The sequence below is a fragment of the Oncorhynchus mykiss genome, chromosome 23 (assembly GCF_013265735.2).
Source record: "Oncorhynchus mykiss isolate Arlee chromosome 23, USDA_OmykA_1.1, whole genome shotgun sequence".
Classification (NCBI taxonomy): domain Eukaryota; kingdom Metazoa; phylum Chordata; class Actinopteri; order Salmoniformes; family Salmonidae; genus Oncorhynchus; species Oncorhynchus mykiss.
In genome coordinates this window covers 47,117,676-47,255,759 of record NC_048587.1, presented here as the reverse complement: position 1 = coordinate 47,255,759, position 138,084 = coordinate 47,117,676, and the positions used below count along the sequence as shown (strand labels likewise).

At 43.3% G+C, this 138,084-nt stretch overlaps 6 protein-coding genes, 2 long non-coding RNA genes and 2 other non-coding genes across 21 annotated transcripts; 4 read left to right on the top strand and 6 right to left on the bottom strand.

Annotated features, from left to right (window-relative positions):
* Window positions 1-1,324: 1,324 nt before the first annotated feature.
* On the top strand, window positions 1,325-23,613 carry LOC110502880 (cdc42 effector protein 1). Of its 2 annotated transcripts, none has more exons than XM_036960612.1 (3): window positions 1,325-1,979; window positions 9,817-12,849; window positions 21,840-23,613. In XM_036960612.1, exons 2-3 carry the CDS (start codon window positions 12,390-12,392, stop codon window positions 22,580-22,582), a joined length of 1,203 nt encoding a protein of 400 aa, XP_036816507.1. In that variant the 5' UTR covers window positions 1,325-1,979; window positions 9,817-12,389; the 3' UTR covers window positions 22,583-23,613. The 2 variants fall into 2 exon arrangements, with proteins under 2 accessions (XP_036816507.1, XP_036816506.1); XM_036960611.1 differs by lacking the exon at window positions 1,325-1,979 and adding an exon at window positions 2,115-2,876.
* Window positions 14,413-15,856, bottom strand: LOC110502881. The gene is made up of 3 exons (XR_002470387.2): window positions 15,170-15,856; window positions 14,769-15,041; window positions 14,413-14,678 (listed from the first exon to the last, which is right to left on the bottom strand). It is a non-coding gene; the product is annotated as an uncharacterized LOC110502881 (long non-coding RNA).
* On the bottom strand, window positions 23,611-45,067 carry LOC110502878 (SH3 domain-binding protein 1). 2 transcript variants are annotated; one of them, XM_021581225.2, is made up of 18 exons: window positions 44,806-45,067; window positions 33,393-33,435; window positions 31,301-31,405; window positions 31,132-31,208; window positions 30,929-31,040; window positions 30,415-30,491; window positions 30,053-30,140; window positions 29,871-29,939; window positions 29,669-29,759; window positions 27,512-27,648; window positions 27,270-27,378; window positions 27,072-27,153; window positions 26,875-26,955; window positions 26,404-26,517; window positions 26,104-26,201; window positions 25,710-25,872; window positions 25,234-25,589; window positions 23,611-24,777 (listed from the first exon to the last, which is right to left on the bottom strand). In XM_021581225.2, exons 1-18 carry the CDS (start codon window positions 44,850-44,852, stop codon window positions 24,521-24,523), a joined length of 2,106 nt encoding a protein of 701 aa, XP_021436900.2. In that variant the 5' UTR covers window positions 44,853-45,067; the 3' UTR covers window positions 23,611-24,520. The 2 variants fall into 2 exon arrangements, with proteins under 2 accessions (XP_021436900.2, XP_036816505.1); XM_036960610.1 differs by lacking the exons at window positions 33,393-33,435; window positions 44,806-45,067 and adding an exon at window positions 31,762-31,770.
* A 6,031-nt stretch (window positions 45,068-51,098) lies between these two features.
* On the bottom strand, window positions 51,099-58,831 carry LOC110502877 (28 kDa heat- and acid-stable phosphoprotein). 3 transcript variants are annotated; one of them, XM_036960609.1, is made up of 6 exons: window positions 58,634-58,831; window positions 57,515-57,597; window positions 53,440-53,517; window positions 53,120-53,244; window positions 52,711-52,862; window positions 51,099-52,521 (listed from the first exon to the last, which is right to left on the bottom strand). In XM_036960609.1, the coding sequence occupies exons 2-6, from the start codon at window positions 57,533-57,535 to the stop codon at window positions 52,487-52,489; spliced, it is 411 nt and encodes a 136-aa protein (XP_036816504.1). In that variant the 5' UTR covers window positions 57,536-57,597; window positions 58,634-58,831; the 3' UTR covers window positions 51,099-52,486. The 3 variants fall into 3 exon arrangements, with proteins under 3 accessions (XP_036816504.1, XP_036816502.1, XP_036816503.1); XM_036960607.1 differs by lacking the exon at window positions 58,634-58,831 and adding an exon at window positions 58,232-58,444; XM_036960608.1 differs by lacking the exon at window positions 58,634-58,831 and adding an exon at window positions 58,232-58,436 and having other exon boundaries at window positions 51,099-52,515.
* A 2,413-nt stretch (window positions 58,832-61,244) lies between these two features.
* On the bottom strand, window positions 61,245-65,861 carry LOC110502876. Of its 2 annotated transcripts, none has more exons than XR_005039221.1 (6): window positions 65,709-65,861; window positions 64,901-65,009; window positions 64,584-64,720; window positions 62,062-62,424; window positions 61,742-61,870; window positions 61,245-61,589 (listed from the first exon to the last, which is right to left on the bottom strand). It is a non-coding gene; the product is annotated as an uncharacterized LOC110502876 (long non-coding RNA). The 2 variants fall into 2 exon arrangements; XR_002470386.2 differs by lacking the exon at window positions 65,709-65,861 and adding an exon at window positions 65,174-65,597.
* Window positions 65,862-65,971: 110 nt separating this feature from the next.
* trnar-ccu lies at window positions 65,972-66,044 on the top strand. The gene has a single exon. It is a non-coding gene; the product is annotated as a tRNA-Arg (tRNA).
* Window positions 66,045-68,457: 2,413 nt separating this feature from the next.
* On the top strand, window positions 68,458-80,735 carry LOC110502875 (phospholipase B-like 1). Its single transcript, XM_021581222.2, has 11 exons — window positions 68,458-68,610; window positions 69,244-69,466; window positions 69,629-69,712; window positions 69,928-70,069; window positions 70,305-70,439; window positions 70,785-70,929; window positions 72,096-72,296; window positions 73,053-73,193; window positions 73,969-74,154; window positions 79,817-79,923; window positions 80,106-80,735. Exons 1-11 carry the CDS (start codon window positions 68,535-68,537, stop codon window positions 80,286-80,288), a joined length of 1,623 nt encoding a protein of 540 aa, XP_021436897.1. The 5' UTR covers window positions 68,458-68,534; the 3' UTR covers window positions 80,289-80,735.
* An 826-nt stretch (window positions 80,736-81,561) lies between these two features.
* On the top strand, window positions 81,562-95,988 carry LOC110502873 (BTB/POZ domain-containing protein KCTD5). 7 transcript variants are annotated; one of them, XR_005039220.1, is made up of 7 exons: window positions 81,562-82,465; window positions 88,426-88,534; window positions 89,224-89,315; window positions 89,809-89,955; window positions 90,514-90,639; window positions 91,629-91,733; window positions 95,852-95,955. XR_005039220.1 is itself a non-coding variant. In XM_021581216.2 (7 exons), the coding sequence occupies exons 1-6, from the start codon at window positions 82,121-82,123 to the stop codon at window positions 91,697-91,699; spliced, it is 885 nt and encodes a 294-aa protein (XP_021436891.2). In that variant the 5' UTR covers window positions 81,565-82,120; the 3' UTR covers window positions 91,700-91,733; window positions 95,852-95,955. The 7 variants fall into 7 exon arrangements, 6 of the variants coding, with proteins under 6 accessions (XP_021436891.2, XP_021436892.2, XP_021436893.2 ...); XM_021581216.2 differs by having other exon boundaries at window positions 81,565-82,465; window positions 91,634-91,733; XM_021581217.2 differs by having other exon boundaries at window positions 81,566-82,465; window positions 89,812-89,955; window positions 91,634-91,733.
* An 8,542-nt stretch (window positions 95,989-104,530) lies between these two features.
* LOC110502872 (heat-stable enterotoxin receptor) lies at window positions 104,531-129,630 on the bottom strand. Its single transcript, XM_021581215.2, has 27 exons — window positions 128,950-129,630; window positions 127,156-127,268; window positions 126,991-127,058; window positions 126,457-126,669; window positions 126,099-126,220; window positions 125,878-125,977; window positions 125,438-125,552; window positions 125,180-125,315; window positions 124,271-124,353; window positions 124,077-124,185; window positions 123,449-123,530; window positions 121,542-121,644; window positions 121,390-121,449; window positions 113,880-113,951; window positions 113,608-113,712; window positions 113,451-113,537; window positions 113,095-113,227; window positions 112,740-112,877; window positions 112,424-112,509; window positions 112,238-112,329; window positions 108,855-109,013; window positions 108,490-108,682; window positions 108,013-108,187; window positions 107,747-107,845; window positions 107,542-107,636; window positions 107,337-107,413; window positions 104,531-106,398 (listed from the first exon to the last, which is right to left on the bottom strand). Exons 1-27 carry the CDS (start codon window positions 129,155-129,157, stop codon window positions 106,173-106,175), a joined length of 3,249 nt encoding a protein of 1,082 aa, XP_021436890.2. The 5' UTR covers window positions 129,158-129,630; the 3' UTR covers window positions 104,531-106,172.
* trnaw-cca lies at window positions 106,025-106,095 on the bottom strand. Its single transcript has one exon. It is a non-coding gene; the product is annotated as a tRNA-Trp (tRNA).
* Window positions 129,631-138,084: the final 8,454 nt, after the last annotated feature.

Sequence of the window (138,084 nt, the reverse complement as noted above, 5' to 3'; positions counted from 1 at the left end):
TGCTTTGTCCTGTGCTCCTTTAACCTAGTTTGTATATTCTCTCTGCTGACCCCTACGGGCTGTCTGCGCCTCTTTCCTCTTAAATTGCTCCCCAGGTACCAGGGCTGCTGAGTTTAGGGGCGGACAGTCAGTTGGGGGACACGGGGCTACTACTAGGACCCGGGACTGGTATCCTTTTTTTTATTGTGGAATTTTATTGTTTTGAATATGTTGGTCCGAAATTTGGATTGAGGGTGGGACCTTCATTTTAAGGAGGGGGGTGTCATGGCCCCTCTGCAGTGCAGGGGTGGTTCCTCCTGCAGGCAGAGGAGGGTCGTTAGTGATTGGAGTCACCTGGGCTCAGGGTATTTAAACTGCTTCACTAATCACTCTTGTCTCTCTCTCTGCTCCTCCAGGTATGATCCTGTTTGTTTGTTCCTTTGTAGTTTTCACTCAGTCATATTCACACACACAGATTCATGCATCCCTGCACTTTACACCCTACATTGTGGTACTTTCACACCTCATTCCTTTTTGTTTAAAGTTACTAGTTTTGGTTTACCATAAATAACCTTTTTGATTGGCCTATACCTGTTGTTCGTGTCCCCTCATTTTTGCCACAGGCTATGAGCTGGCCTGTGACAATGACCATATTAGAGACACATATTTCCCCCAGATTACACAGATCCACAAAGAATTCAAAAAAAACAAACAGATTTTGATAATCTCCCATATCTACTGGGTGAAATACCACAGTGTGCCATCACAGCAGCAAGATTTGTGACCTGCTGCCACAAGAAAAGGTCAACCAGTGAAGAACAAACACCATTGTAAATACAACCCATATTTATGCTTATTTATTTTCCCCTTTGTACATTAACCATTTGTACATCGTTACAACACTGTGTGTATATATACATAATATGACATTTGTAATGTCTTAATTCTTTTCAAACGTCTGTGTAATGTTTACTGTTAATTTGTATTGTTTATTTCACTTTTGTATATCTACCTCACTTGCTTTGGCAATGTTAACATGTTTCCCATGCCAATAAAGCCCCTTGAATTGCATTGAGGGAGGTGGAGAGAGGGAGCGGAAAAGGGTGAGATAGCAATAAGACAAAAGTTGCCTGATGCTATGCCTTCATCCATTCCGTGTTAAACCAGATTGGAAAGTCGAATCGGTTGGCTTGAAATTGCTGATGTAACGGCAGTGAACAATGTCCCAAGATCATAATATCGATAGGGCTTTGACCTAGCATGGTTGACATGAGTCAGGAGGAATTTGAGTTGGGTGTCAGCCAGACTTGCACTGACCCTACTCTGGGCTGAATTTTTTTTTTTTTTTTAAACGTACCTAGGCATCAAGAGTAGAGCACAACACAGACCACATTCAGCCCCGCCATCCTCACATGCCCTGCTCTACAGGAATCTTTCACAATGGCCGGGCAGACACCTCAGTGAAGGCTTGAGGTAGACATTGTTACTAAGAACAGATCTAGGATCAGCTTATTGTTCTTCAGGACTACTACCACAAACATGTGGAGGTGAAAAGCAAAACTGACCATAGATCAGCACAGAGGGGGTACTATTAAAGGGAAAATGTTTCACCAGCCACATCACTGGTGACACTTTGCTTCTTGGCTAATATGTTGAAACTTAACTGCTGACGTGCTAAACTTTTTTGGTACTGTATCAAAAGCGGACTAAATAAAAAAATAACAAAAGATCATTTTTGAGTGGATGTTCCCTTGCAGTTAGTGATAAGATGAGGAAGGGTGTTGGCTTGGTTTTAACAGTTGTGCGGAGTTGGTGTGTGTGTCTGTGTGTGGGTGTGTTGTTGGGGAAGTGGTAAAACATGAAGAGGGGGTGTCATCATCACTGTAACAGCCTTGCCAGAAGCTGGGAATGTTAACTATTTAGCAGCCAGGACATTAAATGCTTTGAAGACCATCTGAGGACACTTCCTGTTGATAAGGATGTAGTATCCCGTTGAACAGGTCAGCACACACTGTACATAGATTTTTTTCTATTTTTCTTTCATTTTGTGTTATTGACTGTACGTTTGTTTATGTGTAACTCTGTGTTGTTTTTGTCGCACTGCTTTGCTTCATCTTGGCCAGGTCGCAGTTGTAAATGAGAACTTGTTCTCAACTGGCCTACCTGGTTAAATAAAGGTGAAATAAATCAAATCAAATAAATAAAAAATGGGCTTTGGATGCCTCTGTGGTGCTTTCTAAAGAGATATTGGAAATCAGTTTCATTACTCTGTGCCATGAAAATTGAATGAAGAATTCAATAAATAAATCATATAATCTATAAATACATTAATCTGTTGGTGTTTAAGACGTTACAGACTGAGGATAGAGACAGGTTTGTGGGCAGAATGGTTTAATTTTACATCAGGCTTGTGACACCTGAGGGTTTTAAACGGTAAGTATAGTCAGGTCAATTGATAACTCGTTTTGGGAGATGTAGCCTGCCCACTACAGCTTCAGGTGTACAAGTGTCTTTCCTATATGATGGGACATATAAAGATGAATCATACTGTAAACGAACCCTTAAAAACGTTTGCTCATTGGGGCTATATTTTGGAATATGTCTTGCAGTTAGAGGAGCGTGCTCGTTCATACAGTATATTCCCCTTGCATGTTCTCTGCTGCTGATTCGACGATGGCCACGTCAGTTTTTGACTAGCCCGCCCCTTATTCACCGACACTCTGTTGAAGCTGAATGCACTAGCTGCGTTGTGCAGCTACGAGACCGGCCACAAGAAGACACAGTACTTTATGATACATTCTGAATTATAAATACGGATTTTGTGGGTTATCATAAAAAAACTACTGGCATTTAATCGTGTCCTATCTGTGTCAATGTCTCTTAGCCTACTTGCCCAGGTAAGTTTTTCTTTGCGCTCAACTTTTTGTTTTGCTTATGCAGTTTACCATTTCATTCGGCTATTTGTTTAAGTATGAAGGCTATTCATTAACCTTCTATAAATGTAATCTCGCAAATATCCATAGACTCACTGTGTCAAGTGAAAGTAAAGTATGGAGTAAAGTTGTTTTGGTTTGTTTAAATTGTTTAATGTTACCTAACTGTCTATTCACAATCAAGTCATCATATTTTATATCTGGAACTATGTATGCAGTCTATGTATACGGTTCTATGGTCCTGTAGCCTAACTTTAGCCTAACATGCACATATGTTATTGTGGGAAAAGTGTCTTGGGTCTGTCCATAGATCATTTGTCATGAAACATAATCTGGCCTGCAGTATATTTTAGGGTTGCTTGTGTTGCAATATATAACAGGTCTATGCTTAGGTCTTATCAGATCAACAATATTGTCCACAAATTATATGCATTATAAACTGGGTGTTTCAAGCCCTGAATGCTGATTGGCTGAAAGCCCTGGTATATCAGATCATATACCACCGGTATGACAAAACGTTTAGTTTTACTGCTCTAATTACGTTGGTAATCAGTTTATAATAGCAATAAGGCACCTCTGTTATTACACTGTTGCATAGGGGGACCCACTAACTGACATATCAACACATTCATGATGCAGCCTCTCCAAATGTCAAGGGTAGCAGCACTACTTAAAACAAAGGTCTCATTACTCTGACCTCATTAGGGAGATCACCCAATATAATTGATTGGAGAGCTTGTTAGCTTCACAGCTAACTCATGGGGCGGCAGGGTAGCCTAGTGGTTAGAGCGTTGGACTAGTAACCGGAAGGTTGTGAGTTCAAACCCCCGAGCTGACATGGTACAAATCTGTCGTTCTGCCCCTGAACAGGCAGTTAACCCACTGTTCCCAGGCCGTCATTGAAAATAAGAATTTGTTCTTAACTGACTTGCCTGGTTAAATAAAGGTAAAAAAAAATAAAAAAAAAAAAAATAATGAAACACTAGATGGAATCAGGCAGATCAATGGAGAGGGTAGGCTCTGTGGTAACATGTTTGTTACTCGATAGCAATGTGCTCTTGGTGCTTAGCTTGCAACACCAGGCAGGTCTATAATTGATCTATTCAGTAGACCTGTTTAAACCATCACATGCCTCTATAGATGTTTGGTTTTCAGTTTTAGCCAGGCGCCGGTCTTACTTGTGCATATTGGACCCAAAAGACCGAGCAAACACCTAAAATCTGAATCTGATGATGAGGTATTCCTTACAAGTTGGCCTTGTCCAATGAGATCCCTTTATTTGAACCCTGGCCAATTGTACCTGTGCCCCACATTCCTCCCATGTGATCCCTTTGGCAGAAAGAAGGGTAAAGAGGGGTGGTTGGAGACAGAGAGAAGGGTAAAGAGGGGTGGTTGGAGACAGAAAGAAGGGTAAAGAGGGGTGGTTGGAGAGAGAGAGAAGGGTAAAGAGGGGTGATTGGAGAGAGAGAGAAGGGTAAAGAGGGGTGGTTGGAGAGAGAGAGAAGGGTAAAGAGGGGTGGTTGGAGAGAGAGAGAAAGGTAAAGAGGGGTGGTTGGAGAGAGAGAGAAAGAAGGGTAAAGAGGGGGGTTGGAGAGAGATAGAGACAGAAGGGTAAAGAGGGGGGTTGGAGAGAGAGAGAGAGAGAGAGAGAGAGAGAGAGAGAGAGAGAGAGAGAGAAACAAGGGTAAAGAGGGGGGTTGGAGAGAGAGAGAGAAACAAGGGTAAAGAGGGGGGGTTGGAGAGAGAGAGAGAAACAAGGGTAAAGAGGGGGGGTTGGAGAGAGAGAGAAACAAGGGTAAAGAGGGGTGGTTGGAGAGAGAGAGAGAAAGAAGGGTAAAGAGGGGGGGTTGGAGAGAGAGAGAAGGGTAAAGAGGGGGGTTGGAGAGAGAAAGAGAAGGGTAAAGAGGGGGGTTGGAGAGAGAGAGAGAAGGGTAAAGAGGGGTTTGGAGAGAGAGAGAGAGAAGGGTAAAGAGTGGGGGTTGGAGAGAGAGAAAGAAGAGTAAAGAGAGGTGGTTGGAGAGAGAGAGAAGGGTAAAGAGGGGTGGTTAGAGAGCGAGATAAGGGTAAAGAGTGGGGGTTGGAGAGAGAGAGAAGGGTAAAGAGTGGGGGTTGGAGAGAGAAAGAAGAGTAAAGAGGGGGTTGGAGAGAGAGAGAAAGAAGGGTAAAGAGGGGGGTTGGAGAGAGAGAGAAACAAGGGTAGAGAGGGGTGTTGGAGAGAGAGAGAGAAACAAGGGTAGAGAGGGGGGGTTGGAGAGAGAGAAACAAGGGTAAAGAGGGGTGGTTGGAGAGAGAGAGAGAGAAAGAAGGGTAAAGAGGGGGGGTTGGAGAAAGAGAGAAGGGTAAAGAGGGGGTTGGAGAGAGAGAGAGAAAGAAGGGTAAAGAGGGGGGGTTGGAGAGAGAGAGAAGGGTAAAGAGGGGGGTTGGAGAGAGAGAGAAGGGTAAAGAGGGGGGTTGGAGAGAGAGAGAAGGGTAAAGAGGGGGGTTGGAGAGAGAGAGAAAGAAGGGTAAAGTGGGGGGTTGGAGAGAGAGAGAAAGAAAGGTAAAGAGGGGGGTTGGAGAGAGAGAGAGAGAGAGAGAGACAGAAAGAAGGGTAAAGAGGGGGGTTGGAGAGAGAGAGAAAGAAGGGTAAAGGGGGGGTTGGAGAGAGAGAGAGAAACAAGGGTAAAGAGGGGGGGGGTTGGAGAGAGAGAGAAACAAGGGTAAAGAGTGGGGGTTGGAGAGAGAGAGAGAGAAGGGTAAAGAGGGGGGGGGGGTTGGAGAGAGAGAGAATGGTAAAGAGGGGGGTTGGAGAGATAGAGAAGGGTAAAGAAGGGGGTTGGAGAGAGAGAGAGAAGGGTAAAGAGGGGGGTTGGAGAGAGAGAGAAGGGTAAAGAGGGGTGGTTGGAGAGAGAGAGAAGGGTAAAGAGGGGTGGTTGGAGAGAGAGAGAAAGGTAAAGAGGGGTGGTTGGAGAGAGAGAGAAAGAAGGGTAAAGAGGGGGGTTGGAGAGAGATAGAGACAGAAGGGTAAAGAGGGGGGTTGGAGAGAGAGAGAGAGAGAGAGAGAGAGAGAGAGAGAGAGAGAGAGAGAGAGAGAAAGAAGGGTAAAGAGGGGGGGTTGGAGAGAGAGAGAGAAACAAGGGTAAAGAGGGGGGTTGGAGAGAGAGAGAGAAACAAGGGTAAAGAGGGGGGGTTGGAGAGAGAGAGAGAAACAAGGGTAAAGAGGGGGGGTTGGAGAGAGAGAGAAACAAGGGTAAAGAGGGGTGGTTGGAGAGAGAGAGAGAAAGAAGGGTAAAGAGGGGGGGGGGGTTGGAGAGAGAGAGAAGGGTAAAGAGGGGGGTTGGAGAGAGAGAGAGAAGGGTAAAGAGGGGGGTTGGAGAGAGAGAGAGAAGGGTAAAGAGGGGTTTGGAGAGAGAGAGAGAAGGGTAAAGAGTGGGGGTTGGAGAGAGAGAAAGAAGAGTAAAGAGGGGTGGTTGGAGAGAGAGAGAAGGGTAAAGAGGGGTGGTTAGAGAGCGAGATAAGGGTAAAGAGTGGGGGTTGGAGAGAGAGAGAAGGGTAAAGAGTGGGGGTTGGAGAGAGAAAGAAAGAAGGGTAAAGAGGGGGGTTGGAGAGAGAGAGAAACAAGGGTAGAGAGGGGGGTTGGAGAGAGAGAGAGAAACAAGGGTAGAGAGGGGGGGTTGGAGAGAGAGAAACAAGGGTAAAGAGGGGTGGTTGGAGAGAGAGAGAGAGAAAGAAGGGTAAAGAGGGGGGGTTGGAGAAAGAGAGAAGGGTAAAGAGGGGGTTGGAGAGAGAGAGAGAAAGAAGGGTAAAGAGGGGGGGTTGGAGAGAGAGAGAAGGGTAAAGAGGGGGGTTGGAGAGAGAGAGAAGGGTAAAGAGGGGGGTTGGAGAGAGAGAGAAGGGTAAAGAGGGGGGTTGGAGAGAGAGAGAAAGAAGGGTAAAGTGGGGGGTTGGAGAGAGAGAGAAAGAAAGGTAAAGAGGGGGGTTGGAGAGAGAGAGAGAGAGAGAGAGAGAGAGAGACAGAAAGAAGGGTAAAGAGGGGGGTTGGAGAGAGAGAGAAAGAAGGGTAAAGGGGGGGTTGGAGAGAGAGAGAGAAACAAGGGTAAAGAGGGGGGGGTTGGAGAGAGAGAGAAACAAGGGTAAAGAGTGGGGGTTGGAGAGAGAGAGAGAGAAGGGTAAAGGGGGGGGGGGGGGTTGGAGAGAGAGAGAATGGTAAAGAGGGGGGTTGGAGAGATAGAGAAGGGTAAAGAAGGGGGTTGGAGAGAGAGAGAGAAGGGTAAAGAGGGGGGTTGGAGAGAGAGAGAAAGAAGGGTAAAGAGGGGGGTTGGAGAGAGAGAGAAAGAAGGGTAAAGAGGGGGGTTGGAGAGAGAGAGAAAGAAGGGTAAAGAGGGGGGTTGGAGAGAGAGAGAAAGAAGGGTAAAGAGGGGGGTTGGGGAGAGAGAGAGAGGAGGGTGAAGAGGGGAGGTTGGAGAGAGAGAGAGAGAAGGGTAAAGAGGGGGGGTTGGAGAGAGAGAGAATGGTAAAGAGGTGGGTTGGAGAGATAGAGAAGGGTAAAGAAGGGGGTTGGAGAGAGAGAGAGAAGGGTAAAGAGGGGGGTTGGAGAGAGAGAGAAGGGTAAAGAGGGGGGTTGGAGAGAGAGAGAAAGAAGGGTAAAGAGGGGGGTTGGAGAGAGAGAGAAAGAAGGGTAAAGAGGGGGGTTGGGGAGAGAGAGAGAAAGAAGGGTAAAGAGTGGGGGTTGGAGAGAGAGAGAAAGGTGAAGAGGGGGGGTTGGAGAGAGAGAGAGAAGGGTAAAGAGGGGGGGGGTTGAAGAGCGAGAGAAACAAGGGTAAAGGGGGGGGGTGTTGGAGAGAGAGAAACAAGGGTAAAGAGGTTGGGTTGGAGAGAGAGAAAGAAGGGTAAAGAGGGGGGTTGGAGAGAGAGAGAAGGGTAAAGAGGGGGGGTTGGAGAGAGAGAGAGAGAGAAGGGTAAAGAGGGGGGGTTGGAGAGAGAGAGAAACAAGGGTAAAGACGGGGGGTTGGAGAGAGAGAGAAAAACAAGGGTAAAGAGGGGGGTTGGCGAGAGAAAGAAGGGTAAAGAGTGGGGGTTGGTGAGAGAGAGAAGGGTAAAGAGGGGTGGTTGGAGAGAGAGAGAGAAGGGTAAAGAGGGGGGGGGTTGGAGAGAGAGAGAGAAACAAGGGTAAAGAGGGGGGGGGTTGGAGAGAGAGAGAGAAACAAGGGTAAAGAGGGGGGGGGTTGGAGAGAGAGAGAGAAACAAGGGTAAAGAGGGGGGGGTTGGAGAGAGAGAGAGAAACAAGGGTAAAGCGGGGGGTTGGAGAGAGAGAGAGAGAAGGGTAAAGAGGGGGGTTGGAGAGAGAGAAAGAAGAGTAAAGAGTGGGGGTTGGAGAGAGAGAAAGAAGTGTAAAGAATGGGGGTTGGAGAGAGAGAGAGAAGGGTAAAGAGGGGGGGTGGAGAGAGAGAAAGAAGAGTAAAGAGTGGGGGTTGGAGAGAGAGAAAGAAGTGTAAAGAATGGGGGTTGGAGAGAGAGAGAGAAGGGTAAAGAGGGGGGGTGGAGAGAGATTAAAGGAAGCTATGGATGCTTGTTGTAGAAGCAAAAATGTTTTCTTAGTTTAGGAGAAGTGTTGCTCTCTTTTCCTTGGATTCAAATAGAGCAACAGCTAAGAGGAATGTAAGGTAATTGGATGTCACAGGGGGAGTGAAGAAATGCAGTCTTATCTTGTATGTTTGTTCACCTGGTTAAGTTAGTGAGGGAGGGACTTAAAAAGGGACTGGAGTTTGGCAAGGAGGAGATGGGTCAAATGAACACTGGTTGGGATACCTGACAAGTCATTATTCTGTATAAAATCCTGACTCATTCAATCAATTAAATTAGAGATAACTGAGAGTACAGTATCTCTCCAGCAGGTTCGTGTTATTTGTCATCTTGTTCTGGGGGAGCCCTAAACCTAACCCTAACCTTAAGCCTGACCCGAACCACACTGCTAACCTTAATGGCTAACCTTAACCTTAAATGAAGAGAAAAGCACATTTATGTTTTCATACATTTTTACCATATAGCCAATTTTTTATTTGCCGCTTGCCCATCTAGCAGAAATCACTCAGTTCTGCCTACAGGGCAAGATTCATGACAATAAACACCAACCGCATCTCTCCAGTCTTTTGATCTAGCTGTGTGTCTGTGCGTGTATCTCTCCAAACCCTGAGAACTTGATCCAGTACAGTAACACAGCCAGCCAGTCTCAGACCTGAAGGTGGTTTGGTTCTCCTTGTCTGTCTCTGATGTGATGGAGAGAGAGAGAGAGGCCAGAGATGTTGCTCCCAGGAATCTGTTCACGCACACAACTCCTATTAGAGCCGGGCTTCTCTGGTTTACATCTAGGGTGCATCCCAAATGGAACCCTATTCACTACAGAGTGCAATCCTTTTGACCAGAGGCCTATGGGCCTATGGGCTCTGTTCAAAAGTAGGGACTAGGGTGCCATTTGGCACGCCACCATACCATACCTCACATGCCAGGCAGTGAACATCTACCATGCCTCAGCTTGGCTCACAGGCATGGCAGATACATGGTGGAGGAATGGATGGATGGGTCTGTGGTGTAGCCTAAAGCACAGATGTTCAGGAAACCCCCTGAATACTTCACTTGTATCATTTTGGCCTTTTTGAAATTTGTTTAGAAATGTTGAGCCAGTTGAATTACTGTCAAAACAGAAACTATTGTAGCAGTTACTACTTGGGTAGTGGCAGGAAAACAGACTAGAGTAGAAAAAGGAGTGGAAAATTTGGTGAATACACAAAATTGACCGTAACAGCTGCACTCCAAACACCAGATGATTTATGTTTCACTATATTCCTGTGTGTGCCTTGCCCATGCACCAGGTACCATGACCTACCATATATAACTCCCTGTCTCCCCCTCTCTATCTCTCCCACAGCAGACGACATGTTTTCAGTGAGGCCAAGTTTGCTTCCCAGATCCTGATAACCAGAGAGAACCAGCACAGACCCATAGAGAGGGAGGTCAGAGCCAGGACAGAGCCCAGGAGAAGAAAGGCCAAAAAGAGGGAGTCTGGACGGTCGGACGAGGGCAAGAAGAGATCCAGGGATTAGGGGCTAATCCAGGCCACAACCAATCCCCAGAGAAGTCCCCCCTTTTTGCTTCTGAAAACACAGACAGCCGCCCGGATTACTGCATTAAACGTATTACCTTTTAGAGACTTAACATAACAGGGTTTGGTTTCAGCCCTGCTCAGATGCCTGGATATGCGTACCTCTGAAAACAAATGACCAGAAGGAGAGGAGGAGGAGGACAGGGCAGGGGGGAGATGCTAGGACATATAGGAGACGTATAGGAGACATATAGGAGACGTATAGGAGACATAAGAGACGTATAGGAGACATATAGGAGACATATAGGAGACGTATAGGAGTTGTATAGGAGACATATAAGAGACGTATAGGAGTTGTATAGGAGACATATAGGAGACGTATAGGAGACATATAGGAGACATATAGGAGACATATAGGAGATGTATAGGAGACGTATAGGAGACATATAGGAGCGTGGGGATAAACCTCTGTGCTACAGCTGTGTCTGCAGGAGTCAGACCAAAGGTCAACTAAGTGGCCCTCTATCTCTCTCTTTCCAAGCCCCTTCGAGTCTGGTAAGGACAGACTCGACCCCCACTGAGCGTGGGCCAAAGATCCTCCGACTGAAACAGGATTACAGTAGAGCAGAGCTCCAGGCCCTTCTGTTAGTAAAGTATGATGGGGTCAAGATACCTCTCCTCCTCTTGAAATACATGATTGAAACTGAGGAGTGTCTGCTTCATATTCACACACAGGCTGAGAAGGGCATGATTGCTTTCGCCTCTGCGGCTCACAGTCACACAGGAGGGTTAGTAAGAGATGTTGAGGTAGTGGTGTGAACTCTGACTGTATGAAGTCTGGTTATGACTGTCTGGTTAGTGCTCTCTAGAGGTTCAACATCACACCTAATAGAAGTCTGGTGAGTAAACCCCTGGTACTGCTCTCTCTCCTCTGGTCTGTGGTGTGAGGTGTGCTTCCTCCCTCTGCTGCTCCCAGCTGCCCCTCTTAAAACGCCAGCCAGTCGAGACCTAGAGAGAACCTGGGACTGTAGTTAGGAGCAAATTGAAAGTCTGCTTTAACTGTGACCCAATTCCATTCAGAGGTCTGTTCCAAGTCATTAATAAAGCCAGGCTATTGCGCGTGGGAGGGCCTCGGCAGTGGAAAGCACTTAAAAGAACCAGAAGACCTTGTCAGTGTACTCTAGAATATGAAAATATTTCGGAAAGCGATATCCATTACTCCACTGGTTAAAGAGAACACAGGAAAATGATTTGCCCGTCTCCTGCCAGCGTTGACCCACTGGTGTAAAGTCAGATAAGTGATTTTCTTCGCTGACTTTTGTCAGTATTTTGTGCACTTTTGGCCCTGTGTTTTTATCTGCTGGAACAAACTTGGCATGTTTGTATACGAGGTTTCTGCTGCTGGTGAAATCCGTTTGAAGTGCTGAATGAGGGTCCCTACCCTGCTCTTAAAGACGGATAAAACAAGTATTTCAGTGAAATATGACGTGATATGATTAATTAGCCCTCACGTTGTAGCAAGACACAGGACGAGAGAGAATCAAAATACCCTGAATCTCCCAGAAAAACCAGACTGACGTTTAATTTGTTCACGAGAGCAGCGACAGGAGAGTTACTGTGGTCTAAATTTAGATAGTTCCAGAACAATGGACTTTGGAACCCGGAACGTTGATGTCTAACAGAAGGGCAGGGTCTGTAGAAAAAGCTGATCCAGTTACTTTCTAACTGAATGTTCCAGTTAGGGAAGTGTTCTGCCAGACCCCTACCTGGTTCTATGTCAATACACCAAATCAATCTCTAGCAAAGAAAGTCCCTTCAGAATACCTAGACTGTTGTTATAGCTGAATTTGAGCCTCTCCTAGATGGAGAGTCAAATACATTTTTTTTGCTTCATTTTAATAAATGGTTCCAGTGTACAACCGCAGGAGGGATATTTGCAGCTGGTACTGGGGTTCTTCCCGAGCTGATGTTTTATAAACCCAAAGCCCAAAAGAACTGTCGAGCCCAGCGTCTCTGACCACACTCAAACTTGAGGCGGATTCCAGGAACTGAACGGCATACTTTTCTCCTCCATTTCTCTCCACTTAATCCAGCTCGATATGGATGACAACAAACAGCAGCAAATGGGACTGAAATTGCAAACAGCACATGATAACAAGAGAATACAATAGATTTCTCCATTACTGAGGTTGACCCTACAAAACCTGATGTTGAAATTCTATTCAAAACGATCACAATCATTACTTTTGAGACACACAATTCACCTTGGGAGCATTTCTAAAGCAACTCTCCAGTAACAGTTTCTCCAAAGATATTTGAAACAATATTTTCATCCCATTTTTTAGAGGACTTAAAGGGATTTTTGTCATTTTTAGAAGACCGTACCCTTGGCCATCACCATGAACCTGGGGAAGATCCCTGGGCTGAAGGGCCTGGTGGCCGGCTCTCAGGGGAAACGTCGTTTCAAAGGGGACCTCACCCTGGACATGATCAGTCCGCCGCTGGGGGACTTCCAACATACCATGCACGTGGGCCGCGGAGGGGACGTGTTCGGGGACACCTCGTTCCTCAGCAACCATGGGGGGGCCACCAACAGAAACGGGGATGCTGATTCTGTCACAAGCCCTGACAACAAGATTGGGGCGTTCTTCTCTCGGACCCTCCGGCGTGTTCGGAAGACACCAGAGCGTCCCAGGGGAGGATCCAAGGACCTGTCCCCGCCACCCCCTCCCATATCCCCCATTATCAAGAATGCAGTGTCCCTCCCCCGACTGGATGTGGACTCACCAAACGGGTGCCCTGCTAAAAACCTCTTCCCAGCCTCTCCTACCTCCCTGGAGGAGACCACTTATGGTTATGGTGAGTCTTACTGTACACCTACATTCACACACACACCTATGCATATACACCTTACATATGTACATACACATTCACACACACACAGTCACACTCACACAATTCACACTCACATACAAACACACATTCCCGTACACATACATTCACACACACTCACATAAACATACACACATTCAGATACATTTGGGGCGGCAGGTAGCTTAGTGGTTAGAGCGTCGGGCCAGTAACTGAAAGGTTGCTGGATCGAATCCCCGAGCTGATAAGGTAAAAACTGTTCCCCGGTAGGTATTGTAAATAAGAATTTGTTCTTAACTGACTTGCCAAGTTAAATAAAGGTAAAATAAATATACACACAGAGATACACATTCACACACTGTATGCACGCATCCACACAATAAGTGAACATGCAACTGTACCTGTGGAGGCTTGTAGTAGCTCCTGGACCTAATGTCTTGGCTTTAGCTCAGCAGGCTAACACAGTCTTGTTGCATGCAAGAGACTTGGATTTGATACATGGTCAGTCATAGAAGCAGTAGCTGCCATTGGACAAGCTGTAAAAACGAGCCACAGATTTTCCACAGCTGTCATGATGAATCACCTTGGTTCATACACAACAACCCTCAGCAGCTTGTTGTGTGATAAGAGAAAGCCACGCCAGACATGACTGTGCTGCTATATGTCTGGTCTGAGGCCCAGTGTGACTGACATTAGTTTTTACAATCACTTTGGCACTCATTTCAGAACCTTGTGGTAATTTTTTAAAACTCTAGACACAAAACGGTCATCACTTGTAACACAGGATGTCCAAAACATTGCATTGTGCATTCATATCTTTAAAGAAACCTTGCACTCGCAGAATCATTGGTTCAAATAACTCATTTATCATGAAATACTATTTAGATTACCCACACACAAGATACCGATAGTTTCACTGTGTAGTTGTTCGTACAATCATTAAATATTGTAGTACAAAATATGTGATACATGTTTCATTATGGTTCTACACGTAAATACATCACTGTAAAAGGACTAGTAAAGAGAGTACTACAGACAGTGGAATCATTGAACAACATCTGAAATGTATTGATGATACAAATACAATAAAATCACAACATAGGTATCTTTGAATCAAAGCAAAAATAATTAGCTACAAAGAAAAAACTACAGTAAAATGTCAACTGCAGTGTTCCTCACCTGGCTTACTGTAAAAAGCAAAACAAAGGATTGATTATTGTACTTCTATATTTCCATCAACCTTGTCTTATCCACACTACAATGGATGTTTTCATTAGCCAAACATCTTGGGAAGAATCTTCGGGCCTGGCGAATCCAGGCCTGACACTGGTCTGCCGTGATGTCATTGCATGCGTCATCCATGGCCTGGAGAAGGGTGGCTTGTTTGTGAGGGCGCCTATCATATACCTTCCACCTCCATGTGGAGAAAAATTCCTTAATCGGGTTAAGGAAAGGAGAGCATGGGGGTAAGTACAGGATTGTAAATTGTGGATGGGCCTGAAACCATGCTTGCACCATTTGAGCATGGTGAAACCTGACATTATCCCACACAATGACATAGGTCACGCCATCAACTCTACAGACCTGATTTAGCTCATCAAGGAAGGTTACAAGGAGAGCTGCATTATATGATCCAATATATCTTCCGATATAGCCGCACACATGGTGATGTTGGCCCCACGCTGTCCAGGTACTTGGATGGTTGCCTGCTGGCCAATGAAATTCCGACCTCTCCTCGTCTTGGCCAGGTTGAAGCCTGCCTCATCCAAAAAGAGGAATTTGGGATGCTTTTCATCAGCATCCAGCTCCATCACCCTCTAAAAATACATTTTGGAAAGAGAATTACTGATGTAGATGTAGACTTTTTATGGAATTTTTCATAACAGGCATCTTGAAACTGAACATACTCAGTCCTCAGTTGCTTCACTCTGTCTGCATTTCTTTCAAAAGGCACATGGTATAGTTGTTTTAGAGACTCCTGGTGCCTTTTCAGCATGCGTGCAATAGTTGTTCAACAATGTGGAAGCCATAAGTTTGCCAAGTCCTCATTGTCCAAGATGTGCTGCCGAATTTATGTAAGGCGAATATCATTTCTGTCCCGAACCAAATTGAGCACAGCCTACTCTTGTTGGTCAGTCAGAATTTTGCCTCTGCCTCACCTATTTGGCCTAGTCGCAATTCTGCAAGGAAAAGTACAGTGAGAACACATTTAGTCACATCACGTGCTCTGTGGTACATATTGGCATGCAGTATACAGTCATTTGACAATTGAGAGTAGTCTAATGTTTAGTGCATGCTGAAGACTTACCGGTTCTCATTGCGGAAAGTTCTGATGATTGAGGCCACGGTTGATCTTCTGAGGTTTGGTTGAATCATTGTAGCTGCCTCAAGCATTGTCCTGCCAGGATTTACAACATGGTCTACAACTGTTGCTCGGATTTCATTGCTGCCGCTGCCTTGTCCTCTACCACATTCCCACACATCTCTTAAACGAGGCCCACGACCACCTCTCAGAAGAGGTGCTTGTCCCCTGCCATTCCTTTGACGACCACGTCCTCCCACTGCTTGACCTCAATTGTGACCTGGATCACCTGCCGGCTCCGTGTTATCGCTATGTTGTTGTAGGTGGATACCACTCATTTCCCTATATTCTCGTACCACAATGTGAAATCAATCATCAGTAACGAGTTGGCAGTATTGGAATAGCAATTACTTTATTAGGTACACCTGCATGTTAACGCAAATAGCCTGCTCCTTCAAACAGTGAATCATGTGACTGCCTGCAACTCAATATATAGAGTATATAGAGTAGAGCGCTTTAGTTGATGTTCGACTAAACATCAGAACGGGCAAGCGCCGTAATCTAAGCAACTTTGATCGTGGGATGATTGTTGGTGCCACACATGGTGGTTCCAGCATCTCAGAAACAGCTGCCCTCCTGGGATTTTTACGCACTAAAGTCTCTAGAGTTTACAGAGAATGGTGCGATAAACAAAACACATTCAGTGAGCGGCAGTTCTGTGGGAAAAATACCTTGTTAATGAGAGAGGTCAGAGGAGAATGTCCAGACTTATTCAAGCTAACAGAAAGGCCAAAAATGCTCAAATAACAGCATTTAAAACAGTGGTGTGCAGAAGGGCATCTCTTAACGTATAACACCGTGAATAATTCAGGCTGTTATGGAGGCAAAAGGGGGTCCTACCCAGTACTAGATAGGTGTACCTAATAAAATGGCCGGTGAGTGTACAGTAATGTCAAATCTGAAAACATGGCCTGGAAAAGTGGTACATGGGACCATAGAAACAGCGTCTGATAAAGAATGATGATGAAATATTACATCCATAGATAATGTAGTCCAATTGGTTCATGTTCCACAGTAATTGGTGTCAGTGGATCTCATTATCCTGAAACTTTCATGATCTGAACATGTCATATTGTTCATCAGTTTCCATAAAACTTTGCATTCAGAGTCATGCAACAGTTGCTTATCATTTTGAGCAGTTGTATCAATTGATAGTTGGATCATTGTAATGAAATTAATAGACAGTCATCTCAGATGTAATGTGTGAATTGCATTTTGAAATGGTAATACTTTGATGGTAAGTTGTCATTTTGAACAGGTGATTTTAGTGCAATGAACAAATGATCTTAGCTTTATGTGTATTGTGTCCAAGCAATTGGAAATTGCTTGTGAGTTTTGTGTCTAGTTTAGAAAAAAGGTTCTGAAATTAGTGCCAAAGTGATGTTAAAAAACTGTAATATCCTCATGTCTCACGGTGGCTATGAAAAACTCCCTAGAAAGGCCAGAACCTAGGAAGAAACCTAGAGAGGAACCAGGCTATGAGGGCTGGTGTTCAAATGTTCATAAATGACCAGCATGGTCAAATAATAAAAATCACAGTAGTTGTCGAGTGTGCAACAAGTCAGCGCCTCAGGAGTAAATGTCAGTTGGCTTTTCAAAGCCGATCATTGACAGTATCTTTACCACTCCTGCTGTCTCTAGAGAGTTGAAAAGAGAGAGAGAGAGAGAGAGAGAGAGAGAGAGAGAGAGAGAGAGAGAGAGAGAGAGAGAGAGAGAGAGAGAGAGAGAGAGAGAAAAAAAAACTTTAATTCACACAGGACACCGGATAAGCACTACACGATCAAGGGGAGACCTCTCCCCGGCATGAGCTTCCCAAGGACAGCACGTTCAAATCAAAACAGCATCAACAAAGTTAGCAGCTAGCAGTAAAGCTAGCTAGCACTTCAATCGATCTAAAAGTTCTAAAGTAAGTGCTACATGATCAAGGGATAGTACTGTGTGTAGTATAGAATTCTACAGTATACAAAAAAGTATATAGTAAGCACTACACTTAAGGCAACTTCGTAGGAAGAAGGAACACTCAAGAACACAGTTCTATAAAAAAACCTTTAAGTTTGTCAAAGATCTCTTCGCAAAGGAAAAGTGCGGAATCCTAAAAACTCCAAAGCCTGAACTGGAAGAACATCTGGAAAAGGTCCACCAGGACATGAAAAGGCATGAGCAGATAATCATCCCACATGACATCCCACCTATTCAACCACCAGAATTCAATCTGGACACTGACCCTCCAAAATGGAGGGAAGTAGAGAACGTTGTCCGAAGAGCAAGAGCGGCCTCGGCTCCTGGGCCTAATGGAGTACCATACAAGCTCTACAAGAACGCATGGCGAAGGGCTGGTGGTGTGCTAATCCCGAAAGAGAAGGATGCGACAGACATCAGTCAATTCCGACCAATCTCCCTTCTCAACGTCGAAGGGAAGATCTTTTTCAGTATAATAGCACAGAGGCTGTCCACTTATCTGGAAAGGAACAAGTACATTGATACATCTGTACAGAAAGCAGGCATTCCTGGTTTCTCTTGTTGCCTGGAACATACTAGTATGATTTGGCACCAGATCCAAACAGCTAAGAAGGACAAGAGAGACCTCTATGTCATCTTCCTCGACCTGGCCAATGCCTTTGGCTCAGTTCCCCATGAACTCCTCTGGGAATCCTTCAACTTTTTCCACGTACCAGAACCCATCACTACACTGGTAAAGGCCTATTTCCAAGACCTGCAATTGTGTTTCACAACACCTGACTTCACAACAACATGGCAGCGCTTGGAAGTAGGCATAATGGCAGGCTGTACAATTTCTCCTCTGGCCTTCACTATGGCCATGGAAGTCATCATCAGGGCATCGAGATGGGTGGTCGGCGGTGAGAGAACTAAGGAGGGGCTCCGTCTCCCACCTATCCGAGCATACATGGATGACATGACTACACTGACCACCACTGCAGCATGCACCAGGCGGCTACTTGCAAAACTGCAGGATAACATCAAGTGGGCCCGGATGAAAATCAAGCCAAGCAAATCTCGAAGCATTTCCATAGTCAAGGGACAGCTTAAAGATGTGAGGTTCTGCATTGGAGATGACCCGATACCAACGGTGTCTGAGCAACCCATCAAGAACCTGGGTAGATGGTACAACGAAAGCCTCCGGGATAAAGATCAAGTGCAGCAAGTAAGGCAGGACATCACCGACGGTCTTGAGAAAATCAACAAGACCCTACTGCCTGGGAGGCTCAAGCTTTGGTGCCTACAGTTTGGACTTCTCCCCCGGGTAATGTGGCCACTCACCGTCTATGAGGTCCCAATAACAACAGTGGAGAAGATGGAGCGAACCATTACCTCATACGTGAAGAAATGGCTGGGTGTCCCACGATGCTTGAGTAACATCGGCCTCTATGGCAAAGGGGTCCTTGAACTACCTCTTACAAGTCTAACGGAGGAGTACAAGTGCTCTAAAGTAAGACTTCAGATGACATTGAAGGACTCCAAAGACCAGACCATTAGCAAGGCTGCACCTCCCCTACAAACTGGACGGAAATGGACATCATCCAAGGCTGTGCAGCAAGCAACATCAGCCCTGAGACACCAAGACATTGTGGGGAATATCCAGCATGGAAGAGGAGGCTTTGGCCTGGCAGCAAGCAAACCAACGTTCCATAAGGCAACAACATCTGAACGCAGGAAGCTGGTGGTCGAGGAGGTGCGCAGACAGGAGGAGACTGCAAGAAGTGCAAAGGCTGTCTCTCTTGCTAAACAAGGGCAATGGACGCAGTGGGAAGGCCTGGAGAGGAGAAAGATCAACCGGAGTGAGCTTTGGCAAATGGAGGCAAGCAACATCAGCTTCATCATAAGAGCTGTTTATGATGTGCTTCCATCACCAAAAAATCTACATCAATGGTATGGCGAGGACTCGACCTGCCCCCTCTGCCCAGCTCCAGCGACTCTCAGGCATATAATGACAGGTTGCAAGACCAGCCTCTCACAAGGCCGCTACACCTGGAGGCACAATCAGGTCCTCAAGAGCCTGGCTGCAGCACTTGAGACCAAGAGGAGTGCAACCAATTCATTACCTCCAAAAACAAGCAATCCCGTCAAAACAACAACATTCATCCGGGAGGGACAGAAAAGGCCCAAGTATCCTCCTACAAAGCCAGAAACTGGACACCTAGCCATGGCCCGGGACTGGAAGATGCTTGTCGATATTGGCCAGCAACTAATTTTTCCACCTGAGATTGCTTCTACCAACCTTAGGCCAGACATGGTACTCTGGTCCCCTTCACGAAAGGCTGTGTACATCATAGAGCTCACAGTCCCGTGGGAAAACTCTGTTGAAGAGGCCTACGAGCGTAAGAAACTGCGTTACACAGAGTTGGCAGCAGACGCAACTCAGCGTGGCTGGAATGCAAAAGTCTGGCCAGTTGAAGTGGGATGCAGAGGATTCGTGGCTTCTTCCACCATCAGGTTGCTGAAAGAACTTGGAATCCATGGACAGGCTCTGCGGCAGACCGTCAGAGCAGTTTCTCAAGCAGCTGAAAGAGGCAGCCAGTGGATCTGGATCAAACGGAAGGACCCTTGCTGGGCTATAACTTCATGACCCCCCACCCCACCCCCACCTGAGAATCCAATTCAGATCCCTCCAACTTGAGGAGGGCATATGAGGTATGCGGTCAGCTGTAGGACTGGCTCAGGGAAGAGGACGCCCCTGCCTTGCATAGTCCCGTGGGACATCTTAATTGGGCATGGGACACAAGCTAAGGCTTGATCACCCTTTAGCTGGCCACCTTTGATGAGAGTGTTTAGTGATTAAAGGCCGAAACACCCACTGATTCGAAGGCACACTACTGAGGATGTGTCCCAAAATTGACATCTTAACCCAGTCTAAGAAATAAACCTCCCATGCCACTCTGTCAACATCACGGCAAATCTCATGCGAGTGCATTCCATCTATTGGCACAATGGACAGTTTTTAACATCTCGTCCCGTGTTTTATGATTCAGGGATACTACAGTATGGGGTATAGGATTCTACAGTATACTATAGAATTCTATTGTAAGTACTATAGTATTCTATACTGACCTACCAAGCAGAAAGGCAGGACCTGCTCATTTGGTCAAAAATGAGTTAATGTCATTTTGCTACATTAAATACATGCTTAATCACGTGGACAAGTATCCTGCCTCTATTGTGTTTTGGAGATAATGAGGGGTCATTTTTAGCAGTAACTGTACTAGATTACTGTGAAACCAAGGTAAATAAAATATATTTTTCTCAGTTCCACGCAATGAGCAGTTACTGCCTTTTTGCTTGGTAGGGCAGTATAGTAAACTATAGTATTTTTTATGTGGGTATGCAGTCGTTTCTTAACGTACCTTGCATCTAGTTGGTTTCCAGTAGGCCATGAGAGCACTAGTGTGTGACAGGTCATGTGAGTGATCTGGCCTGAGAACAACATGCCTAAGAGGTGATGTCTAACTCAAGAGATAGAGCTTGTGTTTGAAACTGGCAGAAGACTCATCACTCTTTGATGACATAGTTTACACTGCCCTCTGTTGGTGATGGGAGAGCATCTATGGAAGTTCCTTTCTGAATTCTCCACTTACCTTCCCAGCAGAAACTGAGCATAGTCCACTTTACTTCCCAGGAGAGACTGAGCATAGTCCACTTTACTTCCCAGGAGAGACTGAGCATAGTCCACTTTACTTCCCAGGAGAGACTGAGCATAGTCCACTTTACTTCCCAGGACAGACTGAGCATAGTCCACTTTACTTCCCAGGACAGACTAGCATAGTCCACTTCATTTCCCAGGAGAGACTAGCATAGTCCACTTTACTTCCCAGGACAGACTGAGCATAGTCCACTTTACTTCCCAGGACAGACTAGCATAGTCCACTTTACTTCCCAGGACAGACTGAGCATAGTCCACTTTACTTCCCAGGACAGACTGAGCATAGTCCACTTTACTTCCCAGGACAGACTAGCATAGTCCACTTTACTTCCCAGGACAGACTAGCATAGTCCACTTTACTTCCCAGGACAGACTGAGCATAGTCCACTTTACTTCCCAGGACAGACTAGCATAGTCCACTTTACTTCCCCGGACAGACTGAGCATAGTCCACTTTACTTCCCAGGACAGACTAGCATAGTCCACTTTACTTCCCAGGACAGACTAGCATAGTCCACTTTACTTCCCAGGACAGACTGAGCATAGTCCACTTTACTTCCCAGGACAGACTAGCATAGTCCACTTTACTTCCCCGGACAGACTGAGCATAGTCCACTTTACTTCCCCGGACAGACTAGCATAGTCCACTTTACTTCCCAGGACAGACTAGCATAGTCCACTTTACTTCCCAGGACAGACTAGCATAGTCCACTTTACTTCCCAGGACAGACTAGCATAGTCCACTTTACTTCCCAGAACAGACTAGCATAGTCCACTTTACTTCCCAGAACAGACTAGCATAGCTTCTTTGAGATTATTCATGAAGGTAGAACTAGGGTGCCAACTGGAATTTGATTTATTCATCCTGTAAAATAGATTTTTAGATGTTTAAGTTTCTTGTCAATAATCTTTCACAAACCAAAATGTTAGGACTAAACTCCTTGTCTCTCCTCCCCCTCAGGTTTGGAGTCAGGTTTCGCCACTCTGCCCCGCCTCTCCCGTTCAGCAGAGCGTCAGTCGCAACAGGGAGGATCTATTTCCTGTACCCCCAATGCCCACGGCTGCTCGCTCACCGATGTCTCCGCCCTCCTGAAGTCCTCCGCATACCCCACCCTGACTTCTGACCCCGGTCACATGACCCAGTATGAGTCCCTGACCTCAATGGCCTCCTTCACCTTTGACCTGGGGCCCTCCCTCATGAGCGAGGTGTTCGGTTTGATTGACAGCCCTAACGGCCACCTAGAGCCCAGCCATGCCTGGGTGGCAGATGAGCCAAGCTGCTCTGCATTTGGGTTTGTGACCAATGAAGGCTCGGAGATGGACTCGGAGATGAATGCCACCACTGCCTCATTGGTGGATTCTCTGCTTCGAGAAGACTGTAGCAGCAGGAAGAGTCCATATGGGATGGAGTGGGAAGAGGAGGAAGAGGAGGCTAGGAGAATGGAGATGAATGGAGGTGGGCAGCATCTTAAAGGGGCGGTGCCTGATTTAGTGATGGGCTCCCCGTCTAGACAGAGGCCTGCTATGGAGAGTGAGATGTTCCAGGGTGCCACTGATGTGCTGGGGGTGCTCTACAGAGTTGGAGGGACCCTGAAGGGGCAGCAGAGGATGGATCTGGAGGGAGAGGTGACCATGGGCCAGACCATGAAGAAAACACCTTACATCTGCATTACCCCTGATGAGGAGGAGGAAATCAAAGTCTGAACAGAACCGACAGACTAAATGGACAACAATTATTTTAACCAGAAGTACCTACTACAGATTTGGGATTATTGCTTAATTCCTTGTAAATACTTTTGTCTTAAGAAAAACATTTTTTTTCCATCAATGAGGCTAGCTTATTGACCTGAGTCACCCTTGAACCCTTCTTCATCATATTCTAATATTCATTGGAGAAATTGAATTTTATAAGTCGTCAGAAGACTCACTTGAAGACTTTGCTATTATTTGTTGAAAGATTATGGAGTCTGACAGTTCCCCAAGCGAACATACTGTATTGAAGGAGCTTGAACAGGCTAATAATAGCTTTTAAAAGAGGTCACTGGAACCAGTGGCGAACAAAGAGATGGGATAGAAAGTGTCAGAGTGTACCAGAGAAAGTGGTCGTTGGACACAGAGGAGTTACCATGGAAACACTAAAGATGTTGCTCAACAGTGTGTAAGTCTGTTAACAGCTGGTTATATATAGTCAGTTTGGACTTCCTGAGCAAAATGCTCAATGTGTGACTTCATAGAACTATTCAAGGCAACAGGCAGGACACAAAGATGAAGCAGTAGCCATTTCTAGCCATTCAAACACTACACCAAGAGAGAGATCTCAAGTCTTAGAACATGACGTTAACTACAGGAAAACAATCATATTTTGGCTGGTGCTTACACTTTTTATTGGTCTATAGATACCGTATGAAGCACAAACCCTGAGAAATTTACTCAGAAGTTAAATAGAATAAGGTAATTTTGTACAATGTTGTAGTATAAGTATAATGTTTGGACAGTAAGTTTGTTAATTCACATATTAACATCATACTCCATTTCGAAATGTTTCTCAAATTCATTATGGGTCTAACTCATATTGCTTTTTCAATTGATAGTCACCTGCTTGTCTACTATTCTGTCAACTAATGGTTGAATCCTCTTTTTAAAGCAGTGTCTTCTATCCATATAACTGTGCTGCTGTTGACACCAATGAGATTTCTATAATGATAATAATAAATGCAATAAAATGTTTTTAATTAGCATGAATACTTTATTTACATGTCTGAAAACATACTGTACTACAAAACAGCTCTAAATAAATCACAACACATTTTGCATATACAGAGGCTTCAAAGAGTACTCACATCCCTTGTATTCGAGACACGACAATCTCACCCATCTACACACAATACACCATAAGGACAAAGTGAAAATATGATTTTAGAAATGTTTGAAAATGTATTGAGAATTAAATACAGAAATATCGAATTTCCACCCCTGAGTCAATACTTTGTAGAAGCATCTTTGGCATGTCTGCTTTTTTTTAACCAACTGTATCTACCAATAGGTGTCCTTCTTTGTGAGGCAAAGGAAAACCTCCCTTTGTGGTTGAATCTGGGTTTGAAATGCACAGCTCGACTGAGGGACCTTACAGATAAATGAGTCATTCAAAAATCATGTTAAACACTGTTATTGCACACAGTCTGAGTCCATTCAACTTATTATGTGACTTGTTAAGCACATTTCTACTCCTGAACTTATTTAGGCTTGCCATAACAAAGAGGTTGAATACTTATTTACTCGAGACATTTCAGCATTTCATTTGTAGTTCATTTGTACAAATTTTGAAAAACAGAATTTCACTTTGATATTATGGGGTATTGTGCCAGTGACACAAACATCTAAATGGAATCTATTTTAAATTCAAGCTGTAACTCAACAACATGAAAAAAGTCAAGGGGTGTGAATGATTTCTGAAGAAACTGTATGGTACCGCTCAAGCTACAAAGCACTTGGAACTGTCTGCAGAAGCCCAATACATCTCTGGCCTTGATACGCAACCCAAACAAGGTGACACCAAATGTCAGGTTACAGTCTACATTTGTACCTAAAGCATAAGAAAACTTCTTTACACACGCTTAGATGACACTCTATATCGCTACCTCATCACTGCGCTATAGAGGTCACCTGTTTGCTCATCAGTACTGGGGGCTTGGGTGGTGGGATTTGAGGGGGCCTAATTGCACCCTTTTTGTTTGAGGCCTTCTTCAGGACCGGAGCTAGGGGCTTGGGTGCAGGGTGTGGCTGGGTTTTGGGTGCCTCTGCTGGGGCTGGAGGTGCTGGGGTCCTGGGTCTGGAGTATGTAGCGACCACCTGCTCTTTACCAGGGATGGACCGCTTATGTTGAAAGAAGGAACTCCTCGCTGTGAAAAGAGAGAAAGAGGTAGTTGGGTGTTGAGGATTGATTGAGGATGAGTCTTATTGTGACTATATATGTGCATTATTATATTAGAGTATTTGTCTTTACATCGACTTGAAACTCAACCTGTTGGTTGTGGTAGTGCAACAGTTATTTATGACAACAGTTTCGTCATTAGAAGCCGTTGGTAATTTTGGCCACTGCTGCAATTGAACGTGGCTTCCTGTGTACTAAAGTGGAGCAGTACTTTGCTACTTATGCTGAGCTGGACTGTGACACAACACATGAGCTCTATGGATGACTTCAGCACTGTCAATAAATAGCGTTAGCTTACGACCACATGAGCTCTATGGATGACTTCAGCGCTGTCAATAAATAGCGTTAGCTAGCTACCACATGAGTTCTGTGTTTTACTATGCACCATTAGCATGTCATGGAATGGCCATGGAGGGTCACCTACGTTTGTATGATGAGGTGATCGTCAGTATAGCTTTGGGGGAGTCCGGTGGGGCCTCTAAGATGGGTTCTAGTGATTCTGATTCAGGGCTCTGCTTCTGGGTCGGACTGCAGACAGACACTGGTGGTGGGGAAGGAACCAGGGTTGGGCAAGGAGACAGTTTGGGGCTGGTTAGTGGGGATGTGTTGTGAACCATTGTTGGGCTTGAGATGGGGAACGTGCTCTGGGTCTGGACTGAGGTACGGGTAAGTGGGGTTGAGCTAGGTGGGTCTGAGGCAGAGTTCCCCCAGGTGGTGGTTCTATGAACAATGGAGCCTGACTTGAAGATGAATAGACCTCCACTGTTCTGTGATCCTGAGCTGAGGAGGAGACGGTTGGTGTTAGATAACACACTGTTATAATTAAAAAGTGAACAAGTAAACTCTGTTCAAATGCCTACTGACAATGTTTCATTCCTGTTCCGTCTGTGTGTGTGGTACCTGATTGTTTTACAGAGAGAAGGATGAGAAGGGGTAGAGGAAGAGCATACGGAAGAGGAGGAGGTAGTTCTGGCAAGGTTCTCTTTCCCAGACTCTGAGGGTTCAGGTTCTAACAAGCTCAAATCTGAGACCCCAGGAAGATCGGGAATCTCAAAGTCCACCTCTGGAAAGGAACACAACATAGGTCATGTTGCATAAAAGATCCATAGGCCTACCTAGCTTAGCTCAACACAGTAAGATAAACATGAATGGTCATAAGGCATTCAGGCAGCTCGCTCTGGTATCATAGTGGCGAACTTCTACAAATATCATGCAAACCAACTCATCACTTAAAGGACTCCCAGTACTCCTCCCCGGAACACAAGTAAACAGAACATTGAAGGTGGTACTGTACCTTCTGGAAACAGGCTGCTGGAGTATTTTATGAGAGGCTCAACCACCGCCACGACCTGGACAGAGGAGGCAGACGCCATGTCCAACAACGCTGCCTCCCTGAGAGAAAGAGGAAAATAGAGAAAAATAGACGCCGGTACAGAATTGGAGTCAACTACTAAATAACACAGATCTAATCAGATTAGTAACAACAGAAAGTGACATCAGGAACAACACTTAGACATAGGGCTATTATGACAGACAGATAGTTAGGCAGTGTGGTTCAGTTTACTCTCTCTGTCACCATGTCAGTAGTACCCACCCCTCCATGTGAGGCCACAACAGATTGGGACCCAGTACTATGGCAATGTTACTGGGACTCATCCTGTTAACCGCCTGCTGCTCTGACAGACATGACAGGAACTGTACCAGGTACCTAATAAAGGGGAGGGGGGAGAGAGAGAGAGAAACAGAGAGAGCGAGATGGAGACAGAGAGAGAGAGACAGAGAGAGAGAGGCAGATAGGAAGAGATTCACAATCATCACACACCCTGCATCATTCTTGAGTGTTTATAACTTCACACAGGAATCTTTCAAGATCACAAGAGGTTGGTGACACCTTAATTGGGGAGGACGGGCTCATGGTAATCGCTGGAGCCGAATTGAGTAGAATGGTATCAGATACATCAAACACATGGTTTGTTGCAATTCCATTCGCTCCGTTCCATACATTATTATGAGCAATCCTCCCCTCAGCAGCCTCCACTGGTCAAGATCTGAGAGAGCTATGTACCGGAGGTTGTTGTAGTTTTCTGATGGTAACTTCTTCAGCACAATTTTAAACTGCTCAAGTTTGTCTGTCAATTCTTTCTCCCTAAATAATGACGGGGACAGGCAGAGAGACGTTTTATGAGGAGAAATTAGAGAGAAATTATATAAAGACACTATAAATTGTATGCTTCTAAGATGTAGACCAATCAAGGACCTTACCCTGCTGCTTGAAACCAATCATTGTAGAGTTCAAAGGTCATGAGAGGTTCAGGCAGCTCTCTCAGGTAGCTTTTCAAAGCCCCTACATCGAAAAAATAGAAGATGCTGCTTAATGCCTACGTGTTGTTGTACTGTCAAGTAAACACAACGTGAAAACCTTGAATAAGGAGTAGTGTCAACAGGGACATTCTCTCTGACCTGCGACTGCGTGAGGGTCAGTGAACTCGCTGTGGTTCATGACTCCTCCATCCAGACTGCTCTTCAGTCTCTTCACTGCCGAGGCTGCTGCCGCCAGACGAAACAGACCCTGAGAGAGAGATGGAGGGAGAGAGATAGAGACCAATTTTATCCAGGAGGGCATTATCGTAGACTGGCTAGTTAATTAATTAAATCCCATTCACATGAATGCCATGTAGTAGATGAATAATTTCAGTCCTCACCTCCTCCCTCATGCCGGTGTGCAGCAGCATGTGAACACACTCCTGGATGGGAACAGCGATCTCCCTGCCGCTGTCATACAGGTGAGTCAGCAGGGGCTCCCCGTATACCTTCCCCCTAGAGTTGTTCTTCTGGGAGTCTGTGGTAACACATACTGGTGACACACTGGACAAATACTACTGTAGGCAGGTGGGAGCAACACATTGGATAGGGTGAGCTACCTATGTACAGTAAGTAAGCCTGGGTATTGTAACTGCAAACAAACATACTGTACACACACACACACACACATACTCTCACAAACTGACACACACATACTCACACACACATACTCACACACACATACACATACAGTGCCTTGCGAAAGTATTCGGCCCCCTTGAACTTTGCAACCTTTTGCCACATTTCAGGCTTCAAACATAAAGATAGAAAACTGTATTTTTTGTGAAGAATCAACAACAAGTGGGACACAATCATGAAGTGGAACGACATTTATTGGATATTTCAAACTTTTTTAACAAATCAAAAACTGAAAAATTGGGTGTGCAAAATTATTCAGCCCCCTTAAGTTAATATTTTGTAGCGCCACCTTTTGCTGCGATTACAGCTTTAAGTCGCTTGGGGTATGTCTCTATCAGTTTTGCACATCGAGAGTGACATTTTTTCCCATTCCTCCTTGCAAAACAGCTCGAGCTCAGTGAGGTTGGATGGAGAGCATTTGTGAACAGCAGTTTTCAGTTCTTTCCACAGATTCTCGATTGGATTCAGGTCTGGACTTTGACTTGGCCATTCTAACACCTGGATATGTTTATTTTTGAACCATTCCATTGTAGATTTTGCTTTATGTTTTGGATCATTGTCTTGTTGGAAGACAAATCTCCGTCCCAGTCTCAGGTTTTTTGCAGACTCCATCAGGTTTTCTTCCAGAATGGTCCTGTATTTGGCTCCATCCATCTTCCCATCAATTTTAACCATCTTCCCTGTCCCTGCTGAAGAAAAGCAGGCCCAAACCATGATGCTGCCACCACCATGTTTGACAGTGGGGATGGTGTGTTCAGCTGTGTTGCTTTTACGCCAAACATAACGTTTTGCATTGTTGCCAAAAAGTTCAATTTTGGTTTCATCTGACCAGAGCACCTTCTTCCACATGTTTGGTGTGTCTCCCAGGTGGCTTGTGGCAAACTTTAAACGCCACTTTTTATGGATATCTTTAAGAAATGGCTTTCTTCTTGCCACTCTTCCATAAAGGCCAGATTTGTGCAATATACGACTGATTGTTGTCCTATGGACAGAGTCTCCCACCTCAGCTGTAGATCTCTGCAGTTCATCCAGAGTGATCATGGGCCTCTTGGCTGCATCTCTGATCAGTCTTCTCCTTGTATGAGCTGAAAGTTTAGAGGGACGGCCAGGTCTTGGTAGATTTGCAGTGGTCTGATACTCCTTCCATTTCAATATTATCGCTTGCACAGTGCTCCTTGGGATGTTTAAAGCTTGGGAAATCTTTTTGTATCCAAACTTCTTCACAACAGTATCTCGGACCTGCCTGGTGTGTTCCTTGTTCTTCATGATGCTCTCTGCGCTTTTAACGGACCTCTGAGACTATCACAGTGCAGGTGCATTTATACGGAGACTTGATTACACACAGGTGGATTGTATTTATCATCATTAGTCATTTAGGTCAACATTGGATCATTCAGAGATCCTCACTGAACTTCTGGAGAGAGTTTGCTGCACTGAAAGTAAAGTGGCTGAATAATTTTGCACGCCCAATTTTTCAGTTTTTGATTTGTTAAAAAAGTTTGAAATATCCAATAAATGTCGTTCCATTTCATGATTGTGTCCCACTTGTTGTTGATTCTTCACAAAAAAATACAGTTTTATATCTTTATGTTTGAAGCCTGAAATGTGGCAAAAGGTCGCAAAGTTCAAGGGGGCCGAATACTTTCGCAAGGCACTGTATTTAGTGGAAAACCCTGGAATGAGTGGTTGTCTCCAAACTTTTCACTGGTACTGTACATACATACATACACACACATACACACACACACCCACACCCACACCCACACCCATACATACATACATACATACATACATACATACATACATACATACATACATACATACATACATACATTAATACACACACATACACTATTCACCTGTTTGATTGTGGCTTTCTTTTAGCTCAGTGATGTTTCGTTCCAGGAAGTCATGGGAATTCTTATGATGTTCTGCTTGTAGTTCCAGCAGCTGAGAGGGCACAAACCAGGCACTTATCAAATTGAATTCCTAATAGCACATGATAATTAACAAAAGTAAAACACAACTTGAAAGAGAGGACAATTAGCGGGCCACACTCACACGAATGAAGTAGTTGGCATAGGCCTCTTCTTTAGTGGCAAAGTGATAGAGATCTGCAGAGTACTGATCCTGTAGAGAATGAATAGCCATATCAACAGTATGTATGTAAGAGGCTAAAACTACCGCAGGAAACAACAAAGGGTCTTAAACAGTAACACGTAATAGGAGTGACCATCCAACACCTTGATACTCTCCAGTTTCCTCCAGGCCTCCTCCACCTCTTCTTTCAGCCCGTCCTGCTTTGCCTGAGGGCCTGTACTGGCCTGGGACCTGAAGGGGCAAAGTCATTCATGATCAGAAGCCAGAAAGCAAACGAGAGGACACAATGGAGATACTGATCAAAGGTAGTTATTATAGATGTATAAAGGAACTATACACTGGTGGGAGGATAGGCTCAATGTAATGGTTGGAATGGAATAAATGGAACTGTGTCAACCACTACCTCCACTGGTCTGGAACATATAGGGTCTGTCACCTATCTGGTGTATGTGACAATAAAACATCTTAAAGTGCTAAATACAATCACACAGAATGTGTGACCCACTTGTTGAGTGCATTGTGCCAGTCCATTGTGAGTTTTGCAAACTGCTTCTTGTTTTTGAGAATCTCTGGAAGGTCTTCCTACAGATGGAAACAGAGTTAGTATTTATATACTGAACAACTAATCAAAAGGCTACCCAGACTATTTGCATTTTTTTGCGCTGCTGCTACTCGCTGTTCATTATCTATACTGTACATAGTCACTTTACCCCTACCTACATGTACAAATTACCTCAACTCAGTACCGGTACCCTCTGTATATAGCCTGGTTATTGTTATTTTATTGTTGCTCTTTTATTTTTTAACTTTATTTAGTAAGTATTTTTCTTAAAAACGACATTGTTGGTTAAGAGCTTGTAAGTAAGCATTTCACGATAAGGTGAAGGTAAGGTAACACCTGTTGTATTCGGCGCACGTGACAAATAACATTTGATTTGATTTGATGTGATACTACATAATCACAAACTTTCATTTTCATCCAAAAGTGTCTGAAAGCCTCTTGCTCCTGCAGCCCTTACCTCACTGAGCTTATTGAGAGGCTCCAAAACCTCCTTCTCCAGCTTCAGCTCAAATTCAGCCAGTGTTTTGGCCAGATGGTTCTCCATGAAGCAACACATCTCCAACACTTTCCTATCAGAGAGGAAATAGGCTGATTGATTAATTGACTAATGTTTGACTGATCATTTGGATGATGAATAAATGGTTTGGCTACATAAAGTACCTGATAGAAGAGTCTGCATCAAAGTCTTTAAAGCTCTCAGCCATGCTAACAGAGAGCAACATGAGAGGGAGTTTTTTCTGGAGAGAGACATAGTTTTGTATTGATAATCATAACAGATGTAAGTCAAGTCAAAGGGAAGGGATGAAAGGTGAAAAAGAGGAGATGTTACCATTCGTCTCTCTGTGTCCAGCCCTAGTTGACTCTGCAGACAGCCAAGCAGCTTCTTGTGAATAACCTGCGCTGCCTTCTTGGCTGGCTCCACCCGCTGCTCCACCTAAGACCAATGAAAATGACAGATAGAGAGTGTGCTTTATGTTCACAGTGTGAGCTAGGTCCCAAATGTATTCACCCTTCACGTAGTGAACTGAGCGACTGCTATCCCCCTTTATAATCAGCCCCAACTCACCATAACCAGAACCTCTATCTCCCTTTATAATCAGCCCCAACTCACCATAACCAGAACCTCTATCCCCCTTTATAATCAGCCCCAACTCACCATAACCAGAACCTCTATCTCCCTTTATAATCAGCCCCAACTCACCATAACCAGAACCTCTATCCCCTTTATAATCAGCCCCAACTCACCATAACCAGAACCTCTATCCCCCTTTATAATCAGCCCCAACTCACCATAACCAGAACCTCTATCCCCCTTTATAATCAGCCCCAACTCACCATAACCAGAACCTCTATCCCCTTTATAATCAGCCCCAACTCACCAAAACCAGAACCTCTATCTCCCTTTATAATCAGCCTCAACTCACCATAACCAGAACCTCTATCTCCCTTTATAATCAGCCCCAACTCACCATAACCAGAACCTCTATCCCCTTTATAATCAGCCCCAACTCACCATAACAAGAACCTCTATCTCCCTTTATAATCAATCAAATTTCAATCAAATGTATTTTATATAGCCCTTCGTACATCAGCTGATATCTCAAAGTGCTGTACAGAAACCCAGCCTAAAACCCCAAACAGCAAGCAATGCAGGTGAAGAAGCACGGTGGCTAGGAAAAACTCCCTAGAAAGGCCAAAACCTAGGAAGAAACCTAGAGAGGAACCAGGCTATGTGGGGTGGCCAGTCCTCTTCTGGCTGTGCCGGGTGGAGATTATAACAAAACATGGTCAAGATGTTCAAATGTTCATAAATGACCAGCATGGTCGAATAATAATAAGACAGAATAGTTGAAACTGGAGCAGCAGCACAGTCAGCATAATCAGCCCCAACTCACCATAACCAGATCCTCTATCCCCCTTTATAATCAGCCCCAACTCACCATAACCAGAACCTCTATCCCCCTTTATAATCAGCCCCAACTCACCATAACCAGAACCTCTATCCCCCTTTATAATCAGCCCCAACTCACCATAACCAGAACCTCTATCCTCCTTTATAATCAGCCCCAACTCACCATAACCAGAACCTCTATCCCCTTTATAATCAGCCCCAACTCACCATAACCAGAACCTCTATCCCCCTTTATAATCAGCCCCAACTCACCATAACAAGATCCTCTATCCCCCTTTATAATCAGCCTCAACTCACCATAACGAGATCCTCTATCCCCCTTTATAATCAGCCCCAACTCACCATAACAAGATCCTCTATCCCCTTTATAATCAGCCTCAACTCACCATAACAAGATCCTCTATCCCCTTTATAATCAGCCTCAACTCACCATAACGAGATCCTCTATCCCCCTTTATAATCAGCCTCAACTCACCATAACAAGATCCTCTATCCCCTTTATAATCAGCCCCAACTCACCATAACAAGATCCTCTATCCCCTTTATAATCAGCCCCAACTCACCATAACAAGATCCTCTATCCCCTTTATAATCAGCCCCAACTCACCATAACAAGATCCTCTATCCCCTTTATAATCAGCCCCAACTCACCATAACCAGAACCTCTATCTCCTTATATAATCAGCCCCAACTCACCATAACAAGATCCTCTATCCCCCTTTATAATCAGCCCCAACTCACCATAACAAGATCCTCTATCCCCTTTATAATCAGCCCCAACTCACCAAAACAAGATCCTCTATCCCCCTTTATAATCAGCCCCAACTCACCATAACCAGAACCTCTATCTCCTTATATAATCAGCCCCAACTCACCATAACAAGATCCTCTATCCCCCTTTATAATCAGCCCCAACTCACCATAACCAGAACCTCTATCCCCTTTATAATCAGCCCCAACTCACCAAAACAAGATCCTCTATCCCCCTTTATAATCAGATTTAACTCACCATAACCAGATCCTCTGTGAGAAGGTCAGTGGCATCCTGTGATCTGTTGATAAGAATTAAAAAAGGCTTTCAGGCCATTTTTGTTTTGCAGTGTGTTGCAGTATGTGCATTTATTATGGATCCCCATTAGTTCAGCAGCCACTCTTCTTGGGGTCCAGCAAAGTGCAGCTCTATGGGAGATTAGTACACATGTAGCTCTTCCACTGTCAGTCAGATGAGATCAACATCCTAAAGTTAGAGTGGAGGCTACTGCTGTGGGCTGCTGTGGTTTAGATAGGAAGCAGGCCAGATAGAGAGGGGGGGGGGGGAGTGGAGGGGAAGTTGGCTGATGAGGGCTACAGCTCAAGCCAGGGCCCTCACCCTCACCCTACTGTACCAGCAACTGAATTTTGCCTGGAGTGCCCCTGAAGTACCCCCTCATGTGCATTTTACCAGTAGGCCTATGGTCTCATGAGTCTTCTCAAGTACCCCCTGTGGATAGGTCAAGTACCCCCAGGGGTCCTAGTACCCATGGTTGAGAACCACTGCCCTAACCCACTGTTTTAGGTTACTTACAGGTGAAGATGGAGAGACAGAGAGTGAGTGAGAGAGACAGGCAAAGAGAGAGAGAGAGATTAATTTGTATTGTTTATTTAACTTATTCTACTTCACTTGCTTTGGCAATGTTAACATATGTTTCCCATGCCAATGAAGCCCTTGAATTGAATTGAGAGAGAAAGACAGAGAGAGAGAGAGAGAGAGAGAGAGAGGAGAGAGAAGGAGAGAGAAGGAGAGAGAGAGAAGGGGAGAGAGAGAAGGAGAGAGGAGAGAGAGAGAGAGGAGAGAGAGAAGGAGAGAGAGAAGAGATACAAATATTAGAATCAACTATTAAAGACTAACCCAAAAAGTGTTAGACCAACCCCAAAAAAGGCCTGTGGTGTTGATGGGATACTCAATGAAAGGATAAAATATACAGACAACAAATGTAAACTCTTTAACATCATCCTTAGCTCTGTCATCTTCCCCAATATTTGGAACCAAGGACTGATCACCCCAATCCACAAAAAAGGAGACAAATTTTACCCCAATAACTACTGTGGGATATGCGTTAACAGCAACCTTGGGAAAATACTCTGCATTATCATTAACAGCAGACTCGTACATTTCCTCAGTGAAAACAATGTACTGAGCAAATGTCAAATTGGCTTTTTAACAAATTACTGTACGACAGACCACGTATTCACCCTACACACCCTAATTGACAAACAAAAAAACAAAACAAAGCCAAAGCCTTCTCATGCTTTGTTGATTTTTAAAAAAGCCTTTGGCTCCATTTGGCATGAGAGTCTGCTATACAAATTGATGGAAAGTGGTGTTGGGGAAAAAACGCAAGACATTATAAAATCCACAAACAACAAGTGTGCGGTTAAAATTGGCAAAAAACACACATTTCTTTCCACAAGGCCGGGGGGGAGAGACAGGGATGCAGCTTAAGCCCCACCCTCTTAAACCTATATATCAACGAATTGGCGAGGGCACTAGAACAGTCTGCAGCACCCGGCCTCACCCTACTAGAATCTGATCTCAAATGTCTACTGTTTGCTGATGATCTGGTGCTTCTGTCACCAAGCCGTATTCATTGATCTGGCCAAGGCTTTCGTCTCTGTCAATCACCACATCCTCATTGGCAGACTCGACAGCCTTGGTTTCTCAAATGATTGCCTCGCCTGGTTCACCAACTACTTCTCTGATAGAGTTCAGTGTGTCAAATCGGAGGGTCTGCTGTCCGGACCTCTGGCAGTCTCTATGGGGGGGGGGGCACAGGGTTCAATTCTTGGACCGACTCTCTTCTCTGTATACATCAATCAATCCACCTCTATGCAGACGACACCATTCTGTATACTTCTGGCCCTTCTTTGGACACTGTGTTAACAACCCTCCAGGCAAGCTTCAATGCCATACAACTCTCCTTCCGTGGCCTCCAATTGCTCTTAAATACAAGTAAAACTAAATGCATGCTCTTCAACCGATCGCTACCTGCACCTGCCCGCCTGTCCAACATCACTACTCTGGACGGCTCTGACTTAGAATACGTGGACAACTACAAATACTTAGGTGTCTGGTTAGACTGTAAACTCTCCTTCCAGACCCATATCAAATATCTCCAATCCAAAGTTAAATCTAGAATTGGCTTCCTATTTCGCAACAAAGCATCCTTCACTCATGCTGCCAAACATACCCTTGTAAAACTGACCATCCTACCAATCCTCGACTTCGGCGATGTCATTTACAAAATAGCCTCAAATACCCTACTCAACCAATTGGATGCAGTCTATCACAGTGCAATCCATTTTGTCACCAAAGCCCCATATACTACCCACCATTGCGACCTGTACGCTCTCGTTGGCTGGCCCTCGCTTCATACTCATCGCCAAACCCACTGGCTACATGTCATCTACAAGACCCTGCTAGGTAAAGTCCCCCCTTATCTCAGCTCGCTGGTCACCATAGCATCACCCCCCTGTAGCACTCGCTCCAGCAGGTATATCTCTCTGGTCACCCCCAAAACCAATTATTTCTTTGGCCGCCTCTCCTTCCAGTTCTCTGCTGCCAATGACTGGAACAAACTACAAAAATCTCTGAAACAGGAAACACTTATCTCCCTCACTAGCTTTAAGCACCAACTGTCAGAGCAGCTCACAGATTACTGCACCTGTACATAGCCCACCTATAATTTAGCCCAAACAACTACCTCTTTCCCTACTGTATTTTATTTATTTATTTGGCTCCCCATTATTTTTATTTCTACTTTGCACATTCTTCCATTTCAAATCTACCATTCCAGTGTTTAACTTGCTATATTGTATTTACATTGCCACCATGGCCTTTTTTTGCCTTTACCTCCCTTATCTCACCTAATTTGCTCACATCGTATATAGACTTGTTTATACTGTGTTATTGACTGTATGTTTGTTTTACTCCATGTGTAACTCTGTGTCGTTGTATATGTCGAACTGCTTTGCTTTATCTTGGCCAGGTCGCAATTGTAAATGAGAACTTGTTCTCAACTTGCCTACCTGGTTAAATAAAGGTGAAATAAATAAATAAAATAAACCAAGGAAGGTCTACAGCATCACCTAAACCTTCTGCACAGATTCTGCCAGACCTGGGCCCTGACAGTAAATCTCAGTAAGACAAAAATAATGGTGTTCCGAAAAAGGTCCAGTCGCCAGGACCACAAATACAAATTCCATCTAGACCCCATTGCCCTAGAGCAGGGGATCCCAAACTGGGGTACACGTACCAATGCCGTCGGGGGTACGCCAAATAAAAATGTGATTTGAATTTTTATATATATATTTTTTTTTAAATTCTTCACATTTTTAAACAGTACTACAGGGACTATACATTTGGGTGAGGTTTTTTTCTCACCTGAGTAGCCTCGTTTCACTGCCAAAAATAAAATGACACCATCTAGTGTTCAGCAAAATAACAACACAATGTCAAATACAGGTAGCCTAGTCAAATAATTAACATCCAATCACATTAAACGTTACTCTGTCGCAGGAAACCTTCCCTCTTGCGCAGACCTTTATAAATGAAACATGACAATTTGAAAAATAAGCCACGGGAGTTTTTTGAGCGAGAATAAAGACGACTTTCGAGTAGTAAGACATATATAAAAGCAACAGACACCATTAATAAGAAGGGGCTATAACTTTCTTATATGGTGAGCTACCGAGTGGCTAGGACAGGCAAGCCCCATACTATTGTGGAGGACTTAATTCTTCCTGCTGCCGCGGATATGGCTGGGACAATGCTGAGGGAGAAGGACAAACAAATATATACAGACAATGCCTTCATCAAACAACACTGTTTTACGACGCTTCAGTGACATGACAGGAGATGTTTTGAAACAATTACTGCTTCGCAAACATGCCAGTGAATTATATGCCTTACAGCTGGATGAGTCAACAGACGTGGCAGGCCTGGCACAGCTCCTGGTATATGTCCATTACGTTTATGGGTGGTCAGTTAAGGAAGACATCCTCTTCTGCAAACCACTGAAAACCAGGACAACATGGGAGGTTATTTTTAAAGTACTGGACACCTTTGTGACATCAAATGGACTTTGGTGGTCAAGATGTGTTGGTATCTGCACTGATGGCGCAAAAGCCATAACAGGGAGACATAGTGGAGTGGTAACGCTCATGCAAGCAGTTGCTCCCGACGCCATTTGGGTACACTGCAGCATCCACCGAGAGGCTCTTTCTGCCAAGGGAATGAATGACAGCTTGAAAGACGTTTTGGACATTACAGTGAAAATGGGTAACTTTGTTAAAGCAAGGCCCTTGAACTCTCGTGTATTTTCTGCATTATGCAATGATATGGGCAGCGACCATGTAACGCTTTCACAACATTCAGAAGTGCGTTGGTTATCAAGGGGCAAAGTATTGATAGTTTTTTTTTAAATTGAGAGACGAGCTTAAAGTTTTCATAACTTGTCTGACCGCTTGCATGATGACGAGTTTCTCACACACCTGGCCTATCTGGGTGATGTTTTTTCTCACCTGAATGATCTGAATCTAGGATTACCGCGAGACTCCGCAACTATATTCAACGTGCGGAACAAAATTGAGGCTATGATTAAAAAGTTAGAGCTCTTCTCTGTCTGCATTAACAAGGACAACACACAGGTCTTTCCATCATTGTATGATTTTTTGTGTGCAAATGAACTCAAGCTTAAGGACAATGTCAAATGTGATATAGCGAAGCACCTGAGTGAGTTGGGTGTGCAATTACACAGGGACTTTCCTAAAACGTACAATACAAACAACTGATTTGTTATCCCTTTCATGCCCTGCCTACAGTCCACTTACCGATATCTGAACAAGAGATCCTCATTGAAATTGCAACAAGCGGTTCTGTGAAAATTAAATTTAATCAGAAGCCACTGCCAGAGTTTCTTGCCTTGGCAAATGGTGCTGTTATGACACTGATGCCCTTTGCAACCACGTACCTATGTGAGAGTGGATTCTCGGCCCTCACTAGCAGGAAAACTAAATACAGGCACAGACTGTGTGGAAAATTATTTAAGACTGAGTCTCTCCAATACAACCCAACATTGCAGAGTTACAGTGCCTTGCGAAAGTATTCGGCCCCCTTGAACTTTGCGACCTTTGGCCACATTTCAGGCTTCAAACATAAAGATAGAAAACTGTATTTTTTTGTGAAGAATCAACAACAAGTGGGACACAATCATGAAGTGGAACGACATTTATTGGATATTTCAAACTTTTTTAACAAATCAAATGCAAAATTATTCAGCCCCCTTAAGTTAATACTTTGTAGCGCCACCTTTTGCTGCGATTACAGCTGTAAGTCGCTTGGGGTATGTCTCTATCAGTTTTGCACATTTCCCATTCCTCCTTGCAAAACAGCTCGAGCTCAGTGAGGTTGGATGGAGAGCATTTGTGAACAGCAGTTTTCAGTTCTTTCCACAGATTCTCGATTGGATTCAGGTCTGGACTGACTTGGCCATTCTAACACCTGGATATGTTTATTTTTGAACCATTCCATTGTAGATTTTGCTTTATGTTTTGGATCATTGTCTTGTTGGAAGACAAATCTCCGTCCCAGTCTCAGGTCTTTTGCAGACTACATCAGGTTTTCTTCCAGAATGGTCCTGTATTTGGCTCCATCCATCTTCCCATCAATTTTAACCATCTTCCCTGTCCCTGCTGAAGAAAAGCAGGCCCAAACCATGATGCTGCCAACACCATGTTTGACAGTGGGGATGGTGTGTTCAGGGTGATGAGCTGTGTTGCTTTTACGCCAAACATAACGTTTTGCATTGTTGCCAAAAAGTTCAATTTTGGTTTCATCTGACCAGAGCACCTTCTTCCACATGTTTGGTGTGTCTCCCAGGTGGCTTGTGGCAAACTTTAAACAACACTTTTTATGGATATCTTTAAGAAATGGCTTTCTTCTTGCCACTCTTCCATAAAGGCCAGATTTGTGCAATATACGACTGATTGTTGTCCTATGGACAGAGTCTCCCACCTCAGCTGTAGATCTCTGCAGTTCATCCAGAGTGATCATGGGCCTCTTGGCTGCATCTCTGATCAGTCTTCTCCTTGTATGAGCTGAAAGTTTAGAGGGACGGCCAGGTCTTGGTAGATTTGCAGTGGTCTGATACTCCTTCCATTTCAATATTATCACTTGCACAGTGCTCCTTGGGATGTTTAAAGCTTGGGAAATCTTTTTGTATCCAAATCCGGCTTTAAACTTCTTCACAACAGTATCTCGGACCTGCCTGGTGTGTTCCTTGTTCTTCATGATGCTCTCTGCGCTTTTAACGGACCTCTGAGACTATCACAGTGCAGGTGCATTTATACGGAGACTTGATTACACACAGGTGGATTGTATTTATCATCATTAGTCATTTAGGTCAACATTGGATCATTCAGAGATCCTCACTGAACTTCTGGAGAGAGTTTGCTGCACTGAAAGTAAAGGGGCTGAATAATTTGGCACGCCCAATTTTTTTTTCCCACTTGTTGTTGATTCTTCACAAAAAAATACAGTTTTATATCTTTATGTTTGAAGCCTGAAATGTGGCAAAAGGTCGCAAAGTTCAAGGGGGGCGAATACTTTCGCAAGGCACTGTATGTGCATCCTTTTAAGCACACCCCTCATTAACCTGTGGTGAGTTATTCACCATTTTTATGAACAAATAAGATGTTATATGTAAGATGGCTACATAAAGAGCAAAATTATTATTTGTGCCCTGGTCCTATAAGAGCTCTTTGTCACTTCCCACGATTCGGGTTGTGACAAAAACTCACCCTCATTCTTATGTTTAATAAATGTCCTGTATAGCGTGTGTGTGGCAGGCTTACAATGATGGCAAAAAACAACATTTGAGAGTGCGCTGACCCTGGTGCTAGAGAGGGTACGCAGTTGGAGGTTGAATGTTTGAAGAGGAACGGAACTATAAAAAGTTTGGGAACCACTGCCCTTGAGTAAACTAAAAACTCCACATACCTCGGCCTAAACATCAGCACCACAGGTAACTTCCACAAAGCTGTGAACAAGCTGAGAGACAAGGCAAGAAGGGCCTTCTATGCCATCAAAAGGAACATAAAATTCAACATATCAATTAGGATCTGGCAAAAAAATAATTTAATCAGTTACAGAACCCATTTCCCTTTATGGTTGTGAGGTCTGGGGTCCGCTCATCAACAAAGAATTCACAAAATGGGACAAACACAAAATTGAGACTGCATGCAGAATTCCGCAAAAATATTCTCAGTGTACAATGTAAAAGCATGCAGAGTCTCTAAGAAAAAAAAAACACCATTGTAAATACAACCTATATTTATGTTGACTTATTTTCCCTTTCGTACTTTAACTATTTGCACATCATTATAACACTGTATATATACATAATATATATATATTTTTTTTTTTTTACCTTTATTTAACCAGGCAAGTCAGTTAAGAACAAATTCTTATTTTCAATGACAGCCTGGGAACAGTGGGTTAACTGCCTGTTCAGGGGCAGAACGACAGATTTGTACCTTGTCAGCTCGGGGATTTGAACTTGCAACCTTCCGGTTACTAGTCCAACGCTCTAACCACTAGGCTACCCTGCCGCCCCGATATGACATTTGAAATGTATTTTTATTTTGGAACTTTTGTGAGTGTAATGTTTACTGTACATTTTTTATTGTTCATTTCACTTTTGTTTATTATCTATTTCACTTGCTTTGGCAATGTAAACATATGTTTCCCATGCCAAAAAATCCCCTTAAATTGCAACTGAATTGAGAGAGAGAGACAGAGAGAGAGACCGAGAGAGAGAGAAAGGAGAAAGAGAGTTGATTTGTGCGCATTATAATGCTTTAATTATACAGTACCAGTAACAAGTTTGGACACACCTACTCATTCAAGGGTTTTCTTTATTTGTACTATTTTCTACATTGTACAATAATAGTGAAGACATCAAAACTATGAAATAACACATGGAATCATGTAGTAACCAAAATGTATAACTATGAAATAACACATATGGAATCATGTAGTAACCAAAATATATATTTTACATTTTAGATTCTTCAAAGTAGCCACCCTTGCCTTGATGACAGCTTTGGAATGCTTTTCCAACAGTCTTGAATTAGTTCCCACATATGCTAAGTACTTTTTGGCTGCTTTTCCTTCACTCTGCGGTCCAATTCATCCCAAACCATCTCAATTGGGTTGAAGTTGGGTGATTGTAGAGGTCAGGTCATCTGATGCAGCATTCCATCACTCTCCTTCATGGTCAAATAGCCCTTACACAGCCTGGAGGTGTGTTTTGGGTCATTGTCCAGTTGAAAAACAAATGATAGTCCCACTAAGCTCAAACCAGATGGGATGGCGTATCGCTGCAGAATGCTGTGGTAGCCATGCTGGTTAAGTGTGCCTTGAATTCTAAATCACTGACAGTGTCACTAGCAAAGCTCCCACCACGTCATCACACCTCCTCCCCGCTTCACTGCGGGAACCACATATGCAGAGATCATCCGTTCACCTACTCTGCGTCTCACAAAGACATGACTATTGGAACCAAAAATCTAAAACTTGGACTCATCAGACCAAAGGACAGATTTCCACCGGTCTAATGTCCATTACTCGTGTTTCTTGTCCCAAGCAAGTCTTCTTCTTATTGGTGTCCTTTAGTCGTGGTTTCTTTGCAGCAATTCGACCATGAAGGCCTGAATCACACAGTGTCCTCTGAACAGTTAATGTTGAGATGTGTCTGTTACATTTATTTGGGCTGCAATTTCTGAGGCTGATAACTCTAATGAACTTGTCCTCTGCAGCAGATGTAACTCTGGGTCTTCCTTTCCTGAGGTCCTCATGAGCGCCAAAAACATCATAGAGCTTGATGATTTTTGTAACTGCACTTGAAGAAACTTTCAAAAGTGTGTGCAAAGCTGTCATCAAGGCAAAGTGTAGCTGCGTTGAAGAATCTAAAATACAGTATAAAGCATATTTATTTGTTTAACACTCTTTTGGTTACTACATGATTCCATATGTGTTACTTCATAGTTTTGATGTCTTCACTATTATTTTACAATTTTAAAAAATTGTAAAAAATAAAGAAAAACCCTTGAATGAGTAGGTGTGTCCAAACTTTTAGCTGGTACTGTATGTCAGGCTTTTCTCAGTTTTAGTTTAGAATTTGTATCATGTTAAATATTAGCCACCATCAGTAATTCCCACATACATTTATAACTGTCACTTTAGTGTTAGTTTCCTTCCATTTGTAACCCACATTTTGCATAATTCCATTCCATTCCGTTTACTTTTCTGTCTTCTGTCACGGCCTTGTAAATTGTTCCTGGGGTCACTAGCATTAGTGGATTGTCACACCCTAACCATAGAGAGCCCTTTGATTCTCTATAGTGGTTTAGGTCAGGGTGTGACTAGGGGGGTGTTCTAGAATGTGTATTTCTATGTTGGTGGTTTTGTATGGTTCCCAATTAGAGGCAGCTGGTAATCGCCGCCTCTAATTGGGGATCATATTTAGAAATCCCTAACTCCCTAACGCTTATTTTGAAGTTCGTGACATGATAATATTAGGCTAATGTTGTGCGATAATTTGGGACATGTAGCCTATTTGAATCATTATGGAACTCAGACTACACATAGCAGTTTAAACCCGGAGCCTGGCACATGGTTCACAATGACTGAACAGTTGAGAAGAAGAATATATTTAGTTGGCTTCCTGTCATTGATCCCAAAATTCTGAACCCGTTCTCTCCATGTATTCTAGTGAGTCTATTATAAGTATAAGTATAAGTAAAGGTACACCTTATTTAAAGGGATGGCTTAAGATAAATGTACGGAAAACTCTATTGAATGAAAACTCCATGAGAAGATCTGTTGGCCAGCAAGTGGGAGTGTTTTTAGCAATTTTATAACTATTCAGCCCACGCAGGGGACCCACGCCTGCAAAGCCCGTTATGCGCTTGCAGAAGGTACATCTGAATACCAAATACTGAGAAGTGCATAGGAAAGGTGTGCATTTCCTAAGTCTGAATTGGGCTCATAGAGAGCAGTGTGATTGATAGCAGTGAAACAGCTGCAGTGTAGCGTTGAACCCCAACCCAGGTCACAGCTAGGTCACATGATTAGCACCGACACATGTGAATTTGTGTCTTTTGATTGAAATCTATAACAGGAGTTATTCCAACCATCTTTGTGAAAGTACCTATGACATCAAGAGCAAGTTCCCTCTTTTGTGTCACTCACTCTCATTTCAACTTTCCTGTTACAACACCAGATGGACACTACATTTTTTCTAGAATATCTGGAGGAGTATTTCTACATTCAAGCATTTTCCAACAGTTTTTTATTTTCTTCAACTAAACAAAAGTTCAAAGTTGTCTGCTTGTGTGTGTGTGTGTCTTGATAGTTACGGTTACAGTCAGTCAGTCAGTGAGATGAGTGTAGGTAGCTGCTCCTCTGAAGTGGCTCTCTACTGGTGCAACCTCCCTGTTAGTTAGCAGGGCTTGTCAATATTCTGAAAACATGTCAGTGGAAAAGAGGCCAGCAAACACACCGCTGGTCTGTGGCAACCTGCTGCAGACACCCTCAGCTCTCAGCCAAGATAGCGTGGGTATCAACAACCCAACGTGGGTGTCCAATTACATATTTCAGCTAATCTGCAGTATAATCTACTACATACATGTAGATTTGGCTTTTGTAAATGTCACATTACTAGGTCAAAGGTCAGACAGGGGCACAGTTGACTTTTGAGATACATGGGATATCTTGTGGGCGGGGGTGTGCTTTCAAGTTTACACTTTAACCCATTATGTCACAGGCCACATACAAAGTAAAACATGATTTAAACACACTGCACTTGTCATCTCGCCCATTACACTATCTAAAACAACTGTTCATTGTTATGACTGATCTCTCACTCATCCAGACTAAACATTACAGTTATCCACTATTCTCACCTGTCTGTCTGATTCCTAACATTGTTCTTCTTACTTTCATACTAAGGATGACCAGACAATAACAAACTCAGATTTTCTTCAGACACCAAAGATGCCCTGTCCTAAGCAGAACTCAGCTGACTCTTCTTAACAAACTCCTCACTCACCAAAAGTTTGTCTAAAGGTTTTCCCTTCAACACACAGGTGCTCACAGTGAAAATAAGACTAAAACTTAGAACCAGACTGGAGTTTAGATTGTCACAAAACCTGATACATGTAGCATTGGTTACAGAAGTACATTAACTCATGATTTAATTCCCCATTTTATATTGTTAGCTCTATTTTCTGTAATAACTAGTGGAGTATCCTACTAAACTACTAGTATCAACAGAAATACCCCCCCCCCAAAAAAGTCCAAAATGGCACATGAAAGTACTTACTTCCCCACAGATCCTAACTGCTTTAAGAGGTTTAATGATTTCAGCATTGTCGCACAGGAGTCAACCCTCCTCTTACAAACTATCCTTCTGTCTTGAACTCCAGCCAGGACTTCAGTCAGGTATCACCATGTCAGTGACTGTACTATTTCAATTAGCAAGCACCAATGCAAGTGCTTTTCTTCTGTGTGTGTTGTGAGTGTGCGGCTCTGTCATCCAGCAGTATTCGTTCTTGTTTCGGAAATGTGACTGTTCAACCGCCTCTCTGTCACACAGGTCTGAGAGAAGAGGAAGTTGCTTCAACTGAAGCAACAGCAGGGGGAAGAGTTTTTTTTCTCTAATATCACAATGTGAAACAGTATCATGTAATATCTATCTGAGTCATAGATGTATATCCATCTAGATATTGTAATCTGCCTATTTAGTGCCTTCAGAAAGTACTCACACCGCTTGACTTGTTCAACATGTTGTTGTGTTACAGCCTGAATTTAAAATGGATTACATTGAGATTTTATGTCACTGGCCAACACACAATACCCAATAACGTCAAAGTGGAATTATGTTTATTTTGATAAAAAAAATTGACAAACTAATTTAAAAGGAAAAGCTGAAATGTCTTGAGTCAATAAGTATTCAACCCCTTTGTTATGGCAAGATTAAATCAATTCAGGAGTAAACATTTTCTTAACAAGTCACATGATAAGTTGCATGGACTCACACTGTGTGCAATAATAGTGTTTAACATGATTTTTGAATGACTATCTTATCTCTGTACCCCACAAATGTAATTATCTGCAATGTCACCGGCTTCAATAGAAAATGTATCGGCGTTGTTGTCCACACGGTGAGGGTTGCTGCCTTTCCAATCAAAAGCCCTGGATTAACACCAAGGTTGGTGCTAAACTAAAAGACAGGGATACCACACACATAGCTATCGTAGACAACAGGAATAAGTACAAGAAGGCCCGCTATGACCTCCACAGAGCCATCCAACGCTCCCTTCCAAGCTCGTCACCAAGCTTAGGACTCTGGGTCTGAACACCTCCCTCTGTAACTGGATCCTGGACTTCCTGACTGGCCAACCCCAGGTGGTGAGGGTAGACAACATCACCTCCACCATGCTGACCCTCAACACAGGGGCCCCACGCTTAGTCCCCTCCTGTACTCCCTGTTCACCCACGACTGCGTGGCCACGCAACACCATCATCAAGTTAGCTGACAGCACGGCGGTGGTAGGCCTGATCACCGCTGACGATGAGTCGGTCTACAGGGAGGTCAATGACCTGGCAGTGTGGTACCAGAGAGACAACCTCTCCCTCAACGTCAGTAAGACCAAGGAGCTGATCGTGGACTACACCAAACGGGGGGGTGAACACACCCATATCCACATTGACGGGGTCACGGTGGAGCAGGTCGAGAGCTTCAAGTTACTCTGTGTCCAAATCACTTAAGACTTAAAATGGTCTAAACACACACACAGTCATGAAGCAGGGACAACAGCGCCTCTTCCCCCTCAGGAGGTTGAAAAAGTTTGGCATGGGCCTTAAAATCCTCCAGAAGTTCTACAGCTGTAACATTGAGAGCATTTTGGCTGGATGCATCACTGCCTGGTATGGCATCGACCTCGATCGCATGGCACTACACAGAGTGGTCCCGGAAAGCCCAGTACATCTCTCCAGGACATCTATATTAGGCAGTGTGAAAGGAAGACCCGGAAAATCATGAAAGACTCCAACCACCCAAGCCATAGACTATTCTCTCTGCTTCCGCATGCCAAGCGATACTTGTGCATCAAGTCTGGCACCTACAGGGTCTTAAACAGCTTCTATCCTCATGCCATAAGACTGTTATATAGCTAACAAAATAGCCCCAAAGACTATCAGAGCTAACCTTGTATCCTCATTGACCTTTTTATTTTTGTCTCTATGCACACTCACAGGGCCGTACACACTCGCACACACTCCATCATCTGCTCACTCGCACATAACATGCACATACATTTATACTGACACGACCCACATGCACACCCACTCAAATCAAATCGTGCAGACACACACACCCAATCACATACAAACTGCTGCTACTTTGTTTATCTTATATCCTGTTGCCTAGTTCCCTTAACCCTATACATACAGTTAAAGTCGGAAGTTTACATACATTTAGGTTGGAGTCATTAAAACTTGTTTTTCAACCACTCCACAAATTTCTTGTTAAAAAACTCTAGTTTTGCCAAGTCGGTTAGGACATCTACTTTGTGCATGACACAAGTCATTTTTCCAACAATTGTTTACAGACATATTATTTCACTTATAATTCACTGTATCACAATTCCAGTGGGTCAGAAGTTTACATACACTAAGTTGACTGTGCCTTTAAACAGCTTAGAAAATTCCAGAAAATTATGTCATGGCTTTAGAAGCTTCTGATCGGCTAATTTACATAATTTGAGTCAATTGGAGGTGTACCTGTGGATGTATTTCAAGGCCTACCTTCAACCTCAGTGCCTCTTTGCTTGACATCATGGGAAAATCAAAAGAAATCAGCCAAGACCTCAGAAATAAAATTGTAGACCTTCACAAGTCTGGTTCATCCTTGGGAGTAATTTCCAAACGCCTGAAGGTACCAAGTTCATCTATACAAACAACAGTACGCAAGTATAAACACTATGAGACCACATAGCCGTCATACAGCTCAGGAAGGAGACGCGTTCTGTCTCCTAGAGATTAACGTACTTTGGTGCGAAAAGTGCAAATCAATCCCATAACAACAGCACAGGACCTTGTGAAGATGCTGGAGGAAACCGGTACAAAAGTATCTATATCCACAGTAAAACTAGTCCTATATCGACATAACCTGAAAGGCTGCTGAGCAAGGAAGAAACCACTGCTCCAAAAACGCCGTAAAAAAGCCAGACTACGGTTTGCAACTGCACACGGGGACAAAGATTGTACTTTTTGGAGAAATGTCCTCTGGTCTGATGAAACAAAAATATAACTGTTTGGCCATAATGACCATTGTTATGTTTGGAGGAAAAAGGGGGAGGCTTGCAAGCCGAAGAACACCATCCCAACCGTGAAGCACGGGGGTAGCAGCATCATGTTGTGGGAGTGCTTTGCTGCAGGAGGGACTGGTGCACTTCACAAAATAGATGGCATCATGAGGCATGAAAATTATGTGGATATATTGAAGCAACATCTCAAGACATCAGTCAGGAAGATAAAGCTTGGTCACAAATTGGTCAGCCAAATGGATACTGACCCCAAGCATACTTCCAAAGTTATGGCAAAATGGCAAAAAAGGACAACAAAGTCAAGGTATTGGAGTGGCCATCACAAAGCCCTGACCTCAATCCTATAGAAAGTTTGTGGGCAGAACTGAAAAAGCGTGTGCGAGCAAGGTCTACAAACCTGACTCAGTTACACCAGCTCTGTCAGGAGGAATGGGCCAAAATTCACCCACCTTATTGTGGGAAGCTTGTGGAAGAGTACCCGAAACATATGACCCAAGTTAAACAATTTAAAGGCAATGCAACCAAATACTAATTGAGTGTATGTAAACTTCTGACCCACTGGGAATGTGATGAAAGAAATAAAAGCTGAAATAAATATTTCTCTCTATTATTCTGGCATTTCATTCTTAAAATAAAGTGATGATCCTAACTGACCTAAGACAGGGAATCTTTACTAGGATTAAATATCAGGAATTGTGAAAAACTGAGTTTAAATGTATTTGGCTAAGATGTATGTAAACTTCTGACTTCAACTGTATCTACCTCCATTACTCCAATAACCTGCACATTGTAAATATGGTTTTGAAACTGACCCTGTATATAGTATGCTTACTTACTTATTGTGTTCTTCATATTTCTCGTGTGTTTTTTCTAGTAATACATTGTTATTGATTATTACATTGTTGGGTTTTGAGTTTGCAAGAATGGCATTTCACAGTACTTGTTCATGTGACATTAAAACTTGAAATAAAGACCAGGGAGGTTTTCCAATGCCTCGCAGGGAGAACCAATTGGTAGATAGGTAACATTTTTAAAAGCAGTAATTATTAATTAAGGAAACCACAAAGGATATCACCATGAGGCCAATTAATGACTTCAAAACGGCAACAGAGTTTAACGGCCGTGATAGAAAACAGAGGATGGATCAACAACATTATAGTTACTACACAATATTAACCTGATTGACAGAGTGAAAAGGAAACCTATACAGAATAAAAATATTCCAAGGCATGCATCCTAAGGTATTACTGCAAAAAATGTGTCAAAGCAATTCAATTTTTGTCTTGAATACAAACTGTTAATGAGTACCACTCTCCATATTTTCAAGAATAGTGGTGAATGCATCATGTTATGGGTATGCTTGGCTTGTAATCGTTAAGGACTGGGGAGTTTTTCAGTTTATTTTTTATCCTGAATGGATCTATGCACAGGCAAAATCCTAGAGGAAAACCTGGTTCAGCAAAACTTGCTTTTTACCAGACACTGTGAGATTAATTAACCTTTCAGCAGGACAATAACCTAAAACACAAGGCAAAAATATATACTGGAGATGCTAATCAAGAAGACACAGCTTGAAGAATTTTGAAAAGAATAATGGGCAAATGTTGCACAATCCAAGTGTGGAAAGCTCTTAGATTTACCCAGAATGGCAGCGATTATAGCAGACTAAGGTGTTTTTACAAAGCATTTACTCAAGTGGTGTGAATACTTATGTGAATGACATATCTGTATTTCATTTTCAATACATCTGCAAAAATGTATAAAAACATGTTTTAACTTTGTCATTATGGTGTATTGTGTGTAGACGGGTGAGATTTTGTGAAATAAGTCAACAAGTATAAATACTTTCTGAAGGCTCTGTAACTGAGTATATGTTGGTTGAGGTTGCACCATACATTCAGTAGTAGATTGTGGTAGTAAAAAGACACCTAACATTTTCTTTTTAAAATAATGACTGAATAGGGGCATCTTTGTCAACATCAAACCTTCCTGAAAACTTGAGGACATGCATGATACTTACATTACAGGAGAATCTGAATAGGTCTTTCTTTATGGTGATAGGTTAATACTGGGCCATCTGACATCTCCTGGATTCTGTTCTGTCTACACTTCTGTAAATGGAAGCAGTCTGTCCACAGCACACACCAGATCATGATGTGAGAAGAGGAAACATTATTGACATCTGGTTAGGACTTCTCATATTGAATCTAATAATGATGGTATGTGAGTGGCGATTTAACAGCCATCTATCCTAGCTATCCTTTTTTCATAGGCTTATATTATAGTTTGGACACACCACTGGATAAATACAGATTGCATGCAGTTCTAAACATTTCCAGTGTATCTACAATAGCAGTAAAGTTGCATGTGTGTGCAGATTGTCAGTTATGGTCTTTTCAAATACTGCAGCCTGGTGGCAACAGTGAAATTGCTAGTTATAGGTATGGGGTGAAGTGTTGAAAATGAATGAGCAACAATCTTCAGCCCATATACATACAATAATGTGTTGGACCTGTATGTATTATAGAGACCATCAGTGCTGTCACCCAAATCCACTACAGCAGGGGTGTCAAACTGGTTCCACGGAGGGCCTAATTAAGAGCTAGACAACCAGGTGTGGGGAGTTTCTTACTAATTAGTGACCTTAATTCATCAGTCAGGTATAAGTGAGGAACGAAAACCCGCAGCCACTAGGCTCTCTGTGGAATGAGTTTGACACCTGTGCACTACAGCAGGGTTTGCCAAACTCGGTCCTGGGGCCCCCCCTGGGTGCATGTTTTTGTCCTTGCAGCTGCCCACAGCTGAATAAAATAATCAAAGCTTGATGAGTTGATTATTTTTATCAGCTGTGTAGTGCTAGGGCAAAAATTAAAACGTGCACCCAGGGGGGGGGGGGGGGGCAGGACAGTTTGGGAAACCCTGCACTACAGTATCATAATCTTGTGTCATCACTCCTGTTCCACGACACCATAGAAGCCAAGCAGTGGAGTCAGTTTTTCACACCGTCTATCAGACCATTCACATCAGCATTTGAAGCAAAAGCAGATATTTTGTCTGAATAGCTTTGTGGGGTGCAAGGACAAACTTCTATACTATGGTGTACAGGCCTAAAAACAACCACCGTTAAATGTACATAGGCCTACAACTTCTGAAATTTCATATTTGATGTGGTATAGACCAGTGGTTCCCACCGTAATACAGTAAGTGAAAAGGGTTGGAAACCACAGGTCTAGACCATGGATGTATTGTGTAAGTCCATTCAAATCAAAACCAATTCAAATAGTTATTCATTCATCTAGTAATGTATTTATTTCTATACAACAGAATTCAAATAGACGAGTCAACCAATTATCCGACCAATCCTTTCAGTCCTGGAGAGTCCTTTTTATAAACATTAAAACACTTTGTATATACTGTATGTTTTCAAGAGAGAAATTAGTTTTCGCCACAACCTCCATTCAGAGAATATTGCTTTCCTGTTAAAGGCATATCAGGTTCCAACCATTGCACTACAGCATAGCACCGTCATAACTATCAGAGAGACAGACAGTGGGCGAGTTCCTCTGCCCAGGGGTTGCTGATGCCTGCCAGATCTTATAATGTCTGGATGTTATAGCAATCTGGTGCCTGACAGCAGTCCATGACGTGGCACGCAACCATTGGCTGATGCATGCAACGTCTGAGCAGGGGAACGCGACCATTGACTTGGTCCTGTGTTAACTGTTAAAGGGAACAAAATAATGGTCCCTTTCAAGAGAAAGCCTTAGTGACCCATAGTGCTGAGAAAGAGACATCCAGTAGGAGGCTATAGCGATGCTTTTTCAATTTTATTATTGTGAAATATCATTATGCCCCGTTTTATACCAATTTAACTTTTTTACTAGATGTTACACTGCCAGGTGGTTTAAAGAGAAATTAGAGCAAGGTGACAGCTCAAACAGCTGAACATGTCTGGGCAGAAAAACCAACACATCCAACAGAATAAAAGCTCCAGGAAATGAACAGCCTACAAGTAAGTGGCACAAAGGCTGATTGATTCCTTGACGTATGTTTTGTCAAACACTACTGCCTCTGGGACAGCTCTTTCCAACATCTTTCCTTTGCGGCCAAAGGCCTTTAAAATGGTCAGGTTGTGAATGAAGACACAGCCGGTAGAGACAAAGGCCAGAACAAGACAATAATAAAGAGTACATAGACTTCCTATATAAGATGGATCTGACTAGTGTTCCTCAATCCCAACCACCTCCTCTTGAATCACCTTAAAACAGGTTCGATGTAGGAGAAGGTATACAAATCCCTCATCATCCCAACATTTCCCATTCCTAAGTAAACAGTGTTAAAATGTAAAAATTAAAGAATGATCTCCAGCAGCTTTAGAATAAGAACACAGGGGAGGAGTGAAGACACTAGAACACCTGCAGTTGTAACCTCACAATTCAGAGAAACTAAACAGGCGTACCCAAAGTGCACCTCCACCCCCCCCCCCCCTTCCCGTGTCCTCCAAAAACGCCCCGCTCACACCCTTCCCTCATCGGAGATGAAGGGCAGGAGCCGAAGCACATGGTACCCCTGAGCCGACAACCCTCGTATTGGTCCCCTCCCTCCTACAATCTTCTCTCGTCTCTCCAGCCTCCCCAGAACGTTTGCCAGGCCAATTCCTCGGGAGACAGGGGACTAACGCTTAGACTTGGAGTCTTCAGCTTCTTTTTCTAGGAAATCGTCAGATAAAAGACACAGTTGGTTAGGCACTGAATTCAAAAGGAGTAACACTTAAACCAGTCTGTCTGAATTAACACAACAGTTCCTGTATGGCCGTCTCAGATTAGCATAGAGAAATACCAATACCTAGCGGACTTTACAGCACAAAGTACTAGCACAGTAGATGTGTAATCCCTCACCTTTTTTGAGGCCGTCCCTCTTCTTTTGTGCGTCCTCTCTCTGCTTCTTGATGATGGCCAGCCTGGCAAGGTCAGCCCGTGCCTGGTCCGTCTTCCCCTCCAGGTGCAGCTTCATGTAGCGCTCCTTTGCCTTCTGCTTCTCAATCTCCTCCCTGAGACAGAGCGTAACAAAATCCTGCTATCAAAAAGTCCAAGGTCTATTAACAACCCCACCACATTTGCTGTTATCATTTCCATCGGAATGTTAACTGGGCGTGCTGAGTGGAAATTAAATAAATCTTCTTGCCGACACCTACTCCCAAGACCTTCACTAACCCAAACGCTTCCAAGTCAAAATGGGTTATTTCTGAAATTACTACCTTTAGTCATTTAATTTTAGGCATAGGCCTGAGACTTGAAGGGCCCCCACCTCTCTCTGCGTGACAGCTCTTTGGGTGCGTTGACATCTAGCTCGGTCACCTTCTTACTTTTCTGCGATATGCGGTTGGGATTCTCAATCTCGATCAATCCCTCCACTCCACTCTTCTTCTTGTTCTGTAATAACAGAGAACGTCAAGACATTGAACAGAGTCAACATTGCTGCTCTGACTACAGTAGTGTTGGCAGATAACACTTTCAAAGTGAGTAGGAGAATCTTCACAAGTCTCTCAGTAAAACCCCGCATCAACACTTCTAATTCCTTGGCGGGAGGCCTAGAACTAGACATTAAAAAGGAGCGCCCTCACTCACAATGTCCTCCTCTTCACTGCTGCTGTCGTCAGATCCTGATGACTTCTCCTCCTCCTTCTCTACCCCGCCATTCGCCTCCTGTCACACACACACACCTATTAGATCATGTTAAAGCGATGATGTTGGTGTTTGAAATGCATTTCTCATACCTTGGAGTATATATATGTCAATGTTACCAGCCGAATTAGCTGGTGCAGGAAGTCAAGGAGCAGGGCTATAGCATTGTAAACACATTTTCAACCAACCTTTATTTGGCGATACCGCCTTCATTCTCGATTTGGAGGGCAGGGGGAACTCCAAAAACCAGAGAATAATTTTAAAACAAATGTTAAATCCACTTTTTGCACCGAGTGGAGAGTTCCCTTGCCATTTAGCTGATGGACATCTCCATTTCCCTACGTCATTGCTGGAACTAGTCATTTGTAAGTGCCGCGACCACATGTAGAAGAACATAACAGCGCAGCACACTGTGTGACCAAACAACACAAATATCTACACACATGCAGGAGGCATTTCTCACTCGGTACAAAAAGTGGATGAATGTCTTTGAATATTTCCTTGTTTTCAGAGTTTCACCTGCAACTAGAAAGTGCAGTTTAAGACACCAGCACCTTCCAAAATGTAAACCCAGGGGTCATATCTCTCCCTGCACTTGAAGCTAGAACCCTGTATAAAAATACATGGATCTGTCCAGTGGTATAAAGCACTTTAAAGTATTTTTTACTTAATTCCATATTTGGGGTATCTGTTTTTAAATAATCATTTTTGATTACTTTTACTTCACTACATTTCTAAAGAAAATATCATTTTTACTCCATACATTTTCCCTGACAGCGAAAAGTATTCATTACATTTTGGATGCTTAGCAGGACAAGAAAATGGTCCAATTCACAGACTTATCAAGAGAACATGCTACGTTTGTAAATTATGAGTGTTCCCCTGGCTATCTGTAAATGATACTTAAGTATATTTTAGCAATTACATTTACTTTTGATACTTCAGTATATTTGAAAACAAATACTTTTACTCAAGTAGTACGTTACTGGGTGACTTTCACTTGAGTAATTTTATATTAAGGCATCTTTACTTTTACTCAAGTATGACAAATAGGTACAGTTTCCACCACTGGATCTGTCTAGAGCAGAGATGGGGTAACTCAGTTGGGCTCTCAACTTACTTTTGAGAGTTAGAATAGCAGAATACATAAACTTAATTTGTCCTTTGGAAAAATAAGTCCCCCCCCCAACAAAAAAAATTCTGGTTTGTAACAATTTTTTTACATCATTGTATGATGCAAGGAACCAATTTACAAAATAAAATGCGTTACTCTTTTTTACTATAGAGAATCTGACAAAAATGTAGGCTACACTGTCTATTGTCTTCTTTGCATATTCAAGACTTTCTCAAAACACTGGCCCTTTAAGGATGTCCTGGAGGATGGTTGGCCACCATTTGTAGCCTATAAAATATACTGCAAAATTATATCCAAATACTACAAGTCCCGTGGTCCCTGGGATTACAAAAAAATATATCTACACAGTTCAAAACAGACTCTGGGACAGTTCTGGGTCGACATAATTCACACAACTACTGGACATATATATATAAAATATTTTTAAAAAAGCAACGAGGCTGATGCAACATATCGTTTAGCTTAAAATGTTGATCATATGAAGAAATAAAACTATAAACTCAATGCACACACGGCTGTAAGCTACGTGCAAATATCCGGTGCGCAACGGGCACTGTCCTTCACTATCCGGTCTAGTGATTTGATCTGAACGAACTGTGCCTTGAGTCGTCAGAATCAACCCGTTAGACGTTAAATATCCTTCCTTCATTATATTTGTCAAAAATGACTGGCGTTTAGCCTATATTTATGTAATTAAAAGTTTCATTAAAGTTTGACCCCCCATATGTATCCAAACCAATGCTAACGAGGCTGTAGCCAACAGGGGTCGTGTTAACACAGAGAGAAAACAAAAGAGAAAAAGCACAAGAAATATCTTGCTGCATTTTGCAAACGCATATCTAAAATGCCTCCAATTGTAATTTCTTCTTGGCAGAAGACAAATTTTGTGCTTCAATTACACGTCACTGATGAGATTTCACAGGCATTCTATCAGCAGACAGCGCTCTGATGTATAGCTATATTTCTGTGCTACTTTTCTCAGGTAAAATGCAAGATTAACTTCAAGCAAAACATTAGTAAATGTAGCTGGCTACATTCTTTCCATGATAAACATTAGAAATGTGATGGCCATGCATCATTTTTGCAAAAAAAAAATCCTTCCCTTTTCATTGGCAGCTAATTTCCTGCTAGCCAAATAGCGTTGCACTTCGTTGTCATTGATAAAGATGAAGCTATTTTCTGCCAAGTGTGTTGCACTAATGTATTTTCTGTGAATGAAAACTATAGTTGAACACTAATGAAGTAAAAAAAAAAAAAAAAAAAAAAAACACTACTTTGGATATAAAAAACAGGTTTAAAAATAGTTTATGGTCTGCGTTTTGAAAATGCAGATTTCTGAACGCAACCCCTGGAAAACATGCAAATCACCTACACTTTGACATGTAGGCTTTATTCATTCATGTACATAAAAAATAGATTTTAATATTATTCACATTTTGGGAAAGGCTAGGACTGCATGCACATTCATCTTCTGCACACCCTACCATTCCAGTGTTTAATTGCTATATTGTAATTACTTCGCCACCATGGCCTATTTATTGCCTTACCTCTCTTATCCTACCTCATTTGCACATGCTGTGTGTGTGTGTGTGTGTGTGTATATATATACACATATATATATATATATATATATATATATATATATATATATATATATATATATATATATATATATTTTTTTTTACTGTATTATTGATTGTGTGTTTGTTTATTCCATGTGTAACTGTGTTGTATGTTTTTTTATTTCACCTTTATTTAACCAGGTAAGCAAGTTGAGAACATGTTCTCATTTACAATTGCGACCTGGCCAAGATAAAGCAAAGCAGTTCGACACACACAACAACACAGAGTAAAAACAAACATACAGTCAATAATACAGTAGAAAAATAAGTCTATATACAATGTGAGCAAATGAGGTGAGATAAGGGAGGTGGAGGTAAAGGCACAAAAAAAAAAAAAAAAGAGGCCATGGTGGTGAAGTAAATAGAATATAGCAAGTAAAACACTGGAATGGTAGATTTGCAGTGGCAGAATGTGCAAAGTAGAAATAAAAATAATGGGGAGCCAAATAAATAAATAAAATACAGTAGAGAAAGAGGTAGTTGTTTGGGCTAAATTATAGGTGGGCTATGTACAGGTGCAGTAATCTGTGAGCTGCTCTGACAGTTGGTGCTTAAAGCTAGTGAGGGAGATAAGTGTTTCCAGTTTCAGAGATTTTTGTAGTTCGTTCCAGTCATTGGCAGCAGAGAACTGGAAGGAGAGGCGGCCAAAGGAGGAATTGGCTTTGGGGGTGACCAGAGAGAAACACCTTCTGGAGCGCGTGCTACAGGTGGGTGCTGCTATGGTGACCAGCGAGCTGAGATAAGGGGGGACTTTACCTAGCAGGGTTTTGTAGATGACCTGGAGCCAGTGGGTTTGGCGACGAGTATGAAGCGAGGGCTAGCCAACGAGAGCGTACAGGGCGCAGTGATGGGTAGTATATGGGGCTTTGGTGACAAAACAGATGGCACTGTGATAGACTGCATCCAATTTATTGAGTAGGGTATTGGAGGCTATTTTGAAAATGACATCGTCGAAGTCGAGGATCAGCAGGATGGTCAGTTTTACAAGGGTATGTGTCGAATTGCTTTGCTTTATCTTGGCCAGGTCACAGTTGCAAATGAGAACTTGTTTTCAACTAGCCTACCTGGTTAAATAAAAATAAATAAAAATGTATGGATGTGGGTATTCAGACCTGCAAGCCACTGCGGCCTCTCATGCAGAGTTCAGATGTTTTGTAGAACCCACCCCCATCAAAGTTACCCATTACTGGTCTAGAGCTTTTGTTACTCACAAAGGTGCAAAAACTTGATATCCCCTCAGAGACATGGGTCCTTTACTCACCAGCTCTCTCTGTGCTTTCATCTGTCTGTCGATCTCTTCTGGATTGCTGAACTGCTTTCCCCGACCCTTGTGACCTTTTTTACCTTAAAACCCCAAATGAGAGAGCGCGTGGCATGTTGTAGAGATAACAGAAAACAAAGAGATGAGTCAGGCATGACGTTTGCTCACTGCGGCATGGTTAACTACAGATGTCAGTATCCAATCCATAAAAGTGATTTAACTTCTTCGCTGCCTGGATACATTTGTGGCATAACTCATTAGCCACATATCATTACTATCAGGGGGGACAGTAAATGCTTGCCAAGAAACATGATACTGACATGAACGTAAATGGAAGAAATCAACCGGGTGCACATGGTGCTAGCCAGATGAACAGTTTAGCTAACATTAGCTAGTGACAGTAGCCTAACAGCTAGCAAGCTAACAACTAACGTTACATAGTTAACGTTAGCGTACAGTGACTACAGTAGCTAGATGGCTATCTGGCAAATCAAGTTGCCAGGTGTCAATTTGCTTCTCTATGGCTAGTGGCTAGCAAGCGATGTCAGTTCTCACGAAACGGGGAACCTCAACAAAACATACATTTTGCCAGATCCTTCCAAGTCGCTAGCTAACGACAGTTAGCTATATTTATTTTAAGGTAATGTTCCGTTGTATGGCTAGCTAATGTTAGCTACATTTGGAACGTTAGCAAAAATAACGGCGTTTGATACTTACCGCCTCTTGGCATATTTGGTACAGGAACTTGAACAACTAACACAGAAAATCTATTTAAAAAATAAATAACTTCACTGTTTCCAGCAAAACAGTGTTTATTTTCCAAAGAAAAGGCCTTCACAAGAAAATACTTGTCTCCTGCTAGACAAATGCACAATACTTTACCCGCTTCAGAGCGACAAGAGTGAAAGGCTGTGATGATGCAATATTCAGCCAATCGCTAGACAGGAATTTTGACAGGCTTGTCAACAGACCATTCATATCACCAAAATACATGCAGAGTGAACGGAAAGTAAACATAGCCAATGAAAACACATATCTGTAAGTGCGTTGCTTTAGTAAGCACCGCCCTAATTATTTTAGGTGGCGGTCATTTTTGAATTAGAAAATATTGCACCTTACCAGCCAGCCAGAGCCAGGTGTCCAAATCACAAACGACTTAAAACGGTCCACTCACACAGTTGTAAAGAAGGCACGACAGAGCTTCTTCCCCCTCAGGAAGTGAAAAAGTTTGGCATGGGCCCTCAAATCCTCCAAAGTTATACAGCTGCACCAATGAGAGTATCTTGATTGACTGCGTCACTGCTTGGTTTGGCAACAGCACTGCCCAAGATCACATGGTGCATGGAGGGTGGTGGGGACAACCCAGTACATCACTGGGGCCGAACTCCCTGCCATCCAGGACCTCTATATAAGGAGGTGGGAAAGCAAGGCCCAGACAATTGTTAAATTCTCCAGCTATCCGAGCCATAGACTCTGCTTCTGCACAGCAAGCGGTACCGGTGCATCAAATCTGACACCAGGCACTGCATTCTGGTCTCAGAGCATTTCGTATGATTCTGTATGTAAATCGGAGACACTCCATTTAGTCATAGACTGTTCTTTCTGCTACTGCACAGCAAGTGGTACCGGAGCGCCAAGTCTAGGTCAAGAAGGCTTCTTAACATCTTCTACCCTCAAGCCATAACTCTTGAACAGTTAATCAAATGGCTAACCGGACTATTTCCATTTTCCCCACCCCAACCTAATTTTTATGCTGATGCCACTCTCTGTCTATTATCCATGCATAGTCACTTTACCTCTACCTACACGTACATATTACCTCAATTACCTCGACTAACCGGTGCCCCCGCACATTGACTCTGTACTGGAACCCCCTGTAAATAGCCTTGCTACTATTATTTTATTGTTGCTCCTTAATTATTTGTTATATTTCTAATTAAAATATATATATTCTTAAAAGTGCATTGTTGGTTAAGGGCTTGTAAGTAAGCATTTCACCTGTTGTTCACCTGCTGTATTCTGCGCATGAGACAAATAAAAACGTTTTTGATTTAGTATGATATGTTACGTTACATATGGTATGTATTAATTTGTGGATGTCCTTCACCCATTTCAGATGATATGTTACTAATTACAATTTGTACAATATGCCTATTTTTTTTAAAAAGTACAATATGTTACGAATTTGCAAAAATGTATGATATGTTACAAATTCTAGCCAGGTGGCTGGCTGGCTAACGTCAGCCAGGCTAGGGAGTTTTTCCTAGCCACCGTGCTTCTACACCTGCATTGCTTGCTGTTTGGGGTTTTAGGCTGGGTTTCTGTACAGCACTTTGAGATATCAGCTGATGTACGAAGGGCTATATAAATACATTTGATTTGATTTGACAGCATTTCTTCTGCATGCCAGTCCTGTAGGAAGTTCACGGCCCCCGCGCGCAGATTGGCAAGAACTAGGGCGTTTTTTTTATAAAAAAATAAACGGACTAGAGCTAAGCACAGGCACAATCTTAAGAGGGAAACCTGGTTCTGTCTGTTTTCAAACTGCCACTGGAGACAAATGAACCTTTCAGCAGGAAAATAACCTAAAACACAAGGCCAAATTATACACTGGAGTTGTTTACCAAGACATCATTGAATGTTCCTGAGTGTCCGAGTTAACAGTTTTGACTTAAATCTGCTTTGAAATCTAGCCAGACTTGAAAATGACTGTCTAACAATGATCAACAACCAACTTTACAGAACTAGAAGAATAAAAAAAAAAAGAATAATGTACAAATTGTACAATCCAGAACTCAATTTATCCAGAAATACTCAAAGCTGTAATGGCTGCCAAGGTGCTTCTAATATGTATTGATTCAGGGGTGTGAATACTTATGTAAATTAGATATTTCTGTATTTCATTTTCAATAAATTGGCAAACGTTTCAAAAAAATGTTTTCACTTTGTCATTATGGGGTATTGTGAATTCAGGTTGTAACACAACAAAATGTTGAATAAATCAAGGGGTATGAAAACTTTCTAAAGGCACTGTACCTCTATCACTCCAGTAACCCTGCATATTGTAAATATGGTATTGGAACTGAACCTGGAACCGCCCCTGTATATAGCTACTGACCCTGGAACTGACCCTGTATATAGCTACTGACCCTGGAACTGACCCTGTATTTCACTACTGACCCTGTATATAGCTACTGACCCTGGAACTGACCCTGTATTTCGCTACTGACCCTGTATTTCACTACTGACCCTGGAACTGGCCCTGTATTTCACTACTGACCCTGTATATAGCGTCTTACTTTCTCATCTTCTTATTTCTATTTAGTGTGTGTGCTTTTTCATACCTTATGTTTTTTTTTTAGTATTACATTGTTATTGACTCCTGCATTGTTGGGGTTAGAGCTGCAAAAAAGGCATTTCACTGTACTTGTGCATGTGGGGAGGAGTCAGGTTAAAGAAGTATTTTCAAACCTTGAGACAAATGAGACATGTATTGTGTACGTGTGCCCTTCAGAGGGTGAATGGGCAAAATAACAGATTTAAGTGCCTTTGAACATGGTATGCTAGTAGGTGCCAGGCGTACCGGTTTGAGTGCGTCAAGAACTGCAACGCTGCTGTGGTTTTCACGGTCAACAGTTTCCCGTGTGTATCAAGAATGGTTGACCACCCAAACGACATCCAGCCAACTTGACACAACTGTGGGAAGCATTGGAGTCAACATAGGCCAGCATCCCTGTGGAACGCTTGACACCTTGTAGAGTCCATGCCCCAATGAATTGAGGCTATTCCGACTGAAAAAGGGGTGCAACTCAATATTAGGAAGGTGTTCCAAATGTTTTGTCCACTCAGTGAAGATCAACAGCCCCCTGTTCAGGCATCCCCCTTAAGTCCAAAAGCTTATTTTCTATTCCATTCTTCTCCTTTCCTACTTTTGAAGGAAACATTTCTTTCAGCGCTGGTTCGTTCCCTTCTCCCGTTTCCTCCTCCTCTCCAGGTCTCATGAAAGCCCCACAGTTGAGCAGCAGTCCCCCATGATGAGAAAGGCTTCCCTTCAGCCATAGTGGTCTAGCAGAACCTGACCCAGGGGGGGCAGGACAGAGAGGAACACGGAGCATTAGTCATTGGGGGCCTGGAACGAAATCATTGTATACAGACTATGGGAAGTTACACGTTAGAGCTGGATAGAGAGAAGGATTAGTAGTGTGTATTGTGATATGTTGCAAGTACCTGAAAAGTAAAGCTGTTTAATGGCGGTGGTGATGGAAGCTCCCACCATGCCTGCTGATGCCAGCAAACCTCCGACCTGCATCACCGACCTGCTGTCAAACCTGTTGACCGTGATACTGGACACTGGGCCTGGGCAGAAGGCGTTCACAGACAAACAGGCCATGTGTATTTATTAATGAAATGATGCAGAACTACAAGAGACTCACATTTCTGTTTTGTTTCTCCCATTGAACGTTTATTTTTTACATCTGACAGCTTTGTTTCGTATACGATTCAAGCTCTCAGAGGCCCCTGTATCAACTCTATGATTGACCTCTGACCTGATCCATTGAGCATGGACAGCATGATGGAGGAGATTCAGGCCGTGTCGCTGTGGCCCACATCAAAGTCCCTCATCAGCTCCTTGAAGGAGACACTGACAGCTTTGGGGGAGGCGTAGGAGAACCCAGTGACGACGAAACAGATGAGTAGCCCCAGCCACCATCCAGCCCCAGCTTCCATCCAGCCCCAGGCAAAGTCTAGCCCCAGCCACCATCCAGCCACAGCAACCAACAGGGGTCCAGCCACCATCCAGCCCCAGCCAGCATCCAGCCACCATCAGGGGTCCAGCACTCATCCTCTTGGTTGTACTGACTCCCATTGTCCCTCAAGAGGATGGTCCTCTCTAGGAGGAGGGAGTGGGTCTGTAAGTTGGCCAAGAAGATGCATTTGTCAAACCCTCACAAACCGATCAATGATATATTTTGGAAGAAAGGTTCTGTGGCTCACACTGTACTGGTACAATGACTAATAATTCAAACATCACTCTTGGTCAATTCATTTCCATACTCGGTCAAAAGGTCTATGTGTTTTCCCACACACCGGTGTAGCCTGACCTGCAATGCTTACTCAATGTATGACTGACTGAGCCTTTGGATTATGATTGTCTTTACCGAATTTGTTTACACGGACTTGGCCAGTTTGTGAAAGCTATTGAGCCATAGAATTAAATACCTCTAATGACATTTGTCTGTGCAGTACAGCTTGCAGTCATATTCAGCATCTGGTGTAACAATAACCATCTAGCAATTACATTGTAATAACAACAATCATCTCACCTGTGACACAAAACCACAGGGAACTGAGAGAGAGGCAGTAATAATTCAAGATATAGTCCTGAAGACATGTTGGATGTGTGACCTCCACATCTAGAATATAGTCCCTGTCACTCCTGGGTTTCTGACAATTCTAAGGTCATGCTTAGCGTAACGCTGAATTAATCAGAAAATTCTGAAAGTGTTGTTCATTCTGGTGCCAAAGGTTTTCAAAACAATACTTGTATCAATACCGGCCACTATAAACACCAATACCGGCCACTATAAATCACCAATACTAACCACTATAAATCACCAATACCAGCCACTACCTCTTGAAAATACCACATCAGACGGTGGCATTAGCATGGGCAATTGCATACTTATACAGACATGTATGCAAACAAACAAAACATAGCTTTCTGAAATGTATCTAAAACCTTTTAATAAAGTAGAAAAAATCTGAAATCAAATATTAAAATACACTTAGCTGCCAAAACCAGAAATCATAGTATTCTAAAATAGGTCATCAGTGGCTTACAAAAGATAATGAATCATTTTTATAAAAGGACAGGACACATTTAAACTATCATAACTTCAATGATTTTTAATCCGTAGAAATTATAAATATATAATTTATACAGTACATGGGCTCCCGAGTGGTGCAGTGGTCTAGTAGGCCGACCACATCACTTGCAACCCGTTGCAAAATAAATTTAGAAATCTATGTTATTCAATTATTGCACCCACACTGCTCGCGACTGTCTGCGTTGCCAAGGGCCCTAAATAGAAGTCCTTTCTATTTCTGACGCAGATTGCACTGCAAATCCTGCCTCTCCCATCTTGTCATTGGTTTATAGAAGCAGGTACCCACGTGCCATCTCCTCATTGGTTATACCCACGTGGGTGATTGAAAGACGAACTGTGTTGCCGGTCGGTGTAGTAATACTATGAAAGTTTAGATGCCAATCTAAAAATCCTACAATGTGATTTTCTGGATTTTTTTCTCATTTTGTCTGTCATAGTTGAAGTGTACCTATGATGAAAATTACAGGCCTCTCATCTTTTTAAGTGGGAGAACTTGCACAATTGGTGGCTGACTAAATACTTTTTTGCCCCACTGTAAGTTCAAAGATGAAAAAGCCTGGAAGGAGGAGAGATGACTAGAAACGATTCAGTTGACCGTTTTATCTGTGGATTAATTGTCAGGTAAAATAACAACTCAATGCTTATATCCCAGGACAAATTAGCTAGCAACAGCAAGCTAGCTAAATAGGACAAATTAGCTAGCAAGTGCAAACTAGCTAAATTACCATAAATGTTTAATGCTTTTCGACCTGTTCCCAAATTAATATAATTGGTTCAGAGTTTGTGTTGATATTTTAACCTGCGTGTCGTGATCGCGTTTGGTGTAGGGGGACAAAATAAATTTATGCACGATGGCGCACGCACGCAGACGGTTTGGGTTCTGTGTCAGGCACTGCATCTCAGTGCTAGAGGCGTCACTACAGACCCTGGTTCGATTCCAGGCTGTATCACAACCGGCTGTGATTGGGAGTCCCATAGGGCGGCGCACAATTGGCCCAATGTCATCCGGGTTAGGGTTTGGCCGGGGTAGGCCTTCATTGTAAATAATAATTTGTTCTTAACTGACTTGCTTAGTTAAATAAAGGTTAACAAAATATATAAAGAATTTGTTCTTAACTGACTTTCCTGGTTAAATAAAGGTAAAATAAATCAAATACAATTAATTGGTCACTAACACTCACCATCCTTTATCTATTCCCTTCTTCATTTTCAGGTATCACTGGGAACCTGTCTGTAATTTTCTATTCATCACTTCTTCCTTCGACTGTGAATCTTCATCTTTTCCAGCTCCTTCTCCATCTGCAGTGGTTTCTGACAACTTAAGAAAAAGGGAATCAGTTACTTGCTCCAATAAATTATTAATAATGGCCTATAAAGGGAATCCCGTATTCAAGGTTAATTGTATGGCTTATACTGTATAAGCATTCTGTATTGTATGGCTTATACTGTATCTATGCAACTGTATTCAATGGGATGCTTCAAGCTGATGAGAATCTACCATGTCCAACAGGAGGTCAATCTTCAGCCTGAGTAGGTTGTTCTCCTTTTCAAGCTATAGGTTGCTATTTTTCAGTCTGCGCCTCCTTCCCAGATACATTCCCTTCAGACTGTTGAGGCGAGAAACAAAACAGCAAATGAAAAAGAAAACAAATAAAATGCAAATAGACTCAACAAATTAAGAGGGGGGATGTAGAAACTTCCTTCACATAAAAGACAACAGATGCACATTGTGCAGAATGTTTTTTGGGCGAGAGACATTTCCTCAACTCACCGTGTGCAGATTGAAGACAGAAACAGACTTGCGAGGGGTATTCTTTGGACAGAAGGTGTTGCCAAAAAGCAGCATCTTCGTCATCATATATTGTGAGACAAATATATACTGTGGAGGATTAATGTTAGATTGATAACTTCTTATTTTGCTGTTTTGGAAATAGTGGTCAAGTAACGTTAGCTACGTAGCTAGCTAAAGTTAGCATAGCATTGCAAACTAAGATTACCAACAGCAACAATATTACGCCACTATCTTCGTCGTTTATTTAATCATATATTAAAATAGCTAGCTAAATGACTGTACAACGCTTTTATTGATCTAGCTAATTCGTTATCTCTGGTTAGCAGAGGCTTCCCTTCTCTTTCTAGCCCAGCAAGCGGCTTTTTACAGACATGCAGGTTACTGCGCAAGTGCTACAGATCCATTTTGTCTAAACAGGTAATAATGGAAGAATTTACAAATGGAAACGCAGCATTTGAGTTGGATGATATCAAATCACTTTGCATTTTTATGAATGTTTACTGTAACTACATACCATTGGATTCTTTATAGTTGGACAAAGTGTACATTTCATCCTTGTAATAATGTAAACACTTGATAAATGCCCCCGCTGTTTAGTTTGAGTGGGATAAGCCATCAATGTAAACGCATCACCATGGTGATAGCGTCTCTTTGTTTACGGAATACTGTTTCCCGTGAAATATTTTTTTCAGTGTCATTACCTGTCACAGATTTATCGTCATATTGCCCCCGGATAATTAATGATATAATGGGCAGATGCCGTTCTATTCATAACAAGCCCCAGTGGCCTAATGGATAAGGCACTGGCCTCCTAAGCCAGGGATTGTGGGTTCGAGTCCCATCTGGGGTGAAATATTTTTGTCCATTAAATTGTTTATAAATAACAGTGTCAACAACTAAATGCAATGATGGATGATTTCACACAAACATTTGAATATATGTACATTATTTATCTTGTCTTAACATTTATACTGAACAAAAATATTAAAGCAACATGTTTTATTTTTTATTTTATTTCACCTTTATTTAACTAGGCAAGTCAGTTAAGAACAGATTCTTATTTTCAATGACGGCCTAGGAACAGTGCCCAACCTTCCGGTTACTAGTCATACACTCTAACCACTAGGCTACCCTGCCACCCCTGTCTCAAGTTTTGAGGGAGCATGCAATTGGCATGCTGACTGCAGGAAAGTCCACCAGAGCTGTTGGCAGAGCATTTAATGTTAATTTATCTCTACCATATCTCTATATCTACCATAAGCCACCTCCAACGTCATTTTAGAGAATCCAACCGGCATCACAACCGCAGACCACGTTTAACCATGCCAGCCCAGGACCTCCACATCTGGCTTCTTCCATTGCAGCATCGTCTGAGACCAGCCACCCAGACAGCTGATGAAACTGAGGAGTATTTCTGTCTGTAATAAAGCCCTTTTGTGGGGAAAAACTCATTCTGATTGGCTAGGCCTGGCTCCCCAGTGGGTTGGCCCCAAGTAGGTGGGTCTATGACCTCCCTGGCCCACCTATGGCTGCGCCCCTGCCCAGTCATGTGAAATCTATAGATTAGGCCCTAATTCATTTATTTTGTGTGACTCATTTCCTCATATGAACTGTAACTCAGTAAAATCATTGAAATTGTTGCATGTTGTGTTTATATACAGTGCATTCGGAAAGTATTCAGACCCCTTGACTTTTTCCACTTTGTTACCTTACAGCCTTATTCTAAAATGTATTAAATCGTTTTTCCCCTATCAATCTAAACACAATACCCCATAATGACAAAGCAAAAACAGGTTTAATTTTTTTTGCTAATTCATAAAAATAAAAAAAAGCATTCTTGAGTATGACGCTACAAGCTTGGTACACCTGTATTTGGGCAGTTCCTCCCATTCTTCTCTGCAGATCTTCTCAAGCTTTGTCAGGTTGGATGGGGAGTGTCGCTTCACAGTTATTTTCAAGTCTAGCCAGAGATGTTCGATCGGGTTCAAGTCCAGGCCCTGGCCACTCAAGAACATTCAGAGACTTGTCCCGAAGCATTGTCCTGATGGAAGGTGAACCATCGCCCCAGTCTGATGTCCCGGGCACTCTGGAGCAGGTTTTCATCAAGGATCTCTCTGTACTTTGCTCCGTTCATCTTTCCCTCGATCCTGACTTGTCTCCCAGTCCCTTCCACTGAAAAACATACCCACAGCATGATGCTGCCACCACCATGCTTCACCGTAGTATTGGTGCCAGGTTTGTTCCAGACGTGACACTTGGCATTCATGCCAAAGAGTTCAATCTTGGTTTCATCAGACCATAGAATCTTGTTTCTCATGGTCTGAGAGTCTTTTGGTGACTTTTAGCAAACTCCAAGTGGGCTGTCATGAGCCTTTTACTGAGGAGTGGCTTACGTCTAGCCATAAAGGCCTGATTGGTGAAGTGCTGCAGAGATGGTTGTCCTTCTGGAAGGTTCTCCCATCTCCACAGAGGAACTCAAGCTCTGTCAGAGTGACCATCGGGTTCTTGGTCACCTCCCTGACCAAGGTCCTTGGTGGTTCCAAACATCTTCCATTTAAGAATGATGGAGGCCACTGTGTTCTTGGGGACCTTAAATACTGCAGACATTTTTGGTACCCTACCCCAGATCTGTGCCTCAACACAATCCTTTCTCGGCGCTCTACAGACAATTCCTTCGAACTCATGGCTTGGTTTTTGCTATGACATGCACTGTCATCTGTGGGACCTTATATAGACAGGTGTGTGCCTTTCCAAATAATTTCCAATCAATTGAATTGACCAAAGGTGGACTCCAATCAAGTTGTAGAAACATCTCAAGGATGATCAATGGAAACAGGATGCACCTGAGCTCAGTTTCGAGTCTCATAGCAAAGGGTCTGAATACTTACGTAAATAAGGTATTTTTTAAAATATTTTTGAAAAAAACAATAAGAACCTGTTTTCGCTTTGTCATTATGGGGTATTGTGTGTAGATTTATATTTATTTAATACATTTTAGAATAAGGCTAACGTAACAAAATGTGGAAAATTTCAAGGGGTATGAATATTTCCCGAAGGCACTGTATTTTTTCAGTATCGGATAGTAGTTGGAAATGTGTAGCCAAACATCCTAGAAAAGGTACATTTATGTTTATCATGTAGCCTTTAGCCAATTGAAGAGCGCTTCTTAACGTTCGTCCAATCATATGTCTAGGTTATTATCCGCTTAGGTCCCACATGAATTTAAGTCGATTCCCCCAATTGAACTTTGGAGTGACCAGCAAATGTCATATGTTATTGCCTTTAGAATAGGCACTTTAAACTTATCATTCTATTAACATTAGAACAGATCAATTAAGACATGGCTTTGAGAGGGGAGCAGAGAGAATTCCTTGTTATTTTGTGCGTCTTGGCTGCAGCCCTCGAGCAAACTTACCGTAAGTCTTCATTCAATATTTTTCAATATTGCTCTTTGCCTTTCGATATGAATAAATTAGCCAAATTATGTTAAACTTATGTTGTTCATTCATTGCATCCAAGAAACTGCATAAATGTGCAAGCATAGGTGGATCGGAGCGGTACAACCTCTTGTGAATTGTGGCAAGGTTTGATTGACATGTCATTTCAGACAGGTATAATTCGCACGAGTAGTAGCAGAGAACCCCCAGAGTGAACATTTTGGATGGTGCGTAGGCTATATTGCCAGACACTTTTTTTTTCTTTCTTGGTGACGCAGATCCCAAAAAATCATACACAATAATATTTACCGCCCTATTTGCTTAATGATATTTTTTTATTCTGTATTCCACTCAGTATTTCTATACAGTGTGAAAGTCAGTAAAATGGATTGATAAAATACATTGTAACTATTTGAACACCCACTCCGAGGTAAACATTGCCTGGTAATAGGCCTATTGTATGCAATGCATTTGCTCAATAGACCTATTCTTTAATCCACACAATCCATTCAGCTGAATACACAGACAAGACACTTTTGCTTAGCTTCTATCCACCACCCATGAGTGTTCTTCTAATATGGCGTGTTATTCATCCCTGTCCCCCTGTGGTAGAGATCCAAGAGGCCACTGTGTACTGGGATGCTGCCCAGAAGAGTGTGATTCTGAATGAGGGGGTGTTGGAGAAAGAAGGGGGTGCCTATGGATATTACAATGACACTCTCCTCTTGACGGGCTGGGGGGTGCTGGAGATTCGGGCAGGGTACGGGGAGACCCCCGAGAGTGATGAGACCACCTCCTTCTTGGCTGGGTATCTGGAAGGGTTCCTCACCGCAGAGTGAGTGCTTTCACTGCTTTGTTACAAATGACACTGATGTTCGTGTTATCTTTATTTAGCCCTGTTCACGCCTATACATTCATTATAGACATCATTTTTGAGAGTGGAAATCCTTCAGGAAATGTTGAAGAAATTTTGACCCTGGCTTTCTCTCTCCATCAGGCAAATGTTTAGCCACTATGCCAACATATATCCCCAGATGATTAAAGATGAGAAGATTCTGGACCCCTTGAAAGATTTCATGATGTAAGAGTCCCATTTATGCTATAGACAATCTTTTCCGTTCTGTGGACTACCAAATCACTGTCGAAAGCTCGAGGACCACCATTCGTGGAATCACATATTTTATTTTTTACATCAAATATCATGACAGTCAAATGTAGTCAATTTTAGCAGTCAATGTAACAAATGAAAGCCTATAATAATAATTATAATGACTGAATACCTGAGTCGGTCCACAGTAAACAGGACTACTGGACCAGAGAGCAGGTGAAGTTGAGGAGAAACAGCGACCCCTTGTGGTTACATGCAGGACTGATCCTGGCTCAACTGGATGGGCTACAGGCTGGAGCTGCATACTGGGCCAAGAGCAGGCAGAGAGAGGTGTGTGTGTGTGTTTTGTGTGTGTGTGTGGGAGCGAGAGAAAAGTGTGAGGGACTTAATGTCAGAACTGAAGGGAATTGTGTTTTGACGATAATCTTCTGTGTGCGAGCATCAGATTTTCCTCCAACCTAATGGGATCTGTATAGTCACAACCTCCTAATTGCAAACAAAAACAGTTCCCAATCCTTTATGCAAATCCCAACTGACCCTTTTCTTCCACCTTTCCACGTCCTAGCCTCTGTCTATGTTTGCGCTGCAGTTTCTGAATGAAGTTGGAGACCTGCTGGACCTGATTCCAGCACTGACTCCACGCTTCAACTCCTCCCGAGGCCTTGTGCCAGGAATGGGCCACTGCTCAGCTCTCATAAAGGTCAGGAGTCAAGTGAATTTGGCTAGGTCTGGTTGTTTGTTTAGCTCATGATTGGTGTTGTTTATAGTTTATTTATAGCTGACTTGCATATCATCCTCATTAGTGGAGTTATACAATGCGATTTCCATAATCGACAAAAGATATTCAGCCACTGTTAAAGCATATTGGTTTATAATGATGTAGATTCCTTTTTTATTGAGCTTTCATTTTTCTACAGGAGTGGATTAATACCTTTCTCATATCCAGTTTTCTCTTCAGTTCATGCATGAGGTAGTGAGGACGGTACACTTTAAGTCTGCGATGTAACACCATGTGTTTGGTGTCTTTATCCTGTTCTATCTCTAGGTTCTGCCAGGCTTTGAGAACCTGCTGTTAGCCCACTCCAGCTGGTTCAACTACGCTTCCACCATGCGTATCTACAAACACTGGGACTTCAGGCTGGCCGACACACACACCGCCACGGGCAAGTTATCCTTCAGCAGCTACCCTGGTAAATTAACATGATTGATTGAATTTGATTGATAAAGCAATGTATATAGTGTTTTATATTCTATTGATCCCTTATTTTACCAGGTGAGTTGACTGGGAACACATTCTCATTTACAGCAACGACTCAGGGAATAGTTACAGGGGAGAAGAAGGGGCTAATGAGCCAATTGTAGGCTGGGGATGATTAGGTGGCCATTATGGTATGAGGGACAGATTTGGAATTTAGCCGGGACACGAGGGTCAACACCCCTACTCTCACGATAAGTGCCATGGGATCTTTAGTGACCACAGAGAGTCAGGACACCCATTTAACGTCCCGTCCGAAAGACTGCACACTACACAAGGCAATGTCCCCATTCACTGCCCTGGGATATATATATATACTCCTACTATATAGCCTCCTACTGGCCCTCCAACACCACTTCCAGCAGAATCTGGTGTCCCGTCCAGGGACTGACCCTGCTTAGCTTCAGAGGCATGCCAGCAGTGGGGTGCAGGGTATTATGCTGCTGGCTGATATTGTGGTATTGGGAGAACTCTTCTTATTCACTATCCATGTGTAGCACCCATCTACCTAATATGGCTGAAAAAAGCAGACTGTCTTGTACAATACAGACTCCACCAGTCTTGAAAATTGGGAAGTTTAGTAATATACAGTTGCAACGGAAGGATGATTAATGTAAACTCGTAGCCTGGTGGGGTTAAGTGATGTTATTGAAGATTTGCCATTTTCCCTGTCATACATTATCTTACAGGCCCCATCACCATTAAAACTGAAGTGGCTTAAAAGTGCTATTTTTAGAGTTAAGCAGGGAATGTTATCTCACTCAGTGCAGAAACACACTGCATTAAAAGCTACTAAAATACAATCCGGGTGCTAGGATTTGAATCCATCTAGCCCTTCTGTGCACAAGCTTACCACAGTCTCTCGGGACTGAAATCTACTACATTATAATGACATTTTTAATTACCCTGTGGTGCTAGGAATGTTACACCTCACATATGTCCTTAACCTTAGCGCAACTTCTTTTTTCTCTACACTATAGTGCAAGGGATGCTCGGCTATACTACTCCCACATCCCACTCCAAGTCCCCACATGTCCTCACCCCTTCATGTCCCCTCTCCTTTCCTAACCAGCCATGCACTTATCTCCTCTCTCCGCCCAGGCTTCCTGACATCTTTGGATGATTTCTACCTGCTGGGCAGTGGGCTGCTGATGACTCAGACCACCAACAGTGTCTTCAACACCTCTCTGTTCACCCTGGTCACCCCCCACAGCCTGCTGGCCTGGCAGAGGGTGCGGCTGGCACACGCCCTGGCACGCACTGGGGAGCAGTGGGCTCACATCTTCTCTAAGTACAACTCCGGTAATGCCTGGGGTGTGGAGGACTTTTGTGGGATTGGGTTTTGTGATTTGTGTAACCTGTACTTGCATGAATAACCTATGAGCTTGTGTTTAGGTGTGGTGTGAGTATAGACTTTGTGATTTGTGTGCTACTGTACTTGTTAAGGATTGTAGTTTGTGTTGAATTGATTGTTGCATAGTATGGTAAATTTAACCCAACCCTTCTGAATCAGAGAGGTGTGGGGGGGCTGCCTTAATCAACATCCACGTCTTCGGGCGCACAACGGCTATGTGATGTATTGCCTTAGGCCCTGACCACAGACGGTTCCTGACCACAGATGATGTAACCGTCCTGTTCTCTAAGGATGTACTGTAGTCTGTCTTTGTTAATAGAGCCACCGCAGTAGGAGATGACATAACTTGTTGCTTAGGAGGAACAGTACAGCTTGTTCTCAATGAGAGGACTGACTGGCCATAGCCTCTGTGTCTCTGGCACCTACTATAACCAGAAAGTGACACCTGATACGTTCCCATTATGATCGTATACATGCAACCTCTGCTCACCAGTTCCTAGTTCAAATACCCTTTTTTTCCCTTCTTTTTTTCTGAGTATCTGCATGCTCCAGTGTAGTGCATGTGTTCACCACAGTCCCAAGCCATGACATACTGCATATCAGGAGGTGACTCGTTTCTCCTCATTTCAAGGACCTGTAATAACCAGTAGATAATCAACACCAAACCAAGTTTAACACAACTACATTTCCCCTCCCCTCCTCAGGAACCTATAACAGCCAGTACATGGTGCTGGATCTGAGCAGGGTGTCGTTGGGGAGGAGTATAAGGGATGGGGCTCTGACTGTGGTAGAGCAGATACCAGGACTGGTGGTACACTCTGACCAGACACAGGCCCTGCGACAGGGTAAGGGACCGTCTCATTTCAGTCTGTTGATATAACGCTAAACTGGTGGATATACATGGGTTATATGCCATCCTAATTGACACTCTAGGATTAATAAAGTCTTATGGGATGTTATTAATTGATTGGCAAGCTGATATGTTGCAAAATTTATTTTCAAAGCCTGGGGGGAGAAGGATAATGCATTGTTTGTTTAATGTAATTAAATGGCAGCTGTTATAGCCATGATTATAAAATAAAATCGTTTTATGTGCATATTACTTCAAGTAATAATAATGTATTATAAACCCATGTCAGCTGGGCACCAATATGTGTGACACTTAAAGGCCCAGTGCAGTCAAAATATAGGTTTTCCTGTGTTTTATATGTATTTCCACACTGAGGTTGGAATAATACTGTGTAATTGTGAAAATTATGAGAATGCCCTTTTTAGTGTAAGAAACATCACCAAGCTGCCAATAACAGCTAGTTTTCAGTTTTCCTCTTCCTAATCCGACCACTCCCAGACAGTCGTAGCAAAATTCTTGCTTGAGAAATTGATCTTGCTAAGAAACTATTTTTGTTTCTTTTTGACCATTTTCTTTGAAAACAATTACAGTAAGGTACTTAATTCTTACCCAGAAATGATTTGATATTGAGATGAAACAGCTGCATTGGTCATTTAAAAAAATATATCAATCAATGAATCATGTTGGTTGTTTCAGTCTCTCAGCATCTGATATATCCCTACTTCACCATTCCTACATTATTCTTGTCTTTCTCCTGTTCCCTCCGGCAGGCTACTGGGCGTCCTACAACGTGCCCTTCCATGCAGACATCTACAACCTGAGTGGCTACGGGGTCATGTGGAGGAAGCATGGAGAGGACTTCTCCTATGACCTCTGTCCCAGAGCCAAGATCTTCCGCAGGGATCAGGCCAGGGTTACAGGCCTTGCCTCCCTCAAACACATCATGAGATACAACAGTGAGTGCTGCAGCCCCTCTCAAGATGGCGCCGACAGATGGTCACCTCGCTTGTCACGCCCTGACCTTAGAGATCCTTTTTATTCTCTATTTTGGTTAGATCAGGGTGTGACTAGGGTGGGTACTCTAGTTTTTGCATTTCTATGTTGGCCTGGTATGGTTCCCAATCAGAGGCAGCTCTATCGTTGTCTCTGATTGGGGATCATATTTAGGCAGCCTTTTCCCACCTGTTGTTTGTGGGATCTTGTTTTTGTATTGTTGCTTTTGAGCTGAACGTTTCGTTGGTTACTCTTTCTTGTGTGGTTGCTGGTTATCATTAATAAAAATGATTAACCTACCCCACGCTACATCTTGGTCCGACCATCCTTGGACTAAGCAGCGTGCCCAGGAGGAGCAGGGATCATGGGCCAGGGAGGAAAGCCAGGAGTGGAGGACATCCTGGACGTGGGACGAAATCATGGCAGGAGACCGAAGCCTGCCATGGAAGCAGGCGGAGCCAGCGAAGGAACAACAACGACAACACCGGGGTTCGCGACCACGATGGAAGCCCGAGAGGCAGCCTCAACATTTTTTTGAGGGGGTGGCACACAGGTTGGTCAGTGGAGCCAAGGTGTGAACCAGAGCGAATCCACACGGGGTGGTCTGCGGATCCGAGGGTTGAACCAGAGCCAGTCTGGGAGAGGAAGGTGAACTTGGAGGGGAATGAAGGGAGTGAATCAGAGACAGTTAAGGAGTTGATGGGGAAATTGGAGGAGAGAGTTATGAGAGAGCTGTTGTGTTGGTGCATGAGGCACGAAATTCGACCTAAGGAGCGTGTCCTCAGGTTAATGCCACCTGAGTCAGTTCTCCGTACTCGTCCTGAGGAGCGTGCTAGCCGTCTGGTGAAGACTGTGCCGGCCCCACACACCAGGTCTCTAGTACGCCTTCTCAGCCCTGCACGTCCTGTGCCAGCTCTCCGCACTCGCTTTGAGGAGCGTGTTTCCAGTGCGCCTCCACAGCCCGATACGCCCTGTGCCAGCTCCCCGCACTTACCGTGCGAAGGTTGTCATCTGTCCAGGACACATTGTGCCAGCTCTACGCTCCAGACCTCCAGTGCACTTCCACAGCCCGGTACGTCCTGTGCCAGCTCCAAGCACCAGGCCTCCTGTGCGTCTCCCCAGCCCGGCATGTCCTGTGCCGGCTCCACACTCTAGGCCTCCTGTGCGTCTCCCCAGCCCGGTACGTCCTGTGTCAGCTCCACGCACCAGGTCTCCTGCGACGGTCTGCAATGCAGAGCCTCCAGCATCGGTCGGCAGTCCAGAGCCTCCCGCTTCGGTCGGCAGTCCGGCGCCTCCTGCGACGGTTCCCAGTCCGGAGCCTCCAGCGACGGTTCCCAGTCCGGAGCCTCCAGCGACGGTTCCCAGTCCGGAGCCTGCTGCGAGGGTTCCCAGTCCGGAGCCTCCTGCGAGGGTTCCCAGTCCGGAGCCTCCTGCGACGATCTACGGTCCGGAGTCCCCAGCGGTGATCCACGGTCCGCTTCCTCCAGCGACGATCTACGGTCCAGTTCCTCCGGGGACTATCCACGGTCCGGAGCCTCCGGCGATGATCCACGGTTCGGTTCCATGGAAGCGGAGCGATCCGTGAGCGGAGCGGTGTCTACGTCCCAAACCGGAGCTGCCACCGAGGCTAGATGCTCACCCGGACCCTGCCCCATAGAGTCAGGTTTTGCGTCCGGAGTCCGCACCTTTGGGAGGGGGTACTGTCACGCCCTGACCTTAGAGATCCTTTTTATTCTCTATTTTGGTTAGATCAGGGTGTGATCTCTGGTTTTTGCATTTCTATCTTGGCCTGGTATGGTTCCCAATCAGAGGCAGCTGTCTATCGTTGTCTCTGATTGGGGATCATAATTAGGCAGCCTTTTCCCACCTGTTGTTTGTGGGATCTTGTTTTTGTATTGTTGCTTTTGAGCCCTACAAGGCTGTACGTTTCGTTGGTTACTCGTTCTTGTTTTGTTGCTGGTTAACATTAATAAAAATGATGAACCTACCCCACGCTGCATCTTGGCCCAACCATCCTTAAAATTACGAGCGTTACATCGCTTCACATCCTTAGGAAACTATGTAGTAATTCGTTTTTTTAATGTATTATTTCTTACATTTTTATCCCAGAAAATCTTAAGTGTTATTACATACAGCCGGGAAGAACTATTGGATATAATAATGACGTTAACTTACCAACATTACGATCAGGAATACGACTTTCCCGAGGTGGATCCTTTGTTCAGACCTCCACCCTGGACATTGGTTCTAATCCCAGAGGCCGACCCAAAACAACGTCGTCGCCGCAGGAGAGGCAGACGGAGGGGCCTCCTAGTCAGACTTAGAAGGCGAACACACCATCCACCGCTTCTGAGCATACTCGTCGCCAAACTCTAGTCTCTAGACAACAAGGTGGATGAAATTAGGGCACGAGTTGCCTTCCAGAGAGACATCAGAGATTGTAACATTCTCTGATTCACAGAAACATGGCTCACTCGGGATATGTTGTCGGAGTCGGTACAGCCACCGGGTTTCTTTATGCGTTGCGCCAACAGAAACTAACATCTCTCTGGTAAGAAGAAGGGCGGGGGTGTATGTCTCATGATTAACGACTCATGGCTTAATCATAACAACATACAAGAACTCAAATCCTTTTGTTCACCTGACCTAGAATTCCTTACAATCAAATGCAGACCCCATTATCTTCCAATAGAATTCTCTAGATTCTCTTAGATTATAGTCATAGTCGTGTATCTCCCCCCAAAGCAGATACCTCGACGGCTCTGAAAGAACTTTACTGAACTCTATGTAAACTGGAAACCATATATCCTGAGGCTCTATTTGTTGTAGCTGGGGATTTTAACAAAGCTAATTTGAGAACACGGTTACCTAAATTCTACCAGCACATTGATTGTTGCACCCACTCGAGCAAAACATTGGGCCGCTGCTACTCTAACTTCCGTGATGCATACAAGGCCCTCCCCTGTCCTCTCTTTGGCAAATCTGACCATGACTCCATCTTGTTGCTCCCCTCCTATAGGCAGAAACTAAAACAGGTCGCGCCCATGCTTAGGTCTATCCAACGCCGGTCTGACCAATCGAATTCCACGCTTCAAGATTGCTTCAGTCGAGTGGATAGGGATATGTTCCGGGTTGCCTCAATAACATTGACGTATACGCTGACTCGGTGAGTGAGTTTATTAGGAAGTGCAATGGAGACGTTGTACCCACTGTGACTATTAAAACCTTCCCTAAAAAGAAACCGTGGATTGATGGCAGCATTCACGCAAAACTGAAAGCGCGAACCACCGCATTTAATCATGCCGAGGCGACTGGAAACATGACTGAATACAAACAGTGTAGCTATTCCCTCCGCTAGGCAATCAAGCAAGCTAAGCGTCAGTATAGGGACAAAGTAGAGTCGCAATTCAACGACTCAAACATGAGACGTATATTACAGAGTCTACACGGATTACAAAAAGAAAACCAGCCCCGTCAGGGACATCGGCGCCTCGCACCCGAACAAATTAAACAACTTTGCGTGCTTTGAGGACAATACAGTGCCACCGACACGGCCCGCTACAAAAGACTGTGGGCTCCCCTTTAACGTGGCCGATGTGAGAAAAAATGTAAACGTATTAACCCTCGCCAGGCTGCCGGTCCAGACGGCATCCCCAGCCGCGTCCTCAGAGCATGCGCAGACCAGTTGGCTGGTGTGTTTATGGACATATTCAATCAATCCCTATCCCAGTCTGCTGTCCCCACATGCTTCAAGATGGCCACCATTGTTCCTGTTCCCAAGAAAGCTAAGGTAACTGAACCAAATGACTATCGCCCTGTAGCACTCACTTCTGTCATCATGAAGTTCTTTGAGAGACTAGTCAAGGATCATATCACCTCCACCCTACTTGATACCCTAGACCCACTCCAATTTGCTTACCGCCCCAATAGGTCCACAGGCGATCCAATCACCATCACACTGCACACTGCCCTATCCCATCTGGACAAGAGGAATACATAATGAAGAATGCTGTTCATTCACTAAAGCTCAGCATTCAACACCATAGTACCGTCCAAACTCATCATTAAGATTGAGAATCTGGGTCTCAACCCTGCCCTGTGCAACTGGGTCCTAGACTTTCTGACGGATCGCCCCCAGGTGGTGAGGGTAGGAAACAACATCTCCACTCCGCTGATCCTCAACACTGGGGCCCCACAAGGGTGCATTCTCAGCCCTCTCCTGTACTCCTTGTTTACCCATGACTGCGTGGCCATGCACGCCTCCAACTCAATCATCAAGTTTGCAGACGACACTACAGTGGTAGGCTTGATGACCAACAATGACGAGACAGCCTACAGGGAGGAGGTGATGATCGTGGACTTCAGGATACAGCAGAGGGAGCACCCCCTATTCACATCGACGGGACAGCAGTGGAGGAGTTGGAAAGTTTTTTAAGTTCCTCGGAGTACACATCACGGAGAAACTGAAATGGTCCATCCACACAGACAGCCTGGTGAAGAAGGTGCAACAGCGCCTCTTCAACCTCAGGAGGCTGAATAAATTTGACTTGTCACCTAAAACCCTCACAAACTTCTACAGATGCACAATCGAGAGCATTCTGTCGGGCTGTATCACCGCCTGGTACGGCAACTGCACCGCCCTCAACCGCAAGGCTCTCCAGAGGATAGCGCGGTCTGCACAACATCACCGGGGGCAAACTACCTGCCCTCCAGGACGCCTACAGCACCCGATGTCACAGGAAGGCCAAAAAGATCATCAAGGACAACAACCACCCGAGCCACTGCCTGTTCACCCCGCTATCATCCAGAAGGCAAGGTCAGTACAGGTGCATCAAAGCTAGGGCCGAGAGACTAAAAAACAGCTTCTATTTCAAGGCCATCAGGCTGTTAAACAGCCATCACTGACACAGAGAGGCTGCTGCCAACATACAGACTCAAATCACTGGCCACTTTAATAAATGGATTTAATAATGGTATCACTAGTCACTTTAAAAAATGCCACTTCAATAATGTTTACATATCCTACATTAGTCATATGTATATAGGGTATTTTATACCATCATTTGCATCTTGCCCATGTCGTACGGCCACCGCTCATCCATATATTCTTATTCCATCCCCTTACAGTGTGTGTGTGTGTGTGTGTGTGTGTGTGTGTGTGTATATATATATATATAAGGTAGTCGTTGTGAATTTGTTAGATTACTTATTAGATATTACTATACTGTCGGACTAGAAGCACTGGCATTTCGCTACACACGCATTAACATCTGTTAACTATGTGTATGTGACCAATAAAATTTGATTTGAGTATGATTTTGTCAGGAATGGGTTGGTAACTGTAGTTCTTTTATAATTAGGCAGATGCAGGCAATGCCAGGCCTGCAGGACCACTGGCCCTGTAGTGTCTAATCTTTTTTGCTACAACCGTAATCGGACTGGAGAGAATCGGGCCTTTCATTCTGGTCTGCTAAAGCTATCCCTATTAATAGAATGAGAATTCAGGTGGAGATTAAATTATTAAACCCCACAAGGAGGATAGATCATCTTGCTGTGTGGGTCTACTAGATTGTCACTCCTGCTGTTCCAACCTCTGAACTCAGTGCTTTTGAACTGTGTCTCCAGACTACAGGAAAGACCCTTACTCCAAGGGCCATCCCTGTAAAACCATCTGCTGTCGCAACGACCTGAGGCTGAAGAAACCACGTCCAGGAGGCTGCTATGACACCAAGGTCAGGGTTCAATTACCACCATGTCCACGCATTCGCACTCATAAAATAATATCAAAGGGAACATGATGGCACAATTTATACTCCTACGGTACATCACAATACTAAAATAACATTCAAGTAAAACAAAGGGCAATTTTTAATTATCTCCTCTCTCTCCTTCTCTCTCACCTTCCCTCTCCTAGGTGACAGACTTCCACCTGGCCCGTCAGTTAGCAGGCGAGGCGGTGAACGGTCCCACCACTCAGGGGGGCTTGCTTCCGTTCTCCTGGAGCCACTTCAACAGCACAGCCCACAAGGGTTTGCCGCAGTCATATAACTTCAGCTTCATCACCATGAAGCCAACTCTGTCACTATACCAGCCCTGAGAGGGGTCTGGGTTGTTCATAAGGGCATGCAACTTCATTTTTTTTGCAATGGAAGATGAAAATAAGGGTTTATTTTTGGACAAGTCCAGATAGTCCCTCTCTATTTAATTCAGTTATCTTCCCTTTGGTGCTTAATGAAAATGACCCATGGGTCTGAAAGCACAGCGGGGCTGGGGAGTAAAGGAAGAAGTGGCCACCAGACACTTACCCAAGGCCTTTTTTTGTTGTTAACGAAATGGTTAGATGCACTGATTATACTGTATCTTTGTTATGTGATTGTTAGTTTTGTATAATGTGTGTTAATTTGTGTGGTGTATATTCCTCTGAGTTAATGACTGAGCAGGCAGAGGTCATTACATGGTTCTATGTTTACAGTGCAGTCCAGTAAATTGTATCAGTCGGGGCTGGGGAACATGTAGCCTACGGGCCAATATTGACATTTACACACAATGATACCAGCTCAGACTTCTCATTTTGTGCCAGTTTGGTTCCCTGGTCTTGACTTGAACCAAAAGTGATGACCGGATGCCAATAATCAGGGAATTAGTTGTCTGTACAACATTCTCAGGTTTGTGTGTTTTTTCTGAAGCCACCATATTGATACTCCCCGAAGAAGCAGTCCTCAATAGGAATGAATGCAATTCCACACAATAGGAATCAATGCCATTCCACAGTATTTCAATTAAATGTTTCAATGACAAAATGACATGTCTTTAGTGGGGACATTAGTACTATCAAAAAATTCACTGAAATGGTTTTATTTACATTTTAATGTTTAGTTCACATAATATAATTTTAAAGTATACATTAAGGTGTCTAATAGGATAAACGTGGCAAAAACAATTGTAGACAATAAATGCATTTCTATAGAGTCCAAAATGTGTTTTTACCATAGAGTACTATAGTATGAGTCATAATACCCATAAAACCTAGCGTTTTTCCAACATTCATTTTTCCATAGGGGATTTTAGAAAAACTTCAAATAAGGGCTGTGTTTCGTGTAGGCTTATCCTGGTGTGACGTTTTGATAGCCATGTAAATCTCTCTAGGACGAGGTGACTTTCATCAATATATTCACCTGTATTTACCCCCAAAAATTAAATGCTTATTAGCTACTAATGTAGCTATCATGAAGAACTACAAATTACATGATGGTCTGGACGAGAGTGCCGAATTGAGGCAAAGGTAAGAATATCTGGATTAACTATCTAATGTTAGCTAAATGTAGTAATGAATAAATTGGCTACATTTATTTAATTCGACAATTCTGTGAACTGTCTTGTGCAAGTTTTTAATTGACACAATACCTGTTAGCAAAGGTGTCAGCTAGAGATGATTTGCAGGGATTTGCAGTTTTGCATGATGTCTTACTTTGATGCTAATTAGCATTTTCGAATCTGAGAGTAAATAGAGCCAAATATATTAATAAAAGTCACCTTGCTAGAGAGATTTCCTTCATTATCAACACTTCACGCCAGGGTAAGCTTACACGAAACTCATCCCTTGTTTTAGGGGATTTTAGAAACACTTATGGGAAAAATGAATGGTGGAAAAACGATTGGAACCATTTCCCTGTTTGACCGATAGGTTTTATGGGTATTATGACACCTCCACTGTGGGGCTCTGTGAAGGAATACAAAAATGAAGGTGCCTTGGCTAGTTGGCTTCAAAACAGCGTCCTCTGTTAGTAATCTGTGTGTGTATATATATACATCGTTGGGCGGAGCTCGAGACAACGAGGTACACTGTTTCTCAACAAGTGTTGTTGCGAAAGAGAGGAACATTGACGGCGGTGGGTACGCACGCTATTGCATACATTGCTATTTTTCCTAATGGCAACAGAGGAAAAAAGGAAATCGGTGCCGCAAGCTGTATCAGCAGTCGGCTCGTTGCCGACACCTCAGTGCTACAATAACAACAATAATAATAACAATAACAATAGAGGCAGCGAGGTAAGCGAGAATACGACCACCTCGAGCGCTACCGAATCAAGTGGACCGGAAACGCACAGCATCGGGAACGGTTGTGGAGTCAATCCAACAGTGGGAAATAACGGGAAATGGGTCCATTTGAACGTCGGCGGTACCGTATTCCTCACAACGCGGCATACCCTACTCAAAGAACAGACTTCCTTTCTCTATCGGCTCTGTCAACAAAAGGACTTGCATTCGGACACGGTAAGAAGATAATTTATCAAGCGCTTGTCTTCGCTTTGATCAAGATGACATCCGAATCTGATAAGGCAAGACGAATGAGTGAATGTTACCCCCACCAGATATGGCTCTGGTACTGCAATGACAAGTGGGTCAGGTGGATGTGCAAGTGCTGCCTCATTCAGGCCTGTGTAGCGTGTCTATGATCGAACACCTCTTACCTAGGGTCAGATTTTCGAGACTAGAAGGGTGGTGGCGTAGTATTTTTTTAAATCTACATGTATACAGTGCCTTCAGAAAGTATTCACACCTCTTGACTTTTTCCACATTTAGTTATGTTACAGTCTAAATTCATATTGCATTGAATTGAGATTTTGTGTCACTGACCTGTACAGAATACCCCATAATGTCGAAGTGGAATTATGTTTTTAGAAATGTTTACAAATTAATTAAATGAAAGGCTGAAATGTCTTGAGTCAATAAGTTGCATGGACTCACTTTGTGTGCAATAATAGTGTTTAACATTATTTTTGAATGTTTACCTCATCTCTGTACCCCACACAGCAATTATCTGTAGGTTCCTCAGTCCAGCAGTGAATTTCACACACAGATTAAACCACAAAGACCAAGGAGATTTTCCAATGCCTCGTAAAGAAGGGCACCTATTGGTAGATGGGTAACATTGAATATCCCTTTGAGCATGGTGAAGTTGTTTATTACACTTTGGATGGCGTATTAACACACTCAGTCACTACAAACATGCAACTGCTCGGGATTTCACCGTGAGGTTAATGATGACTTTAAAACAGTTAGAGTTGAATGGCTGATAGGAGAAAACAACTAGGGGATGGATCAACAATGTAGTTACTCCACAATACTAACCTCAATGACAAAAGAAGGAAGCCTGTACAGAATACAAATATTCCAAAACATGCATCCTGTTTGCAGTAAGAAACTAAAGTAAAACTGCAAAAAAAATGCAAAGAATTGAACATTATGTCCTGAATTCAAAGTGTTATGTTTGGGGCAAATCCAACATCTAACCCTAACCCTAACCCATCACTGAGTACCACTCTTTATATTTTCAAGCATAGCGGTGGCTGCATCATGTTATGGGAAGGCTTGTCATCGGCAAGGACTAGGATTTTTGTTATGATAAAAATAAAAATAATAGAACTAAGCACAGGCAAAATCCTAGAGGAAAACCTGGTTCAGTCTGCTTTCCAACAGACACTGGGAGACAAATTCACCTTTCAGCAGGACAATAACCGATAACACAAGGCCAAATATACACTGGAGTTGCTTACCAAGATATTACCAATATTCCTGAATATTCCTGCTTACCAATATTCCTGAGTGGCATAGCTACGGTTTCGACTTAAGTCGTATTGAAAATCTATGGCAAGACTTGAAAAGGGATGTCTAGCAATGATCAACAACCAACTTGACAGAGTTTATATTGCAAATATTGTACAATCCAGGTGTGCAAAACTCTTAGAGACTTACCCAGAAAGACTCGCAGCTGTAACAGCAGCTAAAGTTGACTCTAACATGTATTGACTCGGGTGTGAATACTTATGTAAATTAGATTTCTCTTTTTAATTTTCAATAAATGTGCAAACCTTTCTAAAAATATGTATTTACTTTGTCATTATGGGGTATTGTGTGTAGATGGGTGAGATTTGTAAAACATTTTTAAAATTCATTTTGAATTCCATCTGTAACACAACAGAATGTGGAATAAGTCAAAACGTATGAATACTTTCTGAAGGCACTGTAGGTTGTCAACATGTGACTGGTCTGTTCATGAAATACCGTACATCACTAATGCAGTAGGAGTGTATAATATGATTAATTTCAGAGTGACTGTCTATTCTTTCTGTCTGTTTGTAGCCTATGATTACAGATGGTCTCGTCCCTTGGCCACATGCTTAACCCAGTGTTGTACTGTTAATTGACTGGCTCCTGCAGCAGTGCATCGTCTTTGTGTGTGATCTTTTATTTTTCTAACTTGATCACTAATAATCAGATCAATTTGAGTGCTCTTCTTTGACCATTGATGGCCTCATCAATTCTACCCTGCTCTCCTCCACATTTAGATGTGGTTAGTTTATTTCAGACATTAGGCTGGATATGAGTCAAGCAAGACCTGATGAGACGTTTGATATGTACCCTAGCCTACCACGCAAAGGCACTATGGATTTATTTTCCCTGGTTGACACAGACATGCTCAGGAAAGTGATATCACATCTTAAGCCTTGTACCTACCTACCTTCTCAATCCTATCCCCACCACCTTCTTCAAAACAGTGCAAGCTATAGTTAATCACTCCCTGTTCATATGCACTTTCCTCACTGCAGTAATAACTGCTATGGTGAAGCCCCTTCTGAAGAAGAGTACTCTAGATTCTTCAGCTATTTGACATTTTCGGCCAATCTCCAACCTTCCATTCTTAAGTAAAATTCTGTGGAAATTGGTTTTCAAACAGCTAAATTATTTTTTTAAAGTGGCAACTATTTTAGAATAATTCCAATCTGTTTTTTTTTGTGCCTACAACAGCACAGGGAAAGCCTTAGTTAAAGTGGTAAATTATCTTAGAGCCAACACAGATGCCAAACAGCTCTCTGTCCTTGTACTCTTGGATTTATGTGCTGCATTTGACACTTTTGGCCACGATGTCCTTCTGGACAAACTGAAGAAGTGGCTTAGCCTCTCTGATCCAGTTCTAAATTGGTTTAGGAGCTATTTAACTGGTCAATCTTTTTTTTGTCACCCTTGGTGAACATAAAAATCTATCACGTGGCGTTACACCAGGTTCCATTTTGGGTTCATTTTAGATTCTGACCAAAATAGCTTTTTACCACCTGAGGAACATTGCTAAGATGTGGCCGTTTCTATCTCAGGCTGATACAAAGAGGCTCATCCATGCTTTTATTACAAGCAGGTTTGACTACTGTAATGCTCTCCTGTCTGGTCTACCCAAGAAAGCCATTGGTCAACTGCAAAATGTACAGAATGCTGCAGCACGGGTACTGACCAAGACCAGACAGAGAGCACACATTACACAGGTTTTAAAGTATCTGCACTAGCTGCCTGTGAGTTTTAGAATTAATTTTAAGATTTTTCTATTGGTTTTTAAATCAATCCATGATTGTGCACCCCAATACATGTCAAACTTGCTTTTGAGTTGTGTACCCAGTATGTCCCTCAGGTCCTCTGGCACTGGCCTGTTAACTATCCCAAAGACAAGGACCAAGAGACATGGAGAGGCAGCCTTTTAACTATCCCAAAGACAAGGACCAAGAGGCATGGAGAGGCAGCCTTTTAACTATCCCAAAGACAAGGACCAAGAGACATGGAGAGGCAGCCTTTTAACTATCCCAAAGACAAGGACCAAGAGACATGGAGAGTCAGCCTTTAGTTATTATGCCCCCAGCCTCTGGAATAGCCTGCCAGAGAACCTGAGAGGGGCCCAAACTGTGATCTTAAAACACACCTTTTTAGCTTTGCTTTTCCTTAGGGTGCTTTTTAGTCTTTCAGTTTTTATTGTTCTACTTTTCTTTTTTTATCCTCTTATGTTTGTTGTATAGTAAATGTTTCTGCTTATTTCTATTTTCTCCTGTGAAGTGCAAGCTATATAAATAAAGCTTGATTTGATTAGTGCACTAATGTCCATGAGTGTCACTTCTCTTCTCCTTCCTCTCTCACTCTGGTTTCAGTTATTGTTTTCTCCTTAGAATAAGTCAAATGATTGTATGTGTGTCTGTCTGTGTTGAGACAAACAACACCCCTGTTTTCTTAACAGGTATTTCCTGTGGGACCCAGTGAGGCCCCCATAGGGACCTGGAACTAGGCTAGGCAAACTGTAGTTCCTTGGGAAAACGCTGGGTAAACTATTAACACACCAGGTGAGGGTTGACTTTTCCGTGACGGCTGTTTAATGGGCCGACCGGTGGTGGTGTGGCTGAACAAACAGGACAGGAAATACAGAGAGAGATTAGATCATTTTTAATCTTCACCTTCGCTGTATGCATGTGCGTTCATGTTTCATTCATAGCAATGGTACTGAGATATTCTGGTGTTGTCATCATACATGACAACATCGGTCTAAGGCACTGCATCTCAGTGCAGGAGGCGTCACTGCAGTCTCTGGTTCGAATCCAGGCTGAATCTCATCCGGCTGTGATTGGGAGTCCCATAGGGCGGCGCACAATTGTCCCAGCATCGTCCGTGCTTGGCCGGGGTAGGCCGTCATTGTAAATAAGAATTTGTTCTTTACTGACTTGCCTAGTTAAATAAAGATTACATTTTTTAAAAAAAATGTAAAAAAAATACATACTGTCATGTCCAATGAGGAGGTGTCTGTCTGTCTGTCCTCAACTGCAGTTGCTCTGGGTTGTCTCTCCCTGTCCCTGTCCAGCCCCCTTTTCCCCAGCACCTCTACCTCTGCCCTCGTCTATCTCCCCTTTATCTCCCTCACCCTCATCCATTCTCCAGTGTCTGCCAGCTCTCGTCAACAGTCCATTCTCCTTTTCTCTGCCTGGCTCCCAAGACTCATCTTCCTTCAACTGAGTGCCTCACTTACCCTCCATCCCTCCGGCCCATCTCGCTCTCACGCCCTCTCTCTCATTCTGATCTGATCTGCAGGCTCTCATTCTTTAAGGAATGAGGAAAGGGCCTTCCACAAAGTTGGAAGTACAGAATCATCTAGAATGCTGTAGCGTTAAGATTTTCCTTCACTGGAACTAAGGGGTCTAGCCCGAACCATGAAAAACTGCCCCAGTTCCGTTAGTCCTCCTCCACCTTTACCTTACAGTTTGCACTATGCATTAGGGCAGGTAGCGTTCTCCTGGCATCCGCCAAACCCAGATTTGTCCGTCGGACTGCCAGATGCGTGATTAATCACTCCAGAGAACACGTTTCTACAGCGCGTTTTCAGTCCAGTGGCGGCGAGCTTTACACCACTCCAGCCGACGCTTGGCATTGGCAATGGTGATCTTAGGCTTGTGTGCTCAGCCATGGAAACCTATTTCATGCAGCTCCAGACTAAAAGTTATTGTGCTGACGTTGCTTCTAGAGGCAGTTTGGAACTTGGTAGTGAGTGTTGCAACCGAGGACAGACGATTTTTATGCACTTCAGCACTCGGCAGTCACATTCTGTGAGCTTGTGTGGCCTACGACTTCGGGGCTAAGACGTTGCTCCTAGATGTTTCCACTTCACAATAACAGGACATACAGTTGACTGGGGCAGCTCGAGCAGGGCAGAAATGTGACTAACCGACTTGTTGGAAAGGTGGCATCCTATGACGGTGCCACGTTGAAAGTCACTGAGCTCTTTAGTAAGGCCATTCTACTGCCAGTGATTGTCTATGGAGATTGCATGTCTGTATGCTGAAATAGCCAAATCCATTCATTTGAAGGGGCATCCACAGACTTTTGTATATATAGTTTACTTCTCTCTTTCTGCTCTTCTGCTAGCTCGCTCCACTCTGTTCCTGTTCCTCAATCCCTCTCTCTGATTCTTTTCTTTTTGAACTCATTGGCCTCTCTCTCATCTCTCTCTGCCTCCCTCTCTCTTTCTAGTGTCTCTGTGTTTGAGGATGGGTGCCTGGGGCTGGTTGAGTAATCGTCAGGAAGGGAGCGCTCTATGGAGACGCTGTAAAGGCACTGGCAGGCCGTCAGCCAAAAAGGGGCCATGTGAATGTAACAGGCTCTCTCTCTTCTCTCCATGTCTCTGTGCTACTCTCTTCATTCTTAGCCCCTATCTGTCTCTACCCCCCACCCCTAGGCTGTAAGAGGGACTCAATCACTAATTATTGTCCTTCTCAACAAAAGAGGACTTTTGCTGTTAGTGTATAACAGGTAATCAATCGCAAGGGGGTTTCAATTCTACATATTGACCAAAACCCAATAGACTAGAATAGCACTTAATATTGATCTCCTATTCATACTAGTAATTACTATGGTTCTCTCCTCTACTGTAGGATGAGACAGGGGCCTATGTGATAGACAGAGACCCCACCTACTTTGGCCCCATCCTCAACTACCTGCGACACGGCAAACTAGTCTACAACAAGGAGTTGGCTGAAGAAGGTACTGGATTACGTTTGGTATTTTTGACATGTACTACATAATGTGTTATGCCATTTTAATGCATTGTAAGACTAGCAATGAGCATGCAGCAGTGGTGTGTGGGTAAAAATCACTGAGGAAGCCAGAAAAAAAGCCATACTTCAACCTATGTGTTGTGATAATTTAGTTGCTTTCACTATAACCTGTTAGTTCATATTCCTTGACACCGTGATATATAGGTGTAAAGCCGAGATCATAAGAAAATGGTGGCAGAATAAATTCAACCACACCTTTGTTTCATCACACCCGGAGAGCAACCTCTTTCCGGCAACGTCCACAAAGCATATTGCATATAATAAACAGTTACATGACCTACAGCATGGTCAAGCAAGTAATGTTTCTGACATTTTTGGACTACTAAACAACTATTGATTTAGAATTACGTGAGTTACCCAAGTCGAAAACATTTCAACATCATCTAATAACCTATGCTTAGTCTAAGAGAGTTAAACAAATATATATATATATATATTTCGCCTTTATTTAACCAGGTAGGCTAGTTGAGAACAAGTTCTACCAAAAACACAAAAAAACTACCAAAAACAGTTTAGTCCAATCAAAAGTATGATTTAGTTGTCCATGGTTCTGATTTTTCTCTCTCTCTCTCTCTCTGTCTGTCTTGTCTGTCCTGTGTGTGTTCCCTCTCCCAGGTGTGTTGGAGGAGGCTGAGTTCTACAACATCACTCCTCTGATCAAACTGATCAAGGAGCGGATCCTGGAGCGGGACTGTAAAGTCACACAGGTCAAACACGCTCACTGTACATAAGCGGCCAAGATATACACAAATACAAGATGGCTACAGGTTAAAACCACAGACTCACACCCAGTGCTTTGTGCAGACAGTTCTGCCATTTTCCCTCTGTATTTTCTAGTATATTCCACCCATCCCCTCTGTCCTGTCTAAATGATGTCTCCTCTCTAGTATTTCTGTTATGTATCTTTCTATCTTCCTCTCTCTGTATTATACAGTTATACACTGCCCCTTGGCTACACACACACACACACACACACACACACACACACACACACTGCCTCCCTCTACCCCCTCCTTTTCACCCACCACCCCTCTAGCTCTCCCTATCCTCTTTTTTTTATCTGCCTTTCCTTTCCTTACAAACACCTATCACCTTCTCCAACTTTTGACTACTCTATCTTACTCTCTCTCTCAGCAGATGCCTCCTAAGCAAGTGTACTGCGTGTTGCAGTGTTTACATTTCTCTCTCTCCGTCTATCAGCAGGTGCCTCCTAAACATGTGTACCGGGTGTTGCAGTGCCAGGAGGAGGAGCTGACTCAGATGGTTTCCACCATGTCGGACGGCTGGAAGTTTGAGCAGGTCAGCGTACGCGCCTGCAGAAAGCCCCGCACTGGACTGCTCTGGACTGTGGGTTGGACTCGCTGCTCCTCTGCTCTACCACCCTCCCAACCAATCAACTCCTTTCCTGCTCTCTGTTAGCCAATCAGATCCACAGAGGAAGACCAATCAGAGACCAAGGCCAGTCCTAATCTGCTCACAAAGACAGCCTCCTTTTCACATTTCCATGCCCTCAGAAGAAGACTGATCTAAACAGACATGTGTTGCAAACACAGACCAGTGATCATAAGGGGAAGGAGATGCAAAAAGGATGCGGAGCTAAGGAAGTTCCAATAGAAGCTACCATATGTTGGCACATTGACAGTTTAGTAAAGAGTATTGAGTGATGCTGTAATGCTAAACATTGCCGTCACTGTGACAGGGTGTACAGTTCAGTCTCACTGCCCGTAGTTGTAGTGCTGCTAAGCTGTCCTTCTCATCTGTCCCTGCTCTCTGCATGAGCATCCATGGACTTACCTGCTGTGATATGGGGCCATCTCTCGTGCTCTCTCTCCTCTCTCCGTGTGTTTGACTCACTCACTCGCTCTCTCTCTCTCTCCTCTCTCTCTCCGTGTGTGCGTGTGGTAGATGGTGAACATTGGTTCGTCATACAGCTATGGGACAGAGGACCAGGCAGAGTTTCTTTGTGTGGTGTCCAAGGAGCTACACACACCTGGCTCAGGCCTGGGCACCGAACAGAGCCACAAGACCAAGGTGAGACTGACACACAGGAAACACACACGGGTACACATGCGTCAGATAGGTGAATAGTGTACAATGTAGAAGTATATCTATCACCACCATTCACTTCGACCAAGGTCTGAAGTAGCAGGATATGGATCTGTCCCTGTGTGACATTTCTCCTCATCCAAGATGATCTCAGCATCTTTTGATCTTAGTCTCGGCATTCTCCACTCAAACACTCCAAATGTCCATTTAAATTGGATACCAATTTCATGGTATCCAATTGGTAGTTAGTCTTGTCTCATCGCGGCAACTCCAGTACAGACTCAGGAGAGGCAAAGGTCGAGAGCCGTGCATCCCCCGAAACACAACCCAGCCACACACTACTTCTTGACACAATGCCTGCTTAACCCGGAAGCCAGCCGCACCAATGTGTCGGAGGAAACACCGTACACCTGGCGACAGTGTCAGCGTGCACGGCTCCCGGCCTGCCACAGGAGTCGCTGGGACAAGGACATCCCTGCCGCCAAACGCTCCCCTAACCCGGACAACGCTGGGCCAATTGTGCGCCACCCCATGGGTCTTCCGGCTGCGAGAGAGGCTGGAATCGACCCAGGGGTGGCAGGGTAGCCTAGTGGTTAGAGCGTTGGACTAGTAACCGAAAGGTTTCATGTTCAAATCTCTGAGCTGACATGGTACAAATCTGACGTCCTGCCCCTGAACAGGCAGTTAACCCACTGTTCCTAGGCCGTCATTGAAAATAAGAATTTGTTCTTAACTGACTTGCCTAGTTAAATAAAGGTAAAATTTAAAAAATTTAAAAAATCTCTAGTGGCACACAGCCTTAGACCTCTGCGCCACTCGGGAGGCAACACTCCAAATGTCACACACACACACATCTCCCAAATGTAATTCACAAGCACATTCACTCTATCATCCATATGTTCTCTCTCTCTCCATGATGCATCAATCTGTTCATTATTTTTTGTCGTTTTTTATTCTCCACATTTTTATTCGAGGGAAGGCTTCAGAGGTGCAGGAGGAGGGAGGAGAGAGAAATACCACCCTGAATGAGTGCATAAGGGAATGACAGTCTTGTGTCAATGTTCCAAGGACGTGAATGGGTGAGGATCCATGCTAGTGTTGTTGGCTGGTGGTGCTAGTAGCAGTAGTAGACCGTGTGATCAAAAGGGATCCAGGGCTATTTCACAGCATGGCATTCCCTTACCCCAAACTCAACACAGTAACCAAAGGCCAAGGAAGGACTAACTTTTATAAAAATTTAAAATAAAAATTATTCGATTTTTACAATATGTAGAGAAAAAAGCAGGCCTTGAACTTTTGCTCCCCGTCAAACACAGTTGGCTTCTGTTTGTTTGAAATACTAATTGTGATGCCAGAGCTTGATATTGCCCTGGGGCCTTTGTGTCCTGCCTGGGACATGATCTGTTCAGCGGCATAACCCAGCTGTTCTGATGATGAGCTAGTCTCCCTAGGAAGATGGGTTGCCTCTCACATGAATAATGCCCTAGTTGCCTGTTACGAACCCCTTTGGCCCTGCAGTCTAGGGGGGATGGAAACGAGACCCGTAACATATCTCATGCAAATCACCCCAGTGAAAAGGTAACAGTGAGAACAAAAAAAAACACAGACAACATAAATCTACCGTCAAACACTTCAGGTTTATTTTAAACACACAGTAATGGGGTGTGGGGAAAAAGGGGCTGAGCTGGACCCAAGGAAATAAATAATATACACTGCTCAAAAAAATGAAGGGAACACTTAAACAACACAATGTAACCCCAAGTCAATCACACTTCTGTGAAATCAAACTGTCCACTTAGGAAGCAACACTGATTGACAATAAATTTCACATGCTGTTGTGCAAATGGAATAGACAACAGGTGGAAATTATAGGCAATTAGCAAGACACCCCCAATAAAGGAGTGGTTCTGCAGGTGGTGACCACAGACCACTTCTCAGTTCCTATGCTTCCTGGCTGATGTTTTGGTCACTTTTGAATGCTGGCGGTGCTTTCACTCTAGTGGTGGCATGAGACGGAGTCTACAACCCACACAAGTGGCTCAGGTAGTGCAGCTCATCCAGGATGGCACATCAATGCGAGCTGTGGCAAGAAGGTTTGCTGTGTCTGTCAGCGTAGTGCCCAGAGCATGGAGGTGCTACCAGGAGACAGGCCAGTACATCAGGAGGGGTGGAGGAGGCCGTAGGAGGGCAATAATCCACGCTACCTCCGCCTTTGTGCAAGGAGGAGCACTGCCAGAGCACTGCCAGAGCCCTGCAAAATGACCTCCAGCAGGCCACAAATGTGCATGTGTCTGCTCAAACGGTCAGAAACAGACTCCATGAGGGTGGTATGAGGGCCCGACGTCCACAGGTGGGGGTTGTGCTTACAGCCCAACACAGTGCAGGACGTTTGGCATTTGCCAGAGAACACCAAGATTGGCAAATTCGCCACTGGCGCCCTGTGCTCTTCACAGATGAAAGCAGGTTCACACTGAGCACATGTGACAGACGTGACAGAGTCTGGAGACGCTGTGGAGAATGTTCTGCTCCCTGCAACATCCTCCAGCATGACCGGTTTGGCGGTGGGTCAGTCATGGTGTGGGGTGGCATTTCTTTGGGGGGCCGCACAGCCCTCCATGTGCTCGCCAGAGGTAGCCTGACTGCCATTAGGTACCGAGATGAGATCCTTAGACCCCTTGTGAGACCATATGCTGGTGCGGTTGGCCCTGGGATCCTCCTAATGTAAGACAATGCTAGACCTCATGTGGCTGGAGTGTGTCAGCAGTTCCTGCAAGAGGAAGGCATTGACTCTATGGGCTGGCCCGCCTGTTCCCCAGACCTGAATCCAATTGAGCACATCTGGGACATCATGTCTCGCTCCATCCACCAACGCCACGTTGCACCACAGACTGTCCAGAAAGTTGGCGGATGCTTTAGTCCAGGTCTGGGAGGAGATCCCTCAGGAGACCATCCGCCACCTCATCAGGAGCATGCCCAGGCATTGTAGGGAGGTCATACAGGCACGTGGAGGCCACACACACTACTGAGCCTCATTTTGACTTGTTTTAAGGACATTACATCAAAGTTGGATCAGTCTGTAGTGTGGTTTTCCACTTTAATTTTGAGTGTGACTCCAAATCCAGACCTCCATGGGTTGATAAATTTGATTTCCATTGATAATTTGTGTGATTTTGTTGTCAGCACATTCAACTATGTAAAGAAAGAAGTATTTAGGAAGAATATTTCATTCTTTCAGATCTAGGATGTGTTATTTTAGTGTTACCTTTTATTTTTTTGAGCAGTGTATATCCAAACAAACCCCTAAGCTAGTCTAGCCTGCTTTAAGAACAGCTAGCTAGCTAACCAAAAATACAGAGGGTGACCCGCCAGTTCTAACTAGGGTATTTAGACACTGTTTTCCTATGGGTAATGTAGGCCCATGGGCGACTTGGCTGGTTATCCCCTTTTCCCACCAACAAACAGTCATACACCATAACAATACAATACTCACAGATAACGGACAAGGTGACATGTAGGTGCAAAAACAAAAGAGAGATCTCCAGAGAGAACTGATTGGGATACTTTTAAACCAAGGGAAAGGGGATGTGATTGGGTAAGGGAAAAAGAGCAGGTGTGTCTTCAGTGGCGACTAATTAGTGACACCTGTGAAGGAAAGAAAACAAATACACACACACAGGATAACTGTATCCGTAACATTGCCTCTCACATGAACAATGCCCTAGATGCCTCTCACATGAACAATGCCCTTGATGCCTCTCACATGAACAATGCCCTAGATGCCTCTCACATGAACAATGCCCTAGATTCCTCTCACATGAACAATGCCCTTGATGCCTCTCACATGAACAATGCCCTTGATGCCTCTCACATGAACAATGCCCTAGATGCCTCTCACATGAACAATGCCCTAGATTCCTCTCATATGAACAATGCCCTAGATGCCTCTCACATGAACAATGCCCTAGATGCCTCTCACATGAACAATGCCCTAGATTCCTCTCACATGAACAATGCCCTAGATGCCTCTCACATGAACAATGCCCTAGATTCCTCTCACATGAACAATGCCCTAGATTCCTCTCATATGAACAATGCCCTAGATGCCTCTCACGAACAATGCCCTAGATTCCTCTCACATGAACAATGCCCTAGATGCCTCTCACATGAACAATGCCCTAGATGCCTCTCACATGAACAATGCCCTAGATGCCTCTCACATGAACAATGTCCTAGATGCCTCTCACATGAACAATGCCCTAGATGCCTCTCACATGAACAATGCCCTAGATGCATCTCACATCTAGATGCCTCTCACATGAACAATGTCCTAGATGCCTCTCACATGAACAATGTCCTAGATGCCTCTCACATGAACAATGCCCTTGATGCCTCTCACATGAACAATGCCCTTGATGCCTCTTACATGAACAATGCCCTTGATGCCTCTCACATGAACAATGCCCTAGATGCCTCTCACATGAACAATGCCCTAGATGCCTCTCACATGAACAATGCCCTAGATGCCTCTCACATGAACAATGTCCTGGATGCCTCTCACATGAACAATGTCCTAGATGCCTCTCACATGAACAATGTTATAGATGCCTCTCACATGAACAATGTCCTAGATGCCTCTCACATGAACAATGTCCTAGATGCCTCTCACATGAACAATGTCCTAGATGCCTCTCACATGAACAATGTCCTAGATCTGGGATATCCAAGACTAATAATGAGCTGACGCTGCTCTGCTGCCACTGATCCAAACCCTCTCCTAAAGGTCTCTCATTACCAATGCAATGACATGGAATAGCCCTGACCTTTTGTGTAATAGTGGTATTAGTGTATTTTATAGTTCACATACACACACACCATTTTACTTGTAGAAGTATAAAGGGGACATAGTTTGGGAAAACTGCACAAAGTTTAGCTGCTGCGTTTTTTGTTTATCCAAACACCAATTAATCAGTCAAGCGTATGTTGTTGTTTTCCATCCACAACAAAGGGACACACACTATTACTGTCACCATCATCACCATCAGCATCAAACATGACATTTCTGTGATAAGATTGTTTCCCATGTCGTCCAATCCAAGCTGATCCACAACTTGAAATGTTTCTCAATATTGTGATGGGTTATATGAACATGATAATCTGTCTTTAAAGATGGTTTCTCCTTTCTCTGCTTGTCTTCCAGCTTTTTTACATGCATGGATCCCGGATGTACTAGAGATAAATGTATTTTTTTTAGCTTGACATTCCATTATGTGTTTGTTTATATATGTTGTATTGTTGCTTTGGGAAAAAAAACTACCAATAAATGCTCAAACATTATTTTCAAATATTATTGAAACATAAGCAAAATTGTCCTTCATGCCAACATTTCAAAATTAGAGAGACAGATATGTTAGTAAAAGCATTTTGTATAAATATCATTTAAAAATGTATTTTAGTTCTAATCACCACTGAAGTCATGGCAGTGAATGAATCTTAGTCAAATATATTTGACCAAAAACAATGGTTGAAAAGCACTGCAAATCAATGTCCTCATCCAAATATGAAAAAGGGTATGAAATTCACACGTGGAATATGATACCTAAGTAAGTTGTTATTGTTTAGACTGGTTCTGACTGGTCTGATGCTTTATACAGTAGTGAGACATGGGCCTGTGGTGCGTCTGACATTTAGTGAGATTTATACAGAAAGACAGACGGACATCAACTAACTGGCCACAGTCAGCCACACACACACACACACTCTCTTTCACTCTCACTCACACACACCCCCGATTTCTCAATTCAATTTAAGGGGCTTTATTGGCATGGGAAACATATGTTTACATTGCCAAAGCAAGTGAAATAGATATGAACAATAAGTTAACAGTAAACATTACATTCACAAAAGTTCTAAAAGAATAGAGACATTTCAAATGTCATTGTCTATATACAGTGTTGTAATGCTGTGCAAATAGTTCAAGTACGAAAGGGAAAATAAATAAACATAAATATAGGTTGTATTTACAATGGTGTTTGTTCTTCACTGGTTGCCCTTTTCTTGTGGCAACAGGTCACAAATGTTGCCACTGTGATTGCACACTGTGGTATTTCACCTAATAGATATGGGAGTTTATCAAATTTGATTTTTTTTCTAATTCCATGTGGGTCTGTGTAATCTGAGGGAAATATGTGTCTCTAATATGGTCATACATTTGGCAGGAGGTTAGGAAGTGCAGCTCAGTTTCCACCTCATTTTGTGAGCAGTGTGCACATAGGCAGACCTGGCTCCCAAGAGAAGACAAGGTATTCTGGCACTGTACTCTGTTTAGGCCCAAATAGCATTCTAGTTTGCTAAGTTTTTTTTGTCAATTCTTTCCAATGTGTCAAGTCTTTTTTTGTAATCTTTTTGTTTTCTCATGATTTGGTTGGGCCTAATTGTGTTGCTGTCCTGGGGTTCCTTGGAGTGTGTTTGTGAACAGAGCCCCAGAACCAGCTTGCTAAGGGGGCTCTTCTCCAGGTTCATCACTCTGGTAATGGCTTTGTTATGGAAGGTTTGGGAATCACTTCCTTCTAGGTGGTTGTATAATTGAACTGCCCTTTTCTGGATTTGGATCATTAGCTGGCATTGGCGTCTTTTCTGCTCTGCATGCATTACCTGGTGTTTTATGTTGTACACAAATGATATTTTTAGCAGAATTCTGCATGCAAAGTCTCAATTTGGTGTTCATCCCATTTTGTGAATTTTTGGTTTGGGAGCGGATCCCAGACCTCACAACCATAAAGAGCAATGTCTCTGTTTTTGGTTGGACAGGTTTCTCAATTTCTTTCTTAAGTTTTTACGTTCTTCATCAAACCATTTGTCACAGTTGTTCATTTTCTTAGGTTGTTCGCTTGAAATTTGTAGATTTGATAGGGAAGCTGCGATGGCAAATATACTGTTTAGGTTTTCTACTGCCAAGTTTACACCTTCACTATTACAGTGAAACATTTTGTCCAGGAAATTGTCTAGAAGCAATTTCATTTGTTGTTGCCTAATTGTTTTTTGGTAGATTTCCACACTATTTTCCTTCCATCGATAGCATTTATTCATTTTATTCAGTTCCTTTGGCTTTGATGCCTCATGATTGAGCATAGCTCTGTACAAGTAGAGTGTGATTTTGCTGTGATCTGATAGGGGTGTCAGTGAGCTGACTGTGAACGCTCTGAGAGACTCTGGGTTAAGGTCAGTGATAAAGTAGTCTACAGTACTACTGCCAAGAAATGAGCTATAGGTGTACCTACCATAGAAGTCCCCTCGAAGCCTATCATTGACTATGTACATACCCAGCATCCGACAGAGCTGCAGGAGTTGTGACCCGTTTTTGTTGTCATAGTTGTGCCTAGGGTGGCATATGGGGGAGGGAATGCTTTCGTCTCCAGGTAGGTGTTTGTCCCCCTGTGTGCTGAGGGTGTCCGGTTCTTGTCCAGTTCTGGCATTTAGGTCGCCACAGACTAGTACATGTCCCTGGGCCTGGAAATTGTTGATCTCCCCCTCTAGGATGGAGAAGCTGTCATCGTTAAAGTATGGAGATTCTATTGGGGGATATAGGTAGCACACGAGGACATTTCCTGTTTTAACTCATTTAATAGAGTGGGTTTGGTCTGCACTATACCAAATTAGCATCCCCCTTTTTCACACCTGGTAGTTTGGTGGATGGGACTACCAGCTCTCTGTAACCTAGAGGGCAACCAGTGGATTCATCTCCTTTATACCATGTTTCTTGTAGGATGACAATGTCTGTATTTACAATTTATTTTAAGTCTGGGATCCTGCTCTTTAGGCCAAAGGCAGATAACCTCAGACCTTGTATAATCCAGGATGAGATAGTAAAAGCTTTGTGTTCCATAGTGTCTAGTGTTGTTTTGTGTGGTTTAGGCCCGGACCATCACAGTAGGTGTGAGCAGAGCATGTTGAGCATCTGATACATACCTCTTAGGTAGCAGGATGGGGCTTGGGCGGGTGTAATAGTGGGGGTTGAGCCTGTTGCTCTGCTCACGAACTGGGCATGTGTCCTGCTGTCATTTTGAGGTCCTTGCTGCAGGGGCATGGGGTGGGTGGGCAGAAAGGGCATATAGGTTGTGGCCTTGTTTTTCTTAGGGTGGTCTTGGTTGGGGTGTGGCTGGTGATGCTGTGGTCTTTGTGTAGGTCTTCTTGGCGTGGGTTCTCTTGGTGCAGGTCCTTTGGGAGGGGCTCTTGCGGGGGACAGTTTGAAGAGGTGTGATCAGTCGTCACAGAGAGAGAGCGTTTCCTGCTGTACTCTCTCTTTGATCCCGTAAAAGTCTGCTTGAACTGCATGAGGATGCCCTGCATACAGGACTGTCCCAGTCTTGTACACGTTGACAGTTTTGGTTGTTTTAATTTCCTTAATGTCTACTATTCTGAGTTCCACCCTTGGCCAATACCCTCTCTCTTGACATAGGGGTAGTGTGCTCTTACAGCACTGTGCCATGCCAGGGGATGGTCTGTTTTTATTTATTTATTTAACTAGGCAGTTAAGTCAGTTAAGAACAAATTCTTATTTACAATGATGGCCTACCCCGGCTAAACCCTAACCCAGACGACGCTGGGCCAATTGTGCACCGCCCTGCACCACCACACACACACAGACACAACAGTGCTTCCTGCTGGAACATACGTGTTCCATGAGGCATGTGCATGCCAGCAGAGCAGAGCTCTCAGCCTGTTGCTCTGGCCTGGCTCCAGCGTGACTCTAGGCCTTGGCAGGAAGAGAAAAGAGAGGTGCATGCATCTAAAATGGCACCCAATTCCATATATAGTGTACTACTTTTGACCAGAGGCCATAGGTCTCTGGTCAAAAGTAGTGTACTAATTAGGGAATAGGGTGCCATTTTGGTGCAACCCTGTTCTCTGCTCATGTTGTAATGATAGGCCCTGGCACCTTGAGACCAGGCTGTTGTCATTATATTTTAAGCTAGAGCAGGGATGGGCAACTGGCAGCTGCGGACCCCTTTTGTAAGCCTGCGGATACATTTTCAGAATAATTACACAAGTGCAATTTTAGAATTTTGATTGTCATTAGAGAAAAACTGCATAGTCTTTCGCTTCTGTCTGGCCACTCTACCTGATAGGTGGAGGGCTGCAGAGATGGTTGTCCTTCTGGAAGGTTCTCCCATCTCCACAGAGGAACTTTGGAGCTCTGTCAGGAGGTGACCAAGAACCTGTGACCATCTCCCCTGATTGCTCAGATTGGCCGGGCGGCCAGCTCTAGGGAGGGTCTTGGTGGTTACAAACTTCTTCAAATTAAGAATGATGGAGGCCATTGTGTTTTGGGGGACCTTCAATGCTGCAGAAATGTTTTGGTACCCTTCCCCAGATCTGTGACTCTACACAATCCTGTCTCGGGGCTCTACGGACAGTTCCTTCGAGCTCCTGGCTTGGTTTTTGCTCTGACATGCACTGTCAACTGTGGGACCTTATATAGACAGGTGTGTGCCTTTCCAAATCATGTCCAATCAATTGAATTTACCACCAGTGGACTCCAATCAAGTTGTAGGAACATCTCAAGGAGGGTGAGATGAAACGGGATGCACCTGAGCTCCATTTCAAGTCTCATAGCAAAGGGTCTGAATACTTATGTAAATAAAATATTTATGTTTTTTATTTGTAATACATTTGCGAACATTTCTAAAAACCTGTTTTTGATTTGTTGTTATGGGGTATTGTGTGTAGATTGAGGAAATGTTTTCAATTAATCAATTTTAGAACAAGGCTGTAACATAACAAAATGTGGAATTTACCTCATGTTTTGATGGTGTTTCATCAGAAGACATCCCCTTTATTGAGGCTACTATAATTTGTAGCCTAATCTCAAACTGTTTTTCCAAGACATCAGAACTTGAGTTGAAAACCTGGTATTCCTCAGGATGTGGTATGTATGTTATGTATGTATGTATGTATGTACAGTGCCTTGCGAAAGTATTCGGCCCCCTTGAACTTTGCGACCTTTTGCCACATTTCAGGCTTCAAACATAAAGATATAAAACTGTATTTTTTTGTGAAGAATCAACAACAAGTGGGACACATGAAGTGGAACGACATTTATTGGATATTTCAAACTTTTTTAACAAATCAAAAACTGAAAAATTGGGCGTGCAAAATTATTCAGCCCCTTTACTTTCAGTGCAGCAAACTCTCTCCAGAAGTTCAGTGAGGATCTCTAAATGTCGTTCCACTTCATGATTGTGTCCCACTTGTTGTTGATTCTTCACAAAAAAAATACAGTTTTATATCTTTATGTTTGAAGCCTGAAATGTGGCAAAAGGTCGCAAAGTTCAAGGGGGCCGAATACTTTCGCAAGGCGTGTGTGTGTGTGTGTGTATGTATGTATGTATGTATGTATGTATGTATGTATGTATGTATGTATGTATGTATGTATGTATGTATGTATGTATGTATGTATGTATGTATGTATGTATGTATGTATGTAAAACAACTATTTCTCACAACACCCACAGAAAACTAAAACATTCACACAGGTGAAGGTTGCCCAAAACACAGTGATCATGACGTATATTCATTTTTCAAACACACTATAAAAAAATTCTCAGAGCATTATCCACCCCAGAGTCCTCTGCCAGGGCCTTGGACACTGATCTGTCTGGAGTTGTGTTATCAGGAACCAAATTACCTCCATACACTCCCACCCTTTTCAGCCAGCAAACATATCCAAGACTATTCTATTCTGCCAAGCCATTCATTACATCTCTGGTATAATTGATGAAGCGCTGTGGATTATAATAAATATAATTGATCCAGTTCACATTCTTATTGAGAGTGGACCACTAGAAAATACTTGACTCTAATCCTGCTAGGATCTGATTTCTTGCTTTGAACTCATATGGCATTCTCTCTCTCTTCTACCTGGCTCTGGGTAAGGGTAAAGAGCATAATGTCATTCCCCCACACAACCACCAGATGTCAGCCCTGAGCCACTTAATCCTACTGAAATCCCTAGAGTTTAACCAGCCTGTCAGATCACTCATAGTTTCATCAGTAGTAACATTCCCTGTAACTATGAAAGAGAAAATCTGGATGTAATCGGCACCTGGAGACACATCACAGATCAATGCAACTGTCATTGTTCAGCTGTCAAGTCTTATCTACTTTAAGAGGTATCTGTGCTGCTTATATATGTTCTTAAATATATACAGTGCCTTGCGAAAGTATTCGGCCCCCTTGAACTTTGCGACCTTTTGCCACATTTCAGGCTTCAAACATAAAGATATAAAACTGTATTTTTTTGTGAAGAATCAACAACAAGTGGGACACAATCATGAAGTGGAACGACATTTATTGGATATTTCAAACTTTTTTAACAAATCAAAAACTGAAAAATTGGGCGTGCAAAATTATTCAGCCCCCTTAAGTTAATACTTTGTAGCGCCACCTTTTGCTGCGATTACAGCTGTAAGTCGCTTGGGGTATGTCTCTATCAGTTTTGCACATCGAGAGACTGACATTTTTTCCCATTCCTCCTTGCAAAACAGCTCGAGCTCAGTGAGGTTGGATGGAGAGCATTTGTGAACAGCAGTTTTCAGTTCTTTCCACAGATTCTCAATTGGATTCAGGTCTGGACTTTGACTTGGCCATTCTAACACCTGGATATGTTTATTTTTGAACCATTCCATTGTAGATTTTGCTTTATGTTTTGGATCATTGTCTTGTTGGAAGACAAATCTCTGTCCCAGTCTCAGGTCTTTTGCAGACTCCATCAGGTTTCCTTCCAGAATGGTCCTGTATTTGGCTCCATCCATCTTCCCATCAATTTTAACCATCTTCCCTGTCCCTGCTGAAGAAAAGCAGGCCCAAACCATGATGCTGCCACCACCATGTTTGACAGTGGGGATGGTGTGTTCAGCTGTGTTGCTTTTACGCCAAACATAACGTTTTGCATTGTTGCCAAAAAGTTCAATTTTGGTTTCATCTGACCAGAGCACCTTCTTCCACGTGTTTGGTGTGTCTCCCAGGTGGCTTGTGGCAAACTTTAAATGACACTTTTTATGGATATCTTTAAGAAATGGCTTTCTTCTTGCCACTTCCATAAAGGCCAGATTTGTGCAATATACGACTGATTGTTGTCCTATGGACAGAGTCTCCCACCTCAGCTGTAGATCTCTGCAGTTCATCCAGAGTGATCATGGGCCTCTTGGCTGCATCTCTGATCAGTCTTCTCCTTGTATGAGCTGAAAGTTTAGAGGGACGGCCAGGTCTTGGTAGATTTGCAGTGGTCTGATACTCCTTCCATTTCAATATTATCGCTTGCACAGTGCTCCTTGGGATGTTTATAGCTTGGGAAATATTTTTGTATCCAAATCCGGCTTTAAACTTCTTCACAACAGTATCTTGGACCTGCCTGGTGTGTTCCTTGTTCTTCATGATGCTCTCTGCGCTTTTAACGGACCTCTGAGACTATCACAGTGCAGGTGCATTTATACGGAGACTTGATTACACACAGGTGGATTGTATTTATCATCATTAGTCATTTAGGTCAACATTGGATCATTCAGAGATCCTTACTGAACTTCTGGAGAGAGTTTGCTGCACTGAAAGTAAAGGGGCCGAATAATTTTGCACGCCCAATTTTTCAGTTTTTGATTTGTTAAAAAAGTTTGAAATATCCAATAAATGTCGTTCCACTTCATGATTGTGTCCCACTTGTTGTCGATTCTTCACAAAAAAATACAGTTTTATATCTTTATGTTTGAAGCCTGAAATGTGGCAAAAGGTCGCAAAGTTCAAGGGGGCCGAATACTTTCGCAAGGCACTGTATTTATAGATTTAAACAGTAACCCTTTTCTCTCCTATCTTTCAAATATTAACTAAGCATCTCACTGTTTGGCTTTATCTAAAATCATTGATTTTTGAAAAAACATTTCTATGGTGGCAATCTCTAAAGTCCTTAATAAACCTATCAATAATCCTGAATCACCACAGATGTCATATATCCCTGTTAACTTTAATACTATTTAAATAAAAATCTTCTAATGGTCAAATAAAGCCGAAACTAATGCTAACCATATCTATCCTTTCTGTACTAATGAGCTCTTTCCTTCAGGGGTCCACAGTATTTTATCTAACAATAACATGAGTTATCCTTAAAATCAGTTTCATCAATAATTTAATATATGTTGCATAGTGTGGGATACCTTACCTACAGTAATTTACCATCCCTAAGAACTGAAACTTATTTTCATTAATAATTTTAATGCTTATAAAATCACTATTTTTCTATGTATTTTCCTGCCCTATTGGCTTAAAATATCTCCTGTCCAAACCTCAATGTACCATATTTCCCCCTATTTATTATCAATGATAAATAGGATTTTTTTCTGATGTAATACCAAATCAATAATAGCCAATTCAAAAACTTCACAGCCAATGTTTTAAAACAGAATCCTGAACCACTTCCTCTTTTCTCACTAGAGTTTATTTCCCCGCTCCCCAAAATTTGTCCTACCTCCTACTATAATTATGTCCAAGAGCTATAAACTCTATTATAATTAATTTACCTTAAAACTAGTATCCCAAATGACTACTTCCTTATCCAAATGGCCCTCCCCTGAGGCTGATCAGACCACAAGAGATAGCCATGATAAGGTCAAAGTTTATACCACCCTTTTATAGTCATGTTCCATACCACATTAGACATTTTAAAGAACCCTTTAATCAACAAAAAAAAAAATCACTTGTGCAATTTAAAACTTAAAAATTCCATATGTGAGTGTGCCCCTTTAAGATACATTTGCACTAAAAAAAATGGAAAACTCACCAAACCCAAAGGAAATAAAAAACACAATTTAAAAAAAACACCAACAAATAGTCCTAACAAATGTTTTATGTGTGTGTATTTGCAAACAATGAAAAAACAAAAACTTCCAGATCCTTTTCAATTTGGTCGTTTATGGCCTCAATCTCACCCACTCTCCCCAAGATTATAGTCCCAGGAAACATCCAAAAGAGAGACAATGAAACACCCACTCTCCCAGGAAAAACACAAAACACCTAGCTAGCATTCACTATGCTACATCGATTCAGAAACTCAAAAGCGAATTACAAACCAAACCCAATGACAATTCCTCTGTACTGCAAATCATCAATCACAAGCCCCGATCAACATCAATGTATATGTATGCCCAAGTGAACACGCTACCCCTAGACACAACCATCCCGATATCACCACCATCTAAATGCAACACTTTTTTCCTCTGTCGCAAATGCAGCACATCTCTCAGCGTAAGAAACCAGCAATTCAATCCCAGGCATTCAACAAAAATGTAAACGTGTTCTCCCATGGCTCCTCCAATCCACACATTCCAGACAACTTCCATCCGTCCCGGAAGAAGGAATCTTACTCAAACACATCTGATAATACTGTGTTTAATTAAGTAAAATCAACACCTAAAATCAACAATAAACAGTAAACAAATAAACAAACCAAGAATCAACAACCATCAGAATACATTATCAAAATCTTTTACGATTCAAACATTCAGATCTCCCTTTCTTATAGCCAAATATAGCCCAGCGAACGCCACCAATCAGTGATGGCCACCTAGCGATTTTGTTGCTAGTTTTAGCCTCTTTTCAGACTACCCTGACGATATACAGCTACTTTTAAAAATGTATTTGGACATTTTTATCAACTTCTGAAAAGTGACTCAAAGCATGACACAAACAATGTTCTCTGTCACCCTCAGTCACAACATCATTGCCGTGGTGACAAAAGTGCATTGTGAGTGTTGTCAGTAACAGGTGCTCAGCCCAGCCCAAGCCGCAGCGACTTTCAATGAATTGCAAATTATTGTTGGCTGTCTGCAGCAGCAGTAGTACGGGTTCGACAACCCAAACCCCAATTTATCACAAATGTTGGACCTTGAATAGAACTTACATCAATCAACATCTCTCAATCAATATTGTACTGCCAGAAATACAGAAAAGAGTACCTGAACAACGGTCAAACCAATTTGAGTAACATTATTGTGTATCCAACGTACCAAATCTACCTGCCTCTAGCAACTTACACTGAAAATTAGTAGCCAACACAGTAACTAACTCTCTTCCTTACTTTCAGCATTTTAATCACGACTCCATTCCTAATACATTATTCAAACAGATAATTTAGCGAACAGACATCGTCTTGCACCAAATTTCGCTTCGCTCTTATTTTAAGTTGAATTAATTAGTCTTTAAATTTGAACCAAACAAACTATTTAAAACGTTCAGTTTATATCTTATACAAACACTAGCGACTATAACTTTCTAGGCAAAACATACAAATAGTTTAATTACAAACAAAACCTCTGATTTTAGTAAAAGCATTTACCGGGAATTGAACCCGGGCCTCGCGCGTTGGAGGCGAGAATTCTACCACTGAACCACGAATGTACATATGTAGATAGTTTCCACACAATCTAAGGTCACATACATTGGAATAATAACCATATTTCTCCTGATCAAAATAACTACAAGAAAGTAGTGAAGTTGTCGACGGTAGCCAGATGGAGGTATGCCGGCTGGTCATTGTCATCCTCCTCCTCTCCCGTCTGCTCCCCTCCGTCCCTCCCTGCCCTCCTCTGCCTCATGGACAGGGTATTCCTCTTCTCCATGACCTCTGACCCCAGCGAACGGTTGTCCAGACATTCCTGGATCATCTTGGCCAGATCCTGCTGCAGACGCTGGCAGTTCTCCCTGCAGGGAGGGACAAGAACGTAGGAGTTAATTACAGTATATACGGTAGATCTACATAGATATCTAGCTCTAATGACCTCTGTTTACCCTACAAATGGAGAAGGACATAGAATGTAGAAGTTGATAATATAGATGTAAATATGACGTGTAGCTCTAGTGATGTACAGATGTATAGGTGAGCATTTACGTGGATTCTCAGGGCTGGATGGAAAGAGACAGAGTTGTATTTACTCACCTACCATGACAGCTGATGAACTGTTTGTATAGAGTTTACTGCATTTATTGTAGCTGGGGATTTTAACAAAGCTAATCTGAAAACAAGGCTCCCTAAATTTTATCAGCATATCGAATGCGCGACTCAAGCTGGCAGCATTCTGGATCATTGCTACTTTAACTTCCGCGACGAATACAAAGCCCTCCCCCGCCCTCCTTTCGGCAAATCTGACCACGACTCCATTTTGTTTCTCCCTTCCTATAGACAGAAACAAAAAAAGGAAACGCCCGTGCTCAGGTCTGTTCAACGCTGGTCCGACCAATCGGACTCCATGCTTCAAGATTGCTTTGATCACGTGGACTGGGATATGTTCCGGATAGCCTCAGACAACATTGATGTATACGCATACTCGGTGAGCGAATTTATTATCAAGTGCATCGGTGATGTTGTACCCACTGTGACTATTAAATCCTTCCCTAACCAGAAACTGTGGATTGATGGCAGCATTTGCGAAAAACTGAAAGCGCGAACCACTGCTTTTAATCATGGCAAGGCGACATGACTGAATACAAACAGTGCAGCTATTCCCTCCGCAAGGCAATCAAACAAGCTAAGCGTCAGTATAGAGAATGTAGAAGTTGATAATATAGATGTAAATATGACGTGTAGCTCTAGTGAGGTACAGTTATAGGTTAGCATTTACAGTAGCAGGAGGTTAACTCACGCTGTCGGTGGCGTTGGCAGGTTGTAGTCCTCTCCTGTTTCACCTGTCAGCCAGTAGGTCAACTCTGTGCCTTTACCCTGGCATACACACACATGCACAATCTTCTATGATATTCAACACAGTAGACAAGAGTACTATACAGAACAAATTCATCTGTATGATTCTATCATGACAAATGGCAAAGTGGCATGTGCCATGTCCATACCCTGAGGATAGTCTCCCCTCTCTTCTCGTACTCAAACTTGCAGTCTGTCCTCTGTAGGATGCTGATGGTGGGCTGACTGACGTGGATTCTCAGGGCTGGATGGCGAGAGACAGAGTTGTATTTTACTTACCTGCCATGACAGCTGATATGAACTGTTTGTATAGAGTTGGTATGGATATCTCTAGTGTTCCTGTAGCCTGCTTACGATGTCCCGTTGACTCCATGCTAGAGGCAGTGTTGACTGTGTCTCCAAACAGGCAGTATCTGGGCATCTTTATCCCCACCACTCCTGCTGCACAGGGGCCTAGGGAACAAGTAGTAAGCATAAAGAGGTATTGATAACAGACAGAGGGAAAGTTACAGGAAGGAGGGAGAAGGAAAGAGCAGAGACCAAGGAGGCTTGATAATATAGAGAGGAGAGAGAGGGAGGTGTCATGAATTCATTATTGGGACTTGGGGAGCTAGGGGTACCTGAGTGCATCCCAATGCGGATCCACACAGGTAGCCCTGGCAGGTGTCTGAGCTGGAAGGTCCCCATAAATGCCAGAATGTCCAGGGCCATGCGTGAGATGTCCACCGCGTGCCTGTTACCGTTCCGCTGCGGCAACCCCGACGCCACCATGTACGCATCACCTATAGTCTCCACCTGACACAGGACAAAAAGGAAGATTGGACTTGGTTGGACCACAACCCTAACCTTAGCCTCAACCACAACCCTAATTCTAGTCTCAACCACAATCCTAACCCTAGCTTCATGTCCACATCCCAGTTCAACTCTCTCATCACAACCCTAACCAGAAACCACAACCCTAACCTAAACCACAACCCTAACACTCAACCCTAGCTTCAACCACAACCCTAACCCTCAACCCTAGCTTCAACCACAACCCTAACCCTAACCCACAACACTAACCCTATCCCTAACCTAAACCACAACCCTAACCTAACCTTGTATACGTCGTGGTGGTCGAGGATGCAGTCGAATCCCTTGTAGATGTCGTTGAGCATGTCCACCACTTCCATGGGGGTGCTGTACTGGCACAGCGTGGTGAAGCCCACAATGTCGCTGAAGTACACCGTTACCTCCTCAAACAGCTCCGGCTCCACAATGCCCGTCTCCTTCAGAGAACGCACCACAGGACTGGAGCGAGAGGAAGAGCGAGATAGAGAGAAGTAATTTGCTTGTCTTAAAGTGGTTTTCTGGTTGTGCAGTCTGGCAAAGACCTTCTGGTCAAAACATTGCACTTAATAAAACAACAGGAGCATTGAATTGTGTTTGGATATGTTTATTTTTGTTGTTGTTGTTGACTGACCGAGGCAGCAGCATAAAGTTGAGGCAGTCGGCCCTGTCTCTCTCAGCCTTGTACAGCGCCGTCCTCTCCTCCACCAGGTGCTCCAGGTTCCTGGAGTACATCTGTAGACGACGGATCAGGTTGTCCATGTAGCTCTCATTAGCTTGGTTGTGCAAGTTACTGTGGAGAACAGAAGAAAGGATCAGTCACACACATACACACACACACACCACTTTTCAATGTAGGTGTTGCCCTTGTGAGCTGTTTCTCAAATGTCTCTTAAATGAAGGGAAGGGTGCAGCTCTACAGTAATTAAATATGAATGTTATTTTGAAGCACTGCAAACCATGACCATGCTCCCTCTCACTCATACCTCTACAACTCCATTTTGACCATTTATTATGTTACAGAGATATTTTACCATCTTTGTACAATGTCCAGTCTCTTGACAACAAGATAGATGAAATTCGAGCAAGGGTTGCCTTCTAGAGAGACATCAGAGATTGTAACATTCTCTGTTTCACGGAAACATGGCTCACTCGGGATACGTCTTCAGAGCCGGTACAGCTACCCGGTTTCTTCACGCATCGCGCCGACAGAAACTAACATCTCTCTGGTAAGAGGAAGGGCGGGGGTGTATGCCTCATGATTAACGAGTTGTGGTGTAATCATAACAACATACAAGAACTCAAGTCCATTTGTTCACCTGACCTAGAATTCCTTAGTCAAATGCTGACTGCATTATCTTCCAATATAATCATCTTAAATTATAGTCACGGCCATGTATATACTCTCAAGCAGATACCTTGATGGCCCTGAAAGAACTTCACTGTACTCTATGTAAACTGGAAACCATATATCCTGAGGCTGCATTTATTTTAGCTGGTGATTTTAAAAAGCTAATCTGAAAACAAGGCTCCCTAAATTTTATCAGCATATCGAATGCGCGACTCGAGCTGGCAGCATTCTGGATCATTGCTACTATAACTTCCGCGACGCATACAAAGCCCTGCCCCTCCCTCCTTTCGGCAAATCTGACCACGACTCCATTTTGTTGCTCCCTGCCTGTAGACAGAAACTAAAACAGGAAACGCCCGTGCTCAGGTCTGTTCAACACTGGTCCGACCAATCGGATTCCACGCTTCAAGATTGCTTTGATCACGTGGACTGGGTCATGTTCCGGATAGCCCCAGACAACATTGATGTATACACTGACTCAGTGAGCGAGTTTATTATCAAGTGCATTGGTGATGTTGTACCCACGTTGACTATTAAAACCTTCCCTAACCAGAAACTGTGGATTGATGGCAGCATTCGCGCAAAACTGAAAGCGCGAACCACTGCTTTTAATCATGGCAAGGCGACCAGAAACAGGACTGAATACAAACAGTGTAGCTATTCCCTCCACAAGGCAATCAAACAAGCAAAGCGTCAGTATAGAGACAAAGTACAGTCGGAATTCAACGACTTAAACACGAGACATAAGTGGCAGGGTCTACAGTTAATCACGGATTACAAAAAGAAAACCAGCCCTGTCGCGGACACCGACGCCTCGCTCCCAAACAAATTAAACAACTTCTTTGCTCGTGGCCAACGAGAGTAAAGCATTTAAACGTGTTAACTCTCGCAAGCCTGCCAGCCCAGACGGCATCCCTAGCCGTGTGGCTGGTGCGTTCACGGACATATTCAATCAATCCCTATCCCAGTCTGCTGTGCCCACATGCTTCAAGAAGGCCACCATTGTTCCTGTTCCCAAGAAAGCTAAGGTAACTGAGGTAAAGGACTATAGCCCCGTAGCACTCACTTCTGTCATCATGAAGTGCTTTGAGGGACTAGTCAAGGATCATATCACCACCCTACCTGATACCCTAGACCCACTCCAATTTGCTTACCGCCCCAATAGGTCCACAGATGACGCAATCGCAATCACACTGCCCTAACCCATCTGGACAAGAGGTATACTTATGTAAGAATGCTGTTCATCAACTACAGCTCAGCATTCAACACCATAGTACCCTCCAAACTCGTCATTAAGTTCGAGACCCTGGATCTCGACCCCACCCTGTGCAACTGGGTCCTGGACTTTGACAGGCCGCCCCCAGGTGGTGAGGGTAGGAAACAATATCTCCACCCCACTGATCCTCAACACTGGGTCCCCACAAGGGTGGGTTCTCAGCCCTCTCCTGTACTCCCTGTTCACCCATGACTGCGTGGCCACGCACGCCTCCAACTCAATCATCAAGTTTGCAGACGACACTACAGTGGTAGGCTTGATTACCAACAGCAACGAGACGGCCTACAGGGAGGAGTTGAGGTCCCTCGGTGTGTGGTTGTCAGGAAAATAACCTCACACTCAACGTCAACAAAACAAATGAGATGATCATGGACTTCAGGAAACAGCAGGGGAAGCACTCCCTTATCCACATTGATGGGACAGTAGTGGAGAAGGTGGAAAGTTTTAAATTCCTCAGTGTACACATCATGGACAAACTGAAATGGTCCACCCACACAGACAGCGTGGTGAAGAAGGCTCAACAGCACCTCTTCAAACTCAGGAGGCTGAAGAAATTTGGCTTGTCACCAAAAACACTGACAAACTTTTACAGATGCACAATCAAGAGCATCCTGTCGGCATGTATAACAGCCTGGTGCAGCAACTGCTCCGCCCACAACCGTAAAGCTCTCCAGAGGGTAGTGCGGTCTGCACAACGCATCACCAGCAGCAAACTACCTGCCCTCCAGGACACCTACATCACTCAATGTCACAGGAAGGCCAAAAAGATCATCAAGGACAACAACCACCCGAGCCACTGCCTGTTCACCCCGCTATGATCCAGACGTCGAGGTCAGTACAGGTGCATCAAAGCTGGGACCGAGAGACTGAAAAACAGCTGCTATCTCAAGGCCATTAGACTGTTAAACAGCCATCACTAACATTGATTGGCTGCTGCCAAAATACAGACTCAAATCTCTAGCCATTTTAATAATTAATAATTGGATGTAATAAATGTATCACTACTCATTTTAAACAATGCCACTTTATATAATGTTTACATAACCTACATTACTCATCTCATATGTGTATATACTGTATTCTATACCATCTACTGCATCTTGCCTATGCCGCACGGCCATCACTCATCCATATATTCATATGTACATATTCATCCCTTTACACTTGTGTGTATAAGGTAATTGTTGCAAAATTGTTAGATTACTTGTTAGATATTACTGCACTGTCGGAACTAGAAGCACAAGCATTTCGCTACACTCGCATTAACATCTGCTAAGCATGTGAATGTGACCTGTAAAATTTGATTTGATTCTACAACTTTCTGATAAAATGCCCTGGCAAGTGTTTAGCTCTATCCAATAAAATAGAGATAAAAGTAGGTAGCTGGTACCTGAAGATCTTCCCCAGTGAGCTCTCTATCTTCTTAAAGTCAGGCCTTCGCTCTGGGTCCTCATCCCAGCACATCTTCATCAGCATGTACATCTGTGGGCATGAAAGAAAAAACACAAGTGGATTTTAATCTCTGTCTCTCACTCTCTCACTCTCACTCTCTCACTCAAACAAACGGCAATCTTACCTCCAAATCCTTTTCTCCTGCAGTCTCAATATTCAGATCAGGCCTGAAATAGATTTCGCTGGGGTATTGCACTCTGGCCATTTTTTCTGATGAAGACAAAACAACATGTGAGCGTCTTGTTTTTCTGCTACCCTACGTGGCACTCAACTGAACAATGCTACATTTGGCCTCGAGGGGTCGATAATTCCCCAGAATGAAATGCAGCACCACATCAAAGTGACAAATTCTAAACAAGGGTGACTACAGTATAGTGAAACTGATGCATTGATTCTGTTGCAAGTTTCTATATAAAGTGTTATATATGAATGTGTTTTACCTGCGCGGTCGGAGCAGGCCTGGGTGTAAAAGGTACTCCTCCTGAGAACTATCTCCTGGGCGATGATGGCAAAACTGTAGACATCCCCCTTCTGGGAGATCCCCTGTCTACGCAGGTGCTCTGGAGCTGTCCACAGGTCTGATGGAGAGAGAGGGCCAGATAAAGGGGGAGAGGAGAAGGGAGTGGAAGGATGGAGAATAGAGTGAGGGGATACGGGATAGGGGAGGATAGGTAAAAGAAAATAGCTAAAAAAAATAAGGGGACATATCCTAATACAGACAGGCCTCAAGGGATGTGTATGGCATGAATGCTAACTATGCTAGCAAGCTAGACCTACAGGAGAAATAGTTCCTACCTCTGCCTGGGTCTAGAATGGTGTTGCAGCCAAAATCAGTGATCTTGACCACCATGCGGTTGTCCACCACACAGTTAGTGGACTTGAGACGGCCGTGGACCTGGATGTCACTGGAGTGGAGGTAGGACATACCCTGTGGAGGTGAAGGAGGTTTTGTCTTTCAACTTATTGTATTTCAATGACTCAATGTTGCCAAACGGATCGAAGCACTTTCAGAAATGTATATCAATATTGACTAGATCAAAATTCTTGTCTAAGGTTCCAGCTTGGGGTCAGGTCATCTCACAGGTCATCTTGAGTTGACATCTTCTGAGCTCATACAAACCAACAGCAGACTAGAGTTGTTGCCAGCTCACCTTAGCGATGTCGTACATGACAGAGATCTTAAACTCCCAGTCCATGAAGGTTTCCTCCGGGTACGAGATCTTGTCATTCAGCACATACTGAGGAAGAGGATGAAAAGTCAAAGTGTGTGTGTGCATGCGTGTGGCCGTTTGCGTGTGTGTTTCTCACCCTTAGGGATCCTCTCTCACAGTACTCGAACACCCCAAACACACCATGATCATACTTGACTGTGCCGTAGAACTTAGTCAGGTTGTAGTAGTCAATACGCAAAAGCTGTAAATCAGGAAGGATAGGTATGATAAGTAATAGGAGTTATAATCAAATCTAATACAAAAACAAAAATAATAAGATAGCACATGAACACACATAAAAATGCATACTTGATACACCTAAGTAGTCCACTCTACGTTGACAGACTTGCTGTGTAATCGATGACTCACCGAGTTTAGTTCTATCCTCTGACTCTCATTAAAGTTCCAGTCCGAATGGTTCAACTCCTTCAGGATCACAATCTGAAACCATGACAACAACCGTAGCATCAGTACACTGACCTCCATCACCATGACAACAGGAGAATTAGTACACCTGACCTCCATCACCATGACAACAGCAGTAGCCTCAGTACGCCTGCCCTTCATCACTATGACAACAACAGTAGCCTCAGTACACCTGACCTTCATCACCATGACAACAACAGTAGACTCAGTACACCTGACCTCTGTCACCATGACAACAGCAGTAGCCTCAGTACGCCTGCCCTTCATCACTATGACAACAGCAGTAGCCTCAGTACGCCTGCCCTTCATCACTATGACAACAACAGTAGCCTCAGTACACCTGACCTTCATCACCATGACAACAACAATAGACTCATTGCATCTGACTTCCATATCCAGCTCCCTCAAGATCCTGCTTCAAGTGTCAAAGTGAAGGACTTGACGAGTCTACGGAGTCTGGCAACATGAGACTACAATACACCTGACAAGACCACTGATGCAGCACTCCATCACTCTCCTTCTTGGTCAAATTGCCAGTACACAGCCTGGAGGTGTGTTAGGTCATTATCCTGTTCACCCACGACTGCTTGGCCATGCGCGCCTCTAACTCAATCATCAAATTTGAAGACGACACAACAGTAGTGGGCCTGATCACCAACAACGACGAGACAGCCTACAGGGAGGAGGTGAGGGCACTCAGAGTGTGCTGTCAGGAAAACAACCTCTCACTCAACATCAACAAAGCAAAGGAGATGATCGTGGACTTCAGGAAACAGCAGAGGGAGCACCCCCTTATCCACAACGAAGGGACAGCAGTGGAGAGGGTGGAAAGTTTTAAGTTCCTGGGCGTACACATCACGGACAAACTAAAATGGTCCCCCCACACAGACAGCGTGGTGAAGAAGGCGCAGAAGAGCGTCTTCATCCTCAGGAGGCTAAAGAAATTTGGCTTGTCACCCAAAACACTGACAAACTTTTACAGATGCACAATCGAGAGCATCCTGTTGGGCTGTATCACAGCCTGGTACGGCAACTGTACCGTCCTCAACTGCAAGGCTCTCCAGAGGGTGGTGAGGTCTGCACAACGCATCACCGAGGGCAAACTACCTGCCCTCCATGACACCTAGAGCACCCGATGTCACAGGAAGGCCAAAAAGATCATCAAGGACATTGACCAACCGAGCCACTGCCTGTTCACACCATCTGTCATCCAGAAGTCGAGGTCAGTACAGGTGCATCAAAGCTGGGACCGAGAGATTGAAAAAAAGCTTCTATCTCAAGGCCATCAGAATGCTAAACAGCAATCACTAACTCAGAGAGGCTGCTGCCTACATTGAGACCCAATCACTGGGCACTTTAATAAATTGATCACTAGTCACTGTAAACAATGCCACTTTAATATTATTTACATATCTTACATTACTCATATCACATGTAGTCCCTTTTTCAGGACCCTGTCTTTCAAAGATCATTTGTAAAAATCCAAATAACTTTGTAACATTGCAAAGAGTTTAAACACTGTTTTCCATGCTTGTTCAATGAACCATAAACAATTCATGAACATACACCTCTGGAACGGTCGTTAAGACACTAACAGCTTACAGACGGTAGGCAATTAAGGTCACAGTTATGAAAACTTAGGACACTAAAGAGGCCTTTCTACTGACTCTGAAAACACCAAAAGAAAGATGTCCAGGGTCCCTGCTCATCTGTGTGAATGTGCCTTAGGCATGCTGCAAGTAGGCATGAGGACTGCAGATGTGACCAGGGCAATAAATTGCAATGTCCGTACTGTGAGACGCCTAAGACAGCGCTACAGGGAGACAGGTTGGACAGCTGATCATCCTCGCAGTGGCAGACCATGTGTAACAACACCTGCACAGGATTGGTACATCCGAACATTACACTTGCGGGACAGGTACAGGATGGCAACAGCAACTGCCCAAGTCACACCAGGAATGCACAATCCCTCCATCAGTGCTCAGACTGTCCGCAATAGGCTGAGAGAGGCTGGACTGAGGGCTTGTAGGCCTGTTGTAAGGCAGGTCCTCACCAGACATCACCGGCAACAACGTCGCCTATGGGCAAACCCACAGTCGCTGGACCAGACAGGCCTGACAAAAAAGTGCTCTTCACTGATGAGTCACGGTTTTGTCTCACCAGGGTTGATAGTCGGATTCGCGTTTATCGTCGAAGGAATGAGCGTTACACCGAGGCCTGTACTCTGGAGCGGGATGGATTTGGAGGTGGAGGGTCTGTCATGGTCTGGGGCGGTGTGTCACAGCATCATTGGACTGAGTTTGTTGTCATCTCAACGCTGTGCGTTACAGGGAAGACTTCCTCCTCCCTCGTGGTACCCTTCCTGCAGGCTCATCCTGACATGACTCTCTAGCATGACAATGCCACCAGCCATACTGCTCGTTCTGTGCATGATTTCCTGCAAGACAGGAATGTCAGTGTTCTGCCATGGCCAGTGAAGAGCCCGGATCTCAATCCCATTGAGCACGTCTGGGACCTGTTGGATCGGAGGGTAAGGGCTAGGGTCATTCACCCCAGAAATGTCTGGGAACTTGCAGGTGCCTTGGTGGAAGAGTGGGGTAACATCTCACAGCAAGAATCTGGTGCAGTCCATAAGGAGGAGATGCACTGCAGTACTTAATGCAGCTGGTGGCCACACCAGATACTGACTGTTACTTTTGATTTGGACCCCTCCTTTGTTCAGGGACACATTATTCAATTTTTGTTAGTCACATGTCTGTGGAACTTGTTCAGTTTATGTCTCAGATGTTGAATCTTGTTATGTTCATACAAATATTTACACATGTTAAGTTTGCTGAAAATAAATGCAGTTGACAGTGAGAGGACGTTTATTTTTTTGCTGAGTTTATAGACTATATTTTAAACCATCTACTGCACCTTGCCTATCATCCATATACTTATGTACAGTGCCTTGCGAAAGTATTCGGCCCCCTTGAACTTTGCGACCTTTTGCCACATTTCAGGCTTCAAACATAAAGATATACAACTGTATTTTTTTGTGAAGAATCAACAACAAGTGGGACACAATCATCAAGTGGAACGACATTTATTGGATATTTCAAACTTTTTTAACAAATCAAAAACTGAAAAATTGGGCGTGCAAAATTATTCAGCCCCCTTAAGATAATACTTTGTAGCGCCACCTTTTGCTGCGATTACAGCTGTAAGTCGCTTGGGGTATGTCTCTATCAGTTTTGCACATCGAGAGACTGACATTTTTTCCCATTCCTCCTTGCAAAACAGCTCGAGCTCAGTGAGGTTGGATAGAGAGCATTTGTGAACAGCAGTTTTCAGTTATTTCCACAGATTCTCGATTGGATTCAGGTCTGGACTTTGACTTGGCCATTCTAACACCTGGATATGTTTATTTTTGAACCATTCCATTGTAGATTTTGCTTTATGTTTTGGATCATTGTCTTGTTGGAAGACAAATCTCCGTCCCAGTCTCAGGTCTTTTGCAGACTCCATCAGGTTTTCTTCCAGAATGGTCCTGTATTTGGCTCCATCCATCTTCCCATCAATTTTAACCATCTTCCCTGTCCCTGCTGAAGAAAATCAGGCCCAAACCATGATGCTGCCACCACCATGTTTGACAGTGGGGATGGTGTGTTCAGCTGTGTTGCTTTTACGCCAAACATAACGTTTTGCATTGTTGCCAAAAAGTTCAATTTTGGTTTCATCTGACCAGAGCACCTTCTTCCACATGTTTGGTGTGTCTCCCAGGTGGCTTGTGGCAAACTTTAAACAACACTTTGTATGGATATCTTTAAGAAATGGCTTTCTTCTTGCCACTTCCATAAAGGCCAGATTTGTGCAATATACGACTGATTGTTGTCCTATGGACAGAGTCTCCCACCTCAGCTGTAGATCTCTGCAGTTCATCCAGAGTGATCATGGGCCTCTTGGCTGCATCTCTGATCAGTCTTCTCCTTGTATGAGCTGAAAGTTTAGAGGGACGGCCAGGTCTTGGTAGATTTGCAGTGGTCTGATACTCCTTCCATTTCAATATTATCGCTTGCACAGTGCTCCTTGGGATGTTTATAGCTTGGGAAATATTTTTGTATCCAAATCCGGCTTTAAACTTCTTCACAACAGTATCTTGGACCTGCCTGGTGTGTTCCTTGTTCTTCATGATGCTCTCTGCGCTTTTAACGGACCTCTGAGACTATCACAGTGCAGGTGCATTTATACGGAGACTTGATTACACACAGGTGGATTGTATTTATCATCATTTAGGTCAACATTGGATCATTCAGAGATCCTCACTGAACTTCTGGAGAGAGTTTGCTGCACTGAAAGTAAAGGGGCTGAATACTTTTGCACGCCCAATTTTTCAGTTTTTGATTTGTTAAAAAAGTTTGAAATATCCAATAAATGTCGTTCCACTTCATGATTGTGTCCCACTTGTTGTTGATTCTTCACAAAAAAATACAGTTTTATATCTTTATGTTTGAAGCCTGAAATGTGGCAAAAGGTCGCAAAGTTCAAGGGGGCCGAATACTTTCGCAAGGCACTGTACATATTCTCATTCACCCCTTTAGATTTGTGTGTATTTGGTTCTTGTTGGGGAATTGTTAGATATTACTGCACTGCCAGAACTAGAAGCACAAGCATTTCACTACACTCGCATTAACATCTGTTAACCATGTGACCAATCAAAATTGATTTGATTTGATTTTGATTTTGAAATAAATGATAGTCCCATTTAGCCCAAACCAGATGGGATGGTGTATCGCTGCCGAATGCTATGGTAGCCATGCTGGTTAAGTGTGCCTTCAGTTCTAAATAAATTACAGACAGTGTCAACAGCAAAGCACCCCCACACCATAACACCACCTCCTCCATGCTTCATGGTGGGAAATACACATGTGGAGATCATCCGTTCACCCACACCGCGTCTCACAAAGACACGGCAGTTGGAACCAAAAATCTCAAATTTGGACCCTAGACCAAAGAACACATTTCCACCAGTCTAATGTCCATTGCTCGTGTTTTTTGGCCCAAGGAAGTCTCTCCTTATCAGTGTCCTTTAATAGTGGTTTCTTTGCAGGAATTCAACCATAAAGGCCTGATTCACGCAGTCTCCTCTGAACAGTTGATGTTGAGATGTGTCTTTTTCTTGAACTCTGTGAAGCATTTATTTGGGCTGCAATTTCTGAGGCTGGTAATGAACTTATCCTCTGCAGCAGTGATAACTCTGGGTCCTTTCCTGTGGCGGTCCTCATGAGATCCAGTTTCATCATAGCGCTTGATGGTTTTTGCAACTGCACTTGAAGAAACTTTCAACGTTTTTGAAAGAAACTTTCAACGTATTGACTGACCTTCATGTCTTAAAGTAATGATGGACTGTCATTTCTCTTTGCTTATTTGAGCTGTTCTTGCCATAATATGGACTTGGTCTTTTACCAAATAGGGCTATCTTCTGTATACCACCCTTTACCTTGTCACAACACAACTGATTGACTCAAACGCATTATGAAGGAAAGAAATTCCACAAATGAACTTTTAAGAAGAGACACCTGTTAATTGAAATGCATTCCAAGTGACTACCTCATGAAGCTGGTTCAGAGAATGCCAAGAGTGTGCAAATCTGTCATCATTATTATATATTATTTCTTATTTGTTTAACCCTTTTTTGGTTACTACATGTTTCCTTATGTGTTATTTCATAGTTTTGATGTTTTCACTGTTATTCTACAATGTAGAAAAAATAAAGAAAAACCCTTGAATGAGTAGGTGTGTCCAAACATTTGACCGGTAGTGTATATGGTTCTGTAGCAGTCCCAGAGCCATGGTTGTTGCTTGAACCTACATATACAGTGCATTCTGAAGGTTTTCAGACCCCTTTACTTTTCCCACATTTTGTTACATTACAGACTTAATTTAAAATGGATTAAATAAATATTTTCCCTCATCAATCTACACACAATAGCCCATGATGACAAAACAAAAACAGGTTTTTAGAAATGTTCGCAAATTTATTACACATAAAAAACTGTGGGCCTCCCGAGTGGCGCAGCGGTCTAAGGCACTGCATCAAAGTACTTCTGGCGTCACTACAGACCTGGGTTCGATCCCAGGCTGTGTCACAACTAGCCATGATCAGGAGTCCCATAGGGCGGCACAAAATTGGCCCAGCATCGTCCAGGTTAGGGGAGTGTTTGGCCTGGGGGGGCTTTACATGGCTCATCACGCTGTAGCAACCTGGCACCATCGTTATGGTGAAGCATGGTGGTGGCAGCAGCATCATGCTGTGGGGATGTTTTTCAGCGGCAGGGACTGGGAGACCATCAAGGGAAAAATTAACGAAGCAAAGTACAGAGAGATCCTTGATGAAAACCTGCTCCAGATCACTCAGGACCTCAGACGGGGGCAACGGTTCACCTTCCAACAGGACAACGACCCTAAGCACACAGCCAAGACAACGCAGGAGTGGCTTCGGGACAAGTCTCTGAATGTCCTTGAGTGGCCCAGCCAGATACCGGACTTGAACCCGATCGAACATCTCTGGAGAGACCTGAAAATAGCTGTGCAGCAATGCTCCCCATCCAACCTGACAGAGCTTGAGAGGATCTGCAGAGAAGAATGGGAGAAACTCCCCAAATATAGGTGTGCTAAGCTTATAGCGTCATACCCAAAAAGACTCGAGGCTGTAATCGCTGACAAAGGTGCTTCAACAAAGTACTGAGTAAAGGGTCTGAATACTTATGTAAATGTGTTATTTCAGTTTATTTTTAATACATTTGCAAAAAATAAATCAGAAAACTTGTTTTTGCTTTGTCATTATGGGGTATTGTATGTAAATTGATGAGGGAAAAAATAATTTCAACAATTTTAGAACAAGGCTGTAACGTAACAAAATGTGAGAAAAGTCAAAAGGTCTGGACACTTTCCAAATGCACTGTACATGACTCTGTATTAGTCCCTGAGCTGTGGTTGTTGCTTTAACAAACATATATAGAAGGAGAGTGATGGAGTGCTGCATCAGATGACCTGGCCTCCACAATCATCCGACCTCAACCCAATTGAGATGGTTTGGGATGAGTTGGACAAGCAGCCAACAAGTGCTCAGCATATGTGGGAACTCTTTCAAGATTGTTGGAAAAGCATTGCAGGTGAAGCTGGTTGAGTGTGCAAAGCTGTCATCAAGACAAAGGGTGGCTACTTTGAAGAATCTCAAATATTACATATATTTTGATTTGTTTAACACTTTTTTGGTTACTACATGGTACTACATGATATGTGTTATTTCATAATGTTGATGTCTTCACTATTATTTATTTTACAATGTAGAAAATAGTAAAAAATAAAGAAAAACCCCTGATTGAGAAGGTGTGTCCAAACTTTTGACTGGTACTGTATACTGTATAGTATATTTACGGCTCTGGTGGTTTTATGCAAAAGTTTGAGTTACCTTTTTGTCATAGCGTCCTTGGATATTATAACTTGTGTTTTTTCTGTGGTCTTCGTCAATCTGACAAACAAACAGACAGAGACAGGTTAGAAGACGTACTGGAGTATGTGACTTAACTTTCAGGGGTTATCGCACACTGATGACAAGCTGACCTTGAGGTAGACCAGGCTGCGTTCATTGTACTCCAGCGGGGTGATGAGGTCAGAGTGCATGTGTGACCATCTCTTCCTCAGCCGGCGCTCTCTCTTGTTCCGCCTGGTAACAAATAGCAGCAAAGTATGAGAGGTCTCCCTCATTGAAATATAATTACTAGAATGGAGATCCCCATTCAAGTAAATTATATGTGATGGCTGGAACCCCATATCCCTGTTCTAGTAATTATACAGTGCCTTGCGAAAGTATTCGGCCCCCTTGAACTTTGCGACCTTTTGCCACATTTCAGGCTTCAAACATAAAGATATAAAACTGTATTTTTTTGTGAAGAATCAACAACAAGTGGGACACAATCATGAAGTGGAACGACATTTATTGGATATTTCAAACTTTTTTAACAAATCAAAAACTGAAAAATTGGCCGTGCAAAATTATTCAGCCCCTTTACTTTCAGTGCAGCAAACTCTCTCCAGAAGTTCAGTGAGGATCTCTGAATGATCCAATGTTGACCTAAATGACTAATGATGATAAATGCAATCCACCTGTGTGTAATCAAGTCTCCGTATAAATGCACCTGCACTGTGATAGTCTCAGAGGTCCGTTAAAAGCGCAGAGAGCATCATGAAGAACAAGGAACACACCAGGCAGGTCCGAGATACTGTTGTGAAGAAGTTTGGATACAAAAAGATTTCCCAAGCTTTAAACATCCCAAGGAGCACTGTGCAAGCGATAATATTGAAATGGAAGGAGTATCAGACCACTGCAAATCTACCAAGACCTGGCCGTCCCTCTAAACTTTCAGCTCATACAAGGAGAAGACTGATCAGAGATGCAGCCAAGAGGCCCATGATCACTCTGGATGAACTGCAGAGATCTACAGCTGAGGTGGGAGACTCTGTCCATAGGACAACAATCAGTCGTATATTGCACAAATCTGGCCTTTATGGAAGAGTGGCAAGAAGAAAGCCATTTCTTAAAGATATCCATAAAAAGTGTCGTTTAAAGTTTGCCACAAGCCACCTGGGAGACACACCAAACATGTGGAAGAAGGTGCTCTGGTCAGATGAAACCAAAATGGAACTTTTTGGCAGCAATGCAAAACGTTATGTTTGGCGTAAAAGCAACACAGCTCATCACCCTGAACACACCATCACCACTGTCAAACATGGTGGTGGCAGCATCATGGTTTGGTCCTGCTTTTCTTCAGCAGGGACAGGGAAGATGGTTAAAATTGATGGGAAGATGGATGGAGCCAAATACAGGACCATTCTGGAAGAAAACCTGATGGAGTCTGCAAAAGACCTGAGACTGGGACGGAGATTTGTCTTCCAACAAGACAATGATCCAAAACATAAAGCAAAATCTACAATGGAATGGTTCAAAAATAAACATATCCAGGTGTTAGAATGGCCAAGTCAAAGTCCAGACCTGAATCCAATCGAGAATCTGTGGAAAGAACTGAAAACGGCTGTTCACAAATGCTCTCCATCCAACCTCACTGAGCTCGAGCTGTTTTGCAAGGAGGATTGGGAAAAAATGTCAGTCTCTCGATGTGCAAAACTGATAGAGACATACCCCAAGCGACTTACAGCTGTAATCGCAGCAAAAGGTGGCGCTACAAAGTATTAACTTAAGGGGGCTGAATAATTTTGCACGCCCAATTTTTCAGTTTTTGATTTGTTAAAAAAGTTTGAAATATCCAATAAATGTCGTTCCACTTCATGATTGTGTCCCACTTGTTGTTGATTCTTCACAAAAAAATACAGTTTTATATCTTTATGTTTGAAGCCTAAAATGTGGCAAAAGGTTGCAAAGTTCAAGGGGGCCGAATACTTTCGCAAGGCACTGTATTTCTATGAGCGAGACCTCTCTCACACTGCGCTGCTATCTGTTATCTAACTCTTACCTGTAGAAGATGAAAGCGATGGTAGCCACCCCCACCACAGTGACAGCTAAGACAATGACAATGATAGCATGCGCCTTCAGACCTGGGGGGGGCACACCGCACTAGTTAGACCTAGGCACGCACGCACGCATGCACACACACACACTGTTTCGCTCGGGAATTACTACGTCTATGATACGATGAGCAGACCAATAAAAAGGACTGCGTCAGAACTGTAAAATGTCTCAATGAGTGTTCAGGCCAGGGGGTAATTGAGTTGGTATTAGTGTACATTGAATCTGGAGTTTGATCCCTCCACACCGGTTCTGTACTGGATTGTCCCATATCTATCAGGAATGACAGCTAATGATCCGTTAATGCTGCCAACTAAGCCAGTCACAACGGCTGTGGCTCATGAATTAGGGAAAAACAAGCCAGACTCAGATGCACAAGTTGAGTCGTGTGTGTGTGTGTGTGTGTGTGTGTGTGTGTGTGTGTGTGTGTGTGTGTGTGTGTGTGTGTGTGTGTGTGTGTGTGTGTGTGTGTGTGTGTGTGTGTGTGTGTGTGTGTGTGTGTGTGTGTGTGTGTGCGTGTGTGCGTGCGTGTGTGTGTGTGTGTGTGTGTGTGTGTGTGTGTGTTGAGCACATACGCTGGGATGGAGTGTCATCTGGGAGGCTTCTGCCCCAGATGAATGATGGGTTACTGTTAACGACCTTGGTGTAGTTGTAGACGGTGTTGAATATAAATAAAGTTTCATACTGCGGAGGAGACAGGAGAGGACTTATGTTAAAACATTAACTTTGACACAATAGAATCATATGATATGCATGATAGCTGACCTACCTTGTTGTCAGTGGTGGTGTAAATGACTGAAAAATTCACATCTCTGTCCCCATAGTCATCCAGCTTGTAGTGGCCTGCAATGCCTGCATGGAAACACATACACAATTTACACTACACAGAACTACACTACACAGAACTACACACACACACACACACACACACACACACAGAGAGACAGGGGCGTCATGCACCCCAAAAATCTGAGGGGGCACAAAATACGTGAGGATGGCTGAGGGGTGAAGAATTCTGCGTTTTTCAAACACCTGGAACAGCTTTTTCCTGCAGTCTGCATTGATAAACTGAAATGGGGTCATCATTAGTTACTACAGCCACAAAGTCCTAAACACTGCCTATGTCTACAATTTCTGTTCTTAAAATCTGATTTTAAACTGAAACCTAAACATAACCCTAACCTTAACCAAACTGCTAACCTTACACCTAATCTTAAATTAAGACAAATAAATAAATAAAAAATGAATTTTTACAATATGGCTTTGTGGCTGAGGTATCTAGTGGAACCACTGAAATGGCTTCTTGATAGATGGTTGGGAGATTGGGAACCTATCTGGGCTAGCTAAAGCCAATTTCATTAAACTACACCCACTGTCGAAAAATTGCTCTGCTGTGTCTGACTGTGGCCTACAACGCATTTTCTATATTTGCGGGTTAAGGTCGGGTGGGGACCCTCCTTTTTTTCACTTTATCAGGCGGTTGTGGATGGGTTATTACCAATTGTGGGCGCGTGTGGATGAACAAACAGCTGACCAGCGCATCACTACTACACACATGTATACCCACACACACACACACACACACACACACACACACACACACAAAACACACACACACAGGTGGCCACATCTCCAGGCCAGACCACACAGCTTGATGTGTTGCTTCTTGGTCTCTTACCGTCAAAGGAGACGTTTCTGAAGTGGTTGATGTTGACTACCTCCATGGGGTTGAGCTCAGGCTTGTTCCAGAGCTTCCTCATCACCTGACCAAACATCAGCACTGCATCATGGTACGCTGCCATATAGTCATTCATCTGGACAGAAGGCAAATTTATTGGGCCCTGGTCAAAAGTAGTACACAATATCGGGAATAGGAGGAATATAACACCTCAGAGTACAATGATAGACAGGGCCTCAACCCAGCAGGGAGTCTCACCATCACATTGTTGCCCAGGTCTGTGTCCACAGTATAGTTCCTAGTGTTGGGCATGGTGAGAACCAACACGTTCTTCATAGCAGGGATAGAGGACTTATTGGTGTAGTACTTATCACTGTGTGGAGTCATGGGTTCATTGTCAATGACACTGAAAACACTGGTGCTCTCAGACACTCCCTGAAGCATGGCGATTACAATATTAAACCTTTCTGAACTTTTTACAAGGAAAAAATGAAAACAAAGACAAATAACAGACTGGGGAGAGCGAGAGCATTGCAGTTCACCAGACCCATATCAAGAGCTGTAAGGCTCTCACACACACGTGCACACACACGTACACACCCCTCCACCCACCGAGTAGTCAGCAGCGAACACGTTGTAGGTGGTGAGGACGACGAGGGAGAGAGGGGGAGAGACACAGAGAGAGAGAGAGGACTAACTTGTAAAGATTGATCAGGATGAAAACAACACTAGGATCAGCCTCTATAGTTCCATTCTTCAGGTCCACGATGTCTTCTGGTGTCCCACACACTATGAACACTGCACAGTGAAGAGGAGAGAGTCAATGAAATAGAAATGGAGACTGTTGGTATCTGTTCACTGCCCTGTCGACAGTATGTGCAAATGCTCCCGATTTGTTAGATGTTGTGGGCTTACTTACAATTGCTTGTCCTATTTTTGGAGCTTAATTCCTTTCTAAGGTCCTCTGCTTTGCTTATGACGTTTGTTTTTTTTATGTGTAAGGAAAAGTGGGCTGAAGCTGTACCCAGTGCATTGATATACCTGGAGAGGGATGGGCAGATACCATGACATCAGTATCAACATCACATCTAAGCAAATAGAATAAACACAAATAAATCATCTCAAAGTCATCTAAGTGTCCATTAGATTAGCATACAGAATCACATGTCTAATTCATATCCACCGTCACCCTTTTCCATCATAATTACACTTAAAAGAATTCACAAACAAGTCAGGACACCTGTGACTCAAAAGGAACTCTCAAGTGACTCACTCACCAGAAGCAGTCCTCAGTGTTCTGCTTCTTATAGAGGGAGGCTGTGGACCACTTGGGTTTGATATCATTGTTGAAGTCCCAAAACTTGATAAAGAAGGTGGAGATCTTGCGTGCGGGGGGAAGTATGCGAGTCAGATATTCTTTGTAGTCACAGGACAGAGCAAAGCTGCCTGCTGAGATGATGGGCATTTTGAGCTCCAGACCAACCTCAAGACTGACACATAGATAGAGGGGAGAGGGTGAGGGAGAGAGAGAAAGTGAGAGAGAGAGAGAGAGGGAGAGAGAGAGGTGCAAAAGAGATAGAGAGTTAGGGGGGAGGGAGGGGGGGAAAGAGACCGAGACAAGGAGAGAGGGAGGGAAAGAGAGAGACGGCGGGAAAGAGAGAGCGAGAAAGAGAGAGAGAGAGAGAGAGAGAGAGAGAGCGTGAGAGAGAGAGAGAGAGAAAGCGAGAGAGAGAGATATATAGAGGTAAGTAAAAGGGATAGAAAGGGATATGGTGTCACGACAACACAAATCATATCAAATCAACACTTACTCAACCATCTGAAAGGTTGCATAGGTGCAGGTGGGCCCCAGGAGAGCACAGCCCACCTCCCCTGTCCTCTAAAACAGAGGAGAAGCAGCTTAGATATGTGAATATTTGAGCGACACAGTATGTGTGTGTGTTTCTGTGTGCGTGTGTGAGGTGGTTAACACTCACAGTTAGGTTCTTCACGGTCTCCACCACCTCACAGGTGCTGCTTCGACAGCCTTTATTGCTGTACAAACTAGTCTCGAGCCCTCGAAAGTTGGCAGTCAGGTTGCGCTTCACTCCTTGGCAAAGACAGTGCCATTACACCATAATGATGAAAACACAGATTGTGGACCCACAGATAGTGATTAAGCCAAAGAACATCAGCACTTGATGACAGCTATAACACAGTGTAATCCTAGGATATTCTTATAAACCAAGGCTCTTCAACCTTTTCTTGCTCAGGGACCCCCATCATATGTTAGCAAAACATGTTTTTTCCCATGTCTTCTCTTGTCATCTGGTGAATGATAATGGCAAAGACAAGTAATAAACATGTTTTTTCCCATGTCTTCTCTTGTCATCTGGTGAATGATAATGGCAAGGACAAGTAATAAACATGTTTTTTTCCCATGTCTTCTCTTATCATCTGGTGAATGATAATGGCAAGGACAAGTAATAAACATGTTTTTTCCCATGTCTTCTCTTGTCATCTGGTGAATGATAATGGCAAGGACAAGTAATAAACATGTTTTTTCCCATGTCTTCTCTTGTCATCTGGTGAATGATAATGGCAAGGACAAGTAATAAACATGTTTTTTCCCATGTCTTCTCTTGTCATCTGGTGAATGATAATGGCAAGGACAAGTAATAAACATGTTTTTTCCCATGTCTTCTCTTATCATCTGGTGAATGATAATGGCAAGGACAAGTAATAAACATGTTTTTTTCCATGTCTTCTCTTGTCATCTGGTGAATGATAATGGCAAGGACAAGTAATAAACATGTTTTTTCCCATGTCTTCTCTTGTCATCTGGTGAATGATAATGGCAAGGACAAGTAATAAACATGTTTTTTCCCATGTCTTCTCTTATCATCTGGTGAATGATAATGGCAAGGACAAGTAATAAACATGTTTTTTCCCATGTCTTCTCTTGTCATCTGGTGAATGATAATGGCAAGGACAAGTAATAAACATGTTTTTTCCCATGTCTTCTCTTGTCATCTGGTGAATGATAATGGCAAGGACAAGTAATAAACATGTTTTTATTAATAGATTTGTTAATCAACCTCCCCATTCCCAACATTATAATTGGAAGAAGTGTAAACTCTAACATAGACTAATAGCATTTCGCTGCACCTGCGATAACATTTAAAAATACGAGTATGAGACCAATATCATTTAAAAAAAAAGGTTTTTTAACTACAACGGTATCTCCAAACACATGTTCACTAATAGCAGCTGTTTAGCTGGTTAAACAAAGGTTAGCAATGTGTTGGCAAAAATGAATGTCCAAGTCAAGAAAGCTTGCCAGCAGCCAGCGGCACTTGCTGCGACTGGTACTATGTCAGATACCTCAGTGCATAGCTGCAGGAAGTAGATTGGGGTGGGGGTGCGGGGGGTGAGGGGGATTTTTGATGTGGATGTTTGTGTCTTTGCCCAAAACGTTGCACTTTTTGATGTAAAGGCCCCCTTTACACTACTTTTGTGAAAATTATATTCTTCTTCTTTTATGATTCTGATTTATCAGAGTTCAGCACCCATACTTCCAGCGGCTATGCTCCAGTGAGTGTAATTAGTAGACTCCCTGCAGTACCCTGGCTGAATACCCCTGAAAACCTATGTTGTTGTTTTATATCCTGCCCTATTAGTGCTTGCATACTACCAATGAAGGGGGGGGATCAGCCGCGGTTGGACATGAACCAGCAACCTTGTGTCATCTCACTATTCATTTACAGTTCTACAATTATGATTCCATTTACCATTTGGACAGCAGGTGAGTTCAGCGTCGTGCTGTATTGCACGTTCCACAGCACCACGGACAAACTTCATACTCCAGGGAGAGACGTCGTCATCCAGCAGAACCACGTTCATCATGATCCCATCCAGACACGGTGGATAGGTCGCCTCGCATCGTCCTACGATCAGCACCAGCCAGCAGACCCACAGCGACAAACCTCTATAAGCCATTCTGAGGACTGTTCCAACTTTTCACAAAGTGAGTCTGGATTTTCTAGCCTCGACGACTTGTTCTCTGGTCAATTCTTTTGAAATGTTCAATTACAAGGCATTTGAGCTGTGGGTTGGCAAAATCCAATTGCCAGAAATGTTCTACTAATTCCAAAAAGTAAAAACTTAACAAAAAAGATTGTTACTTGTCACCCCTTTTGATTCTGTATTCCAAATATCTCAATATTCTGACGCTATATTCCTTTCATATGTTCCATTCAGTCCAGACACTTTTTCCAGTTTGAAAAGAAAACATAAAATCTGTGTGCAAAAACCTATGAAGGCTATGAAAATGTAGTTCTCAGAATGTCCCAATGTTTTTTAAATGTAATGACTGACTATGACTTGACTGCTTTGTTTAAAAAAAAAGATATGTGGATTTACACACCTGCTTTGTTCCTCTTAGATTTGGCAACTCACGTGTGCTTTCCTAACGCACCTGTTAATGAACAACTGGAATCAACACACAGCCTGAGGGAGGTGCTCAGACAATAATAACCTTCTCACCATTGTTCCAAGGTCCATCAAAACCAATAATCACACACACTTCACATCATCAGGGATCGTGTCAATTCCATTTCAATTCCAGTCAATTCAAGAAGTACACTGGAATTGGGTTTGCTTTCTGAATTGCCCTCAACCCTGCACATCACACAACTACAATACACACAGGCCAGTACACAGCCATAGGCTTGTAGAGGGCATGTAGGCCTATGGGGCAGTGGGAATTACTGGGGGCCAGGGAGGGCTAAACAATTTCTATAAAATGCCATTTGTACTGCTACAGTTGTAAATATGAAAATAAAACTATTCCAAATTAAATCGGAAACATTCCACCTCTGTGTCATGATGTAAAGAGAATAATAATAATGTATTCCAGCATGTATTCAGGTGTCCTTTAGTCAGCAAGACGCATCAATTCATTCAGGCTACAAGAGTGTAGACCTAATGACATTTGCCGAATGTCCTTACACTTTTTGGTGTTTTGTAACAAATTTATCATTCCCTTCATCTTGGACAAATTTGCGCAGATAGCCTACTTTTTGAAGTGATTTATTTGACAGTAAGATGAAAACATCATAGCTGAAGAGCTACCACTCGGACTTAACTTCGAACAATGGTAAAACAGTAAATTAGGGTTTCTAATTGCAAAGCTAATTCTAAATTCTACATTATTTTTCAAATGGCAGCCGAGATAAGAGCATAACCATGTGTAGGCATAAGGTGGACTCAGTGTCAGAACATTTTGGAACTCAGTTATGTTTCAAATTCAGATTCAAAGCTAGATGGAATGGATAAGTGGTTGCAATTGATCAATGACCCATGCTGTTCATTTGGCAGTGAGGGTAGGAATAGAGGGGAGCCGTCAGCATCATGCCGTCAGCCTCGTGCAGTATTGTTAGGTTTAGCACACCTAGTCATAACAGATGGACACACTCACCTGTTTACTCAGATACAGAACACACCAATACATAGTCTATTGGTAAATAGCCCACCCATTTTTACCTACCTCATCCCCATACTGTTTTTATTTATTTACTTTTCTGCTCTTTTGCACACCTCTTTTGACCATCTGATAATTTATCACTCCAGTGTTAATCTGCAAAATTGTAATTATTTGCCTACCTCCTCATGCCTTTTGCACACAATGTATATAGACTCTCCTTTTTTTCTACTGTGTTATTGACTTGTTAATTGTTTACTCCATGTGTAACTCTGTGTTGTCTGTTCACACTGCTATGCTTTATCTTGGCCAGGTCGCAGTTGCAAATGAGAACTTGTTCTCAACTAGCCTACCTGGTTAAATAAAGGTGAAATAATTAAAATAAAAATGCCTGGCTATTGTCTAAAGGTGATCTCAGCTGAGTTTCACCAAAACAGCTCACCTTGTAGATCATCCTGTCTGTGGACACACCTCCAGACAAACATTATGTCCGGCTATGGCCCTATTTCCCACGCCCCCCCCCTACCTGCACAAACATCTCATTCATCAATATGCCAAGTCAAGAGGACAGACCATTAGGTTTACTTAGTTCTGTGTGTATATTTTAGCTTGTGTGTGTGTGTGTGGTGCGCGTGCGTTTGTACGTCCATTCAAGCATGTGTCTAGGGGTGTGTGTGTGTGTGAGTGCGTCAGTACATGGATTGTTATCATGGACCTGGGGCAGGAGGTCCTTATCTATTAAGGCAAATGCTTAATAGCAGGTATAAAGTCTAAGTCTGGTTACTGACCAGCAATCTGATCACATGTTTCTGATGGGCTCTGTATGTACAGTTGAAGTCAGAAGTTTACATACATCTTAAACTCAGATTTTCACAATTCCTGACATTTAATCCTAGTAAATATTCCGTCTTAGATCAATTAGGATCACCACTATATTTTAAGAATGTGAAATGTCAGAATAAGGGTAGAGAATTATTTACTTCAGCTTTTATTTCTTTCATTACATTCTCAGTGGGTCAGAAGTGTACATACACTAATTTAGTATTTTGTATAATTGTATTTAAATTGTTTAACTTGGGTCAAACATTTCGGGTAGCCTTCCACAAGTTTCCCACAATAAATTGGGTGAATTTTGGCCCATTCCTCCTGACAGAGCTGGTGTACATGAGTCAGGTTTGTAGGCCTCCTTGCTCGCACACACCATTTCAGTTCTTCCCACACATTTTCTATAGGATTGAGGTCAGGTCTTTGTGATGGCCACTCCAATACCTTGACTTTGTTGTCCTTAAGCCATTTTGCCACAACTTTGGAAGTATGCTTGGGGTCATTGTGCATTTGGAAGATCCATTTGCGAAGCTTTAACTTCCTGACTGATGTCTTGAGATGTTGCTTCAATATATCCACATCATTTTTCTTCCTCATGATGCCATCTATTTTGTGAAGTGCACCAGTCCCTCCTGCGGCAAAGCACCCCCACAACATGATCCTGCCACCCCCGTGCTTCACGGTTGGGATGGTGTTCTTCGGCTTGCAAGCTTCCCCCTTTTCCCCACAAACATAATAATGGTCATTATGGCCAAACAGTTCTATTTTTGTTTCATCAGACCAGGGGACATTTCTCCAAAAACTATGATCATTGTCCCCATGTGCAGGTCTTGGCTGATTTCTTTTGACTTTCCCATGATGTCAAGCAAAGAGGCACTGAGTTTGAAGGTAGGCCTTGAAATACATCCACAGGAACACCTCCGACTCAAATTATGTCAATTAGCCTATCAGAAGCTTCTAAAGCCATGACATTATTTTCTGGAATTTTCCAAGCTGTTTAAAGGCACAGTCAAATTAGTGTATGTAACCTTCTGACCCGCTGGAATTGTAATACACTGAATTATACATTAAATAATCTGTCTGTAAACAATTGTTGGTAAAATGAATTGTGTCATGCACAAAGTAGATGTCCTAACCGACTTGCCAAAACTATAGTTTGTTAACAAGAAGTTTGTGGAGTGGTTGAAAAACAAGTTTTAATGACTCTAACCTAAGTGTATGTTAACTTCAGACTTCAACTGTATGTATTTAATTATTTAATTAATTAAGATATTTTATTTTTGATGCTGGCTTGGAGGATAGTTGGCAGTCTGGAGGATAGATTAGACAGAAGCAAAATTGACATCCTCATAAAAAATAACTGGAAAGATTTAGATCTATACCGTGTTTTAAACCGAAGCAGTGGCTTATCTATCTTGGATTTACAGTGCCAAAAAGTGGATCGTCCAAAATACTGTATGATGCATGACATCAGGGGTTAAAACAGGTCAGGTTTAGCCATTACTTCACCCTCACTTTAAAGAGCTTGAGAGTTCACCTGGTTTGTGAAGTACTGTGTTGTGTATACCTTTGAATTTCTCAGAAATTGGTTGAGGATTACTTGTCCTTGTCTGCCCTCTAATGGACCATCAATATTACATACCATTGTAATAAGCAATATTTTAATTACTAATAAACTTTTTTGACCACAAGTTAACTTATTAATGCAAATAATCAACAAATGTTCACACAGGTATGTGAATAATACAGTAGGAATGACAAGCCGCTAGTCCCAGTGATTCAACAGAAAAAGTGCTCTTGAACACAGTGAAACTTCAGTTTCCCAACAGAAGAAGAGCGTTATGTAGTACACTAGCTACTATATATTTTTTGTCACACTCAAACATGTAATTAAACATGCATAGAACCCTAATTATGTTTACAAAAGGCTAAAACAAGGACACTGCATGATGAAAGTATGAGACTATTGACAACAGCGTATGTCCATTTAAAGAAAAAAAAAGACGTGTCTGTTAATCTGGATAGCATTGGTTTTAATGATAAAAAGACGTGTGTGTTAATCTGGATAGCATTGGTTTTAATGATAAAAAGACGTGTCTGTTAATCTGGATAGCATTGGTTTTAATGATAAAAAGACGTGTCTGTTAATCTGGATAGCATTGATTTTAATGATAAAAAGACGTGTCTGTTAATCTGGATAGCATTGGTTTTAATGATAAAAAGACGTGTCTGTTAATCTGGATAGCATTGGTTTTAATGATAAAAAGACGTGTCTGTTAATCTGGATAGCATTGGTTTTAATGATAAAAAGACGTGTCTGTTAATCTGGATAGCATTGGTTTTAATGATAAAAAGACGTGTCTGTTAATCTGGATAGCATTGGTTTTAATGATAAAAAGACGTGTGTGTTAATCTGGATAGCATTGGTTTTAATGATAAAAAGACGTGTCTGTTAATCTGGATAGCATTGGTTTTAATGATAAAAAGACGTGTCTGTTAATCTGGATAGCATTGGTTTTAATGATAAAAAGACGTGTCTGTTAATCTGGATAGCATTGGTTTTAATGATAAAAAGACGTGTCTGTTAATCTGGATAGCATTGGTTTTAATGATAAAAAGACATGTCTGTTAATCTGGATAGCATTGGTTTTAATGATAAAAAGACACGTCTGTTAATCTGGATAGCATTGGTTTTAATGATAAAAAGACACGTCTGTTAATCTGGATAGCATTGGTTTTAATGATAAAAAGACGTGTCTGTTAATCTGGATAGCATTGGTTTTAATGATAAAAAGACGTGTCTGTTAATCTGGATAGCATTGGTTTTAATGATAAAAAGACGTGTCTGTTAATCTGGATAGCATTGGTTTTAATGATAAAAAGACGTGTCTGTTAATCTGGATAGCATTGGTTTTAATGATAAAAAGACGTGTCTGTTAATCTGGATAGCATTGGTTTTAATGATAAAAAGACGTGTCTGTTAATCTGGATAGCATTGGTTTTAATGATAAAAAGACGTGTCTGTTAATCTGGATAGCATTGGTTTTAATGATAAAAAGACGTGTCTGTTAATCTGGATAGCATTGGTTTTAATGATAAAAAGACGTGTCTGTTAATCTGGATAGCATTGGTTTTAATGATAAAAAGACGTGTCTGTTAATCTGGATAGCATTGGTTTTAATGATAAAAAGACGTGTCTGTTAATCTGGATAGCATTGGTTTTAATGATAAAAAGACGTCTGTTAATCTGGATAGCATTGGTTTTAATGATAAAAAAACATGTCTGTTAATCTGGATAGCATTGGTTTTAATGATAAAAAGATGTGTCTGTTAATCTGGATAGCATTGGTTTTAATGATAAAAAGACGTGTCTGTTAATCTGGATAGCATTGGTTTTAATGATAAAAAGACGTGTCTGTTAATCTGGATAGCATTGGTTTTAATGATAAAAAGACATGTCTGTTAATCTGGATAGCATTGGTTTTAATGATAAAAAGACGTGTCTGTTAATCTGGATAGCATTGGTTTTAATGATAAAAAGACGTGTCTGTTAATCTGGATAGCATTGGTTTTAATGATAAAAAGACGTGTCTGTTAATCTGGATAGCATTGGTTTTAATGATAAAAAGACGTGTCTGTTAATCTGGATAGCATTGGTTTTAATGATAAAAAGACGTGTCTGTTAATCTGGATAGCATTGGTTTTAATGATAAAAAGACATGTCTGTTAATCTGGATAGCTGTCATGCGTAGATGTAATAGGTGGCAGGGAAGTCAGGCGCAGGAGAGTCAAATGGAGTGTAAAATGGAGTCTTTTAATAAAGTCCACGGAGTATGCTCCATAACACTAAATGTACATAAACATGGGTACAAGGACCCGACGCACACCTATACAACAATCACACTACACTGACAATAAAACAATCTCTGACAAAGACATGAGGGGAAACAGAGGGTTAAATACACAACAGGTAATGAATGGGATTGAAAACAGGTGTATGGGAAGACAAGACAAAACCAATGGAAAATGAAAAAAGGATCAATGATGGCTAGAAGACCGGTGACGTCGAACGCCGAGCACCGCCCGAACAAGGAGAGGCAACGACTTTGGCAGCAGTCGTGACAGTACCCCCCCCCTGACGCGCGGCTCCAGCTGCGCGTCGACACCGGCCTCGGGGACGACCCGGAAGGCGAGGTGCAGGGCGATCCGGATGGAGACGGTGGAATTCTGATAACATGGAAGGATCTAACACGTCCTCCACCGGAACCCAGCATCTCTCCTCCGGCCCGTACCCCTCCCAGTCCACGAGGTACTGAAGGCCCCTCGCCCGACGTCTCGAATCCAAAATGGATCGAACAGAGTACGCCGGAACCCCCTCGATGTCTAGAGGAGGCGGAGGAACATTACGCACTTCAGCCTCCTGGAGCGGGCCAGCCACCATCGGCCTGAGGAGAGACACATGGAACGAGGGGTTAATATGGTAATGAGTGGGTAGTTGTAACCTATAACATACCTCGTTCACTCTCCTCAGGACTTTAAACGGCCCCACAAACCGCGGACCCAGCTTCCGGCAGAGAAGGCGAAGGGGCAGGTTTCGGGTCGAGAGCCAGACCCTGTCCCCTGGTGCGAACACTGGGGCCTCACTGCGGCGACGGTCTGCGCCAATTTTCTGGCGCCTTATGGCACGCTGAAGGTGGACGTGGGCTGCCTCCCAGGTCTCCTCAGCGTGCCGAAACCAATTGTCCACCGCAGGGGCCTCGGTCTGGCTCTGATGCCAAGGAGCCAGAACCGGCTGATACCCTAATACACATTGAAAGGGAGTAAGGTTAGTGGAGGAGTGACGTAGCGAGTTCTGAGCCATCTCTGCCCAGGGCACGAACTTCGCCCACTCCCCCGGCCGATCCTGGCAATAAGACCGCAGAAACCTACCCACATCCTGGTTAACTCTCTCCACCTGCCCATTACTCTCGGGGTGAAAACCTGAGGTAAGACTAACCGAGATCCCCAGACGCTCCATGAACGCCTTCCAGACCCTTGATGTGAACTGGGGACCCCGATCAGACACTATATCCTCAGGCACCCCATAGTGCCGGAAAACGTGTGTAAACAGGGCCTCTGCAGTTTGTAAGGCCGTAGGGAGACCGGGCAAAGGGAGGAGACGACAGGACTTAGAAAACCGATCCACAACGACCAGGATCGTGGTGTAACCCTGTGAAGGTGGAAGATCGGTCAAAAAATCCACCGACAGGTGTGACCACGGCCGTTGAGGAACGGGTAGAGGTTGTAGCTTACCTCTGGGCAGGTGTCTAGGAGCCTTGCACTGGGCGCACACCGAGCAGGAAGAAACATAAATCCTCACGTCCTTAGCTAAAGTGGGCCACCAGTATCTCCCGTCAAGACAGCGCATCGTCCGACCTATCCCAGGATGACCAGAGGAGGGTGACGTGTGAGCCCAATATATCAATCGGTCGCGTACAGCAGACGGAACGTACAGACGACCAGCTGGACACTCAGGGGGAGAAGGCTCTGCACGTGACGCCCGCTCAATGTCCGCGTCCAGCTCCCACACTACTGGCGCCACCAAACACGAAGCTGGGAGTATGGGAGTGGGATCCATGGACCGCTCCTCTGTGTCATACAGCCGAGACAATGCGTCTGCCTTAACGTTCTGGGAGCCTGGTCTGTAAGAAAGAGTAAACACAAAACGAGTGAAAAACATGGCCCACCTTGCCTGGCGAGGATTCAATCTCTTTGCCTGCCGGATATACTCCAGATTGCGGTGGTCAGTCCAGATGAGAAAAGGGTGTTTAGCCCCCTCAAGCCAATGCCTCCACACCTTCAAAGCTTCTACGACAGCTAACAGCTCCCGGTTCCCCACATCATAGATTCGCTCCGCCGGGCTGAGCTTCTTAGAAAAGAAAGCACAGGGGCGAAGCTTCAGTGGCGTACCCGAACGCTGAGAGAGCACTGCTCCTATCCCAGCTTCGGATGCGTCCACCTCCACTATGAATGGCAAAGAGGGATCCGGATGAGCCAGCACAGGCGCAGAAGTAAACAGAGTCTTCAGGTGCTCAAAAGCCCTGTTCGCCTCAGCCGACCACTGCAAGCGCACCGGGCCCCCCTTTAGCAGTGAGGTAATGGGAGCTGCCACCTGACCAAAACCCCGGATAAACCTCCGGTAGTAATTGGAAAACCCCAAAAAACGCTGCAACTCCTTTACCGTGGTTGGAGTCGGCCAATTACGCACGGCTGTAATGCGGTCGCTCTCCATCTCCACTCCTGAAGTGGAAATCCGATGCCCTAGGAAGGAGATGGATTGTTGGAAAAACAAGCATTTCTCAGACTTGACATATAGATCATGCTCCAACAGGCGACCAAGCACCCTGCGCACCAGGGACACATGCTCGGCGCGTGTAGCAGAGTATATCAGAATATCATCAATATACACCACTACACCCTGCCCGTGCAGGTCCCTGAAGATCTCATCTACAAATGATTGGAAAACTGATGGAGCATTCATCAACCCATATGGCATGACCAGGTACTCATAATGACCTGAGGTGGTGCTAAATGCCGTCTTCCACTCATCACCCTTCTTAATACGCACCAGATTGTACGC

Excerpts from the sequence above, each read along its gene's own strand:
- LOC110502880 (XM_036960612.1), top strand. The coding sequence starts at position 12,390 with ATGAACCTGGGGAAGATCCCTGGGCTGAAGGGCCTGGTGGCCGGCTCT. Across the intron at positions 12,850-21,839 it reads GGAGACCACTTATGGTTATG|GTTTGGAGTCAGGTTTCGCC; the intron begins GTGAGTCTTACT and ends CCTCCCCCTCAG.
- LOC110502878 (XM_021581225.2), bottom strand. The coding sequence starts at position 44,852 with ATGCTGAAATCATTAAACCTCTTAAAGCAGTTAGGATCTGTGGGGAA. Across the intron at positions 33,436-44,805 it reads CAGTTAGGATCTGTGGGGAA|ATCACAGGATGCCACTGACC; the intron begins GTAAGTACTTTC and ends TCTTATCAACAG. Across the intron at positions 26,956-27,071 it reads GATTGGTTTCAAGCAGCAGG|GGAGAAAGAATTGACAGACA; the intron begins GTAAGGTCCTTG and ends GTCATTATTTAG.
- LOC110502877 (XM_036960607.1), bottom strand. Across the intron at positions 53,245-53,439 it reads GCAGTGAAGAGGAGGACATT|AACAAGAAGAAGAGTGGAGT; the intron begins GTGAGTGAGGGC and ends CTGTTATTACAG. Across the intron at positions 52,863-53,119 it reads GAGCTGTCACGCAGAGAGAG|GGAGGAGATTGAGAAGCAGA; the intron begins GTGGGGGCCCTT and ends GCTCTGTCTCAG.
- LOC110502875 (XM_021581222.2), top strand. The coding sequence starts at position 68,535 with ATGGCTTTGAGAGGGGAGCAGAGAGAATTCCTTGTTATTTTGTGCGTC. Across the intron at positions 69,467-69,628 it reads GAAGGGTTCCTCACCGCAGA|GCAAATGTTTAGCCACTATG; the intron begins GTGAGTGCTTTC and ends TCTCTCCATCAG. Across the intron at positions 70,930-72,095 it reads ATCCTTCAGCAGCTACCCTG|GCTTCCTGACATCTTTGGAT; the intron begins GTAAATTAACAT and ends CTCTCCGCCCAG.
- LOC110502873 (XM_021581216.2), top strand. The coding sequence starts at position 82,121 with ATGGCAACAGAGGAAAAAAGGAAATCGGTGCCGCAAGCTGTATCAGCA. Across the intron at positions 89,316-89,808 it reads GGGACTGTAAAGTCACACAG|CAGGTGCCTCCTAAACATGT; the intron begins GTCAAACACGCT and ends TCCGTCTATCAG. Across the intron at positions 90,640-91,633 it reads AACAGAGCCACAAGACCAAG|GCTTCAGAGGTGCAGGAGGA; the intron begins GTGAGACTGACA and ends ATTCGAGGGAAG.
- LOC110502872 (XM_021581215.2), bottom strand. The coding sequence starts at position 129,157 with ATGGCTTATAGAGGTTTGTCGCTGTGGGTCTGCTGGCTGGTGCTGATC. Across the intron at positions 126,221-126,456 it reads AACACTGAGGACTGCTTCTG|GTATATCAATGCACTGGGTA; the intron begins GTGAGTGAGTCA and ends ATCCCTCTCCAG. Across the intron at positions 121,450-121,541 it reads GCAGCCTGGTCTACCTCAAG|ATTGACGAAGACCACAGAAA; the intron begins GTCAGCTTGTCA and ends TTTGTTTGTCAG.